General features: G+C 43.3%; 1 protein-coding gene across 1 annotated transcript; it reads left to right on the plus strand.

Annotated features, from left to right (window-relative positions):
* Positions 1–13,769: 13,769 nt before the first annotated feature.
* Positions 13,770–95,613, plus strand: CDK15 (cyclin dependent kinase 15). The gene is made up of 14 exons (XM_004764172.3): positions 13,770–14,023; positions 14,757–14,906; positions 15,123–15,217; positions 22,539–22,618; positions 32,713–32,807; positions 33,556–33,618; positions 39,206–39,329; positions 41,351–41,471; positions 55,388–55,481; positions 59,949–60,012; positions 74,145–74,193; positions 81,089–81,228; positions 91,203–91,346; positions 93,962–95,613. Exons 1-13 carry the CDS (start codon positions 13,895–13,897, stop codon positions 91,310–91,312), a joined length of 1,314 nt encoding a protein of 437 aa, XP_004764229.1. The 5' UTR covers positions 13,770–13,894; the 3' UTR covers positions 91,313–91,346; positions 93,962–95,613.
* The last annotated feature ends 48,566 nt before the right edge of the window (positions 95,614–144,179 follow it).

The raw sequence follows: 144,179 nt of genomic DNA on the forward strand, positions 1-144,179 counted from the left end.
AGGAAGCAACTCGGCATGGTTCGGGGGTCTTTGAGATAAGACTTTGGGATACCTTTTTGGTATACAAAAGGAAATACCAAATTGGCAGTTGGTGTCTAAGGAGAAACCAGGGCTGGAGACAGAGATTTGAGGGTCATTTGCACAAAGGTGGCATTCTAAACCAAAGGGATTAGATGAAATAATCTGGAGGAAAGCAGAGATAAGGAAGTGGAGATAAGGACTGAGCCTCGGGTTGCCCAGACTTGAAGTTCAGTGGAGGGTGAGGCAGGAAAGACAACTGCAGAGGAGTCCCCACAGAGGCAGGGAAAAAACCTAGAAAAGTGCCCACTTCACAGAAATCAAAGAGTTTTTCAAGAAGAGTGACATGTTAAATGGTGTTGAATGTTGCTAAACAGTTGAGATTAGGTCTAATAAGCCTCTGGATTTGAGAAGATGGAATCTCTGGTGACTTGGCCAGAGCCCGATCGTAGGAGCAGTAGACACAAGAGGCATTATCCGGGGTGAGTTAGAGAAAGAAGGAAGGAAGCAGAGACATCCACTTCAAGAAGTTTTCCTGTGAAGTGAAATAAAAACTTGGGGCAGTAGCTGAAGGGAGTGTAGAGTCAAGGTATAGAATAGGTACCCAAAACCCAAGCATTTAAAAACCCCAATAGTTGATTCGAAGGCAAACCTAGATTTCCTACTGCAGAAAATGTGACCTTGCAAAGAAAAGAAGGTATTTAGAAATGTCTTTCTATAGATCGTCATAGACTCAATACTGTCAGCACCCAATCTGAGTAGAATCTATTTATAAACTCTTTTAGCACGGCATATATTCTACTAATTTGTGAAACTGTATGCCTCTCTTGTTAGATTCGAAGCTCCCAGTCAGTGTTTTCCTCAATTTTTAAATTCCCTAGAGAATAGCACAGCACCTTATACTTAAGTCATTGTTTGATAAAATTATTTATTGAAATCTAGCAATTTAACAATTTGTTGGGGCACCTGGGTGTCTCAATAGGTTAGAGAGTCTGACTCTTGATTTCGGCTCCGGTCATGATGATCTCAGGGTCATGAGATCGGGCTCCACACAGGTCATGGAGCCTGCTTAAGGAAGGCAATGATGTTCCTGGGCTCAAAAGGAAAAAGATTGAAGGCAATAGTTTACCTGCCCTGGGGCAATCAGTGGGTGCCTGTATGTGCGTGTGTGTGCGCGCGTGTGTGTAGTGCGGGTGACGTAGCCTCTGGAAAGGAATATTTGGGCTAATTTTAATAATATTGCAATACAATATATTTTATAATACACTATTTGGAAAGTGCTTCATGGGTATTTTATCCTCAAAACAACCCCATGATGGGTGTATTTCCTAAAATACAGATGAAGAAACCGGGGCCCACTGACTTTTCCAAGTTAATCCAACTACTCTAAATGGGAGAAGGCCTCAAACCCAGATCTCCACATCTATATCTTCAAACTCCAAATCCTGTCTTTCCCCTACTTCAACTCCGACTGGATTAAGGTGTAGAAGAGGGAGCTTAGGGCCCAGATAGACAGTGGAGTTCAAAAAAGAGATGATAGAGATGGACAGAAAAGAAGTAACGGGATTGGTAGAAGCCAGTGCTAGAAACTGAGAGTAAGACTCATGGGAGGGCAGTATACAGAGACAGGCCTCAGAGTGGGGTCAGAGCGAACAAGGAAACAATGGTTCTAGGCTCCCACCCTGTACACGTGTGTGTCTATGTGTGGGGTGAGGCTATACCCACACGTGTACGTAAATGCTATTATTTAATTAACAGCCAATCTGGATGGAGTATAAGATCTAGTTCATGCCCTCAGAGGATGTAATTACCAACTTGTTAGGAAAACAGTCAAAGTAATGATTAGAACGCACATTTCAGACAGTGATCCAAAAGTTCAACCTTGAGAGAGATGAGGGGGGCTGGGAGGGGGGAGAAGGGTGAAGGAAGCAACCAAAGGTTCAGAGCTGAGCTGTACCAGTCAGGCAGGTCCAGCGGTGGGAGGAACATGTCAGATGAGAAACACTGGAAAGTCCAGTCACAATAGCAAGGAAGGGTTGCAGGGCAGTGAGGCTACTGGTGTGAACATAACAAAGAGGAGGTAGAGACTGGGAAATCTGAGGTAGATGGGGCAGGTTAGAGTCTGGCCGTTAGAAGCCAGGCTGGGGAATTTAGCCTTGATTCCATAGGTATGCAGGGGACCATTGTGGATCAAAAGTGACCAAAGAGGAATTTTAAAAATATAACAGAAAGTTTTGGTCTGTGTATCTTATTCTACTTGACCATTAAAATAGAGGCTATATGTATATTACACTTTTTATCCTTTTTTTTATACTTTTTATTCTTAATGAGATTATGTTTCTCTCCAGATAAGAAGGTTAGTTAAAAATAATTTAGACTTTGTTTCAAAATGGCTGCTGAGATTCTAAATGGCTGAATTTTAGATAAGGGGCACCCAACTCTCGTTGACATCTGGGAACACTTTTCTATGTGGCTGAACTTCATGAAAGAAGAGAATGACTCAAATGAGAAGCAAAGACTTGCTGATGACATATTGTAATTTAGGGAAATGATTTAAATAGAAATACTTCTACTCTTCTCATACCAAGAATAATTAGTGGATTGAATGACTAATCACCAGATGTAGGTAAGCAGATGCTAATGTGCTATTTTTAGAATGGAAGCCCATGGCTATGTGAGTGTTGCTGAGACACATATTCATAAATTCTATATTATGACATGTAAATAACCATGAAAGCATAATTTGATAAAATGTAAATATCTATAGTTAAATACTCATCTGCATCTGAGTTACTTTTGTATAATACGTGCCTAACAATGTTACACTTCTGCCTCTTATTGTTTCCTTGTTTCTCTTTTATTGACAAAAATTGTTCTACTGACCTATCTTAGCATTCTGATCTCAAGCTGGGCATTGTCACTTTATTTTTTCCTCCCAAAAAATCAAGAGCAGTAGTTTGGGCCCAAAGCCCTTTTTTGTATGTATTGCAATGTATACATGTAAATTGTAAAAAAACACTTAAAGAAAACAGGCAGGTCCCAACCTACACAAAATTGCTGTCTGAAAATATTTAATCGCAAGTGAGCTGTTTGATCCTTAGAACATGTTTTCCCGCAGAAACGGCGAGGTAAGTCATAGTTTAGTCCCTGACTAATCGGTAGATGTTCATTTGATTTATGATATTGTTCAAATAATGTGCATTTGCAACGAAAAAATACAGCTGAAAGCAAGAATTGTGCAAGACTTCATAATTTTAAACACAAGAAGGAAAACCCCTGTGTATGGAGCGGGTTATTTTTCCTGAATGCCGGTCCTTAAAAGCAGGTTTTAAGGGCGGAGGATGGAGAGTCGGTTGGAAGCTGCGGAGCTCCGGAGCGCAGAGGGGAACGGGTGGGTGAGCGGGAAGCAGGGCCCGCCCCGCCAAACTGGACCTGGCGCGACGGCGAGAACGTGCCTCCTTCTGCCGACACGGATCAAAATATCCTCCCCTATTTGGAATCAGTCCGGATAAGTTAATAAAAGCCCTACGACTTGGAAAAACATCTATATATAAAACCCTGCTTTGTCAATGCGTTCGCACGCCCCGGTCAGCCTTCACAGCGCGCCCTGCCGGGGCAGGGGGACCAACAGCCACGCGAGCCGGCGTCGCGGGCTGATTGGAAACCACTGTTCTTCCGCACAGCGATGCGGGATTGGAAAACACACAGGCAGCTTGTCTTTATTAGAAGGTTGATACTGTGCTTTGTTAGGATCGTGGTCTTTTTTGTTTTATTTTTTATATTAAATTTTATTTAATTTTTTATTTAATTTATTAAACTAATTTATTTGATTTTAAATTTTAATTAATTTTATTTAATTTTTAAAAAATACGGCATTAAGGTTATTTGTTATTTTGATTTGTCTTGATTACTGGTTTTGGGGGTGGGGGGTTGATGCCCCGTGAACCCTCCTCTTAATCCAGGTACTTACTGGTGGAGACCAGTAAGGCAGGAAGGCCCACAGGCAGCACCCCCACGATACACTTTTCTACCATCCTTTCTCCCTCTCGCCCTCTTTCCTCCCTCCCTTCCTTTTCTTTTTTATTTTTAAAATCTGCTTTTCTTACTTTGGGTCTCCAGCTTCAGCAACTTCTGGCTGTTACTGAAGGCTCTGACATGGCTAGGAGCCAACTGGCTGTTGGACCCTGGGAGCAGGGGAGGACACAGTGTTTCTGAGGGGAAGAGGCCTAATCTATTTCGACAGACTTTAAAATACCTTTTTTTTTTTTTTAAATGTGGTAAAACCCTCTAAATTTCGGAGCCTTGGGGCTAAGTCTAGTTTACCCATACCTAGTAACTGTTAGTCTTGTGTATATGCTAAAGGCAGTGGGAGGGGAAAACAAATGAACACACAAAAAACAACAACAACAAAACCTTTGGAAGTAATTGGACAGGAAGAAAAAAGGTATTTTTAAAAGGACTGTGTAAATGTGAGGAACAGATTGCCTGGGGTGGAACCACGTTGGCCGTGAGTGGCAAAATCCAAAGAAAGTTGGGGTGAGTGTGTGGTGAGAGAGGTTTGGGGTTTGGGAGTGTCATTCTTTTGAGGAAAAAGAAGTTGAGAGGGAAAAAGAAGTTGGCCAGTTCTGCGTCCTGGCCACCGAGTGGTGCTGTGGGTACAAGACCAGCTGCTTTCAGAACTGAGGGACCGAGGACTGCAGGCTTCTTGGGAACAAGATAGAGAGATGTCTCAGAAGGTTGGCCACGGAGTTCTTGGGGATCAGAAATTTACACATCAAGTTTTTGTAAGCTGTGCTTATTCGTATTTAAGTACCCCCAATATATGCATTTTTTAAAAGTCACAGTAACTTGCAGGAGACATCTAAACCCTGCTGCTTTCAGTAGTGCAGAGTGTACAAAAGTTCAGCATGAAAAAGCATGGGTTTCCAGGCAAGACCCCTTTACTCTGACAGAGCAAGAAAGTTTAGGGCAATGTTAACGAAGGTTATGGGAGCATTTTCATGCATGTCAAGTTGTACAAGGTACCATTATTCTTTTTTTTTTCTTATTTAATTCTGTCTCTATTTATAAAATCATACTTTGTTTTTAGTTTCACCTACAACGCCCACGAGTTCCCTTCTTTAGTCACTAGCTTGAGCACTTCTGTAAAGGACTGATTGTTCTGACTATACATGGACTGTGAGGGGCAGCTGGAAAGAAATGCACGGAGCTGAAGACCGCAGATGGAGGACGTTCATTTCCCACTACTTTCAGAAATGTATGCTTCCTATCAGAGAAGAAACTCTTTCATGTGGCTTAGGATATCATTGTGACTATCAAAAAGCAAAATTTCTTTCCTCATGCAGGGGAGTAGTATGCTAAGTTGATGGACCCACTGTGTGTCAGGGGAAAGAGCGTTCATAGTGCTTAGGTGCTTATCGGGTGCGGACATGGTTAAGAGAATTGACCCTAGGGTCCATATCAGTGGGTTTAACTTCTGTTTCTAACTTTTATACTCTGAGAAACTTTGGACCATCCCCAGTTTTCTCAACTAAAGTTTGGAAAAATAATTATCTACACCACAGAATTCAATGAGATAATATATCATAAGTGCTTGGTGAGAAAGGATAAAAAAAAAATGGTGCTAGGGAAAGAAAGGAAGACCAGCAGAGGCATGGAGATTTTTTGGTAAGACTGATTATCTCCCTATTTTTAAATTGTGTCAAGAAGGAAATGGTCAAGTAGGTTAAAAGTATGGATTTGGAGCTGCTCTGCCTTGGTTCAAATTCTGGTTCCACCATGTCTTTTACTTATGTGGCCATAAGCAAATTATTCAATACTTTTGACCACAGAGTTGATATGAATAAATACAAATAAACCACCCATGTGTTTGCCTTATTATTATTGTCATCTTTTTTCTACCTATAGCCAGAGGACTTGGACTAAGCATATGACAAGTTGCCATGCTACGAGAACTGACTATATTTCAAATCTATTTTTGTAAAAAGAACATTAAATTGCTCTTTTTAAATATAATACATTTAGGGACGCCTGGGTGGCTCAGCTGGCTAAGTGACTGCCATGTTGCTCAGGTCATGATCTTGGAGTCCTGGGATAGAGTCCCACATTAGGTTCCCTGCTCAGTGGAGAATCTGTTTCTCCCTCTGACCCTCCCCCTTCTCGTGCTCTGTCTCTCTCATTCTCTCTCTCTCTTGCAAATAAATAAATCTTTAAAAATAAATAAATAACATACATTTAATGCCCATTTCAGTGGGCACTAAATTATCAATATAAGTCATTTATGGAATTTGTTTTAACGCATTCAAACTCAAGAAATTAAAACAAATGAGCAATCATACAAATGCAAAGAACAACAGAAAGAAAACGTCTGATCTGTAGAAGCACCTAGGGATTTCCCAAGAATTCCTACAATTTTAGACCATCAGTCCTTCTTAGGTATAGCATTCAGTGTCATTGAATAGTTTCACAAGCTAAGTCATCCTGTCACAAAAACCCTTGCAGTTAGATTTCTGTACCTTTCATGAAATGTCTTTTTTAACCTATCATTGCTTTCCAGTAGTTTTAGAATGTGGATCTTCACATACGGAATCACTCAGCATTCTCGAGCATTCCATCTGTAGTTTTAGTTTTGATCTGCAACAGGTCAACTGCTCTTTCAGAAGCAAAGGCCAGGATGTGGGGAGAGCCCGGATGAGAGGAAGGAATCTAATATCAGAGCCAATAGCACAGAACTTAAGCTAGGAAACTGGTAACTGGGACATTTGGCATTTCTGAACAGAAATTCTCAGGGCTCTAGAAATTGTTTTCTAAAACAGTAAGAATCTGTGCTCCGTGGTCATTGTGCTCCGTGTACTTTCTCAGTAACTCATCAGTATTTTTTTTTTAAGATTTTATTTGTTTATTTGACAGAGAGAGATCACAAGTAGACAGAGAGGCAGGCCCAGGTGGGGAGCGGGGCGGGGCGGGGGGGGGGCAGAGAGCCTGATGCGGGGCTGGATCCCAGGACCCTGAGATCATGACCTGAGCTGAAGGCAGAGGCTTAACCCACTGCCTTCCCACTGAGCCACCCAGGAGCCCCAACTCATCAGTTTTGAACCTTATTCTTTCTTGAAGGCACTGGAAATTGAAGGTAACACTAGAATATATGCCATCACCATCATTGCGGAAACTAAGTGCACATAAACAAATAGCACACTGATATGCGATAGTAATATGATGTGAATAAAGAGCACAGCTCCATGTAAAGGAACAAAGGAGACCCAGATTCTGTATGCTTGCAATTCTGTTTATTGTCAGAAGACAGCACTCTCAGCATGTAAAAGTTTCAAGTCAAGGTACTCCAGCAAGAAGGAAGACATTTGATTTAAGAAACTCACTCTATAGGTTTTTCTCTTTTTAGAAAGAGATCTGGAGAGAGCACTTGCGAAAGGGGGGTGGGGGTGGGGCATGGAGGGCCAAAGGGTGGGAGAGAGAGAATCCCAAACAGGCTCCATGCCCTGAGTAGAGCGTGACATGGGGCTCAATCTCATGACCCTGAGATCATGACCTGAGCCAAAATCAGAAGTCCAGCACTTAACTGACTGAGCCATCCAGGTGCCCCTCTACTGCTTTCATTTGAAGCAAAGATGATGTCTTTCTCCTCCTGCTTCATGAACGAGAATCACTTAGCTATTACTCGTTCACCCTGAATATAACAACTAATTTAAATTTGGGCCTAATAATTAATGAGGAATGCGATGAAACTGAGATTTTGTGCTCTTTGTGCAAATACCATTATCGGTGTGTTCTCATTCAATAAAACTTGGTAAATTTGGTCATCTGGGGAGCTTTATAAGATTTTCTATTCGCTAGTTTAGTAACCTTGAGAAAGTTATTTAAACTCTCCAAGACTCAGTTATTGCGTGATCAAGTGGGGATGATAATGGTACCTACTCACTGTTGCGGAATTGGAGGATCATCATGGGGTCTGGCACAGATGTGGTCGCCATTGATATTATTATTATTATTTACGATTATTATTTCTGTACTTTTATGTAAAGCCTCCCCTGCTTTGTTGGAAGTAGGCAGGAATATAAACATATAAATAATCCAAATGTGTAGCTTTCAAGTGAATGTGGTTTTAAAAATATTGTTCTTTTTCTACTTTCTAAAAAATTCTTAAACATACAAAAATGAACCTCCAGATAGCCATCATCCATCTTAAACAACCATCAGCATTTCACCAATTGTGGGGTTTTTTTTTTTATCCCCAACACTATTTTTCTGGAATATTTAGAACAAGGAAATTATGTCATTCTACCCATAAATACTTCAGCAGGCAACTGTAACCATAGGATTGTTTTAAAAACATATTCACCACACAAAACTAAAAATAAATTCTTCTTAAGATTATCTAATACCATATTTAAATTTCCATATTTGTTTCAGAAGTGTCGTTTCACAGTGGTTATCAGGGGCCAGGGGCAAAGGCAATGGGGAAATGTTTATCCAAGGCTGCAAAGTTTCAGATACCCAGGATAGGTAGGTTCTGGAAATCTCTTGTATGGCAGGATGGCTACAGTTAATAAGGCTGTACTGTGTACTTGAGATTTGCTAAGAGAGTAGATCTTTTTTAAATTTTTTCCCTCCAGGAGAGATCTTAATTGCTCTTGCTAAAAAAAAGATAAAAGTGAACTATGGATGGCGAGAAAGAGATGTTAATTAGCTTGATTTGGTGAACATTTCACAATGTATATACATCTGTACAAGGTGTTGCCTGGTACACTTTCTATATATGCAATTTCTATTTGTCGATTATACCTCAATCAAGCTGGCGAAGAAAGAAATGTCATTTTCTAGCTGATTTGTTCAAGTCGGGATCCAAACAAGGTCTGCACATTGCCTGTTTGTTGTGTCTCTTAAGACTTCGTAATTCACTTTTTTGTATGCCTTTGATTTGTTAGAGAAATCAAGGTCTTTGTCCTTCCTTATTTGGCTGTTTGCTTTGTTGAGGTTTATTTAACTTCCCTGTCCCCTGTACTTCTTATAATTTGGTTTTAGATCTTAGACACTCGATGAGATTCAGGTTAAATTTTTTTCTTTAGCCAAAACCACATCACAGATGATGCTGTATGCTTCCTGGTACTAATGTCTGAATACCCAAAGTTTAGTAGAGCTAAGACTGGTCTTCGGCCTCGGATGGTGTCAACCTGACCTTTCATTACGAAGTTCCTTATCAGTCTTTCACTAATGATCTTAATCTCCATTGATGATTGCTGCTTAGCTCTACTATTGAATAAGACTGAATTTCCTACTTTTATCATTTCTTCTTCATTTATTAGCTGGAATTCTTCTATAAGAATTTCCCCCTCACTAATTATCTGATAACCCTGGAAAAACAATATGTATATAAAAGACAAAATATACTTGATTTTTCCCATTTATTCATCAATATTCAGAGTCATGAACTGGTACACTAAGAAACCTCCAAGTGGCAACTTGGTTTAGATAAATTCATGGATTTTACGTAGTTCACGTGTTTTAATCCCTTGAAGTTATTATTCTTTTTGATACTCATATTGTTCCATCTTAAACCAAATGGGAGTCCCTTCGAGTTGGCTCCTATATCCTTTTGACATGAACCCCTTTGGCATTCGATGAACTTGGGGCAGCTTTCTCTCTCTTTTTTTAAGTTTTTATTTAAGTTCCAGTTAGTTAACATACAGCGTGATATTAGTTTCAGGTATACAATACAATGATTCAACACTTCCATACATCACTCAGGGCTCATCACAAGGGCACTCCTTAATCCCCATCATGCATTTAACCCAACCCTCTGCCCACCTCTCTTCTGGTGACCATCAGGTTGAGAACATCTTTCTTGATTAACTTCTTAGATTTCATGTTCAAGATATCTAGCCACCATTTCTCCATGGATGCTAGCTTCTTTTTAATGGAAACTGGTATTTAGGGATCACAAATTGATCACTACTCATTACTGTTGGGCCATCGTTGTTTCTAGGTCTTTTGGCTGACAGAGCTTTTTTTTTAGGAAAAAATCAGAAGTCTGTATCGGTATTTCCAAATCAAACTGAAGATAACATGATTTGGGGCTGCCTGCCTAGCTTGGTCAGTAGAGCATGTGACTCTGAATCTTGAGGTTGTGAGTTCAAGCTCCACATTGGATAGAGATTACTTAAAAAGAAAAAAAATCACATGACTTCTACATGATTTGTTTAATATGATAATTATGCCTATTTTTGCTTATGCTGAAAATAGCTCTGATGACATTATCATAATTATTTATTTAATCCTAAAATATGCCAATAAGTTTCAAAGTAATAGCAATAATATTAGTAAAATTACTGACTACAATTTATTCCTTTGTCTCAAAAACACACAAAAGCACTTTGCTTTCTCCACTTCACAATATATTTGATGATCACTGCCTGTCATTATGTAGAGCTCTCTCTTTTTTATAGCTGCATATTACTCCATTGTGTAGATGTTTATTTTTAATATTTCTGACAAACATCACATTATTCCTCATGTTATTGTTTGTTGAATGCTTGTGATACTCTACATATTCCAGAACAGTTATAATTAAACCAGAATTTCTAATAATCTGGCTAAATTTAGATAGAATGCAAATATTGGAAAAGGGTAAATTCTCAACTAAATATAGTACTTCGAATTCCCAGCCAGTGAGAGAGCAAAAAGGACTCCAAAAATGTAGGGCAGAAGAATCGGGTCTGAAATTGTCTACAACCTGTAATTTTACTGCCGGTTAAAAAATGGCTATGATTTGTCTTAACACAGATTCCCCGGAAACAGAGCCTGAAGCAAAAGCTTACATGCTAACACTGAATAATTTTGAGGGTGGGGAGTCATGTGCAATCCCAGGGAATTAGCAGCGAGGGGCAAGGGTAGCAAAGCAGTGAAGGAGGGGATGCAAGTGCAAGGCGCCGTTTCTGATCTGGCCTCACCTCCCAGTAGTCAACTGTTGGCATCATAATGGCGGAAGGCACTCCATGGGATTTCCTCCTTTCTTAATTGTGTTACCTGGCCCTGGCAGGCGGGTGGCTAGGCATGAAGGTCTCTCCTTGTCAGTCACTCTGTGAGTGAGGGCTCTTTGGTGATGGGGGAGGTAGCAGTAACAGTGGTCACACTTCAAGAGAGCGTATGGGATGCCTGCGTAGCTCAACCAGTTAAGCATCTGCTCAGGTCATGATCCCAGAGTTCTGAGATCCAGACCCATGTGTCTCTCCCTCTCTCTCTCTGCCTGCTCCTCCTGCTTGTGCTCTTTCTCTCTCTCTTAAAAAAAAAAAAAAAAAAAAGACAACAGTGTAGTGGGCTTCTCCAGCTGTGAAGCTGACCCGGCTGCTGAGATAGGTTGCCCCAACCTGGAGGGAGGCAGAAACTGGGCCTGATTTACAATTCAAAATGAAACCCACTTGTGATGAGCACTGAATGTTGTAAGTGATGGATCACTAAATCTACGTCAGAAACCAATATTACACTACATGTTAACTCACTGGAATGTAAATAAAAATTTGGAGGAAAAATATGAAATCATCTAAACCTTCTGTCCTTACTCAGAAATATTTGATAACAAAATTTGTTTTGGGCAGAGATCTAGAAAACATCTCAAAAAGGCATCTAATATTTTTCCTTGACTTTAAACAAGACCATAAATTATTTTATTTTTGAAAATTCTGAAGGGGGGACACCTGGGTGGCTCAGTCCATTTAGCATCTGCCTTCAGCTCAGGTCAGGATCCCAGTGTCCTGGGATCGAACCCCACATCGGGCTCCCCGCTTGGTGCGGAGTCTGCTTCTCCCTCTCCTTCTGCCTCTCCCCCAGATTGTGCTCTCTCTATCTCTCTCTCAAAGAAATAAAACAAAAATTTTTTTAAAAATCTTTAAAAAAGAAAAGAAAAGAAAATTCTGTAGCGTATTTCACAACTTCCTTGAGTAGCCCATCTAGTATCTAAAAATAGCATTTTAAGCCTAAACATAATATTTTAAGCCTTAAGCATTAGACTATTCTCTTTAAGCAATTTGAGTCTTAGGTGAATAACCTCCTAGCAAATAAAAATGCTAGCCATTTAAAAAATCTGAAACCTATGATAATTGAGACTAAAAAAGAAAAACTGTCTCAAACTTGGCCTAGGTATGATACAATTCACAATCTCCTTTTAAGCAAAAATCAACATTTCTCATAAAATGCATTATAATCAAATTATGATAAATTCTAATGGAAATAAGTATTCTGGGAAATTAACTTATTTCACTCTCTGTCAATTGCTGGTCAAAAATTTAAGAGCCTTTAAACAAATAGTTTCTTTTTGTATAGTTTAACTCATCACTTTTTTAAAAAATTAAATGTCTCTGGGCGCCGGGTGGCTCAGTTGGTTGAGCGACTGCCTTGGGCTCAGGTCATGATCCCGGACTTCCACAGTCGAGTCCCACATCGGGCTCCCAGCTCCTTGGGGAATCTGCTTCTCCCTCTGACCTTCTCCTCTCTCATGCTTTCTCTCACTCTCTCTCAAATAAATAAATAAAATCTTTTAAAAAATTTAAATGTCTCTAATTTGGGGCGCCTGGGTGGCTCAGTCAGTTAAGCGTCTGCCTTTGGCTCAGGTCATGATCTCAGGTTGTGGGATCGAGCCCCCGTATCAGGTGCCCTGCTCAGTGGGGAGTCTTGCTTCTCCCTCTCCCTCTGCCGCTCCCCCTGTTTGTGCTCTCTCTCTCTCTCTCTCTCTGTCAAATAAGTAAATAAAATCTTAAAAAGAAAAATCTATAATTTAAGTGAATCTTTAAGTTGGCCTGTTTTACCATCTCTTCTCTTGTGGCGATTTTGAAATAAATCTTCAATCATACTCATCATTAAATTCTCTGAAAGGGCTTTTTTTTTTTTTTTTTTTAGCTATTGAGGTTCAGATATCAAACATACATAAATATTGTTGTAGTACTAGACATGATTAAACTTTTTCCCTCAATGATCCTGATTATGTGTGTGTGTGTATTCTACATTCTGTCTCACTCTGGTTAGTACATTATAGTGATGATAATGTTAGGAGTGTATGAGGAAAAAAAATCTCTGCTCAAAGACTACAAAGTAAATCAAGCTAGTTCCTTGACATGTCATGCTATTTAATATGGTAACCATTAATTACATTTATGTGGCAGGAAGGGCCAGGGGAGTGGGAAGAAGAGAGGGAGAGAAGAAGATATTTCATGCAAACTCCTCTCTCCCCACCACTGGGTAACAGCATTGTCTGTAGAGTAAAAACAACACAGGTGCTCACCAGATCATTTTCAAATCAATGAATGAATGACTACCCCTGTGGGACTCTTAGATATTGTACACTATTGCTGGAAGCAAAGAGATGAAGATATCTTCCTATTCTGTGATTCTGTGGTTTCTTTGACTACTTAAAGTTGGCTAGGCTGCAAATTTATTTTAGTCTGAGAAGTAAAATGCTTTCAGTTGAAAGGCAGGGAGAAAATACTCTTTACTTTAGCTCCCAGGAAGTCTAATAAATATCATGATCATTTACATGGCTAAGCAATGTAAATTCATCAATGCTGTGTACAGTAACAGCCCTAACTTGCGCCTGGAAGAAGGACTGGTGCCAAAATTGATTGCAGCCGATATTAGCTGTCCTGTTTCCAGTTGCGCACAGAAGAATGCAGGCGGCCACCTTTCGGATGTATCTTCTTGCCCTGATGGGGAAAAACTGCTGAAGTCATGAGGCTCCTCCACTCAGAGCCCTCATGTGAGTCATATGAAAGCTCCAGCCTTGCTGACCTCTGGCAAAAAGGGAGCGACGGAGGACGGGAGAGGCAGAGGGGAGAGGTTCAAGTGCGGGTTTTCTCCTTGAACCTGGAAGATTATGGGTCAAGAGCTGTGTACAAAGACTCTCCAGCCTGGAGGCAGCTGCCATCGCTGTTGGGAGGGAGGCGATGCGCACGGCTGCCGGAGGACAGCGCCTGTGCCCGAGCCCGCGGAGGCTGCGATCGAGGTATCTGTCTCCCAGGAGCATCTTCCTCTGTTGATAAATGGAGGACTTCAAAGACTCCCTTTCTGAAGCAGGGTCGGATTTTTCTGTGCTGGGTCTAAACCAATAAAAGGAAAATCCTATTAAAGCCACAGAGAATTTATGGCCGTTGTTATCAAATTTGTGGATGTTCTTGTAAACCAACAGGGGAAAACAATCGTGCGCTTCGGGCTGCACAAAACTCAGTTGACTTGAAGTTGAGAAAGTAGTTATTCTCTTGTAATCTCTCAAGTATTAAATTACAGCGCTGAGCCTCAGAAAGCAAGCTGCGGTATTGGTCGGCTATGGATTCAAAATCTTGAGGATTAACTTATGGTTATTAGCAATGACACATGAGAAAAATCATCCCCCCCAAAAAAGATAAATTAAGAGGACATGAGGGGGGAAGAAAGGCTGAGTTAAACAGAGAAAAATTGGAAACCGTCCATCAGAGAGATTTAGGTTAACCCAAGTGTTGAAGACATATTTTTAAGTGAAGAAAGAATGTAGAGTTTCTGCACTTGCTATCATCATGGTCTTTTTTAAGGATCTGGCTTTCAGGAAAAGACTTGCTTTTGGCAGGGGGTGGGGGGAGGTGGTAGGAAGCTTAGAAAACATCTGAAGAGTGACAATCAGACAAATGAAGAAAAAATAGGTTTTGTCAGCCACTGAGTCTTGACTGCATACATTTTATTCCTGTACTTTTCTTTTTCTCCAGCTGACAGACCTAAAAGAAGCATCATGTTCCATGACTTCATTTCACCCCAGGGGACTTCGGGCTGTCCGTGCCCGGAAGTTCAAGAGTAAAAGGCCACGGAGTAACAGTGATTCTTTTCAGGAAGAGGATCTGAGGCAGGGTTTTCAGTGGGTGAGTCAACAGCTGATGCAGATGAAGAATTAATATGTGTTTGTCTAGGGAGGTCGGCCCCCCTCCCCGGGCAGTTACGGAGAGGGTCTTTCCAAGTATACCCTTGCAGTGCTGTCTAATTTCCCCAGGGGGAGGGGGGGGAAGTGAACCTTTAAAAAAAAGTGCTCTTTCTTTCTCTCCCACCTCTCACCCCCCCTCCCCATTCCGCCCAAGCAGAGGAAGAGCCTCCCTTTTGGGGCAGCGTCATCTTACCTGAACTTGGAGAAGCTGGGTGAAGGTTCTTACGCTACAGTTTACAAGGGGATTAGCAGGTGAGTGACTCGTGCTGGGATGGACTCTGCAGATGAGCTCCCGCCCCTCTCCTTGGAAATTATAGAGCTGGGGGGACACAGGGCGGAAGTTGGGGACCCGTGCAAGAGACCATAGTGAACAGGGAGAGACATGTTGACTTAAGGAGACTTGTAAGAAAAACGAACTTCTCTTGCCCTCATTAAAAAATTGGAAAAAATACTTTATCAGCTTCTCCTCTCTTTTACTCAATTCAAAGGAGAGTCTTTCTATTATGGACCCAAGGAACAAGCACTGCTCTTCCCAAGGGCAGTCTCTCAAGGGTTTTCTTATCTCTCCCTAAAGCACCATGACAGAGGTTTGCAATGGCAGCCCTGCGTTGGCTCCTTCCTTCTTGCTTTACCTTCCTAGAGGAAACTGAAGTTGGTGTCTACAAAGTACGATAGATGCAGAAAAGGATTAGTTCTGGGGTTTGTACACTTGCAAAATACACAGAATGGCTGCAGAATAAAAATGATGCTAATCCAGAAGGCACAGGCCCATTTTGGTTAACAAAGTTTGTTAAATATACGTGAAGGATTCATGAACTTCATTGCTTTTTTAGTCAAGGTGGGTAAGTCAGAGGTCTGATTTTTTTTTTTTTTTAATTTATGTTACTCCAGTGGAGAAAAATAAAGACTCAATAATAGTTAAACATTCATCTTAAAAATGTAATATAAATAGTGCAAGACTATTCATTGTTCATTCTAGTAATCAGGTTATTATTTTTACACGTTGAAACAGGATTTTAGGGAAATATCTTTTAAAATGTATTGTTTAATTGAATTCCATAGATTATCTTAGACACTAAGAATATAAAATATTTCTTTCAAGAGACTCGCCTGAGTAATAGGATTAAAAAATACATGAGAAATACTTGTTTAGGGGCCCTTGGGTGGCTCAGTTAGTGAAGCATCTGCCTTTGGTTCAGGTCATGATCTCAGGGTCCTGGGATGGAGCCTCGAATTGGGTTCTCTACTCAGCAGGGGGCCTGCTTCTCCCTCTCCCTGGTGCTCTCCCTCTTTCTCTCTCTCAAACAAATAAATAAAATCTGAAATATATATATGTGCTGCCGAGGCGAGCACTAAAATCTGAAAAATATAGAAATACTTTTTTAAGTGAGAGAGATATGGGTGCAAGTATATTCATGCAGCAAGATTTATCATAGAAACAATTAAACCTGGTCACCTCATTCATGGAGGACAGGCTAAATAATAACCAAGCAGTGAGACAGTGTGCGGCCATCTAAAGTAAGAGGTACATGTACTACTCTGAAAAGTGTCCAATATTCTAAAAGACAAAAGCAAGTTACAGAATAATATATACCCTATACTCTCAATTAGAAAACAAAACAAAACAAAACAAAACCACTCTGATGTACTATGCATGTATAAATTTATCTGCACTTGAGTCCAGAAAAATGCACAAGAGCTTGTGAAATGTAGTTACTTATAGTGGTTGAAACTGTGGTGGAGAAAGAGATTACTCAGACTTTTCCCTTTATTTCTTACCACAAAGGCATTACATTTATCACTTAAAAATAAGTTTTAAAATATCACAGCGATAGATGCCAAATAAATTCAACATCAGTTACTAGTTTGTTTGTTTTTTTAAGATTTTATTTACTTATCTGACAGAGAGAGATCACAAGTAGGCAGAGAGGCAGGCAGAGAGAGAGAGAGGAGGAAGCAGGATCCCCCGCGAGCAGACAGCCTGATGCCGGGCTCGATCCCAGGACCCTGAGATCATGACCTGATCGGAAGGCAGAGGCTTTAAACCACTGAGCCACCCAGGTGCCCCCAGTTACTAGTTACTAGTTTTTAAAACTCTGAGCAAAATAGGAATAGAATGATAATTCCTCATTTTGATATAGAATATAGAATATAGAATATTTCAAATCATCGATCACATACCTTTTTTGTTAAATGCTAAAGACATCCCCATTAAGTTAGAGAGAGGGTGAGACTGCTCATTATCCTTTACTGTTAAAGATTATCATAAGTATTCTATCCAATGCAATGACAGAAAAAAGAAGACTGAATATAATTTTGTAGAATACAGAACTGTCTACTTAAAAAACCCAAGGGAATCACACAAGAAACCAGTAGAAGCAGTAAACAAGAACAGTAAGGTGATCAGTTACCAAATCAAAATACACTTATCAAAATCCATTTTATTTATTAGCAATAACCATTTAATAGAAAATATAGGAAGGGAAGTGACTCTTAAAATATCAATAAAAGGGGCGCCTGGGTGGCTCAGTGGGTTAAGCCTCTGCCTTTGGCTCAGGTCATGGTCTCAGGGTCCTGGGATCAAGCCTCGCATTGGGCTCTCTGCTTGGCAGGGAGCCTGCTTTCCCCTTTCTCTCTGCCTGCCTCTCTGCCTGCTTGTGATCTCTCTCTCTGTCAAATAAATAAAATCTTTAAAAAGTATATCAACAAAAATATCTTTAGTATCAAAAAATAGGCAAAGATCTAGTAAGGGATATTAGGCCTGAGAAAGAGCCAGATAGGCATTCATTCATTCATTCTACATTTATTAAGCACCTACTATGTGCCAGGCACTGTTTCAGCCAACAAATGGTCATTGGAGAACAAAGGAGACCAAATACTCTTATGGAGGGTACATAACAGTCAGGGTAAGATAGGCAATAAACAAGTTAACGAAAGACTGAGTCTGTCAAAGAGTGAAAAGTACTTTGGAAAAAAATAAAACAGTGAAGGGTTAGGGGACCCAGAGTGAGGTGGGAGATGATTATTTTATTTTATGTTTTTAATTATTTATTTGACAGACAGAGATCACAAGTAGGCAGAGAGGCAGGCAGAGAGAGAGGGGGAAGCAGGCTCCCTGCTGAGCAGAGAGCTGGATGTGGGGCTCAATCCCAAGACCCTGAGATCATGACCTGAGCCGAAGACAGAGGCTTTAACCCACTGAGCCACCCAGGTGCCCCAAGGGAGATGATTATTTTAAATAGTAGTATGAGAAGGGAACACTTGAAAACAGACTCTGACAAAGATGAGGCATGAGCCATGTACACGAGCAGTGGGAGAGAGCCTCAGGCAGAGGGAATAGCAAGCAACAAATTCCAGAGGCAGGAATAGGCAGGACATTGGAGAGGGGGGTGGAAAGAGATGAGGGCAAGGAACAGGTGCAATTGTAGTCTCTCAGGTGTATAAAGTCTTATGGATTATTCCAGAGACCATAGTAAGTACAGAATATTTGGGTTAGAAAATTTAATACTACAAAGGTGTCAGTGATTCTTTAATTTCAAGTTTTAATATAAATATGTTGAAAAGCCACGATAATAGTGAAGTATAAGAAAAGTGTAGTATAAGAAAAGACAGATCAAAGAAATAAATACTTCTAAAGTCCAGAACAGTCACAGACCCAGTATCAGTAAGATCTAATATATATATGATCATGGTAACTTATCAAATCATCGGGGGAAAGAAGACAGTCCAATAATGAAGCTGGGATGATCGTTAGTAACTTGGAAAAGGTAAATACACAATATGAATTCCTAGTAAATTAAAGAGATAAATGAAAAAGAAAAGATAAGAACTAGGGGAATAGGTAAAGAAATCTTTGGGCTGGAAAGATCTGTCTACACATCATACTGAAGTCGGAGCCCTTAAGAGAAGAGTAGAAGTGTCCATGGTGCCTCAATTACCCATGTATGTCCTAGGGGGCCCTAGTTCTGAGGTTTCACTGAAACACTTACTATTGTCAAATCTTTGCTGGGAAACCTAAAAAAAAATAAAAAATGTGATTCTTTATTACAAGTGCTCTCAGCATCTTTAAAATGTTCATGTATACCATGACTGTCTAAGAAAGATTAAGAAAAATTTTAAAGTATAAAGCATTTTCTAAACATGTTTGACCAAAAAATTGGTTTGGAGGGGGATGGGAAGAATGTCACAGAGGTAAGCTCTGAGTAAAACATTTTGGAAAATACTGAACTTCACAAAAGTTAAAGCTCAAAATTTTATTGACGTGTGAAAGCAGACAAAATAAACTGGTGAAAAGTATATGCAAAAAATATCAATAAAAAAATAGGCAAATAGGCAAATCACGAAAGAATAGAGAAGACCAATAAACTTAAGAAAACTCAGGTCCACGATTAGTTAAAGAAATAGAAATTAAAAGGTGATAACCCTTTTCAGGCAAATTAAATAGACATTAAAAAATGAAGATAGATGTATGACCCCCCAAAAAACAAACCCCATATTAATGGGGATATGTCAAATGGACACAGGAGCCAACTGAAAGGGCTCCCAAAAGATAAAGCTGGAAAAATTTGAGCAACAAAATAAACTAATATTGGATTATAACCCAGGGTATAAAATAAATATCTATGAGTCTACACTGCTGTGAATAAATGACTCAGTAAATTAATAAATGGGAGAGAAGAGAAAATGTCCTGTGCAGAAGAATTTCAAATAATTTATGTAAATAACTGAAGTCAAGTGTGGGTAAGTCATAGCGACATTCTTCCAAAAGTACACTGTGGATAGGGAGTGGGGGAAGAATAACCAGTGAAGAAACCTGACAGACACTACCTCACTGATTAAGGTCACTGTCAAAAGCCATGAATTCTGATGAAGGTATGTACCCTTAACCATCCTCATGATAGTTTCCTGTGTCTGTCTCAAATTCTGACATGGTAATATGATGTGATGAAAATGGCACCTAACCTTCTCAGAATCCAATCTAATCATAAGAAAAACATCAGAAATATCCCAGTAGAGAGGTAGCCTCCAAAGTTCTTTACCAGTACTCCTCAAGAACGGTCAAGGTCATCAAAAACAAGGAAAGTCTGGGAATACGTCACAGCCAAGAGGCGCCTAAAGAGACATGACAACTATATGTAATGTGGCATCTTAGATGGGATCCTGAAACAGAGAAAGGACATTAGGTAAAAACTAAAGAAATCCTGATGGTCATACTGCAATATACAAATGTATCAAAACAACACATTGTACACCGTGGACCTCCAAATGCTGTCTGTTGATTATATCTTAACTTCCAAAAAGACTAAGATAAATTAATTGATTTCATAAATGTATACATATTTATTGTGACATCTATTTTAAGAGATAAAAAGAAAACATTTTGAAATCAAGTTGGAAAACCATAACAAACTTATAACTGCTGTAGAAAAGAAAAAAAGGAATATGTAGCAGCAAATTCATTAAAAAACAATTTTTTTGAGATTTTATTTTTGTTTATATGACAGAAAGAGAGATCACAAGTAGGCAGGGAGGCAGGCAGAGAGAGAAGGGGAAGCAGGCTCCTCGCTAAGCAGAGAGCCCAATGTGGGGCTCGATCCCAGGACCCTGAGATCATGACCTGAGCCGAAGGCAGAGGCCCAACCCACTGAACCACCCAGGCACCCCACAAATTCATTTTTAAAACTTAAAAATCCTCCACAATCCATCACTGTAGTACGGCAATTGCATAGGCACAAATTATTTAAAGTCATAAACATGGTATGCTTGCTATTTTGTATTCTATTGATCATTTAATCATGAATATTTTCTCTTTATACCTGTCTCTGGACTTAAGCTATTGTCATGAATTCAAAGTATTCTATCCTGTTGATGTACCACACATTTTTATGTTATTCTAATGTTGGATATTTCAGCTACTTTGTTCTATTATAACACAGTTGAGAATATCTTACATGCATTTGGAAATTTAAAAATCATTATTAAATAAGATTATTGGGAAAAATCCTTGAGTCTGGTACTTTTATGACTTTTCCTGTGTTACTATCATGTTGCACTACCCCCAAATTTTACCAATGTACAACGCAACCCACAATAAGAAATACAATTTTACTGCAAAAAACTAAAGAATTCTTAATAAACTATAAGCTTTAGTTAATAATACTGTATCCATATTGGCTCATTAATTATAACAAATGTATCATACTAATATATTAACAATAGGGTAAATTGGATGAGGGATATATGAGAGCTCTCCATGTGATCATCTCAATTTTTCTGTAAATCTAAAACTGCTCTAAAAAATGAAAAGACACAGGAAAATAAAATGCCTGCCCAGTGTTGGCAAGAAAGTGCTGGAATGGCCACTCACATAACCAGTCAGCATTGTAATCACTCTGTGGCATAGTTTGGGAACATGTGTTCAGAACAATAAAAACATACACGCAGCATACTCTGACTTAGCAATTCCAACTCTACCCTAAGGAAAGAATAGGGGCTGTGTGAAAAGATTGAGCTACAAACATGACTGTGACTGTATTTTTATAATGGCCCAAAGAAACAATTTAAAAGCATTTGGAAGCAGCTAAGCATAAACATACTGTAGTAGTATATTTATATGATGAAATATTATCTCATTACATAGCACACTTGACAAGAATGAATAAAAGAAAAATTAGATGGAGGAAAAGCAGGTTACTAATAATATGATGTGAATCCCACTGTATTAAAAGTCATATATTTAGGGGCGCCTGGGTGGCTCGGTCGGTTGGGCGTCGGCCTTCGGCTCAGGTCATGATCCCAGGGTCTTGGATTCCAGCCCCACGTCGGGCTCTCGGCTCAGCTGGGAGTCTGCTTCTCCCTCTCCTTCTGTGCTCTCTCAGAAAAAACCCACAAAAAACAAAACAAAACAAAACAAAAAACAAATAAAATCTTTAAGAAAAACAACGTAATGATGAGTAAGAGGAGAAAGGAAGAGAGAGAGAGAGGAGAGAGCGAGCTACTGGTGGGGCTGGCAGATCAGGAGATGGTTGTAAGAATTTGGCTTTCCTTCAGAGTGAAAAGTAGAGATAACCATGGGTTTTGAGCAGAAAAGTGGTTTGTTCTGACTTTTCCTTAAAAAGGATGCCCTGGGCTCCTCTATTGAGAGTAGACAGTAGAGGTAGAGACATACAAGTAGGGAAACTGTTAGGAAGTCACTAGAACAATTTAGATGGAAAATAAGGGTGGCTTAAAGTGCACAAAGAGAAATGAAATGAACAAGATACATGGAAATACTATGAGGAGGGATTTGGTGGGGGAGAGGGGCCAGGGTTCTGTGCTTTTCTGTATTTGCCAAAGTTTCTATAATGAGCCTCTACCACTTTGGTAAAAAGAAAAAAAAATATTTTGGTATACTTACATATGGCTTTTTAAAACTGTTTATTTTGAGAACATTGTGGATGCACATGCTGGAATGTATTTGGAAGGAAAGGTACTTTTGTTACGCTGTCCTTAGTACACACTGTTGCTTCGAACTGCTATGAACCATCTCAACAAATGTGTGCCCTTCCCCCCTCATCCCACCCAACTCTTCTAGGATAAATGGACAACTAGTGGCTCTAAAAGTCATCAGTATGAATGAGGAGGAAGGAGTCCCGTTTACAGCTATTCGGGAAGGTAAGAACCAAGAGATCTGTTTTACAAGTCCTCAATTTGGTTAAAAAAAAAAAAGCCCACTGAGCCTATCCATTCAGCATCTGGCTTTTGATATTTCTAGAAGTAATATTATAATTGCAACTGTATTCTTCCTAATTGTTTTTGGAATATATTTATACTCTCATTTTATTATTTACTCTCGAAGAAATTAAAATTCAAAATGATTAGATTAGTTGCCCAAGACTATGAACTCAATGTGTATTCACTAAATACCCTCTACATGTTGGGTCCCATGCTAAAGTGCCCAGGCAATGTCTATGTAACCCTGACAAGTCCATGTAGAAGAGAAAAAATAAGACAAGCACACAAATTCTCATTAAGTGATGATTAACCTGGAAATAATAAGTTGTTTAGATAGCATTTGAGAAACTCTTAGGGAACGCATGAATTTTTATTGTTGTCTCTATATGTTCTCTGTACCCTGGGCAGTACAGCAAGTAGGTGAGGCATCTGGTATCAGATGGACTTGGGTTTGAATCCTAAATCTACCAGTTACTATGGTGTGAATGTGGATAGATTGATTAGTTGACCTGTTTCAGACCCCATTTATTGCAGAAAGAGGATAATAGTACCTCTTTTATTGAGTTGTAAGGAGAACATGCATCTGAAAGCCCTTATCACGTTTTCAGAGTTCCACAAATAGCGACTATTGCTATTCCATTCTTGTTCCTTTCCTTTAGGGATGTCTTGTTCACTATCAGGATAACTGATAATTTATAATATAAAAATCAAGAAGTGAGCACCTGGGTGGCTCAGTCTGTTAAGCATCTGACTCTTGTTTTCGGCTCGGGTCTTTTAATCTCAGGGTTGTTTGTTCAAGCCCCATGTTTAAAAAATAAAAATCAAGAAGACAATATAGTGAAAATAAATAATTAAGATACAATTTATTAATCTTTTACATGAGCCATTTAAAATAAAATGATGAGGGGTGCCTGGGTGGCTCAGTGGGTTGAAGCCTCTGCCTTCGGCTCAGGTCATGATCCCAGAGTCCTGGGATCGAGCCCACATCTGGCTCTCTGCTCAGTGGGGAGCCTGCTTCCCCTTCTCTCTCTGCCTGCCTCTCTGCTTACTTGTGATCTCTCTCTGTCAAATAAATAAATGAAATCTTAAAAATAAATAAATAAATAAATAAATAAATAAAATGCTGATAGGATTGCTATCCATTTTAGAAAAAAAAAAAAATCAAACCATCAAAGCCGGAAATGGCTCTTCCCTTTCATTTTCTCCTCTTTTAACTACTTTATCTTCCCCTCTTTTTGGATCACACACTATTTGCACAACATATTGCTGGGCCTTGTGAAGGATGAGAAGAAAAAGCCCCGATCTTTGTGTCATTTTCAGTTTTAACAGAGCAGATGATTCAAGTTACAAGTGTTGTAATGGAGGTTAAAAAAAAGAGGTAAACAGGGACGCCTGGGTGGCTCAGTTGGTTAAGCAGCTGCCTTCGGCTCAGGTCATGATCCCGGCGTCCTGGGATCGAGTCCCACATCGGGCTCCTTGCTCCGCAGGGAGCCTGCTTCTCCCTCTGACTCTGCCTTCCACTCTGTCTGCCTGTGCTTGCTCTCGCTCGCTCTCTCTCTGACAAATAAATAAATAAAATCTTTAAAAAAAGAAAAAAAAAAAAAAAAAAAAAAAAGAGGTAAACAAAGATGAGAACCAGCGAGTCTCGGTGTGGCTAATGGAGTCAGATTCTGAACTGAACAAGGAAGGATGGGTTATGCAAACAGGCATGGAAAAAGCAATTTAGAAAATGAGTTTATAACCGAATTTGATGCCATTTTCAAAAGTCTTTTAGAGCCCCTGGGAAATATATCATCTTGAATTCGAGTAGAGGGACCAAATGGCTGTCAGGTTAGACAGAAATTCATCCTGGTAGGATCAGGGGCATTCTGGAGGAAAGCAAGATTTTAAGTGTTTAATGTAATAGAAGCTGCATTTACTAATGTACTTATTAGGGGTCCCCATGAAAGTAGGATCAGATTTAGAAAGAGATGTGTGGCTAGGTTGAATGGTATTTCTGAACATAATAGAAATCCCCAGGTCACCAATATAATAGGAGAGCCTCTGGCCCAGCTTCCCTGCATTTTCATGGTGTTGCCTTTGTGTGTTCAGGCTTGCCTATTACTTCGGGCCTGCCTCGCTCAGATTGTACCCACAGCCAAGTTTTTCAGGTTGACATTTGACTCAGCAATGAAAATTTTTTGCCAGTTTTGCTAACAGATGGCTCTCAGCGTGGTTCAGAAAAGCTGGATCTGTATTGTTCTGCATGGTAGATGTTTCTTTTATCACAGATTTACGGAGGAGTTGCCTCTCCCTCGCAGGTGTTTGCAATTACATTTAGTGTTTAACTGTGGACTTCCTGTGTTTGTTTTACGGACTTACCTTACTGAACACTTTGCTTGTAAAATATGAAAAACCGCAAGAGGATTTTTGACACTTTGGAGGCTGTTAGGCATCCATTTCCCAACAATGAGTGTTTCTTTTTCCATCACAGAAAAAGCTGGGAGCCCTTATTGGAGAAGCCCTCTCCCCTCCAGAAGAGAGGAGGCCTCGTTTGTAAACTTTGGCACTGTCCCATTTTTCCTGTAAGAACTTTAAGGATGTGAGACCAGGGAGACAGGAGGTTAAATGAGAAGGGCTGGAAGGCAAAGTAAGAACAGCTGGAGTTCATTAGTTAAAATCCAGGGTCACTAGCTAAAAAGGCAACCGAAAGCCACATGCAGAAAAACTGAACAAGTAATGCAGATTTTTTTTTTTTTTTTTTTTTTTTTTTTTTTTTAAGAAAAGCCTTGAAGCAGGAATTACTTTTCCTGAACAGTTTGGCTGCTCTGATGGGATATCAGCCAAAGATTTACTGAGTAAGATTTTAATACATGGATGGTCTCTCTCTAAGTAGGATACATACGGTGGTTCATTAATCTGGTCATTTGGAGAACTATTTGATCTTAACATGCAATATGATGAAATTAGCAAAAGTATGAGCAACACTAAGGGGAATATATCTTAATACACGTGCCAGATTCTTTTCATGTGTTGCCTCTTTCACTCCTTTTAATAACCTCTGGACATAGATGCTACTATTATTCCAATGGATAGCCACAATTCAAACCAAATCTCTCCAATTCAAAAATCTGTCCACTCCCTATGAATAGTCTACAGATAATCTACAAATATTTATTGAGCACCTACTATGGCTAGGCACTCTATGTCTGCTAGATACACTAAGACACGTTTCTTGCCCTCATTCTTTTGCTAATTAAAAAGACTAACTGCCTTCATAACAACCTGAAAAAAATCTTCTATAATTGGCTCTAGGACTATATTTTCATTGTTTATTTTTACAATTAGGGAAAAAAAAATATTTTCATTTGAACAGGTGGATATTTGAAGCTTTTAGGTGAAAATACATTCCCTCATTTTCCAAAACTGTGTATCATTACCTTATCTTAATAATGTGCGTTATTTTAAATATCTTTCAAAAAATTGGAAACTTTTGGTTCAAAGCCAGAACTTTCAGGCCCTTAGCAGCATTTATTTAAGAAGTAATCATATAACTAAATTTTTTTGAAGACTAGGCATTTGGCATAATCTTTTCTCTCCCACCCCCCCCATTGTCTTTTTTTTTTTTAATACTTACATCAACTCTAGGAGGTAAATCATGTTATTTTTGCTGTGCAGATGAAGGAATGAGCCTCAGAGAGGTTGGGTAACTTGTCTGAGGCCTCAGAACCAGTAAGCAGAATAGTTAGGTATTAGAATCCATTCTGTTCTCATCCTACTTTATTAGGATAAATCTAGAAATCTATAACTCAAGCACTGCTCTTTTAGCAAAAGTAAAAATAACAGTAAAAATCTGTTTTTATGATACACTTTGTATAAATGGTGAACAAAATGCAGAAGAAATATTTTAAAGAAAATAATGTAGGTTTGTCAATTCCGACTCTGCCATGTACTTTATAGCCCCAGTAATTGCAGTGTTTAAATTAGAAACAGTCTTAGCTGAGGATCTTTTAAGATCATTCTCTATTAGAAAACATTACAAAGTAATTATTCCCAGTCCATATATGAGAAAACTGAGCCAAAAATAGACCTAGAAATCTCCCCAAGGTCATACCATGAGGTAGAGGATACGATAAGAACGCTGACTTGCCTGTTACTACAAATAGACTGCGGGAGGCCTGGTTGACTAGAAGTCCTCCATCGAATGCAGTCAGATCACATCACAGACATAGCACATTTTCGTATGCATCATTGTATTTTTATAAAACAAACCAATGTCAGGATGACGATATGGGATCTGATGACAATTGTATAGAAATCAGATAACTACTTATCCCCCATTTATCCTAACATTTAACATTATCTAGATTTCTTTTCTTGGAATGAATAACTTGACTCATTTGCTTGATTTGTGACACCCAGGCCAGAAGAAATGTAACATCAGGAACAACACACTCTTTTTAATTCAAGGCCCAGTGGAGGTTGGGGGTGGAAGTTGCCACCATTTTTAACTGCTACATAAACTCAATTACAACAGTTTGGTCTTCAGTCATTTACAAGCACTGGTTGAGTACCACATGCCAGGTCTATGCTAGCTGCTAGAGATACAAAGACAGGGACAGGGTCCAGACTTTCAAAAGCGTATAGCCAGCCCAGCCATTCACTACGTGCAGCTGTGCCATAGGCCTTCCAGAACCATCCTTGCTCTTTCTTGTCCTCCTCATCCTTTACATAAACTAAAACAGAACACAGTAGAGTAACATTCAAACATCATGACCCATCGCACTTGGAAAGCATCCAGTTTTCCTAAAACTTCACTAAGCCACAAACCCCAGTGAAATGTAACAAAACCCAAAAATGAAATATTCCCAGATCATTGCAAGATGAAAATAATTTTTAAAAATTATTAAGTAACTAACATATTGGAGAAGCAAATTAAATGCCATTTCATGTTCAACCAGTGGATCCTTCTACATTGGGACATTTAAGAAAAAGAAAGAAATACTTTGCATTTTTAAAATGAGCTGAATAATGTTCTGTTGTGAGCTGAGCTTTGGGATTAAGTTGGTTTCTTCAGATTTTTCTCTTTGGCTTTCTGAGTGTTCTTATTCCAAGTTATTATATGCAGAATTCCTACAACAGTGCCTGGCATGTGGTAAATGCCTGATGAGTTTTGCCACTCCCATCATCACCGCCATTATCACCAAAGTATTTTGGAAGCACTCAAAGACATTCCATTGTGATCCCACTTGTCTGGAGCTTTGGAGACTCCCCAGTTTATCTGTGCATCTTTTCTTTGAAGAAAAGCAAAAATAGGTATACTTAGAACATGTGAATTATAAAGACAATAATCTTACAGGAAGCAGAATGTTTTGATTTTAGGGTCTTTCCCCTTCTCAGTTGGCTTTTGTATCCTTCAGCTTGTTAGTCTGCAGAACACACTATAGCCTAGTGTTTATGAGGCAGCCTTGAAATGAGAAGAAAGACCTTTCCGTCTTGGCATCGAGACCCACACATCTGAGGTTGAAAGCATTTGAGATCCCTTTGGTAGATGGACCTGGTGATAAACCATTACCATGAGATAAATGCTTTAAACACCATCTACTCTTTCATGTAAATTTCCCATTATTACTCACCCCAAGTCACGGTTTCCATGTAAGTATTTTGGTAGTTATGGAGTGTTCAAAAAGCACTCATAGCCTTGGCCATAACACTCACAACGTTTATAACATAATGAGGAAGACAACGAAAAGAAAGCGTCTCTCAGAGAAACATCCTATGCCAACCAGTTATAGGTATAGAAATGATATTAGGTGATTAGGGACACTAAAAAATTCTGTGACATATAAAATTCTACATAGTGACATAAAATTCTACATCCCTAGAGACATAGTGACATATAAAATTCTACATCCCTAGAGATATAGCAATAAGCAAAAAAGGCAGAAATCTCTGCTTCCAGTGGAGTTTATGTTCTTAAGGGTGGAGATAAAATATTAACAAATAAATATATATGATGTTAGAGGTAATAAGTGGTAAGTGCTACAGGGAAGAATAAAAACAGGGCCCAGGGACAGAGAATCATTAGCGTAGGTCAGGGGTGGGGGAGCTTCTATTTCATTGAGAAGGGTCATGGAAGCCCGGACTTCACATGTGTGTGGTTTGAACAGAGACCTGAAGGAAGCGAGGGAGAAAACATGCAGGGAATGAGATAAGAGGGCTATGGGCAGAGACAAAGACAAGTGCACGACTCGGGGAGGAGTTGTGTTTGGAAGTGTCCAAGGAAGAGCTACGGGGCCCTCGTGCTAGAGCCAAGTGAGCAAGGAATGGAGTGTGAGTTGATGAGGGCAGAAGGAGGTAATGTGGACCGGACAGGCCACTGTGAGTCCTTTGGATCTTACTCTGAGTGAGATGAGAGACCACTGGACGGTTTGGAAGCAAGAGAGACCTCCAGCTGAGGAGACCCCAGTGGCTGGCTGCTCTGTGCCCAACAGACCAAAGGAAGGGGGGGAGGATGCAGGGAGAGAAACCAGCTAGAAGGGATGGGCGCTAATTCTGGCAAGATAGGATGACGGCTTGGCCCCGCTGGTAGCAGAGAAATGGCAAGGAAGGAAGGATTCTGGACATGTTTTGAATGTATTGCCAACAGATTTGTTGAATTGGACTAAGCGTGAGAAAAAGAGTTGAGAGAAGTTTAAAAAGTTTTCTGCAAAGAAATTGTGAATTGAAGATAAGACTAATAATATAAATATAAGTGCACAATAGAGGAATGGTAAAACTGACACTTTGACCCCCATAAAATAGAGATTACCAAGAAAACGATGTAAAATATTTATACCCACTGTTAGCAGAGAGCCTCATCCTAAGGAGATGTTGTTCCTTGAGCTTTTTGGCAAACGATAGTACGAAGCTAACATGGTTAAGAAAACATGCCACCAGGATTTTAAAAATAAGCATCACAAGGGACGCCTGAGTGGCTCAGTCCGTTAAGGGTCTGACTCAGTTTTGGCTCCCATCATGATCTCAGGGTGGTGAGATGGAGCCCCACTTCTGGCTATGTGATCAGCGGCGGGGGCGTCTGCTTGAGGTTCTCTCTCTCTCTCCCTCTTCTTCTGTCCCTACCCCCCCCCAACTCTCTCTCAAATGCATAAATAAATCTTTAAAAGAAAAAACCTAGGTGTTATGAGTTTTAGTAATATAAAATTTAAGTGAGAATAAAATTATATTGGGGTGGCTGGGTGGCTCAGTAGGTTAAAGCCTCTGCCTTCAGCTCAGGTCATGATCCCAGGGTCCTGGGATCGAGCCCCACATTGGGCTCTCTGCTCAGCAGGGAACCTGCTCCCCCCATCGCCTGCCTCTCTGTCTACTTGTGATCTCTGTCAAATAAATAAATAAAATCTTTTTAAAAAAAGGAATAAAATTATTTTAAAAATAAAACATCTTAATAATATTCTTAGCAATTATAGCTTTACCATATCCTTTAAAATCTAGTTTGGGTGTGTGCTTTGTAATGCATGCTGTGTGTGTGTGTCTGTGTGTCTTTGTACAGGGAGAGAAAATGAACGTAATTCATAAATAAAAATATACACAAAACAGCATTCTCAACTGATGGTCAGACGTCATTGTTATAAATATGTAAGGTGCTGAAAACTCTAGCAGGAACAAAGCATAAACAAAATGTAAAGATATTAATCTGGGAGTGGGGGGTTAGTGCAGTTCAAGGTTGAAGGGGAGGGAAAGAAGCTGATGGCTGGGGTCTTCATTCTAATTTGCAACCGTGTGAGGCTTTCCATTTTTCAAGGGTTCCTCGCATAATATCTGATCCATCCTCTCGTTAACCCCGTGAAGTCAAGTCAGAAAAGGCATCATCTCCTTTTCAGAAGGAGAGAATGGAGACGGGTTGAGATACTCTCCCGAGCTCACTTGGATAGAAAGTGGCAGGACCAGAATTCACGTTAGGGCCTCTGGCTCCACAGTCCGTTCTCTGTGAAGACAATTAATAAATATATTTGACAAATTAAGTGCTTACTCTTGGCTGAGGATGGTACTAGGTGATGCAGCGGCATCCAGAAGAGAGGGAAAGTCATTCGCTCTATTCCCACGCAGCCTGCAGTCTGGGGCCAGGGACATTAAACAGATGCCTGTGAAGCCTTTGACTACATTTACCAAGCAACGTATTTGTAAAAGTGGAATAATAAATTTAGCTCATAAGGATTCAGGGGGCAAAACGTAAAGTTAGAGTATTAGTCATCAAAGTAGTGTGAGCCGGTATGATAGGGCTCCTTTGATGATTCGCGGCTCCCGGCTCAAACTGATGGTAAGCAAAGAAGGAATTCACTGGCTGATAGTTCTGGTAACTCTGGGCTGGCAGGGCGAGGATGACGTCCCCAGGAATCCATGCCTCTCCGTCCTCAGTTTTTCTCTTAGGTTCAGTCCCAGACAGGCTTTCACCAGCTGTTGGTAATGTGGCCAGAGCAGCCCCTGGTGAAATCCTACAAGCTCAACCTTCCTTTCACAATGGCAAAGAAAGCTCCTCTTTCTGGATGGCCCCCACAAAATACGGTCTTGGGCCTAGTCTCTGAACGAGATCGCTGCGGTGACACACTCAGTCTGGGGTTTGCGGGGTCAGCCGCACCAGGATAGGTGTGGACTGAGCGAGTAGAGGGTTGGTTCCCCGCAGGAAAGCGGAGGTGTCCCCACTAGAAAGGAAAATGGCTCTCAGGAGGGCAAAACAACAGAGGATCCTTACACCAGGGTAAGATTCCTGAAAGAAGTCATTTGTTCCAAAGTTCGAAGGTAGTACTTGAGTTTGGTTTTGATTTTATGAACTTCTGGCAAAGAGCTGGTATAGGTGACTCATGACACCAAGTCTGCCGGACAGAACCCAGATTGGAGGGCTTCTACTTCACTTTCCCTTTCCGCTAAGTCTTAAAGACGCTGTTTACTCGTGCAGAGATGTCCTGAGCTGAGACTCGCCATTTCCTTATTATGCCTTTGCTGGCCTCCGTCCTTGTGAAGCTGGGGGGCCTTCCTATCCCTGAAACCCCCAATGACAGCCTTTCAGACTCCTTCCCAGCCACTCACCGGCCTTTTGCAGTGACTCCTCCCTTTTAAAGCTGTCTTTAGTGACCTGATAATAATCTGTTAATAAAGATGCGCGACAGGTGCCTGGGTGGCTCAATGGGTTAAAGCCTCTGCCTTCGGCTCAGGTCATGATCCCAGGGTCCTGGGATCGAGCCCCGCATCGGGCTCTCTGCTCAGCAAGGAGCCTGCTTCCCTTCCCCTCTCTCTGCCTGCCTCTCTGCCTACTTGTGATCTCTCCCTCTGTCAAATAAATAAATAAATAAATAAAACCTTTAAAAAAAAAAAAAAAGATGCAAGAGACAGTCCTCAGACCTCCCCACTCACACTCCCCGGGATTCCCCAATTTTTGGCTCCGTCCTCTTTTCCATTTGCATTTTCTCCTTTTCCACAGAGATTTGCAATTTTCCCTCTAAGAAATCCTCTCCACTCTCTATCCTCTTTCAACAATTCTGCATCCCATACTCTGATCCCTGCCTTCCTCTAATCACATCCACTGGCCCTGCTGACCCTCTGAGACACTTTGAATTTTAGAGAATGGTCACATGTTGCAGAGTCCTACTCTAGAAGGAGGAACACTCCATTTCCTGCTCCTTCGATGGCCTTTATCTCTCCGGGCCTCCTCTCCTGGAACTCTAAAGTGGAGATAAGATTCCCAGAGGGAAGCATTTGCAAAGTGCTCTGAGTGCTTTGATGAAATTGATTAGATAAATGGAAACTTTTTTTTTTTTTTTTGCAACTGCTCTGCCTGTAAGAAAAATAAGTTATGTAAATGCAGTGACTTACCATTTGACAAATAACGAAGGTCCTTTGCAATTTCAAATATTATTTCACAAAGGGTTTTTTTTTCCCCCAAGCAACAAAAAACCAGAATGGTTGATTTGAAGCGTTTAAAAAATAAATACTGCTTGGTATCTTTAAAGCAGTATTTTCATTATCAGTGATTGAATTAACATATTGTTTAATTTCTCTAGCTTCTCTCTTGAAGGGTTTGAAACATGCCAATATTGTGCTCCTACATGACATCATCCACACGAGAGAGACTCTGACATTCGTTTTTGAATACATGGTGAGTTGCCCCAGCATTTTATAAAGCGTGAGGGAAAAGCCTGGTGTTCGTATAATGAATCTGTTAATATTTTATGGCGTGATAAAACTTTCATTACAATGTGGGAGGTGTCATGGAAATTTTCATTATTATGATTACTAGGCCCTATTGTTCTTATACTCCTTTGGCCCTGCTTCTTTACCCACTCAATTTACTGACTTTTTCCCCCACTTGCTGGCAATAATAAATAAACATGGTGAGTTTGCCTCCTAAAGAAAACTTTTGTGCTTATTTTTTATCTATTTTTAATCACCATCTGAGCAGAACCCCGCATTTTTTTCATTGACAATGAAGACATAAATTGCAAGTTTTTTTAAAAAATTGTATACAAGTTTACTAAATAATAACTCACTTTCATATTTTTGAAAGGAAAAAAAAATCAGAATATTAGCAGGAAGAAATCCTAAGGCATGTATACTTGACTTGCCTCCAAGGGGAGTGAAAAACGCCTGTATCACTGTGTTCAGTGGCGGCCATTTAAAATGAGCATCTTTTTGTGATGAGAAACAAGCTTCCTTCCTAGGACAGCCAGTTAGAAAGACACACTGTGTTTGACCTTGATAGTGAGGTCTCAGGAAAGCTGGTTACATGTATCTTTTGTACCTTATTCTCAAAAATTCTGAAGTTTGTATCTGACAGTCACGTCTGTGGTCTGCGTTAGGACACTGTTTAAGCTTGCTAACATCATTCTCTCCAACCTCCCGTGTAGCACACAGACCTGGCCCAGTACATGTCTCAGCACCCAGGAGGGCTTCATCCTCACAATGTCAGGGTGAGTACTTTGAGAGGCAGGACTCCTCCCCAGCTTGCCCTCAGCAGAAGAATTTTGAAACAGACTGTCATCACAGAGTAAAATCCCATGATACTAAATAAGATGACTATCATTGATATTCTAGAGAAACGTTTTAGAAAAAAATTCCCCCTTGGGGCGCCTGGGTTCCTCAGTCAGTTAAGCATCCAACTCTTGATTTCCGCTCAGGTCATGGTCTCACAGTTGTGGTGATGGAGCCCCCATCAGGCTCCAGGGTTCCCTGGGGAGTCTGCTTGAGGGAGATTCTCTCTCTCTGCCTCTGCCCCTCCACATCCCACCTCTGGTCACGTGTGCATTCTCGTGAGCTCTTTCTCTCAAAATAAGTAAATAAAATCTTAAAAGGAAAAAAAATGTCCCCCCTTAAGATATAGAGCAATGTCTAGCCATTTTCCAAGCAGCCTAAACTTGTCGGTCATCACCATCAATGCAAATGTGTCTTCAGAAGTACAGATCAATTAAAAAGAATCGCATTCAAAGGAAGGAAGTGGAACTAAGCCATCATAAAATAAATACATTCTTCATGGCAGACTACTGTGGTCTGTGATAACGTTTGTACTGTATTTACAGCTCCCCATCAGAATCAGCAAACAAAGTACCCCCGTTAGGTCGAAATCAGTTACCTGTTTGCCTATTCTATCCACTCGTGTTATAAATGGGACCAAGTTCCATTTCCCAGTCACTGGAATAGAAATAATAATAAACTCTTAACTCTCTATAATTCTATGTCTGCTGTAAATTTAGAAACCATTTCATTTCATACTTTTCATTCCCTAAGATTTTTATTAGCATTAATTGGTCCTTGATATAATCTATATGAAATTTCTATATGATGTACTCATTCATTTAAATAATATTTATGTTCTTTTAGTCATTTATTCATTCAAGAATGATTGAGTACTTGGTATTATATTAAGTTCCGAGGCTTCACTAATGAATAAGTTGTGTTTCTTATTTTCAATAAGCTTAAAGCCCAGTAAGATATATGGACTTAAACAGGTAGTAAGAAGCAAAGTGACAATGGCTATAGCCATGTTAACTAGAAATACGGTGAGAACTCAGAGTAAGGGGACCTACTCCAGTCTTGGAAGCAAGGGGAAAAAGAAGGTTTGAGGGTTGAGGAGAGTGAAACATTTAAAAATAGCTAGTGGAGATGGAATAGAGCCCTAACTAGGCAAACCAAGAGAGAATGTTCAGTAGTGGGTTGAAGACTCTTGGTGAGAATGGAAACCATTAAATTATCTGCATGATCCTGGGATTTCCTTTTTAATGACAGTGCTGACCAATTCAGAGAGAGGAATCGAAAAAGTAGACAGCTGGATTGATTCAGTGTTGGGATTTTGCCAGACATGTGAAAGAAAAAGACAGTTGGGCAAGAGATTTGAGCAGATTGTCAAGAGAGAGGTTAAAATGATGGTCAGACTTCTGAGCTGAGTCGAACCTGAAGGAAGGAAGGAAGGCTAAGCAGGTTGCTGGTAGCTAGGGAGAGAGCAGAAGAGTCAAGGAACCAGGGGTATTGATCAAGTTGATGGACACTTGGAGAAAGGATTAACCAAGAAAGAACATTTTCAGGCTTGAGTGACTCTCATCCCTGGCACTGTGCTAAAGGCTTAGAAGGATAAAGAGACAAAGAAGACATGATTTCTACCCCCACAAGGGCCTTACAACCAAAATCAAGAGATGGAAAATAGGCACCGATCCTATGACAGGACATTTGTGAATTGTGAATAACACCAAATAAGAAATGAAACCAAAATAGAAATAAGGCCTAGTGTAGATAGATGTCTTCGCATTTTAAGAGCTTTTATGAAGCCAAATGTTAAAAGATGCATTGCATTTCAAGGGGCTGGGATAGGGGAAGATGTCGGAGGAGGAAGGAATGTTTTCAGCAAAGGTACAGGGCAGAGACGCGGAGGCGCCGAGCAAAGCAGTATGGATGCGTTGAAGGATGCGGATCCCAGAGTTGTGGACCGTTAGGGTTGGAGGAACCACAGTGCTTTTCAGGCTTCCTGTTCTGACCTGTTTGTGGGTTATAAAATCAATTTGGTAATCAGCAACTAGCATTTTAAAAAATTAAATAGAATAGAGGAGAAGAGAATAGAAAATATTGGAGTACATTACACCTAGTAAGAATAAGCACCATTTTGTGTTTCAGCTCCCGCTGAAGCTGTACTTGTACCTCTGTACGAATACAGGATACATATGTGTTTCTTATTGTAAGTTGCAGCAGGGAAAAAAAAAAAAAAAAAACACCCAAAACCTTAAAAACACTGGGCTGGTCTAACTTTCTTATTTTGCAGAATTGGAATCTAAAGGTTAAGAAGACAAGTATTTTGCCTGGGGTTACAGAAATAGCTTTTGCCATTGCTAACCGTGATTCTTGCTTAAGATCCTTTTCCACTACTGCCCATACTGCATCTCTGGTGCTGTTGGCCTGACATAGAGAATTTATTAGTGAGATCAGGGTACATAGGCCTGGAAAAACTGATGGGGTAGGTGGCTGAGAGCCTTATTTTCTAAGATGTGGACTCTTTTTCTTAGACGGTAGGGTCGTTAAAGGGACTTAAAGTTGAGAGAGAATGACATGATCAGAATAACCGGGGTCCAGGAGCTGACTGATGTGGGCTAGCCCAGGGCTTCTCAAACTTCAGTGAGCGACGGAGGACCTGGGTATCTGATTCAGGAAGTCAGGGGTGAGGCCTCACGTTCCAGATCTCTAGCATAATCTCCTTGGCTGACCAGAAGAATTACAGATCTAGTAACAGAAATGGAAGAAGTTGATTTGGAGAGGAGGAGGAAGAGTCCTGTTGTAGACAGGATGAACTTCTAATCGAGGTGGAAATCTAAAGGGAAATGAGCAGTAGACAGTGCCCAGGAGGAAGCTCTACGCTGGAGATGTAGACTTGAGGGAAATTGGCGCTTGGAGTTTGTAGTTCAAGACAAGAGAGTAGATCTCCCAAAGAGCAAATACACCAAGATAAAAGAACCGATGATAGAACTCTTTCCTTTAGGGGTTAAAGGAGGAACAGGACAACAGGAGACAAAAGGGAGCAGCTTTTCAGACTGTAGAGGATCCAGGAAAGTACACTCTCTTGAAAGTCAAGGCAAGAGACAATTTCAGAGAAGGCATGGATGGTCAAGATGGCCACTAGTTGCAGGAATACGGTTGAAAACCGTACTTGACTGCAATCTGACTTGACCACTTTGTGGCTTTGTGAGGGCTACGCTGCTTAAGAGAGGGACTTATCAGGGATATATGGTTTTCCAATCAAAGCAAGTGGGGCTGCAGATGAGTGTCCCCTAGCAGACACAGCAGAGAAAATGCTCACTCTGGCCCAGATAGCACTAGCCCGGTGAAATGATTTTGTTCCCAAGAGCCTCACTGTGTTCAAAACAGGACTCTCATCCCTGGGAGCTGGGAAGCCGCTCTGGAAAGCATCACCCACAACCTGGCTTGACACTGACTGAGAACTAACACCATTAGGTTGGGTTGGGTTGGGTTGTGTTATCGGAGAAGCTTGGGCCAGTGTGAAGGAATGATCCAGGTCGCAAAGGATTCAAGGAGGGAAGTTAATCAGGGCAGACTTTAAGTTTTAAGCAGGCGCGGCTATAAAATCCCATACATTAATACTGCTGGGCGTTACCGTGTAGGAATGCTGACGGACATGCATGCGGAGCCGGAGCCGGGGAGGAAAGGGGTCGGAGAGCGAGGAGGTGGGAGGCGCGGATGACTCATTAGTGAGAGCAGTCTGCACTCCAACAGGAAAGGCATTGCAGGCTGGCCCACGCACAAGCTCTGCCTCTGACTCAGCCAGCTGATGCTCCCCTTCCCTGTCATGTTTTAATTTGCTTTTCTCTGGTTTCTCAGAATGGTGTAGAGAAGTTAGGCAGGTCTGAGTTTGAGTTTGGGCCCTGACTGTTTCTTGACATGTTTTTAAAGTTTCCTTGAGCCCTATTTTTCTTATCTGCAAATCGAGGACCAGCTTATCTCCCTCACGGGGTTATTTTGAGGATTCTAAAAGGTGCTAAGTGTGCAATAAATGTTGTCTTCCCTTCCTCCATTCTGTCTCTGTCCTTTGATTGTCTCGACTCCCTTCTTCCTTGGTGTTCTCACATTGAAAGGCATTATCTGTGAGCACACAAGGTAGCATCTTCTCTTTCTCCTGCATTTTTCATTGGTTCTTCATATTGTCTTTTCCAGAAATATTTGTATTTATAACTGATAGGAAGGTTTAAGTGTTGGTATAGGAATTTCGTATTTTGGTAGCTTCGTGGTTTGATGAATGGGAAAATGAATGGATAGTGTATGTGTGCAAAGCATCAGTATGGGGAAGCACTGGGGAAACTCACAGAACCAGTGAGCATTTGAAGTAGGAGTTGAAAGAAAACTTTCACGTCCTTAAATGGCTTGTGAGCCCGGGGTGAGACCTGCATGGAGTCCCTGGCCCCCAGGCTCCTGCTCTGGTCAGACCGCACTCCCTTCAGCTTGGCCACAATATCTCCTACTCATTGTTAGGGCAGTACAGGTCCCAGCGTCCCTGAAGTTCCTAATTTCCAGGATGTGATGGAAAAAGTGGATCTATTTGCACAGCTTTGCATTGGCTACTTTGTCTGCCTCTCCAGGAATGCTGGAGCCAGGCTTTTCTCTTCTAAATTGTCAGAACATGTTCTCAGTTGGCAGAGGTCTTTGTAAACACTAATGTTGGTGTTTCAATTCTCCGTTGCCAGTGGCACTGGAAAAGAGCAAAAGACATTGGGATCCTAAGCATTCTTTTTTTTCCTTCAGCTTCCATACTAGGGAAAACCTAGAGATGTTTTCGGTTTCTATGCCTTCTTTACCACATGCAACATTTAAAAATTTGGGCCCACATTGTATTTTTCCCTCTTCTTTCTTCTTTCTACTATTTATTCTTTATTATTATCAGACTTTTTTTTTGGTCTAATTTTGGGGGGGTCTCTCTTCCCTCTTAATCAAATGGCTGTATTATAGCTTGTTTTCAACTTTGGACTTCAGACTTTAAAAATAGGTTTAAAAAGATAATAGTTCCTTTATTTCCTACTACCCTCTAAAGATATATTTCCCAGTCTGGTCTCCTTGTGTTATGTTTTTAAAAGGGTTTCATATCAGAGAGCTTGGAAAACTCAAGCAGTTGTAAACCTTAGAATATCATTTCCAGGTCAACTTTGATCTTATATGCCAAGTTCATCGGTGGGGAAAAAAAAAAAATTAAATCTTTCACATCTAAATCAATAACTAGTGTTCCAAAGGAAACTTCAAAGTATCCCTTTAGATTTTAAGGAAGGCTAATTCCTCCAGTATCAAAGAAATGAGATGTCAGGAAAAGGCAGAATCCCTTTGTCTAGGACGTGGTCTGCTTACTTGACTTTCCCAGTCTCCACGCCCCCCTCCCCTGAATGTAAAATCTTCATATTTTTTTGTTTCTCAAGAGACACTTTTACTATATTCTTTCAGAGGACTGGTTTTGATTTAGAGGGGAAATCAACACATAGTGGCTCAAATCTGCTTAGATAAGGTGTTCATTCCTTCCAGCTTTTCATGTTTCAACTCTTGCGGGGCCTGGCGTACATCCACCACCAACACGTTCTTCACAGGGACCTGAAACCTCAGAACTTACTCATCAGTCACCTGGGAGAGCTCAAACTGGCTGATTTTGGTAAGTCTCCCCTCGAGTCTCCTTCTGGGCTACGAACAATGATGCTTTTGTGTGCACATGTTTAAAGCATTGATGGGGCCTGGCCCTTGAAAAGTGGAGGCCCATGGAATGTGATGCTTTGGGAGGATGTCAAACTACCCTAGAGGAAGTGTGAGGCAAGAAACAGGGCAAGCTGGGTAGCATCTAGTATTCCATCAAGCTCCAGCCTAACCAGATCCAAAAAGTTGGGCTCCTCTAGAGCCCCATGGCCATTTTTTATAGAGAGACGTGTGTAAGCGAACTGTTCCTAGAAAGTTTTCCTACATGTGAGTGGAAAGAAAAATTCTGTCGGAATAGATCCAGGTTATCCCATGATGACAGGATAAAGATGTAAACCCCAGATTATAGGATGGACTCCTGCTGGAATAAAGACCCCAGGCATTTGCTCCTGCACACATATCAATAGAGCTGTCTTTGTAGGATTACCTGAGGTTTTTGTCCCATCAGAGTGGACATGGATTTCCCTGGAGTATCACTGTATCTTTCCATTCTAGCACTTACCACAGTTTATAATTATACACACGTATATTTGTGTGATGATTTTGTCTCTTCCACTGGACTGTAGGCGTTAGGAAGGCAGCTTGAGTCCATCTTGCTTGTCATCATCTCTCTAGTGCCTGATACCACAGTAGGTGCTCAGGAAATATTTGTTGAAAAGTTGGAGCTGAGGAACCACTCTTCTTTGCTTGGCAGATATCAAATGGTTGTGCTATAGCTGCAAGACTTTTTTCTGACGTAGTAGCTTTCATCTGGACAAGTAAGCATGTAACAGATCCTCATTTCTCAATTCCCCACAATAGTGAACTCATCTACTGAGGTCTTTCCCCAGCTCTAGATCCTGTGATTCTGTGAGATGAGTAGCTAACCGACAAAAGTACTAATAGGGGCTGCTGGGTGGCCCATTCGGTTAAGTGTCCGACTCTTGATTTTGGCTCAGGTCATGATCTCAGGGTCATGAGATCAAGCCCCATGTTGGGCTCCCTGCTGGGCATGGAACCTGCTTAAAATTCTCTTTCTCCCTCTCTCACTGCCCCTCCCCACCTCTTAAAAAAAAGAAGTACTCTGATATTGTAGAAGAAAATTTAAGAGTGATGTGTCCAAGGTCTTACCAAACTAATTTGGAATATAGCAGTCCCCCCTTGCAATTTACTAAACTGGGGATTTCTGGACTGCAAAAATGGAGGGCTATCGTATTACTTGTGAATTGAGTTCTGTTGCTATGACTGAGACACCAAAGTAGAGGTTGTAAACATGTCAGAAGCTTAATTTCTTGGGACGCCTCTGTGGCTCACTCAGTAGGTGTCTGCCTTCGGCTCAGGTCATGATCCCAGGGTCCTTGCTCAGCAGGGTGTCTGCTTCTCCCTCTGCCTGCCACTACCCTCTGCTTGTGCTCTTTCTCTCTCTTTCTCTCACTCTGACAAATAAAATATTTTTTTTAAATAAAACTTTTTTTAAAAGCAGCTTAACTTTCTCTCATGTAACAGTCTAACCTAAGTAGTCAGAGCTTGTATGGTGGCCCGTAGAGTCTTGATCCATGTCCCTTCTGTCACAAGGCCCCACCATCTTTAGGGTATTCCCCCGATTATGAATTTAAAGATGGCTGCCACCTCCTTCTCATTTAAGCTTGGAGGAGGAGGGAAAGGGAAGAATCCTTAATCCCTCCAGAGGGGGGTGATCCGTAAGCTCACACATCCATTCTGTTTATAGCATATAGGGAAGGAGTTGGTCACTCACTATACTTACCTGCCAGGAAGGCTACATCCAGCTGCAATATAGGCCAAAATTTGAGAAATTCACTTGATAAGGAGGTCCACGAGGGTCAAGATAGTTGAGTGACTCTATTAAAAGCACTCGGAGTTTTTGTATTATTTTTTAAATGTTGATTATTCTGCCAGTTATTAACTCCTTGGTTGTATACATTGATTCCTGGCTCTCCAGGAAGTCCTACAACAGTGAGTTCTGTGCTTTTCTTCTTTGGTCAGGTCTCGCTCGGGCAAAGTCCATTCCCAGCCAGACATACTCTTCCGAAGTTGTGACCCTCTGGTACCGGCCTCCTGATGCTTTGCTGGGAGCCACTGAATATTCCTCTGAACTGGACATATGGTAAGAGCTAGTGCCAAGAAAATGAAGAAAATGTGAGTCATTTTACCCATGCGGATTCCTTTATCATCTGCATTGCATTTTAAATAATAATGCTAATAATGACAATTACATTTATATGCAGAAACAGAAAGTATTTTCAAATATATATCTCATTTACCTTTTGCAATCATTTTGTGAGTTTTTATGGTTAAAAAAACTGAGACTTGGAGGGCGCCTGGATGGCTCAGTCATTAAGAGTCTGCCTTCGACTCAGGTCATGATCCCAGGGTCTTGGGATGGAGTCTCATATCAGGCTCCCTGCTCTGCGGGAACCCTGCTTCTCCTCCCACTCCCCCTGCTTGTGTTCCCTCTCTCGCTGTGTCTCTCTGTCAAGTAAATAAATAAAATCTTTAAAAAAAAAAAAAAAAAACCTGATACTCAGAGAGATCTGGCCTAAGGCATATTCCAAACCCAATGTTCTTTCTACTGTGCCTCTCTTCCTAGCTCTTCTCTTCAGTCCTTGGTCTTTCCCCCTTGTCCTCAGAGAAACACACACCCAACTCTCTGACCACAGATATACACAAACATGTCTACACCCTAATGCTCACACAAGCTCAGTTCTGATCTTGGAGAAAAAGGCACACAGACTATGATTCAATAAACCCGATTTTAGCACCAACTCTATTTATAATTAGTTACTCTAGATTATGTTATCTTGAAAAGCATGTATCTTCTTTGTGTCTGTGTTTCTCCATTTTTTAAAATGAGGGTAATAAACTCTCCATGAGAGGATCCATAGTGTAAGGATAAGAGTCAGATAGATGTTCCCAAGTAGAACCACATCACTGGGGAGGTTCTTGGATTAATGGGGTGCTACAGTGAGTGTGGGATCACTCATCGTCCTGAGCAGCAAATGTTACGCTATCAGATCTTATTTCTGGAAATACCTCAGTTATCTGGGGTACACGGTGAAATGTGTGGTGACTTTACAATCATAGCCACCCCTCCAAAGGTAACAAAACATATGGACACCCTCCAGTTCCTTAAGAGGTCTTATATAAACAAAATTAATTAAAAAATTATTAAATTATTTTAAAAAATTAATAACGGATTTTTAAAAAATTAAATAGTATTCTAAAAGGCTAAATTAAGCTTTTGGATTTGCCAAAGAATTGAGAAAGGTTGCAGAAATATCCCTCCAGTGGATCTGGAGTCATTGATTTCCCAAAACCCTGTACCATTTCTAGAAATATCACCAGCTAGTCAAAATCCTCCCGCAACTGTCAGCCCTCACGGCTCTGCACTGTCACTTCAAAGGCCTGTGGCGGGCTCTGTTTTTCTGAGCTTAATGATGACTTCCTAGTCGTGCTTCACAGACAGAGTGAAACTTCTGCTCATCACTTTTAAACTTTTTTTTTATTATGGAGCATTGAAAGCATTCAAAAAATAGACCCTATAGGGGCGCCTGGGTGGCTCAGTCGGCTAGGTGTCTGCCTCTTGATCTCAGCTCTGGTCTTGATCTCCCTGTCATGAGTTCCAGCCCCGCACTGGGCTCCACACTGGGCATGGAGCCTACTTAAAAATAAAACAAAATACACACATGAGAAAATATATACCATATATATATATATGTGTGTGTGTGTGTGTGTGTGTGTGTGTATAGATATACACACACACACATCAGTGATTCTCAACCAAGGCCAATTTTGCTCCCCAGGGATATTTGGCAATGTCTGGAGACATATTTTATTGTCACAGCTAAAAGGGGTGTGTTGCTGGCATCAAGTGGGTAGGGGTCTAGGATGTCCCTATGATGCACAGCACATTCCCCTACAACAAAGATTCATCCGGCACCAGATGTTAACAGTGTCAAGACTGAGGAAGCTGTTGTAGATTAAGAAGCATGATAAGTGAACTTCATGAACCTACTACCCAGTGTCACAACTAGAACACACTGTCATATTTCCATGGGCTCCTCTCCCAAGAACCTGCCCCTCCACCAGACTGGCTTTGAACCTGAATTTTTTTTTTTTCTTTCTTTCTTCTTTTTTTTTTTTTAGGGAATTTTTTTTTTTTTTGAAGATTTTATTTGAGAGAGAGAGAGAATGAGAGAGAGCATGATGGGGAGAAGGTCAGAGGGAGAAGCAGACTCCCCGTGGAGCTGGGAGCCTGATGTGGGACTCCATCCTGGAACCAGGATCATAACCTGAGCTGAAGGCAGTCGTTTAACCAATTGAGCCACCTAGGCATCCCGAACCTGAATTTTTTCTTTCTTTTTTTTTTTTAAGATTTTATTTATTTATTTGACAGACAGAGATTACAAGTAGGCAGAGAGGCAGGCAGACAGAGAGAAGGAAGCAGGCTCCCTGCTGATCAGAGAGCCTGATGTGGGGTTTGATCCCAGGACCTTGAGATCATGACCTAAGCAGAAGGCAGAGGCTCTAACCCACTGAGCCACCCAGGTTCCCCTGAATTTTTTTCTTATCGTCATTCCTTGACCTCTTCTAAAAATCATATTTTTACATTTTTTTATGTGTTCTAAAAATACTGTATTTGAGTTTTTGTAAAAATGGTATTATATTGTTTTTAGCCTTCTGGGCCTTTCTTTTTTCTACTCAAGATGTTTCTAAGATCATTCATGTTGATGTAGCTATGCTTTATTCCCTGTTGATGGACATTTCAGTTAGTTAGCTTGTTTTTTTATTTTGTTTGCTTTTGTTCTAATGAATATACTCGGTACTCATATTTAAGGATTTTTCTAGAGTACCTACTTAGTGGATTTGCAGTGTCACAGGGTATACGAATGTTCAACTGCCTGAAATAGTGCCGAGCTGCTTTCCAAAGTAATTGTAACAGTTTACACACCAGCCGCGAGTTTCAGCCCCTTATCCATATCTGCAACAACTCTATAATCAAGTGGGTAGAATGGTATCATGTCGTGATCTAAATTCACATTTTTCTAATTACTAATGAGCTTGGACACCTTGTCATGGATTATTTGCCATTTGTGTTTCTCTTCTATGAGGAACGTGTGTCTTTTGCTTATTTTCTTTTGGTCTCTCTGTCTCTGTCTCCCTCCATCCCTCCCTTTCTTTCTTTCTTTCTTGATTAATGTATGTTCTTCCATTATGAACATGAACCTTTTATCAGTTATGTATGTTGCAAGAAGCCTCCCCAGTTCATGGCTTATGCTTTCATATCCTTATGTTGTCTTTTTGAACAGAAGTTCTTAATTTTAATATTATTGACTTTATCAAGTCTTTTCTTTTATGGTTAGTGCTTTTGTTTCTTGTTTAAAAAAGTTCTTCTCTCCTTGAGGTCAGAATGTTATTTTCCAATACGTTCTTTTAAAAGTTGTAAAGTTTTTCCTTTCATTTTAAATCCTTCATATACTGGAAATTGATTTTTGTCCGTGCCAACCAATTGTCTCACCCCAGTTTCTTCGGTGATCTGCCATGCCAAATCTCTCATATATCAAGTTTCCAAAATGCAGAGGTCTGTGTCTGGGTTCTCTACTCTATTCTGTTCTACTGGGGGGTCAGTTTCTCTGTCCCTGCCCCAGTGTCCCACTATATTAATTTCTATAGCTTTATAATGATATTTGATATCTGGTAGGACAAGTGTCCCCACCTATTTCATCTCCTTCCCCCAGGAGGGTCTTGGCTACTTTTTCCCTTTGATTTTTCATATACATTCTATTTGTTTGTTTGTTTGTTTTTAAATATTTTATCTTTGTGTAATCTCTATACCTATCATGGGACTTGAACTCAGAACCCTGAGATCAAGATTTGCATACTCTATCAATTGAGCTAGCTGGGTGTCTCATGATTTTTCATATACATTTTAGATACAGTGTTTCCAGTTTCATGAAAATTCCTAGTGGGATTTTCATTAGAAATTACATTGAAATTATAGAACTCTGAGGATAACCAATATCTTTGTAATATTGTTTTCCCATTTTTTTTTTAAGAATTTTATTTATTTATTTGACAGAGAGAGATCACAAGTAGGCAGAGAGGCAGGCAGAGAGAGAGGAGGAAGCAGGCCCCTGCTGAGCAGAGAGCCCGATGTGGGACTCGATCCCAGGACCCTGAGATCATGACCTGAGCTGAAGGCAGTGGCTTAACACACTGAGCCACCCAGGCACCCTGTTTTCCCATTTTAAAACACAGCATATCTCTAATCTGTTTGGTTAGTCCTTAATGTCTTTTAGTAGTTTTATTATTTTCTCTCTAAGCTTTTACTTGTCTAGAGCAAAAGTCCCTGTAAGTCTATTTCTGCTGTTTATTGTTTCTTTTGGTTCCACATATAGTATCTTTTTTTTCCATGCGTGTTGTTTTTGACAGTTATATGCTAATTTACCTTGAAATTTCATTTGTGGGATTTTTTTTTTTTTTTGAGGCCTTGAATGAGGTGGGCTCCCTCAGGGGAGATTTACATTTGATTTTGCTATGTGCATTATTTCTTTTTAAGATTTTATTTATTTATTTGACAGATAGAGATCACAAGTAGGCAGAGAGACAGGCAGAGAGACAAGGAAGCAGGCTTCCTGCTGAGCAGAGAGCCCAATGTGGGGCTTGATCCCAGGACCCTGGGATCATGACCTGAGCCGAAGGCAGAGGCTAAACCACTGAGCCACCCAGGTACCCCTATGTGCATTATTTCTAAAGAAATTGATTCTTGTATTTTATATAAGTGTTGGTCTGCCTCTCAGATCTTGATTTCCTGATACCATTCCCTGCTAAAAAGAACTCAGATATTTTAGCAAATTGGCCAATTCTAAGGCTGGGGCAGGGGAAAGTATAAGGAGAGTCAAGAACACCTTGGTGGGCCAGAACATTTTTTTTATAAAGTAGTCCAAAAATGATGGGAATATATCAAAAGGACAGGGGAAGCAACTTGAAGAAATGTCCAAATGTCAAAGAAGTACAATTTGAGTGCAATTTGATTTAAAATCAAAGCAAATAATGTGAGTAATGGGTTATAACCTACTGAATAAAATAGGAATGCATGAGCCTATATTAAGGTTAGCTAGCTAACTGGATAAGAAAGGAAACAACTCCTTCCTGTAGCACTCCAATTAATAACAGAAGAAATGATGGACTTAGAAAACCACTCTTTTGCAGCATAAGAGTCATTGGCTCAAGTAAGAATTAACAATGCCAAACTAGAAAGTTTGAAGAGGAATAAAAAATTTATATAGTCTCGAAATAATTGCCAAGAAATTATTACAATTTCAACTGTATACAATTACAAAGGGAAAAAATAGTAACTTTATAGTAGAGAAACTTGGCAGATACCACATTTACCAAGTAATTAGAGTTAATATTATCAATAATGGGACTGACTGACACTGGGTGCCTCCTAATATGGGGCACTGAGAAGGGAACAATATCACTTATGTGGTTTTCCTGCCTCCCCCCCAAAAAATCCCAAATATCAGGTAAATTAACTCTGTTTGAGTGACATTTTGCAACATAACTGGCCTGTCCTCTTTTTTTTTTTTTAAGATTTTATTTATTTATTTGACAGATAAAGATCACAAGTAGGCAGAGAGGCAGGCAGAGCTGGGGGCAGGGGAGCAGGATCCCTGCTGAGCAGGAAGCCTGAAGCGGGGTTCGATCGCAGGACTCTCAGATCATGACCTGAGCCGAAGCCAGAGGCTTTAACCACTGAGCCACTCAGGAGCCCCTACCCTGTCCTCATTTAAAGGGTTGTAGGGGATGTAAAATTTCCCTCTGTCCTCTTAAGAGTCTATGGATGAGCCTGCACACTGACAACAGATTAATGGGGGAAAAGCATATAAATTTTATTTGATGTTCAGTTTTATGTGACATGAGGGAAAGGGCTTTGTAGAGAGAAGAGAAAACTCCCAAAGAAGCAGCTAGGCTTGGAGGCTTTTGTACCATTCTGAAAAAGGATGATAAATTTTTAGGGAAGTGATAAGACAAAAGAAAGAGGTTTCTGGACTCTTCAGTGGCAGTAAGTTGTGGGCTGGACATCCTCACAAGGGGAATTTATGCCCTACTTTCAGGCATAGGGGGGAGGCAGAAAGCTCATCATATGTTTGCTCTTTTTCAATTGCCTTCAGCTCAAAATAGTCTTTATACCAGAGGGGCATATTTTGATACCCTACTGGGTCCAAGTTTTAAAAGGCAAAGAAAGACTGAGGAATTGTTCCCGAAGAAAGAAACTAAAGAGATATGCCAACAAATGCAATGCAGGGTCCTAAATTGGATCCTGGGGGAAGTGGAACTAAAGAACAGTACTGGGAAAAAAGGTAAAATTTAAATATGGACTGCGGATCAGAGAATAGTAATTGATCAATGTTAAATTTCCCGACTTTGATAATTGTGGTGGTGTTATGTAGAAGAAGGCTTTTGTTCTTAGAAACTACAAAGTACGTAGGGGTAAAGAATTATGATCTGCAACTTACTTACTGCTTCAGGAAAAAGGAAAAAATGAAAGAGGCATAATGTTGGAAATTGGTGAATCAGTTTGAAGAGAGTTCTTTCTACTGTGCTTGCAACTTTTCTTTAAGTTTGAAATTATTTACATATTAAAAGTCATCACCAAAATTGAGAAAAATCTGGTGTTTTGCCAAAGAAAGTATAAGAAGCACTGACCTAGTATGTGATTGGTGTTTGCAAATATTTCACACACATTTGAGAAGAATTCAGATTTTTGAGTTGTTGGGTACAGGTTTTTACATATATTGAAAAATTCAAGGTTAACTGTGTTATCCAAATCTTCTTTTTTTTTTTTTTAAAGATTTTTATGTTTTTTTTTTGTTGTTGTTGTTTTTTTTTGACAGACACAGATCACAGGTAGGCAGAGAGGCAGGCAGAGAGAGAGGAAGGGAAGCAGGCTCCCTGTTGAGCAGACAGCCCAATGCGGGGCTCGATCCCAGGACCCTGGGATCATGACCTGAGCCAAAGGCAGAGGCTTAACCCACTGAGCCACCCAGGTGCCCCCTATCCAAATCTTCTTTACATCATTTCTGTCTGTTTAACTTACCAAACAAAGGTGTGTTCAAATTGATTACTACATTGTTGATTTGTCATATTTTTATTCATTTTTGCTTTATATACTTAAAGCTATTTTCATTAAGTGTCAGTAAATTTAAAACTGTTTAAAAATTTTAAACTTTAAAACCTCACGCTTTAAATCCTATTTTTGGAATAATTTTCCTTTCTTTTGAAGCTATTCTTTTAGAATATTCTTCAGTGTAGGTCTGTCGGTGGCAAACTCTGTTTTTGTGTCTTAGACTCTCATTGCTGAAAGGTAGACTTGCTGGGGATGTAATTCAAGATTGATGCTTATTTTTTTCTCAGAACTTAGAAGATCTCATCCCCCTGCTTTGTCTTCTGTTGCTGCTGTTGTAAAATTTGCTTTGATCCTTATTGTCTTACTTTTGCAGGTGATCTCTCATTTTAGCTACATGTTTTAAAGAGGTTTTTTTGTTTGTTTGTTTTTTGGGGGGGGTTTTGTCCTTTATTATTATAGAGTTTTCACTTAAGGTATCTGGTGTGGGTTTCTTTTCACTTACCCTGCTTGGTATATACTGTGCTTCTTCTGGTTATGAGTCATGTCTTTAGTTGGTCATTTCCTCTTTGAATGTTGCCTCTATTCCCGCCTCTCTTTCTGGAGTTCCAATGAAAGACTGTCAGACCGTGTTTTCCTATTACCCACAGCTCTTATCCTTTCTTTAATATTTCCTGTCTTCTTAACTTTCTGTGCTGCACTCTGGGTAATTTCTTCAGCTTGCCTACCAGTTCTTCAAGTCTGCCTTAAGCTACATATCACTTACATGTACAAAATGTTATTTCATTGGTAAGTGTTTCATGAATTTAACCATGAATAATGATAACACAAAATTGTAAATTTAAATTATTGTTATTACCCTTACTCATTCTATTATTATTATTACTGTTTTCCCAGTAAAACTCAAAAAGTAATATAAAAATAGAGCAATAGACACTTTTCATTGAGTGTACTGTTATTCGTTCACTCTCTACATAATTGTTAAGTATCAGAGTGTGTACACTGCAATTCCTCTTCCCCCATTTTTTTTTTCTTTTCAGAGTAGTAAAAGGGCAAGTGAGTAGGGAGAAGATTTCCAATTGACAAAGGAAGAAAAAGGGGAAAATCCTATTGTGCTAAGCCACAAAACCCCATACGGTACAAGCTGAGTGTTTTTTATCTATCTATCTATCTATCTATCTGGGCAATGCAGAGGGAGAGGGAGAAGAGAATTTTGAGTAGACACCAAGCCCAGATCTCATGACTCTGAGATCATGACCTGAGCTGAAATCAAGAGTCAGACAAAACCAACTGAGCCACCCTGGCGCCCCAGGCTGAGTGCATATTAGGAGGCAGTTGACCATGGGGGAACATTAGAGCCTTTGTCTCAAAGAAACTAATGATGCCGTAGAGTGCCAGAGCTTCTCATGACAGTAAGCCCAGGGGACACCAGCATCAGTGGGAGCCCAGAACGAACAGTTAGATTCTGGAAAACACACAAGTAGGACATACTGGTTATTCCTAGCACTTAAAACCAACCTCTCTCTTCCTGCATCATCATTTCTTCTTTCTTTCTGCCACCTTTTCAGACCTTAAAAGATTCTATTAGTAACTTCAGGGAGAAAACTCAATGTTTTAGGATTACCATACCATTTTGTTATTGTTTTTCTTTTTTGTATTGTGTTAAAATACACATAACATAAAATTTATCATTTTAGCCTTTTTTTAAAAAAAATTATTTATTTATTTATTTTAGAGAGAGAGTATGAGTGAGGAAAGGGGCAAAGGGAGACAGTCCTCAAGCAGACTCCCCACTGAGCTCAAAGCCCAACCAAAGGGTTCCATCCCATGAGCCTGAAATCATGACTTGAGCCAAAAATCAAGAGTCAGATGCTTAATTAACTGAGCCACACACACACACACACACACACTTTACCCATTTTATTTATTTTTTAAGATTTTATTTATTTATTTGTCAAAGAGAAAGAAAGAGCAAGCACAGGCAGACAAAGTGGCAGGCAGAGGCAGAGGGAGAAGCAGGCTCCCCGCTGAACAAGGAGCCCAATGTGGGACTCGATCCCAGGATGCTGGGATCATGACCTGAGCCAAAGACAGCCACTCAACCCACTGAGCCACCCAGGCATCTCACTTTAGCCATTTTAAAATGTACAATCCAATGGCATTAAGTACATTCACATTGTAGTGTCACCATCACTATTATCCATCTCCAAAACTTTTCATCATCCCAAGCTAAAACTCTATACCCATTAAACAAAAACTGCCTCTTACTCTCTTCCCCCAGCCCCTGAGATCCATTATTCCATTTGCTGTCTCCATGAATCTAAGTCTTTTTAGGTACTTCATATACGTACAATCATACAATATTTTTTCTTCTGCATCTGGTTTATTTCACTTAGCATAATGTTGTCAAGGTTTATCCACGTTGGGGTAAACTGGGTTTTAGAGAAGGATTTATTTTGGCACACAACGTGCACTGTTCAAAACTGACTTCAGGCAGCTGCTGGTTTTAGGACTATGAAAAGTTGTTCCTGCCTGAGAGATTACAAATTTCCTGCTGCAAACTTCCAAATATAAAGAGTGGCCCAGGGAAAAGCAAGTGGAAATGTCATGTCACTGTCATATGTTATGTTGTTCTGAATTAATTTCAAGACTGAAAAATGAAATACTGATTCATTTCTCCCAAAAACATTTTTGTATGTTCTTTACACCTCTCAAAAACCCAACTCCTGAGATGGCTGATTTCCCCAGAGACTGCCTAAGGAATTTGAAGAATCTTCTCCTCTCTTACAGAAGAATTTGTTCATGCTCAGAATAGAGAAAAGGTTAGGAAGAAAGCCAGAAAAGGCAGAAAACATATAAGCTGTTTCTTCTAACTTGACTGAAGAGCCACAGTTGGAGCAATAATGACCCAGCGCATCTCTCCTTTCTGGAAGGATTAGCTGGTTGGCACCATAGGGTCTTTTTACCCTGCAAAGGAAGCTCCCCTTCATTTACATGGATGCCCCCCAGGATATTGCCAAAGAGCAGAAGTCCTCTGAGCACTTAAAGATAGGAAGGGTAAGAAGGAGAGGTAAGAAGAGCCACAGGATGAAGATTTACGCACAAAACAGAGGAGTAAAAGGGAATAGGAGCCGGTTTCCTAACTGGACCCAAATATTCAGAATATTTTAAATGTTTGCTTAAAGCTAGGCTGGGGGTGGACAAAATAGACTATAGCCACTCGACTAGTTTACAAACCAGATTAAAAAATACAATAGCTCTGAAGAACAAATGAAAAAAATAAGAAGATGAGTTGTATAGTTTTTAAAGAACAATGCTTACACCTAGAAAGCATCTTTTGTTCTTCAAACTCAGAGTGCATGGGTTTACTTTCTTACCAATGCATTGATATTTATGGTACTTATGTATATTCCAGGTACTGAAATACGATTGATTTAGGAATTTTGTTTGTCTTGCAAGTGTCCACGTAGGCACATGGGCACCCATGCATGCATGTGCACTCACACACAGAAACAGAGAAACACACTTTCTCTCTATATATGTATATAAATATGAAAAATATAAACAAGCAGCCTAGACTCTATACTTTTTAGCTGAGAAAGGTACGTGTGTTTTTTAGAGATTTTATTCATTTGACAGAGAGAGATCACAAGTAGGCAGAGAGAGAGAGAGGAAGAAGCAGGCTCCCCACCGAGCATAGAGCCCGATGTGGGACTCAATCCCAGGACACTGAGATCATGACCCGAGCTGAAGGCAGAGGCTTAACCCACTGAGCCACCCAGGCGCCCATCAGAGAAAGGTTTTAATCTACCCTTAGGTGAAACTTAAAAATAAAGACTCAAAAGAATGCCACTAAAGCACCAACCACACAAATGCAAACAAAGAATTTCAACCAAATGTTAGTCTATTATTCTGTACCACAAACACCTTGTACTCCTTGCATAATGGCCTGAATGTCCAGATTTCTTCACTATTTTACCTAATTTTGTACACGGTCCTTAGCGGAGTAAAAGACAAAGGACACTAAGAAGTTGCTAACAAAAGGACTTCCTTCTTGGTCTCCTACAGCAACTAGGATGAAAAGTAACAAGTTTTTCCCAAGTGATAAAAACAGTTTGAAGAGAGGGGAAAAGTAGACTGCAGGTTTAAACCTGGCCATGACCTTGGTTTTGAACCTTGTTTACCAATACCATCAGGCCTCCTAGTGATTTGTGAGCCCCTGGCATTTCTGGTAGGCGTTAGGGTACTGGATGGAGGGTTGGCTCCAGTCTTAGAAACCAGCACATTTCCATTTATTTCATAGCAGTTAATATACAATTGCATGTATGTTTCACACACAGGCACCTTTTTTTCATTTCAAAATGAAATGGTTTGATACCTTTCAAGCACAGACACAGAGAGAGCCGTCAGGGGCAGTGGGTGGCGGCCATTCACGGGTGTTCACCAAGTCGGTTTCCTAGTTGGCTTATCTCATAATTGACCATTGCTAACAATCAGGATGGTTTTTAACCATTTGACAATTTTCTATTACCTTTATTCTTCTTCATATTATTGTTTAACTCACACGTTTTATATCTGTTGCTTTAAAGACAAGGAGAAGAAATGGATTTTAAAATACAAGCTAATGAGGAGCTTTAATTCTAAAGATACCATTTAATTCTAAAGATACCCTCAAGATACCATTTGCCAGGTTCTTAAGTCATATTTGTCTGATCAGAATTCTTGTAGCACATATCAAGATGTCTCTAATACATGAAAAATAATTTAAAAGTAAATATGGTGGCCACTGTTTCCAAACTGACTTTTTAAAAATTGCCAATAATGTCTTACCTTTTATTTACATTTGTGCAAAATTCTAAAAATAAGCCAGAGGGTTATTTTAAATGCAAACCAAATATGAGGTCATGAAAACAGTTTTTTATCTTTTTTTTGACGGGAAAAGATAAAATGATATTTCAATGTTCATTTTTTCTCTTTTTTTAAAGATTTTATTTATTTGAGAAAGGACAAGAGAGCTCTCATCCTGAGTTGTGGGGAGAGGCAGGGGAAGAGGGAAAAATAGGCCCCCTGCTGAGCAGGAAGCCCAAAGTGGGGCTCAATCCCAGGACCCTGGGATCATGACCTGAGTCAAAAGCAGGCATTTAACCGGCTGAGCCACCCAGGTGCCCCACAATTTTCTTTTTAATATGAATTCTATCCTCAAACCAGACACAAGTAAAAATTACTCTTAAACTTGTTTACCAAGAAATCTGCTTTCTCCTCCACAAGCAATTTAAAGTGAATTATAGGGGCGCCTGGGTGGCTCAGTCGTTAAGCGATCCCAGGGTCCTGGGATCGAACCCCGTGTCCGGCTCCCCGCTCTGTGGAAAGCCTGCTTCTCCCTCTCCCACTCCCCCTGCTTGTGTTTCCTCTCTCGCTGTCTCTGTCTCTGTCAAATAAATAAATAAAATCTTTTAAAAAACAATAAACTGAATTATATAGCCCGTGTCTGCAACCCGAAGGAAAAAAATGAAAAGTTATCATATGCAATAAATGCATATGAATAATATTAAAGACCAGATTTAAAATGAACTTGATAATAAATTTTTAATACCATGATCATCTCTAATAAAATGTTTTACTTAACTATCCTTCTTTATCACGCCACATAAGAAAATGTCAGGATGATTAAGGGAATTTGCGAAATTATGCATTATAAGTGCGAAGCATTTGGAGTCAAAGGATAGGACCACAAGGATAATCACTGTAATCCATCACCTGGACCATTTTTATCTCTCAAAAGACTTATATGAATAAAAATGTGTATTATTAGCAAAATAAGTCTTACCCCTCACTGTCCCTCAGGAATTACCCTCCCGTTTGACTACACAGGAAATAGATTTTCTATTTCACCCTATTTCATCTATTTTGAGAGGCACACTCTTGGCTAAATCAGGATGTACCTTATAATCAGTAGAGTCTTACCAAGGCCGCCAGCCAGGCTGCAGCTGGGACCACAGCTACCATTGCCACGTGTGAACATCAAATGCCAGCATCAAAAGTTGCAGAATGGGCGCCAGTGACTTGGAAGAAAGTCTTGCAGAAAGGAGAACTTTCTGTCATTTTTTTCCTTCTTTTTTAACTAGGAACCAAACCGTTGTGGAGAGGGAGTGCACGAGGCATGTTTAGTAACATTCTTTAAGCAGGAATCAAAAGTAGGTTAGCTCTGTGTAATGGCAAGGTCAGCCTAGGAGCCCAGCACCGAGGACTCTTAGTTTTCTTATGGATTATTTTAAGAAATGCTTCATCATCAAACTCCTGATATAGAGGATGATCCCACGGATAAACATAGACATCAAAGAGTCTGAGTCAAATGCTGAATGTGAAAAACTTATAGGAGAACCCAAACCAATTTATTTCACTTAAATGTTTCATTTGTGGCATGTGCAAGTATGATGTGTGATAAAATCATCTGTCTAATTAAATTCATAATAGCCTTTTCATTAGCTGTAAAAGGAACATTCTGATTGTGTCATGGTTTCACTTGCAGTTCTCCTTCTCAGTCCTTGCTTACACTAACAGAGCCTCTCATAACGAGAACATCTTAGATTGCATGCAAGACAGCATTCAATTTGGAGACTCAGTATTTCTAATAAAAAGGATAATGAACTTGAATGAGCTGAACCGTCTGCTGTCTTTACTGGGTTCCTAAGTGCTGGCTCTGTATCATTTTAACTAAGAGCTGCTGGCTGTTCTTACTATTCTTTTTCTTTTTTTCCCCCTAAGACTTTTAATAGCATGTGGCCCCTTTTAACTCCCCCCAAATATTTGCTGGGTGGAGAAATACTAGTAGTTCAGTTTCGCATGTATGGTTTCCTTGAACTTGCCTGGCTGACTCTTGTTTCCTTTGCTAGGGGTGCGGGCTGCATCTTTATTGAAATGTTCCAGGGTGAACCTTTGTTTCCTGGGGTTTCCAGCATCCTCGAACAGCTGGAGAAGATCTGGGAGGTAAGAGAAGAATTTTCTCTGATGAAGAAGATAAATACCTACAATTCAAACTTTGAGCCAACTTTCCTTTAGAGACCATGAACTAGTCCATCTGCCTTGAGATTTTATGCTGTGTATTAAGGCTATGGAAACTGTGGGATTTGCCGCAGGTGTAGACACCTTGGCAGTGGAGGTGCAGTCAGGAAACCGCGGGTGTCTTACAGCAGCCCCTGAATGCACCTGCTCCCTGTTGCGATTTTCTCAGCCTCCCAGGGCAATTTCTGCCGCTGCTGCTCAAGCACATCTCTGCCTCTCCACCCTCAGCTCTGACTCTATCGGGTATTTGGCCTTGGGTCCTTGTCAACTGAAGACGAGACACGAAATTTCCGCAGAACTCTGATAAAGGCTTAACCGTGTTAGTGTGAGAGAAGTATTAATCATGCTCTTCCAAAAGCACGTTCCTAAGGTGTGAAGGTGCTTCTCTGTGTGGTTCCATTTCTTGACTCACTATCCCTACCTCATTTGGAGATTTTATTTATTTGACAGAGAGAGAGAGAGAGAGAACACAAACAGGAGGGGCAGCAGCAGGCAGAGGGAGAAGCAGGCTCTCTGCTGAGCTGGGAGCCTGATTCGGGACTCGATCTTGGGACCTTGGGATCATAACCTGAGCCAAAGGCAGAGGCTTTAACCCACTGAGCCACCCAGGCGCCCCTATCCCTACCTCTCTTGTACATGATGTACTTCATTCTTCCTCTCTTGTAGTTTATATGCCCCATACTACAGTCATCTGTATATTTTTCCTTTTTTATTTTTTTTCACTGTGGTAAAATATACATAAAATTTGCCTTCTAACCAATTTTAAGACTGTGATTCATTAAGTACCTTTACCTTGTTCTGCAACCATCACCACCGACCAGTTCCAAAACATTTTCATGACCTAAAGCAGAAGTTCTGGACCCACGAAACACGGACTCCCCATCTTCCTTCCTTCCACATCCTAGATAAGCTCGCGTCCATTTTCTGTCTCTGTGAATTTGCCTATCCCAGGTATCTCATATTAGTGGAATCCTATAGGATTTGTCTTCTGTGTCTGGCTTATTTCACTTATATTTTAAAGATTCATCCATGCTGTAGTGTATGTCAAAGTGTTTTAAACGAACTGTTGTTATCCTGGATCCTGCTCCCTTTCAAGTTTGCTTGCTTCCAGCGGGCATCTGGAGTGTTCTCTCTAAGAGCTTCTGATAAGGGGTTTCTTCTTGGGAGATATGGCCAGAGTGGGGTTTTTGTGCATAGGTGAGGAAATTCGGCTTCTCTGGAACTGCTTTGCAGTTGTGAGGCAGAGGGGCACCTTGGTGGCTCAGTCATTAAGCATCTGCCTTCAGCTCAAGTCATGATCCCAGGGTCCTGGGATCAAGCCGCGTGTTGGGCTTCCCGCTCTGTGGAAAGCCTGCTTCTCCCTCTCCCATTCACCCTGCATGTATTCCCTCTCTCGCTGTGTCTCTCTCTCTGTCAAATAAATAAATAAAATCTTAAAAAAAATTTTTTTTTGAGATGGAGACACAGTTTTCTTAACACAACCATAGTTCCAAGTTCTAAGGACAAAGTGAGAGCCGGTCACATTCAACAGTGTGTTATCTTTTACACCACCACAGTTTGAGCACGGTAGAAACTTCAGCATTACAGACAAATCCTGAATTACTGTTTCATTAAACATGGACTACACAGATGAAAATAGGAAAGCTATTTTGGGTTCCATGATATTGGATGTAGGAATCGCCTTTTGGAAAGCAGTGGGTCCATTCAACTCTCCCAACCTTCAACCACAGCCATTCTTTACGCGCCTCCTGAGACCTCACTCTTAGAGACGAAGACGTAATGACAAACCCTGAATCTTTATTTTACCATCTTTCTAAAATGCCTGTGTGTGTGTGTGTGTGTGTGTGTTTTCATCTGAATAACTCTCACCTCTTCCTGATCAAGTTTTTAGAAATCTGATCCTTGTAATAAGTGTTTTTAGCAAATAATCCCATATGCGTTTCTAAAACCAGAATAAAATAAACTATGCAGACTTGAAATTCATTAATCAAAACGCCTTCGGTTTCCATTCCAACAAAGGCGGAAAACAGCCCTGTGCAGCCCACTATATTTCAAACATAGCACTCGCTCACTGCCTTTTAAAAGCCTTCAGGGAAGGAGTAGATCAACAATTTCTGGTTTTCAGTTTCCCAGACAGTGAAGTGGGGATTTGGTAATTTTCTCAAGTGAAAACGAATTCAATAGCTTTCAAATAGAAACTGAGCATCAAATTTCCAAATAAAGGATATTGGATTTTTATTTAAATGTGGAAAATCTCCAGCTGAAAGTTTTCAGTATAATATTTTTAAATGTTTGGTACCCATTTTGTTGGCTTTTATTAAACACAATACAAAGTAACCAATAATTCTAGGAACTATCACGTTAGAGAAAATATGGATGTGGTGGCTATTTATTTCCTTTGTTGCTTTTTCTTCATTACCTTTGCTTTCTTTTCATTGTGCTTCGACAACCCCCAGGAGACATATGGGTGCATGTGAATCACTTGTTTCCCTGCGCATCTGTGCAAATACAGAAGATAGTGGGTTCAAAAAGAAGAATCAGCTTCCCATCCTCTGGCCCTCTCCCACAAAAGAAGAATTAATCCAGTTGGTTTTTCCAAATGGATTCCAGGATTCTTAGTGTTGCCTCAGGCTCAGCGTGGTTGATAGGAAAAGCCTATAATCCTCTCAGTAGGTTTTCAGTTTGTTTAGGGAATGGATCAAAGAAAGATTTTCCTGGGTGGCATGATTTTTTTATTGTATGAGAGAAAAATAACACTTCAGTGTCTTTTGTTTGAGGACGATCTTAGTAGGCACCACCAAATGTACTTCTCAATCAGAGTCCGAGTCAGTAAGCTGGTAGACATTAAGATTCCGGATTCGTCATTGATTATTATTAGTCATGGTTGGGCAATCGACTTCCTGCCATAACAATTGGGCTGGCATCTATACCCAGCATTTTACAATTGAATTTACTAGATTTTTTTCTATGAGAGATGCTTCTAGAAAGAGTTATGTTGAGATAGGCTTCTAAGAAGTTACTTTGTATAATGGTGTAGTGAAAGCTACCAGTATTTCCCTAATATTTCACAGCAACAATGTTATTCTTGCTCCCAGAGATAACTGACATTGGGCTTTTATGGTTATAGGAAAAGAACGGTGAAATGATGCCTACAAAACAACTCATGGAAAAAGCACCTTTTCACATCTGAAGTGTTTTGACTTTGTACTCCTAAAGACTTTTATTTCATACTACTTGCAAACTGGAGCTTCCCTTTGGTAATCCAAAACATAAGTAAGCTCTTTTCCAAGTGATGTTGTTATTTTTACAGTCTACCAGTTAAAAGCCAAATACCATATTCCAAGCTTCCAGGTCACCAAGAGAACAAGATGAGATGAATTTGGTAGGAAGGATTAGGATTAGGTTTAGGATCATTTTCAGCTAACATTCCACTGTGTAAGGGTCCGTAATCTGAATCCTTTTTAATCTGAGCACATTGGGGAATAGCTGAATGTTCATGCTGAGGCATAATTCAGGCTACATTCGTGTGTGTGTGTGTGTGTGTGTGTGTGTTTGTGTGTGTTTATTTCATCTAGTGTAAGGCAGAGGGACAGTCATTCCTGCCTCTGTAGATCCCAAATCCCAAAATAGCACCCTGTTATATGGTGGCCATGCCTTAGAGATTTAGTGATGGGACTATGACTTTAAGCAAGGCTATATGATCTGCCTCAGAATAACAAGTAAGTTAGTGGAGACACAGGATCGGGACCGATATTTGGGTCCTTTTGAGAAACAGAACCAGTAGGATATATAGAGATGCTTAAGAGGAGATTTATTATGGGAATTGGTTCTGGCGATTATGGAGGCTGAGGTCTGCTGTCTGTAAGACAGAGGACCAGTGTAATTCAGTCTAAGGGGACAATGGTGTCCAGAGTCTGAAGGCCAAAGAACCAGCAGCTCCCATGTCTGAGAGCAGGAGAAGATGGATGTCCCAGCTCAAAGAGACAAGGGATTTGCCTTCCTTCCACATTTTTGTCCTATCTGAGCCCTCAGTCAGTTGGGTGATGTCCACCCACACTGGAGAGGGCGTATTTCTCTACTCAGTCTACCGATTCAAATACTAATCTCTTCCAGAAACATCCCCATAAACACACCCCAAAATAATATTTTACTAGCTATCTGGGCATCCCTCTTCCCAGTCAAGTTGGCACTTAAAGCTAACCATCACAGGACTTTAAGAATACACTGCAGTTTTGTCTATGAAGTTACGAATGTAGGGAACACTGAAGTTTCTTTCATATGTGTTTCAGCTGGCATAATGTGATGTATAAAATGAATTCTTCCCTACTCCTCCCAGTCTGTCCTTCATGTCTCCCTCCTCATCTTTCGTTGTCTTTCTTTGGCTTTACATAGGTGTTGGGAGTCCCTACAGAGGATACTTGGCCTGGAGTTTCCAAACTACCTAACTACAATCCAGGTAATACCAATTTGAGCTTCTGAGTGCTCTGAAAATTAACAATGTGGGAAGCATTTGCTACACAGACACGGTGCCCTTCTTTTATTGTTAACTCAACAGTGAAGATAGGTAGATGAATTTTTAGATTCATATATTCCCTGCTAATCCTTTTATAAGAAGGACACTGAAATAGTAGTTAGGGTTAGATCAGTTCTCCAACTCTGTACAATCAGTAGCAAGCTGCATAATAATTTGGAATAACTATCACTGTGGATTCTGCCTTGATTTCCAGATATCCGCTGGCTCAAAAGAAATCAAAAGATGGTCCCATTTTTGAGTCCCATAACTCTTACTGACTTTATTTGCTAGGTTATTATACCTCATAAACTCTAAAAAGAAAGCTGATACAACAGAGGGCAAGTCAAGCCTCATTAGACCTAGGACAGGACAGGTAAGATGTCTCTAGATTACTGAAGAGTTCATCCATTGTTTCTGGACCTAACACTTGGTCATTCTCATCACCCATTTGATCCTTCAAGGCTGGATCCTGGGAATGGACTTGGAAGTGTTAGAAGTGTTGCCCATGGGGGAAGTCTTTGAGGAATGGTCCCAAGGCCATGTCAGAGAGACCAGATAACCCAGCAGTGACTTCAAGGATGTTGAGACAGAAGGAAAGAGATAAGCAGTGAGCTGTTCGATGAAGGACTATATGAGAGGCTGAGGAGGCAAGTGACGACCACACCAAAGATGGAGTCTTGCTGCAGGTTTAAAGGGGAGGTAGATGTGTACAGATAAGGACCAGATTGGGGTGATTATCACTCAAGTCAGATTTTCTAGCCTTTATATTCTCATACTGACCCATCACTAAATATGGACTTTCCCCAAACTGTTGTCATGGCTAACTTTGGTATGAGATTATCCTAGAAGGTCTCATGAGAGCAAGAATTATAGGGAGATTAAAAAGGCAGTTAAAGAGGATAACAAAAGAGATAAGAGGCCAAGGATTTTTTTTTCTTTCTTCTTTCCTCCAGCATGAAATACTTTTGACCTTGGCTCAAAGAGCTATACATTGAACTCATCAGGATTATGAAAACCCTACAGCAAGCTTAGGTCATTTCAGCTGCCTTATGAATGTTCATACTCATTGCTAAAGAGCCACAGGGTCATTTACAAATAGTTTACCATTTCTAAGTATTTTGTTTGAGTGTAGCCCCTGAGAAAAATGCCACTCTGGCCACAAGGCTTGGAATAGTGTCTCTGACTTTTGGTCTGAAGCAGAAAAAAGAATAGATTTCTTGTGGTCTCTCTGTGATAGTTCTATCTCCAGTTGCCATGGTCTCTAGGAGGACCTGGTTCTATTTTCCCACCCTGCCTGTCTATACCTCTCCCTACCCACCCTCCTCTCCAGGTGAAAATAGATCCCCTCAGCTTCCTACCAGGATGCAAGCGGAAGTTTAGGGTCACAGATGGGTTGGAAAAAAACAATTTAGATGTTGTCAATACAAATCTGCCTTGGGGAGCATAGGCTTTTCCTCCAGACTTCAAACGTTTAGGTTTCAGGTCGGTTCAGGCAAATAAGCAGTGATCCTTAACAGAGAATGCCTTGGTGAGAACAATAATGATAGAAACTTGTTCAAAACATTTCCCTGCCAGATTCTGTGCTAAATAAGATAACTGGGTCCCAATAAAACAGCGAGAAATATGTTGCATTTTTCATTTTGCTGTCATTTCAAAGTAATGTGCAATTTTTTATTTATGAAGAGAATTCTCCAGGCCCAACATCAATAGAGTTCACACTTTGCATTGTTTTTCTAGTAGGGAATCAATTTAATTCAAATAAGTCCAAAAAATTTGAACACCTACTATCTGCCAGGTGCTATATTACATGTTGGGTCTGCGCAGACGAATCTGGTACGTTCTTGGAGCGCTGAGACTTGGATTTGTACACATTCATCCACACTCTTCCACCAGCTCCCCTAACTGGGGGCAGAGGGGTGATCATTCATGAGCCTCGCTTCCATGGGCTTGGGGCCAAGCTAAGCTTATGGAAGAAAGGGAGTGGTAATCCTTCCTCAACTGCAGTGAAGATGTCTAACTCTGTATCTGTAAATCTTAAAATTCCAGCATATCTTTAGCATGGCGTCAGTACCACTGATAAGTCAATCATAAGGACTATGTTTTAAGAAGGGCCATCAGGCCATCATCTGTGTTCTGGGACCATCCCCTATGTCAGCCGCAACTTCCCTTTGAGCAACTCCTCTCTCACCTCCCATCACGGAGCTACCGCTGCTGCTTCCACACTTGAACTCCAGGGGTTAAGAGAAAAGAAGAGGGCATGGGAGCCAGAAAAATATCACAGGGGAGAACAGTTAACGCCATTCTAGATGAGACTTCCATTCCTTTCCTTTTCATTCAGTAGCCGTGAGAATTCCCAAACTTCGACTTGAGCCATATTCTAATTTGAGGGAGCCAAGAGCTCAAAACTTGGGAAAACCATTCAATGTCCATCTAGGCCTACTCTACCCTTTCCCAGACCTTGTCTGTACTATGTCTAGGAGGGGAACACGGTTTCTGTTTGGACGGGCTTAAAAAAACACCTGGTGCTGACCCTCCTGGACAGGTTCCTCTGGCCAATCACCTGTTTTCTTGGGGCACTGAGGAGCAGGGTTGTGGTTTTTCTGGCCATCAATTCAGATTCTTGTGCCTGATTAAATGTGGGAAAGGGAAAAGAGGTCTACAGTTTTGGACACTAGACTATTTTCTTTCTTTCTTTTTTTCTTTCTTTCTTTCTTTCTTTCTTTCTTTCTTTCTTTCTTTCTTTCTTTCCTTCCTTCCTTCCTTCCTTCCTTCCTTCCCTCTTTCCTCCCGCCCTCCCCCATTTTAAGCAAGCTGCCTGAGAACTCTGTGTCCTCTACTTCAAAGGGCCAGTTGTCTTATTTTGATGTGGGCAGATTGAGAAGTAGGCTTTGAAAAGTAGGCTTTTTTTTGTTTAATCTTTTCTCCTGGGATAGCTTTCAGAGCAATATATCCAAGTGTCAGTGAGGGGGTTCTGACGAGCACCGATTCCCAGACTCTCAGCAGGATCATTCTCTAACAGAAATATAAAAGTGAAATATTAAAAACCCTGGAACGTGAACTCCATCTGCATGGTAGCCAGTGGCTTGCCTGCTCGCACCATGGGAAAAAAAGATCTTGAAAAAAGAGGGAGGAGAAAAAAAGTGCTTTGAGTACGAGGTTTACAGGTTTAGTAGAGCATAGTAACATCCCCTCAAAGAAGTGGGTGTTGTTCTGTGACCCCCCAAAATGCTCTGCCTTTGACTCAGCCGCCAGAACACTCACCCTCCCCCCCCACAAAACACCCCCTTTTCACATGCTAACTGAGGCGCCTGTGATTGGCTGAACAATAAACTGGTCACACTTGCTAAAGGCCTGCCATCTTTCACACAATTAGCCAAGACACATTAATCAAACTGGAGGTGAACAGGGGCTGCGCTGGCCTCCAGCCGGGGGAGGGGTGGCGGTGTGCGTTTTGGTGATCCTTAGTAGGAGTCCATAGGAAGCAATAATAAACAGCAACATTGCTGGAGAGGATTCTACCACCAGAAAGTCTGGAAAGGGTAAAGTCCCGATTGATGCCCTATCGGGGATGTACTAGGTTTACGGCAGAGAGGATCCCAGAAGCTTAAAGCAAACTGGATATTGGTCTTGGCTGAAATCTGCTCACAAAAGACACTAGTGTGAATTTAAAGGGTGAACCCATAGAGACATTTTACAAAGTTCCCTGGCCCTCTTAGCTTTCTCTCCCCCCACCTGCACCCCGCAAAATGCACTCAGGAGCCCCTCCCCTTTTGAGCCTCAAGCACTTTGAATCCCACTAAAACCAACAGGAATAACACATATATAAGGAATGGAGAACCATTTAGAATCCATTAAGAGAAAGTATTAATCCTCATGGGATTGGACCTAAACTAAGTATTTGGAGGACAGAGACAACAGTTCATTTGGGAAGAAGAAAAAAAAAAAAAAATTAAGCTAACCTTTCTACTTTCAGTGGTAGAATCTTCCTTCTTTTCTTTTCCAAATTCTCTTTAAATAGATTTTCCAATGGCAATATAAAGCTAATAAGATCATACCTTAGAGACTAGTTTGCTACAGAATCATGTAAGGCTTTTCGGAGTAACAGCTAAATATTTAGACGTTTCTCAGTGCGAGTAAACGGAGCCCTTATTCCTCTGGAGGTTGTCCAGTCACCATCTCATTAGATGCAAAGATTCTGTGGATAAAGAAGAACTTTTTTTTTTTTTTTGGTGCCCACATGATTGCAGCCCAGTTGTGGGTTTTAACGTGTCATTGATTGTCTCATCCAACTCCTTCTGCTCCAATGAAAGGGTCTGCCGTGGCTGTTTGCTTCCTTAAACACGGATTTTGAAAGGGCTCATGCTGTGTGAGCTCCAATCCTAGCATTAATGGACTGCTGGGTTCATTTCACTACACTCAAAAGCACGAAGTTTAAATCCCTCTCAATTCCATTTGAGGCACCAGAAGACTTTATCCTTCTCCACTAATGGTTCCAAGTTTACATCGAGATACTGGGGGTCAAGGACAGGAGAGGATTTAGAAATAACAGAGCATGACACTAGTCAATGCATTTGCCAAATTGGCAATTAGGTCCTGATGTGCGAGCAAAGCATTTCGTTCCTGTCTCTTTGATGCTCGTTCCCATTAAGAAGGGAACAGAGTCTGCAGAGGCCTTCAAACTTTTAAAGAAATATCTGCTGAAAATCATGCCTGATTTGTGACATGAGCTCAGCAGCAGGAAACATCCGGGATTATCCTGGTTCTTTCAGCCCCGGGAAAGAACGATGCGCACGGAAAGATTCTCCACTGGAGGAACTTAGTGGAAATCAAAAGGCAGAAAAGCAGCACTAAAAGCTCTGTGGGGACCCAAAATCAGATGTACTAGAAACCAGAGGCAAACGGCTCCTGGGGACGCCCAGTCATCTTGAGGACGCCTGCTTTTTCAACCTCTGACCACCAGGTGGAAGCAAAAAATAAGAGGCGTGGAATACAGACAGAACATTCTAGCCATCTCCCCTTACACCTGGAATGTTTTCTTTTGACCTGAAATCCAGTGCGAGAGCTTCTCTTCATCTGACACCACTGTGGGACAGATGATGACCGCAATCTAAAATGATGCTTGTCTCTATTGGGAAGGCAAAGAGCCACCACGCTTTGGGCTCCAAGGCTTGTGAGCCGGGCTTTGTGTGGTTGCGGCGAACACAAGGTAAGGCAGTATCTGCTGCGTCCCGTGAGCGGTTAGCCAAGGGGGTTATTCATGGGCTCAAACGGGGGAAACTACTGCTAAGAGAGGTTTTACTTATAGACATCAGCACCTCACAAAATGGAAGTCCAAGCCCCACCTATTACCACCTGGGGCACTTGAAGAAGTTCCCTCATCTGCAAAATGGGAACAATCCTGTCCTTTTCAAAGTGTTCCACGCACCGGGCACAGAACACACGTTAACTGCTACTTCTCGGTACTGCCTGCCTGGGCCGTGCCGCTGAGGAGCGCTGTGTTAGGCACAAGGAAGCGGGTTTTCTCGCAGGTCCCCAGAGGCATTTCCTAGCTTGCAGAGGAGCCAGTCCGCATCCAGACTGGTTCTCTTCCCATCAGCCACGCCGCATCCCTCTGCCTCATTTTGCAGGGTCGTTCTGATAAAGAAATGAAATTAACTGGACCTTATCTGCCATGGTTCCTAAGTTCTAGTAGGTGCACACAGTAAGTTAGTTCTCATTGTTTTACTCAGTGAGGAAGTTCCTTCCCTGCTTCGGTGACCTGCCAGGGTTCAGACTCAGCGCAGGTGTGTGAGAATTGAAGTTATACCTTCTTCTTCTTCTTTTCTTTTCTTTTTTTTTAAGATTTATTGATTTATTTGAGAGAGAGCATGAGAAGAGGTGGGGGAGGGTCAGATGGAGAGAATCTTCCAGCAGACTCCCTGCTGAATGAGGCACTCCATCTCCCCACCCATGAGATCATGACCTGAGCAGAAACCAGTGGGACGTTTAACCGACTGAGGCACCCAGGTGCCCCGTGAAGCTATGCCTGTTTTTAATGTTTAGCTCCCCTGGAATTTTTAACTTCCCTCTAGGTGTTAGGCATACCTCTCTGTGCCAGAACTGACCTCTGTGTTTGCTGGCTTGGGCCTCAACCGTGCCTGAATTCTAAGTCCCTAAGAGCTGACCCTCAGTTTCCAAATTTCTACCCAAGCCAGTGTGGGCACCTGTTAAGGCTCTCTCTTCTGGTGAAGGCTCCATTCTGCACCCCCACACACACACTTAAAATGCTGTGAGAAGCCTGCCCACTATGACATGGGCTGTTCCCTGGCAGAACCCTCAGTGTCTGCAGGTGGCCAGTAAAAGTACTGCATCACAGAAGACATCAGTGTTCCCTTTGTTGACTTCACCCCAAGCCTCTGATGGTAGAAAGAGGGCGAAGGATGTCTGCCGAGCAACCCTGACCACTTGTAGGGTTTCTAGTAATTTATACGTGCCCCCTAAGAGGCACATAGTCATGAGTCAATACATACTCGTTCACTGAAATCAGTGACCAGGAGGTAGAAAACGTGCAAGTCTACCCCGAATCACACCCTCTAGTCTCTAATAATCCTCGTTCTGCCCACTTGGCCAAGAAAGTATATATAAGTTATTAGCCACCTTATTTCCGGATAATAATAACTACTGTTTATTGAGCTCTAGCTCAAGTTGGGTACCTTACCTACATTATTTTACTTTGATTCACACAGCCTTATCGGTTAGGGGCAGTGTTGTCATTCCTACTTCACAGATGAGAGAACCGAGGCTCAGGAAGGTATGTGTCTGGCCTCGGGTCACCTAGCCAGGAAGGGAGAGCTCAGAATGGCTAGAGCTGTTGGAGTTCAAGGTGATGTGCACAGCTGTATTCCACCTTGCTTTCCAGCTACTGAAGGGCAAATATGATGCTATAGTAATAAAACAAAGCCCTAGAGTGGGAGGCAGCTAAAAATGAACACTCCAAGTTCATTTCCAAATGATTCTGTCCTTCTAACTAGACTTGGTTTTAGAGTCTGTAAGCTTGGTGACATGTTTTTGGAATGCAATGTGAGTGGAGTCCCCATCCTGGGACCCAGGCAGCCCTGGCTTACCAGAGCTACCCTGTGAACCCTGATTGGGCTCATTACCACTGCACTACTGCAAGGCTGCGGAAAGCCCCCCGGGGAGTTACTATTAACATCTTTATTAACCCGTCCCCTAATCAGTCAGTGAAATTAATTTAGATACACAGCCTACTTTGATCTTCATTAATAGTTTCTTCTAGTTTCTACATTTATTTTTAGTTTTCTCATCTTTAATTTATTTGGTGGCAGTTATTAGTTTTTATTGAGGAGGACTAGATGATCTTAAAGTAGTTAAGATTAGGAAAAATTGCAAATGAGGAAAAGCAGGTAAAAAAAGATTTTTTTTGTTTTAAGTAAAACCCTGCCCTATTCCTTTTCAGCTAAAGAAAAGGAGCCTTAAGATTCCAAACATCATGGAAATGGCTCTACCTGTAGGCCCCTCCCCCACGTTCACGGCCAGGGTCTTGTCCCACCCATCTCTGTAAGACATAAAGCAAGACCCACAAGTAGGCTTTCTTGTGGTAGGTTTACCTTTTAAGGATAAAGTTTAGTAAATTTATTTCACTTTTATTTTGTATCCAAGCATCAATTTTTCATTCATTTAACAAATATTTACGAATGCTAGGTGCTAGGGACTAGGAGATTAAAAAATAAATAAGACATCGAGGGGCACCCGGGTGGCTCGGAAGTTAAGCAGCCAGAGTCTGGGACCGAGCCCCGAGTGGGGCTCCCTGCTCAGCAGGAAGCCTGCTTCTCCCTCTCCCGTTCCCCCTACTTGTGTGTTCCCTCTCTCACTGTGTCTCTCTCTGTCAAATGAATAAATAAAATCTTGAAGACAAATAAATAAATAAGACATTGATACCTGCCCTCAAAGAATGCAGTCTGGAGGGGAAAACTATAAATAATACAACTTGGAAAGTATTATTATAGCAGCATCCCTTGGGGGCCTCTGGGAACACAAGAAAAAAGCCCCCTTAGTTTGGGGAATCTAGGGACTGTTTGAGAGAGACAGCTGGGTCTCAAATATGACTAAGTGGGCTTTCTCCAGGTGAGCAAGAGAGGAAAGACATTCCAGACAAAGGAACTTGACCCAAAGAAACAAGAAAGCAGGCTTATTTGACATTATACCAAGCAGGTAAAACTGCTCAAGGAAGCTAGAATGTTAGCTTTGTGGTGGTCCATTGCTGGAGATTAACCTGGAAGTATAGATGGGGACCAGACTGGGAAGTACTTTGTAGTCAGCCAAGGATTTGGACTTTGACCAATAAGCAAAGAAAAGGCATTGGATAATTTTTAACAAGGAAGTGATATGGCAGGATTTAAATTAAAAATTGCTTGAAATACTATATGTAGAATTAAACTGGCGGTGTATCCGAACCCAAGTCCATCTGCCTGATGCACAACACAGTCCATCCCTACACCAGCAGGTGCGCAAGGAGATCAGATGCAATGTGGCCATGATTGAGATTCTAGAAGGCAAATACTAAGTCTCAGCTAGAGCAGTGGTGACGGAGAAGGAACGGAGGGGGCAGCTCTAAAGAACATGTAGGTAGTAGAGTCAAGGGGATTTGAGTTGTGAGGGAGAAACCAATGGATCTCCAGCGGGTGACTGGGCGGTCCATTCACTGGCACAGGAAAGAAATGGGGAAGGAACTGTGGGGAAAGTGGTGAGTAGAGATTGGAACATTTTGCGATCACAGTATCTATGGGATAGCTAAATGAACATATCTAAAAAGCAGTCAGAAATACAAGCCCATGATTTTAAGAGTCCAGTGTAAAAATACAAAATTGGAAGTAATTGATTAAAGAGGTATTTGAAACTCCAGTGTGCATTCAGTAATCCAAGGGAGAATGAGAAGAGAAAGAAGACTAGGCTAGAACCCTGGGGCCCCAGTCTTGAGGGGTCAGGCAGAGGGAAAGGGGGTGTTTGGGGAATGAGAAGGAAGAGCCAGAGGGGCTGGAGAAGACCAGGAGATGACAGTAATCACAATACCATGAAAATCATAGGGCCATAAGCTCGTCGGGGACAGGCAATACCATGTCTGCGTCAGCGCAGTGCTGAGCACACCGAATGACCCTTAAATAGTGGTGGCAGCCATAGGGAAGTGGTAAATAATATCCCCTGATTCATCATGAAACACCATACACACCAGGTGACATGATCAGGCTTTAGCTCGGGGCACCTGGCCGGTTCAGTCTGTAGAGTGCCTGACTCTTGATCTCAGGGTTGTAAGTTTGAGCCCTACGTTGGGTGTAGAGATTACATCATAAAATCTTCAAAAAAAAAAAAAAAGCTGTAGCTCAAACATCATTTGTGGGGGTGGACCGGACGTTAAACATGGTACTCCCCCAACCTCCCGCCCTAGGGAGAGGAGCGAGAGCCTTCTGATTATGCTCGGTCCCTTTGCTTTCTGCACCCACCAGGAGCAAGGCGTGGCCTCCCCTTCCTTTGCAAAGACTATTACCTTAGCCAGAGGCTGCAGAGGCTGGAATCTTTTCTTAGAATCCACAGGAAGTTTTGAGGCAGGGTTAGAAAAGCGATAAGCTACTAATGGGAGTTGGGGCACCAGGTTCAGATGCCGAGGAGCGTACTTCCTCAGAGCACCAGCTTTCTGCATCCTGTTGATGACAGCCAAAAAGTCTACAGCCTAGGTAAGCACCAGAAGGGCCATGCTTAGGCTCCTTGAGTCAAAGATTACGGGAGTCATCAGTGGCTGTGAGGGCGTGAGTGTGGTTAAGGAGGGGAGGTGGGGTTAGGAAAAGAGCTACAGATTTTTGCAATGAGGTTTTAAAGTTATTGCTTGAGGCTAACAACATTATCAACTATTTAAATGTATGGTATCTCAAGAATGCATTGTATTTGGGATATTCCAGAGGTGTCGTTCAGTAGGCTGCGTTATAAGATAACCTTAGGGCACTGTGGTAAGATTATGGAAACCAGAAAATGTTTTACCTTGAGCGAAACCTCAACAGGGTGCTGGTGATGGTTTATCAGTCAACCAGCAAATCTCTGTTGACTTGGATCTGTTGTAAATGAGCTTTCTTATTTCACTTGTGAATTAGGACTTGGGGGGAAAGGTGGTGTTTTAGTATGGGAGCAACATTCTGCCCTCATTTTAATTTAATTCCATTTGGTTCGGAAATTACTATGTTCGGCTTTTTAAGTTTCCTTTTGCAACTTACTTCGCCATTCCTACTTCAAATTCCAATTGAATTCAAATGAGAACTCCTTTAAAAAGAAAGGCAGTAGGAGGAGATGGAGAAAAATTTGGTCTGTGGATTCACCGTCATTTTTGGAAAGAGGAGGGAAATAAGCTACCGAGAGCCCCGTTCTTTTAGCGGCTCCTGAAGCCAGAAAAACAAACACCTCTTGAAACGGTGCTGTGCAAAATGCCTATCTGTCGATCATTCTCTCATTGATCTCTTGCAGTTTAACTACCGGGAAAAATCAATGGGAGAGAGGCAAGGTCATCCAGCATGAGGTTATCTGCATGTGAGCGGGAGGGTAGACCACAGTCACGAACAGTGACCTGACTATGCCCTGGGCCCATCAACCCCTCCATCTGCTCTAATGTAGCTACAAAACACATGGGAGAAGAGAGTCAGGCACAGTCTGGCAAGACCTGGAACCTCAAGTTCAATGTCGTTAATTTGCCTCCTGGGATGACTCGTCCAGGTCACCCTTTCATTGCAGCATTTCTGAGGACTGATCTTTCCCCTGTCATGCTTCCTCGTTCCCCTCCTTGGAAACAGAAGTCTGCATCAGACGCTACGTTCTGCCATTTTGATATACATTGATTAGTTATATTTTCACAACTAGCTCACTTGAGGCAACAAGCCTCAGAGAAGGGTGGGGGAGTCACTGATGAGGGGTCGACCCCACCCTTCTTGCACACCAGCACCTTCTGCCTCACTGGGCGCCACACCAGGAACATCTGGAGATTAGGAAGAACAATAATGACAACCGCAATGACAGCAATGCTGGGCTGTCCACACGCGCACTGGATCACACTCTGTGGGGTGAAGCTTGGCGTTCCTTTCAGGCCAGAACTTCTCCCAGGTGATGCTAACATGCAGCGTGGCTTGAGAAACACGGAGTTAGACCCTCCTACCTCTCCAGGATGAGAGATGAAGAAAAGGAAAAGGACTAAGATGAACATTTGTCGAGCCCCTCCTCCTCTATTGCCAAGTGCCTCATCTTATCTCGTCCTCCCAAGTAACTGGAAAGTTATTCCCATTTTACAGATTTGGAAACTTCTGCGTTACTAAACCAGAGACGTTAATTTCCCCCAAATCTCAGAGCTCACAAGTGACAGAAGGGAGATACACAGCTAAAAAGCACACCTCGGACCCACACTGAAGACTCAGGAGAAATCAGGTGGGGCATGTAAGAACTAGGGCTCGGAGCGCGTTAGAGTTTCAGGGCCATGAAATGGCGAGTTATTGAAGGAGAAGCATTAGGCAGAAACACCTGAGAGGAGAGAGGAAAATGTGGTCCGTCGGACCAGAGAAGAGGCAGAAAGAAAAGAGGCAAACGGTGAGGGAATACCAACGTGACCCTTACCGCCCTGATGCTAACACGAACTCAGTGGAGCAGGAACTATCATCATCCCTCTTCTGTAGACGGGATGTGAGGCCCCGAGGCTTCTGGAAGGTGAGACAACAACACCCCCAGGTTACACAGCCGGTGAGGGCCATGCTACGTTCTTAAAACCCAGCTCCAGAGTCCTAACCATGGGCTTTCGGTTGCCCACCATTTCTCAAAGGAAGAAAAAGAAGAGTAGGAATGGTTTTGTTTTGTGCTCAGAGGCAGGCCCTTAACATTCATCATCTGACAAATCCCAATGAATTCAACGAATCACTTTGTCCTTGAGAGGCGAATATGACCTCCAGCTTGGGTTAAGGGAGCCGGCTGGTGATGGTTAAACCACCGTGCTTGAGGGCGCAGCGAAGCAGCTGCTGCAGTTGCAAACCCGAGGTGCTGTCTTTGAGTCCGGACTCAGCCAATTCCAAATCCACGTTCTGCAAGAACAATGCAAAAGTTGGAAAGAGTTCTAAAATACCAAAGGCCCCCAAAACACAGAGCAACGGGCTCTAGGCAGGGAAAAACAAAACACGGGAGAGCACGGAAATGGATTTCATTATGTTGACTGGAAATTGGTTTATGACTGAATGAGAAAATATTTTAATTTTGTTTGGCCAGGAAGGAACCGTAAACAGGCAGCAGAAAGTGGTTCGGAAATAAACATTCTAAACAGATACCAGATATTCTTACCTAGTTTTACTGGTTATTTAAATTTAGGCGCAATCGTCTAGAGGGAGGATGAAGAAGCTGTATATACAAGCTCTTCCCTCCGTGCCTACGTGGGACTAGGAAACCACCAGCAGAGAGGCTCTCATTTGATTACACTTGACCTTGAAAACTCCGCTGAAATCACTTTCTTTGATCACTCATTTCACGCTACAAGTCTTGGCACTATAAATTCTAGTTTTAATTGAACTTACTTTCAAAGTTACAAAATAATGTGTTTTTTATTAAAAAAATAAATTTAAGAAAATAAGCCTAGAAGTAAAGGGGTAAGCCCCAGAACCACTATCCCTATCAGATGGATAGTCTTCCAGCTCTTTTTTTTTTTAATGCATATACAGACAGAAATACACCAGTATTATCAAAATCATTTTTTTGCCCAACTACAATTACGTTCTTGGTTGGATAAACCAGATAAATAATCTATCCTATTCCTATTGGAGCTGGAAGAAGACATCTTTTAAAGACAAAACACATACATTTCAGGCCCAAGAAAAGTGTAAAGCATACATATTATTTTATTTTATTTTCATGCATATGAAAATAAATGCGAGTTAAAATAATCTTTTCTCGATTTAGAGCAGGAAATAGAGGAATCTGATACGGAACATCCTCTTATAACGCTAGAGCTCCCCTTATCACCTTTACATAGAATAAGTGTTCAGTTAGTACTTCTTGAATGAATGAGAAATTGTCCCTTTTTATGGTAGTTTTATTTGGGGTTAAATAGTGTCAATACCAAGAATAACAGAGACAGACACATTCACACGCAAACGTTGTAAAGAGTGTGGCAAAGGAAAGGACAAATCTTTTCATCATCCATTTTGGATTATTCAAGCCAGAATTCACTTCCATTTTTACTGCAAGTGACATAAAATTAGCCCCATTCCTTTCTCACCATGTTGAGCCTTTGAGACAACCCCACCGTTCATCACCCGACTTTTCACATGTGTTGTGTGCGCACATGCGTGCTTTGTTCTCTAATGAATTGTGGGCTCTGCAAGGGGACGGGGTTCTGTTGGTTTCTTTCTTAGTCTCCCAGGCGCTTGGTACACATTCGGCGCACAGTAGGTGTTCAATAGATGTGTTTTGACTTGAGTGAATCTCGTGACTGTGTGAGTTTGCTAGGGCTGCCGTGACAAAGGACCACAGTCTGAGTGGCTTAAGCCACAGAAATTTGTTGTCTCACCGTGCTGGAGGCTAGATAGCTCTGAAGTTGAGGAATTGGCAGGATTGTTCCCTTCTGAGAGGGCACTGAGGGAAGCATCTGTTCGGGGCCTCTCTCCTTGGCTTGTGGACGGCTGTCTTCTCCTCGGGTCCTTTTGTGTCGTTTCTCTCATATGTATCTGTCTCTGTGTTCAAATCTTCCCTTTTTTTAAGAAGACACCAGTCACAGTAGATTAGGGCCCACACCTATGACCTCATCTTAACTAATTACAACTGCAATGACCTAGTTCCGTATAAGGTCAGATTCTGAGGTACCTTGATGTATCAGTTTTAGGGGGACACAATTCAACCCATAATAGTGACCTTCCACAGAATCATGAAAACTCAGTGTGTTCACTCTGCCCACCTGAAGCCTGAACTCTCTTTGTTCAAGCTGAGAAGAACGAGCAGAATTTTGATAATATTTTGGCAATAGGATTTTAGGGTTGTTTCTGGTTTCTAACGTGTCTGTGTATGCTTTCCAGAATGGTTCCCACTGCCGAAGCCTCGACGCCTTCAGATTGTCTGGGACAGGTAAGCACCACCTGGGAAAGCCTCTTTCAAGCAGGGCCTCAACCTCCTGACCCTCAGTCCACCAAACACGCAGCCCCTGAGCACCTGATCTCTGGAGGCCTACAGGGCCCGGAAGATGCCTCCGGGAGAGCCAGCCACCTGTGAGTGTGTCCGTCTTTCTCTATGAACCATTTTACTTTCAGTGAGTTTGGTCATTAAAATTGTTTTGTGCCCCTCGACCATGTCCGAGGCCCTGAGAATGAGGGAATGTTGGCCTGCAAGAAAACCTAGTGGGTTTATTATTCTCCGACACAGAGAAACCAAATAACATCATTGAGTGGCTATTGGAGGGGGGGGGCAACTTGATTCATGGAGGTCATGCTTTCCCAGGCCCTCTCCACGCAGTCTCGGCTCAGACCAGGGCAGACTTTTATTACCAGCTTTCAACAAATCCCTAGTTTCTTTTACAAAGTAAAACAGATAATAGAGACATTCCCGGAATAGTTAGCTAACTAAGCCGTGCCAGGCAACCTCAGGGCTAAGAAGAACTCAGTGTTTTCGGACAATGACCAATTACAATAACCAGTATTATTTGATCTGAGAGTAATTAGCGGAGGCTCTGTTCTTTTTGCTTCAGTGAGGAGGCAAAAAGGGCAGTGAGGAAAACGTCAGAGAAGGGGAAACAGCTCGAATGTCAAAGAAAAACACGCTCGCGCAGGTGGGGAGAGGGGAAGAGATCCTAACTGAATGTTTGTATGTCGTCCTTCCCTGAAAATGTGGTAGGGTTCAACCCAACTGAATTTTATTTGATTTTTTTTCATGCTTACTGTTCTTGTGCTAAAAAAAAAAAAAAAAAAAAAAGCCTCCATGGAGAGTGAATATCAGAGCCCAGAGAGGTCAGAACATAGAGCTGCAGGCTACCGAGGACCTCTTGTTGGGAGGGACAGGTCTCCTCGGCAGGGCTCTGCTCATGTCTGAGGGCTCACCGTGTCGCCTGAAACCCCTCCAGGTTTCGGAGACAGGTTCCCCAGAACCAGAACTGCTATTTACCCTTTCATGCAAGATGTGCAAACTTTCTCTTGTCGGCACAGTCAGGCTCCCCATCACCCCGCTAGAGACGTTTGGATTTTAGCCCCACTCTAGGACTTTCTTCCATTTCACTATTGGTTTCCAAAATAAACGGTGACTCCAAACCTGCTAACCACATTACTACCCTGCGCGGCTGCTGTGGGCACTGCTGCATGGGCCGAAGAACATTCCAGAGCCTCCTGCTATCACTACACCAGCCCTTCCTCCTGGGCTGAGCAGGACTTGGATTCCCTGAGTATTCATCCTTCTACCTTCTCTGACCACACACAAGACCCACCACCTCTGCCTCATCCCAGCTCAAGCTTTGCTTTATCTCAAGCTTCTGGTTTCTCTTTGCTCACATCTTCAAACCAAGGAGAATGTCTAGGGACGTGCCACCTGATACAGTGGCCACTAGCCACATGCGGCTCTTTAAATTTAAAGTGATTAAAATTAAATTTTGATCTTAGTTGCTTGGCTGCACTTGTCACATTTCAAGGGTCCAACAGCCACATGTGAGTAGTGGTTAACATATCAGAGGGGGCAGAACTAGCGCATTTGCATCGTCACGGAAGGTTCTGTTGGACAGCACTGGTCTAGATGACCCCGTGAGAAAATTCTTGGCTCTGAGAAGGACTTGGGGGTTCAACCAAGGCTAGGTGGAATGTTCGTGATGCATTATTTCATTTATTCCTCACAAATCAAAGTCCTGGTTCCAAGAGGTGGAAACCGAAGTTCTAAGAAGTGACGCAACCTGGCCACGGTCACCAGACTCAGGAAGGCAGAGCCCAGACCCATCTGGTACACAGGTCTCTGTGACTTTGTCCACCGAGTCGGGTGGCAAGTGTGATGGGTAAAGAGGAGCGAAGGTAGCCCCCGCTTTCCTACAGGATTTCTGCAAGGTGCAGAAGAAGCCTGTGCGGGCCATGAATATAGCCCAGGGCACCGCCTGGGGTTGGATGGTGACCCTACAGACAAGGGCCTAGGAAGCGCACACCCACTTGTCAGATTGATTGGAAGATAACAGCTTCTTTGATGTTGTTTCTTCCCAGGGTTGGATATAGTTCTCATTGTGGGTGCCTGCTTCACCATGTCCTGAACTGGCAGCATTAAAAAAGGACCCCCCCTCTTGGAACAACAACAGAAAGGTCATTATTGGAAAACAACAACAGCAACACGATATTTGAATAATGCCTGCAGCTCAGTTAAGAGCATTGTGCCAATATTAAGTGCTTGCCTTTGATCATTTGACTACAGTTCTGTAGAATGCTAACACTAGGGGAAGCTGGTAAACACGTAACTCTGGGGACGACTCGTGCAGTTCTTCTGCAAACCTGAAATTACTTCCAAATAAAAACCAATTGAAAAAAAAAAACAAAAAAAGTGCCCACTCTATCCCTGCCCTTTTCCTCTCTCTATAGATCCAGGGGAAAACAGCAAAGAACCCAGGTGAGCTGACAATGACTGGCCTTGCACTGTAGATAGATAACGTCCTTGCCCTGGAAAGGTGAATGGCGGTAGCTGCAGTGGAGAATTTTATACTCAGAGCCAGCCTGGACTGGGAAATCAAGGTCATTGCCTCGGGCCCTGGAGAACCACCAGATTTTCGATGTGTCCTGTGATGGCCAGTGGATAGAGCGCCACACAACCACAGAGCCTCATCTTCCTTTTGTTTTATTGTTTGTGTTTCTATTCTGGACTTCCAGAAATAAGTGTGGGTGTCCTCACACCCAGCACTTCCTGCCCGATTGATTTACCATTTTAATCCTTTCTGCAACTTTTACAAGCGAGGTCTGTGACAATTCAGGTCTGCTGGAACCAATTTGTTTTCTGCGACACAGACAGGAACTCTCCCAGACTGCTGGTGGAAATGGGAATGGGTACAACTAGCTCATATGCTTAATCAGAAACTTCAACGTGTTGTACGTCCCTCAACCCCGGGATTTCATTTCTCAGGACTCATATTTAGGAAATCATTGCGCAGGCACACAAAGATTTCCCATCAAGGATGTCAGAGCATGATTTTAATGGTAGCCTCTCACCCCTCAAACCCAACAAAAAGGACACAACTCAGATAAAGGTCTGGCTATGGGGGCGCCTGGGCAGCTCAGTGGGTTGGAGCCTCTGCCTTCAGCTCAGGTCATGGTCTCAGGGTTCTGGGATCGAGCCCCACATCAGGCTCTCTGGTCCGGCTCTCTGCTCAACGGGAGCCTGCTTCCTCCTCTCTCTCTCTCTCTCTGCCTGCTTTGCCTCCTTGTGATCTCTCTCTTTCTCTCTCTCTCTCTGTGTCAAATAAGTAAAAAGTCCTTAAAAAAAAAAAAAAAAGGTCCGGCTATGAAAATTATGGAATGCCCACATAACAGAATGCCAGGCAGCTATTAATATAATATCCTAGAAGCCTATTCAAAGGCCTGGGAAGATGATGGAGATCTTCAAGTGGGAAAAGTAGGTTATAACAGCATGTAGAGTATGATCTCCCTTTCTTTGTAAAACAAAAAAATACACCCACTTAAAAATAAAGGACTAAAGAAGAAAAACTGAACATCAAAACAATAGTGATCATCTTTGAGTAAAAGGGGTTATCTCAGAGTGATGGGATGGTTTTAATTCTCTTTCTCTGCATTTTCTAAGTATTCTACAATAAATATGTATTATGTTGGGAATGGAACCCTTCTTGGTTCTAGAAATGTTATTAGAAGGAGGGGTTCCTCAGAGGATATTTTTGTCTTTAATAACAGACGATCATTAATTGGGTAGGTGGGTTCTCCTAATCCTTCCAAGATGCTCCTGGCATGTTTGGTATTTAACATCACAAGCCTAACTCATAATATTTTTTCGTCTTTTTTTTCCCCAAAATTTTATTTAAATTCTAGTTAGTCAACATATAGTGTAATATTGGTTTCAAGAGTAGAATTCAGTGTTTCATCACTTACATACAACACCCAGTGCCCGTCACAACCAGTGACCTCCTTAATACTCATCACTCCTCTGTCCCATCCCCCACCCACCTCCCTCCATCAACCCTCAGTTTGTCCTCTACCATTAAGACTCTCTTATGGTTTCTTTCCCTCTAACACATAATATTGATTAACATGTAGCCTATGTGGAAAGGCATTGGTGGGCAAATTAATATTTGTTAATGTCACCTTTCATGCCAATTTTCATTTCCAAAGTAATTATAACCAGTGAAGAATCGCCCTAACAAGAGTTAGAGGAGGTGGCAAATTATAGAAATGTGATGATAAAGGCAGTGGGCTGTAAGCAAGAGTGTAGATGGCAGAAAGAAGATGGCATGTTCCATACAAACATGGAAGTCAATTAGCATCTGTGCTCAAAGAAGCAACATTTGTATTCCCAAGGCTCTTGTCTCAGCTCCCAAATGAGAGTGCAATGTGCCAGTCACAAGGTAGAGATCATCAGGACTCTTGGCCAGAATGGGTGGTCCCACTGTAAGCGCTGCTTGTAAAGGCTCGTATTCAGGAGGGCACAGACTTGGTTTATACAGGGAAGACCAACATGCACTTGGCCCACGAGAGGAAGGAGCTGAAGAAAAGGGTGGTAACCATCATAGCGTAGGGGCCATGAACCTGGAACAGAATGTGGGGACCACTAAAAACCTTGACACACTCTTGAGGGAAGGGTTGGGTTAGTTGAAAAGGGTAGTCCTAAAAAAGAAGCCTTCATATTGCTGATCAGTATCTGCTCGCCTTTCTTTCGTTTGTTGGCGATGACCAGTTCTTTATATATGAGTCCCCACTACCCGTGTAAGAAGTTCCATCAGCCCTTCCTGGCTTCTCCAGCCACCCAACACAACCACAGTCTAAATACAAAGAGTATGCATGCCCTGCTAACTCAAGTTCAAAATAGGTCCCCCGGCCTTCCTTGTCCAATGAGATTGCAGCTCCTAAGCCCCACCTAGAGAGCTATTCTGTAATGATTCCAATGGGCCAATGGGTAGGAGTATGTGGAGAGAACCAACCATTGATTGGGGTGGGATTGTGGAGGCTGCTGGATGCATCACTGCCCCCCAGCATCAACACCTACCCACCCATCCACGCCCTGGAGTTTCATGGAGTGGGTTCAGGGCATGATTTTGGCACACATTTCACCCCACCCCCTATAGCAACGATGCGCTAGATAAAATTTTTTTTGCAAGATTTTCCTTGAATGTCTCTCCAGATTGGTACTAGGCCCTAGTGATCTATAACACGTTCCCCACTCCAAAGCCCCCTTCATTGGCCCTGAAAACCTGCATCTGGGGAGGGCACCCTGGAGGGACCAAATGCCTGCTGGCCTTTTCTCAAGCTGCAAGCTAATGAGCAGGCCTCCACCCCATGTTCCCTTCTCTTTTAACTAGCCTGGAAATTGGCAAGGACTGGGCATTTGCAAATTTTCCTCCATCTTAAGTCTATGAAGCAATGACTGCCGAGTTTGAAGGTAAAGTTATCTGTTTGTACAAAGAGTTGTATGTCATGGGAATCAGATACCCAAAATTCTCTTAGGTAAATCTTATGCAAATATTAGGCCACTTACATCTCTGGGCCAGGGTTTGCAGCTTCACCATGTCATGGCCCCCAGGCAGGGCAGGGAAAGGATATCAGTTCTTTGTCCATTTAAGTTGGTATGCACATTCGACATTAAATAAGCCCATTTATTTTTGCTTAATTGGAGATTTGCATGGCCACGCAACCTAATTCTGAATGTCAGACATCAGTCCTGCGGTTAATTGCTTCCTGCACAGTTTTGGGTCTCGTGGAACAGCAAAGACTTTCAAACATTATAAGTAAATAGGAAAATTACGGCTCACAAATCCTGCAGGATCAGCCCCTGCTACCCTCCCAGCTTCATACCTGTCCCCTCTCTCCCTTGGTCCCAGGCCAGCCAACTGGCCTTTCTTCGTCTTCTTAAACTCACTCTTCTCCCCTCATCCCCTGGGTCTCTATTGGGCTCATACATGCCTCTCCACTGCCTAATTCCTCAGCTCTCAGCTCAAATGCTTCTTCCTCAGGGAAGCCTTCCCTGACCAGCTCTTCCCAGTCTAAGTCAGATATCTGGGCCTTTTCTGCACAGGTGTTTATACATCTCTATGATAACTTGCTTAGTGTCTGACTCCTCCCCTAGACTAAGCTGCCAGAAGACAGAGTCTTTCCTGTATCTTCCAGAGCCAGCCACCTACTAGCACATAGTAGATGCTCAACTAATAGATTTGCTCTTCTCCAAATTTACAATGCAACACGGGTCCACTTGAGGATTTGTCCTTACTATAATCTGGGCACTTGAAGAGTTATCTCTCTGGGCATAAAAAGAGTTACCTCTTTCTATGCTCCTTCTCAGGGGGAACCAAGAGAGCATCTTAGATAATACCCTGGGGGCTGAGCTTCAGAAACACTGGGAGTAAGTGTGTTTTACACCCAAGATTCACCCTCCAAAATTACCTCTAATCTTCCCTCCCCTCCGGGAAGCTATGCTTGCAGTCCTTACAATATACCCAACTGGGCTTTTCTGCTTGGGGGGGCACCATCCCACAAAGCAGCATCCTTAATTACACATTTCTGCTTCTATAATTCTACTTCTGGGTCCTTTATGTATATATACATGGTACCCGGACCCCATGGCGGGGGCAGGGGGGGCGACGGTGGAGGCTGAATGAGAGAGAGCACACCGAGGACGGGTAAACTTTCCAGTGGGTCGGTCATTTTTCCACGTGCCATCAACCTGGCTGATCTCAGGAAAACGCGACTTGAAATGTTCTCCTAGCCATCTCCTTTTCTCTCCCTTTCTTCTTCCCTGCTTTGTTTTTCAGAAGGGAGGCCTTTAGAGAAATTCTTTTTCTCTTCCCCTTTTCCAGGTTGGGCAGGGCTCCAGAAGCTGAGGACCTGGCCTCCCAAATGCTGAGAGGCTTTCCTAGAGACCGCGTCTCGGCCCAGGAGGCCCTGGTTCATGAGTATTTCAGTTCCCTGCCATCTCAGCTGCACCGGCTTCCCGATGGTGAGTGACGGAGCTGCCACGTGCCTGTGTGTGTGTGTGTGTGTGTGTGTGTGTGTGCACGCACGCATGTAAGTCTCAGCGTCTAAATGTTTTCTCCAAGTACTGGGGAATCACAATATTTGCAACCGGAAATGAGCTTAGGGATCGAGTTACCAGGGAGAGAAGCAACAGGGGACCCAATCTTGCCAGAGTTTTCTACGAGAGTCTCTAAAACTCAAAAGCCCTGGTGGGCTGAGGTGACACAGACCTCCTTGTAACGATCCAAACATTTCACATAGACGCTCTTAGAAATTGGATGAGATGAAAGTTGCCACTGACTTGTTTCTTTTCCCTAGCATCTGCCAGGAGAAGCAAAACCAAAGTTTGCCGCTACCCCCTTCTCTCCATAGAGAGTAAGATGATCGGTGACATGGAGATGTCACAAGAGGAGAGCTGGCCTGTCTTGATTGGTAATTTGATGCTGCTGAAGGAAGTGCCCGGTGGAGCGCTGGTGGGGAAGGGTGCTGGGAGGAGGGGCACATCCTTCCAGGCCAGACGCCCACGGGGGAAGGGCGGGGGGACACAAGTTACCCTGAAATCTGCCTTGCTGCCCGGGCCTGAAGTCATCCTCTAAATCTGAAATCTGCTGAGGGATCATGTGGCTGGAGCTCTCCTCATGTTTCTCGGAATGTGGCCAGGAAGGGCAAGGCAAAGGATGTGGACAGTGCGGTCATGGCCCGGCTGTTTTGGGGGAGACCATCTTTAGGTGGGGTTTCTTTGGAAACAATCATCATGCAACTGAAAACAATCTTTAGAAGCCCTAAGCAGGAGGGGGGGAAAGCTAATAAGGAAGGTGTAGGGGCTCGGCCTGGGAAGAGGGACCTGGCGTGGTGTGTAGGGTGACAATGAGGACAGAGGACAGAGCGGCTGCCCCAGAGGCATAGACATTCAGTCTAGCCAAAGCCTCCAGGGTCTGTGAATGTGGCTCCGCTGTATCTAGGACATTGTCCTGCCCCAGCCCAAAGCTCTGAGTTTGGGACTTCTTAAGGCATTTTATTATTAAAATGAGTTATTTCGGATCTCCAAAAATAACCATAATCATACAACGGGGGTTAATGTCTTACTTAACCCTGTAGGAAGAGTGAGTCATCAGGATTTATGAAGTTGCCGTTAAGTGTCAAGAACATATTAAGTGCTATAAAGATTGAGGGAAAAAAGAGGCTTGTCCTTGACCTCAAGGATCCTACGGTGTGGGAGGAAAAGGGGGTGAGGAAGAGGAAACAGGGCGCCCTTGTACACATATTAGCACAAATCATATCTAAACAGCTGAAGTCTGTGCATAATCAGCTACAGATGCCGAGAGAATATGTGTGTGCTAAAGGCAGCTCCTTGGAGGAACTAGAATCACACAAATGAGAGAGTCTGGACTGGAGGTGAATCTGGAGTGGAATTTGGAAGGAGGGGAGGGGCCCTGTGTGGCATGTGGTGGAACAGAAAACACTCCAGGCCACCTCCACTACGTTACTCCCTTTCCAATACCCAACTCCCTCTGTACCCCCGTCCTCTCGCCTGTTCCCACTCTACGCCCCCAGGTCCCCCTTCAGCCTTCTTCTCTTGGGCGTGGGACTTGGAACTAGCCTTTCAGGCAAAAACACACATTCAGGAGCGTGCACGTGCGCACACACTCACGCTCTTGCCCTCTTACACACTCACGCTCCCTTCTCTCCACTTAATGAAATTTCCGTCATGGGCCCTCCTCCAGCATCTATTTTTCGTTTTGCTGAGAACCCCCGGGGTCCTTCAAAACATCCGAGGCTGGAGCTTTTATCTGATGGAAAGTGATTAGCCAGAAACAGCCACTGTCCAAACTGATGTGTTGTTAGAAACTTGGGTTTTGATTCTCCCTGGCCATCTGAAGCAGAGCCACCAACAGAGGGGCTCTGCGGCGCCTGAGTGTGTGTGTGTGTGTGTGTGTGTGTGTGTGTGTGTGTGAGAGAGAGAGAGAGAGAGAGAGAGAGAGAGAGAGAACACGCACGTGCGGGGCTAAGAGAGAGACCCATCTGTATTTCTTCTCTGTTCACCCAGCCACAGAGCCCAAATCTACTTTGACACTTTTAGAAAAATGAAAAGATGGAATCTTGCAGGAGCCTGCCTGTGCTGGGGGGGAGCCGAGGAGTGCTCACAGCAGGAGGGAAGTTGACTTTTCTTTATACATATAGGGGTTTTTCCATGCAGAGTTTAAATTATGCCTGATAAAAGGAGTTTCGTGGATGTTTCAGTTCTTTCAAATTCTCCTGGCTTCCTCCCAATTAAATGAGGTTTGTCAAAGCCACGGGGCTCTGCCGCTGCTGCCTCCGCCGACAAGCACTTCCTGCAGCGACATCTCCAGTCCCCGAGGGAGAAGATGAAAGGGCCGGCGCCAAGAGACGGGGAAGGGGGTGGCGGGACTGGGTGTGTGCGGGTGTGTGCGTCTGTGTATGTGTGTGCCTGCGGGAGGGGGGGCCCCAAACAGGCTTAGAGACGGACCGACAGACAGGACGTGGGACAAGCAGACAGGGAAAGCAAAGCTATCAGGAAAATCGGAGAGAGAGACAGGGGAGCGCTGCAGGGGCTGGATGGCACCTTGCACCTTGACAACGGTGGGCTCTGGGCTCTCACCCAGGACCATTCTACAGAGGGTCGCACTCCCTTGGCCCAGCGGTGCCAGCCTGCTCTGTCATTGCCCACGGCAATTAGCCTTTATGAAGAGCCTCCTTTGCAGGGACCCAGAGCCAGCCTGCAGGGACCCAGAATCCCCGTCTCGGTGGTGGGCTGCCCTGGGCGTAAGAATCACACAAAAATAAGACCTACTTCTGTGCGTGGTTTGTAAAGAGTCTCCCTGCCGCAATTACGCAGGACATTTTGCTCTCTGGTGGCGTTTCAGTATGGAAGCATGTAGGGGCTTCTATCTATATCATTTCATTATTCTGGCTTTATTAGGTTGCAGGAGAACAGAGTTGTCACTTTAAAATATATTCTGTTTCCCCTTTGATCTGGGAGATGCCAGCTCTTATTGTCTACCCTCTGAAGAAGACAATCTAAGCATGAAACCTGTGGCTGCGAAATATGTGTGGATTGGAGGGCCAGCCTCCTTCCCAGTGGAAGAGTAGCAGAAAGATTCCCCACAACGTGCAAGAACCCATCCCATCGACCCCTGTCTGTTTCGCCAAAGCTGAGACTTTCCCCACGTTGTGGCCCTCAGCGCATGGCCAGAGGAAAGCTGGGGGTTACTCGCCACAAAAATTCAAAATTCGGGGTTTCCAAGATTGGTTCCCTTTTGGAGCACGCTCTTAAGTGGAGAAGCATGAATATTAGAAAGCAAGCATGGGGGAGCTTCTGCCAAGCGCTGACATGTTCCCTTACTGACTCGCTTCGAACACCTGAAGAAACATTTGTCAATGGAGAAATTATTGGTCGCCTCTCTCAAAACACACCCAACAGCAAGCTAATTGCTTCCGCAGATGGCCAGGGGGATGGTTTCCACTCTCGGTCACCGGCTCGCAGCCACACTTCTGGTCCTCGTGGCTGAACCGGCAGCGCAGAATGTCAGCTGGGGCAGCAAGAACCTAAAATTAGGTCCTTGGGCTGCTCTCTAATCTTAGCTGCAGGTTCAGCTTCTTCGTTTAATTCCCTTTGCCCTCAGCATGAACTTGGGCTCTGGGAAAGGAACACCGTTTAATGATTTGGGGGAGGGGGGGAGTAGAAAATTATTAAGCTGCCCTTTCTAGAAACTGGCTCCACTCTGTTCCTACAAGGAGACTTCCAAATGTTACCCTTGGAAAGTTAAGACTGATTTTGGAAGCTAGCCAGTTTGAACCATATTCACTGATCCACAAAAGTTTTTTTTTTTTTTTTTTTTTTTTTTAAATCTGGGGTAGTAAATGCCACGTGATTTAAGAGTCTGGTCCTTAAGCCCTGGTCCTTGATCGGCAGGACATCAAAGGCTGTCTCTCTCTGTGGGTTGGTCCCATTTTGCCTTCCAAATCCCAGACTTGAGTCTCTCCCATTCTTTCCTGGACTAAATCCCCCTTCTCCTTTAAAACAGGTTTCCGCATCTTAGGGGGAAAAAAAAAATTCCTAAGACTTGAAAGCTTACAATTGTTTCACAAGTAATTTTGCAAAAACAACTTACCAGAGTCTTTCTCATCGTCGGATGCTTTCTTACTGCAGGCATGGAAGGCATGGCACTGACCTCTCCCACCTCTCACACCACCCTAGTGTCTATACTCTGGAAGTTCTTCAGCACGCCTTGTCCATATTGCCCCATTAACATCTGAGTAATTTTTTGTTTTGCTCCAATAAAAGAATTTCAGGCCTCCTTTTAATTATCCCTTTACTATAGTTGAAGTTCCCTTGATATTACTTTCCAAAGCTCACTTCTGGAGGCTGAATTCCTTTGATTTTGCTCCCCCCCCAATATAGATTCTGTTTCTCTCACTCTTTAATCCTGTTTGTTTCATTATTCTATTCTGAACCTGCTCCAATTATTTTGCTTATCTCTGAGGCTCTGGACCCACATAGACTCAGATGTCTAGCATAGTGGGAGAATTCTGTTCCAGTTCATTCGTTAAATATTGACTGAGGGTCATTAGTATGATATTGAGTGATACAAAAATGAATTAGTCATAGAATCTGTCCTCAAAGAGCTTACAGTCCTTAAGGTGAGGCAAGTATATAAAGAGCCACAGTTCAAGTGTGAAGTGCTTTGGGCATCCGAGGGAGGTGAGATTAAATTCAGCTCTGGGGAACCAGATGGCCTCGTGAGTGGGCCTTCAAAGATTATGAGGTCTGGATGGTTAGGGAAGAAGGACATTCAGGGAGAGGAATGTCGTCTTCTTCTTAATACCATCTAACATCATAGTGAGGTTGTCCTCTTTTTAATAATAGTGGCACAATCCTGACTCATATCATGGTTTTTACTCCTTATTGTACAGCTTCTTGAATAATTTAAACATTCTTTTTGTTTTTAGGTAATTTTACCCCCGATGTGGGGCTCAAACACACAGCCCCAAGATCAATAGTCATGCTCCACAGACTAAGCCAGCCATGTGACCCAATTTAAACATTCTTTACCATATATTAGTGAAATTTAGTTTCATTCTTTGTATGCTAATGATTTCAAATCTATCCTGTTCTCGCCTTTATTGTCTACTCTATTCAAAATTTAACCAGAATATTTTGTCATTCTAGAGGCCAAGTTTCAGGGGATGGGAGGGAAGGGAGATTCTGAGGCAGGGCTCTCTATTCTGCCTTTAGGCATTTGTAACCTAGTTCAGACCACCGTCTCTAACCTTAAAATCCTCCATTATTCAGTACTTAAGCAGCACAGTAAGAAACAAGAAGTTGGGATGAGTCCTCCATAACACACTTCCTTACCTTCCACGAAGATATCCTCAAGGGATTCCAGGACTTCAGAGAAGATCCTGGAAAGTGTAAGAGGGAAAAGTTAGAGACCCTTTGAGTGGGAGAGGATCTCAGAGACTTGCTATTCCATACCTTCGTTATATAGTTTGTGTCCCTGCAACCCCGGGAAGAGTAGTGGCTGCCATTTATGGGGCATCTATGTGATTTACACAAATTCTCATTCCCTTTGTAGGCTAACTGGTAAGGCTGGAGTCATTACCCTCACATTACTTATTAGGAAACCGGGACTGAGAGAGGCTACGGAAATTGCTCAGAATCACACAACTAGTAAGTGGGAGAGTCCAGGTTTGATTTCAAGTCAGACTCCTAAGCCACTCTTTCCACTCCTCATTGCCACTTACTAAGGATCACATGGGAACTTAGTAGCAAAACAAGGATTAGAACCAAGGTCTAGACCCCCTGTCTGACCCTTCTACTGTCTTCTGCTCTAGGTTTATAGGGTAATTTCAGGAATCCAACAGAAAATTGGGCAAAGGTATAAAATTGCAATTTACATAAGGAAAAAAAAAAGTGTACCAACACATGGAATAAAAAGATAGCCTTACCAGTGATTAAATAAATACAAGTAACTGATAAGTAGTTACTTTCCCCCTCAACCTAACATCTCCCAGTGTTAAGGAGATTGTGGTAAAATGATTTTCCACCAATGGTGGTGTAAATGGAGGAAGCTTTGTAAAGCCTTGTGACATGCATATCAGGGGCCCTAAAAATGGTCACAACCTTCAACCCTATACTTCGGTTTCTGGAAATTATTCAAAGAAGCAATCGAACGGGAAAAAAGAAAAAAGGACCCTAGATGCACAAACATGTTCATTGCAGTGTTGTCTATAATTGTATTTTAAAATTATAAAATAAAAATAAACAATATAAATATTCTTTATTTTGAGCCATAGAGAACCAATTAGATATTATTTTGATTATTTTGAACCATAGAGAAGCAATTAGATAATGTTATATGGACTCAGCATATGGTATTGTGGAACCATTTTGAAAAATTCGTTGGAGTGTGAGATAGTATGGAAATATTTATGCTATTATGATGTGAGCTAGAAGATAGTAGGATACAGGCATATTATAATCTATCTGTGAAAATGTATTTTGCATATCGACAAAACTGAAAGGTAGCATACAAAAAAAATGCTCTTGCCATTTAGGGGCATTATGGGTAACTTTTTTTCTTTTTCAAAGGTTTTTTGTTTTTGCTTTTTGTTTTTAATGTTGATGTCATATTCCTTCTATTGTTTAGAAGAATGAGGTACAGCAACCTGCCGTACAGGGAGTCCAGGCTCTGGACTGAGCGTTAAAGGACCTGAGTTTGCTTCTTTTTTTCCCAACGTGGCATGCATTATCGGCCTTCAAAAGCCTCAACCTCTTAGTCTATACAATAGGTTATCGTTAGTTTCCTTTATGCCAGATGGAAGAAATGTTTATTTTATACATCTTTGGACTCCCTGAATGCAAGGGTTCCCATAAACGTGGTCGTAGGAGGGAGAGGAAGAGAGATATAGACACTAACTAATTTCAAAAGGAAAAATCACCAGCTTTAATCGGAAACGTGGATGGGCTGGCGTGCCCCCAGCCGGAGTTTTAGGTGCGCTCCATGCTAGTTAGCAACTTCAGCTGAAAGTGGTACCGTGGGATCCTCCAGGCCTTGAAGATACGGAGCCTACACACGCACGCACGCATGCCGCACGCACGCACGCGCGCACGCACGCTAAAACGACCACGTAGTCACGAGGCTGTGTGCGCTGCGAATCATTAAATGCACGAAGCAACCCCAGCTGATGGGTTGACGATGCGTAAGGGTAGCGCGGAAACCACGTGACGGGGAAATGACAGGAAGTTTGGAAATGATGGTTTCATTTCCCAGCTTTCTTCTCAGCTGGCGCTTTCTCTTTCAGCCATTACAGGCGAGCAAAAGAGGTTTGATTATCTTGTTTCCCGTGAAAGGTTATTTAGCTCCTCAATCCCATTAAGTCACTTTCTGCCCTCCAGTGCACCCAGCCTTCACCAGGTTATCAGCCCAGGAAGAGTAAATGGAGACACCAGGATCAGATTTCTAAGGGAAGGAAAGTTAAAGCAAAGTTTGAAAGGGGTGACAGCCAACAGCCAGGAGCTTAGGAACTCAATTAGACTGAAAGACAACTATCTCATTATCTCGTTCCGAAATGATCTAAATACATAAGAATCTAAAAGTTTTAAATAAACTTGTCCTCTTGACTGTCTAGATGACTGAATTTCCCTTCTCAAAAAAATTTTAAACACCCACTTTCGTATTTATTTATTCTAAGTGCGGAGCAGCTGTGATAATTATGCTGTCAGATTCAGTAAGCTAATGAGGAGTCAGTCCAATGGAAGGTTTTGCATCTGTGAGACTGCTGCGGGAGAAAAGCTCTGCCTTTTCCCTTCTCTCTTTTTCTTTCTTTCTTCCTTTTTTTTTAATTCTTGTTTTTGTTTCTTTTTCTATGAGTCGGAAGGAGAGTCGGGCCTTCCGGGGCCAAACTGGAATCCCTTTGATTAACTAGTTGCTTTCCCAACACTGTTCTACCAGAGAATTTCTCCCTTTTTTTCCCTCTCCCTCTCTCTCTATCTCCCCCACTCCCTCTCTCTCCACCCCCAGTCTCCCGTCCTGTCCCCAGCACCCAAATTCCCTTCTTTCTCTCTTTTCTTTCTTCCCCTTCTCTCTTCTCTTTTTCTCTGCCTTCAGTTCCTCCTCTTCCTCTCCCCTTCCTCACCACACCCCCCCCCCACACACCCTTTTTCCCTCCCTCCCTCTCCCTCTCTCCCTCCTCCCTGGCTTTTGAGGTGCTGCTGCTTTTGAGGGACAAGGAAGCCTGAGGGAAATCTTCCTGCCACGGCCCCCCCAAGGCAAGAAGACCCCTCTCCCTGAGGGAAATTCCCAAACTGGTTTGTGTTTGAGTTGGTCTGAGAGTGGTGTGTGAAGTTGACACACTATTTACTTTAGCTGTTTATTTATGCTATGACATGAGCGAGAAAAAGTAGAATACAAAATTATAATGTACCTGTGAAAATGTATTATGCACACCAATAAAACTTGATGCCTCCCCTTTAAAGCCCAGTAAATATGTAATTCCAAACCCAGGGCCTCCAGGCCCCAGACTCCTTGCGGCGTCCAAGGCAGATGTCCAGGTCAAGGAAGGCAGAGATGGCCCTGCTGGTTTGTTTCTTCTCTTCAGGTTTTGAGCAGCCTCCAGCTAACAATATTATGAAGGCATCTTGTGCTTTTGGTGTGCCAAAGCTGGACGCTTCTCTTCCTGTCCCGTTGTGCGATTTGTAGAGCGCTCCCGGTTCGTGCAGATTGTGAGCCTTGGAAAAGTAATGCCCAAATGAAAAGAAACCCTCAGTAGGTCTGCAGATGAGCTTTGGTGACAATGTGGCTGGTTTTCCCAGATGGCATCAATGCGGATGGCTTGGAACAAAGGCTACAAGTTACTAAAATATATTGTGTGTCAAGAGCAACCCAAGATATTTTGAATACATTATCTTCTTTAAACTTACAGCAGTCTGCAGGAAGTTCTACTACCCCCATTTCGCAGATGGGCTCCTTAAAACATTAACTTTGGGAGAACTTGACCTATAATTTTAGTGTAGTAAGCACCCAGGAACAAAACACACTTAAACACACAGGCATCTATAAAAATACAAACTGCCAGCATACTGAGTTAAATACATAATTCAGAGGGCAAAGGTAGTGTGTTATGTATATGCGTGTGCATGTGTGTGTATTTCAAAAATGCTTTTTAATTTACAAAAGTTGCACTATAGTGTCTATTTAGATAGATTGCCTAATGTAAATAATGCACCAGGATTTAACATTTTCCCAAACACATCTAGCCCCAGAATAATGCTCAGGGTCTGCCCTCACTGGGACTCATGTCCAGACTCCCGGGCTTGACACTTAACTCCCTTCACCATCTGGTTCCAACTCATTTTTCCAACTGCATCTACTAGTCTGTCTTGCTCTAACCGTGCAAGATGACTTTCCAGTTCCCTCAGACACTTTTCTTCCCCCTTGCCTTTGCTCAAGCCGACCCCCCCTCCCCTGACCCTGCCAGCAATATCCTCCCTGGAATTTCTGGACCATTGAAGGTACAGTCTTCCTTCCCAGCTGAAATGGCACTTGTCCATGCTCTTCTGGTGCTCCATGGAAACACTGGGACAGAGCCTGTCATAAGTCTTTACTTGTACCTCACTTTCAGCCCCTGTTTGTTCGTGTGCATGTTCCCAATCCTATTCCTGTTTTTGGATCCTCAACATCTAGCGTAACACTCTACCAAAGTGCTCGTTTGGTAAATACGTGTTGAATTGAATTGAGTAAGAGGCACTTGACAAGTATTAGTAGATTCAGTAAAGCGAATTATCCATGAGTCAGTATAAATTGTTGGTGGATAAGTCTGCTTCATGTTATGATGTCTCTTCAGGTGACAAATATCACAACAGACAGAAAAAAACATGACACGAAACGTTCCAGGAAATAATATGTTGGTGCTTTTCTCTTTTCCTCCCTACAGAGGAGTCTTTGTTTACAGTTTCGGGAGTGAGGCTAAAGCCAGAAATGTGTGACCTTTTGGTCTCCTACCGGAAAGGTCACCACCCAGCCCAGTTTAGCAAATGTTGGTGAAGAGAGGGAGTGACATCACCGGCATCCTTTTCAGGTAAGCGGTCCCGACAGTGAGTCTTCTTACGGACAGAACTGAAAATCCATTATGGCCAGATGGAGAGGACATGGCTCATAGATTCTGAGCACCTCTGTTCTGTGTCTGGCCTTTTATTCCGCCTCTAGGGACAGGTGGCCTCGCCTCTTCAGGCTGCGAAGGGGGGATGGTAATGTGCCTCATCTGTCTCTCTCACTCACTCGCAGAGGCCTATTAAGGTTCCTAAGACAAAACTTAGTACATGCGCAATAAAGTACCACGAGGCATGTTGCATTCCCTTAACTCTGTAGCTCTCTCCAGCAGCTGATAGGACAAATCAGAGGGCAACTCCATCCGCATTTGCTCAAGACGGAGGAGTGTCCTGGGATATGGGACATTCAGAGCTAAAATCGGCACAGCCTGGGGTAAACCAGGACACTTGGTCACCGCAGTGGTACAGATGACTACCCAGTCTCCCTCAAATACCAGAGAAGGCCTGCTTCAGGGCCTGGCCCCGTTCAGGAGATGGCTTTTGATGCCTGTGAGCATCTAAGTCATCGCTGCGCCAAGCTTCTTAGGCTACCCCTGCACAGCTGGTCACAAGGAGTTCTCTCATTCCGGGTGAGTTCGGGGAACAACAAGGGCCCAATGGGGAGCCATCTGCAGTGTCTCAGACACAGCTACTCTCCTCGGTCAGCCCACAATGACCAGCCTTCCAAGGTAGTCTTAAGGAGGAAGGGTGCTATGGAGAATTTTTCTGAAACTAGCATACCCTAAAAGAAGTTCTGGTTGGCCCCAGAAGCCAGGTAGGACAACCCAAAAAGCCATTGTAAGTATAGACACCCCCAGATATTACAAGAGCACTTCCCAAACTTGGCCTTCCCAGTGGGGAAAGGGGACAGTAATCCAGACAGAGGAATCATGGTGGTTCCCACACACAAAGCCAGCCAGCCAGTGGGCCCTGTAAGTGGCCCAGGCCCTATCCCGAGCCACAAAATTTGACCACCCCTTAGGCAACCACAGCCACGCTTCCTGACAGAACTTTTGAGGCCTGGATGGTAACCAGGGACATGCCCCCCACACCTGCCCCCTTGTAACCTCATTTACATGGCAGGATTCAGCTCTTTGCCACCTTCCCTTAGAGCTCTCTTTGACTGTTGATATTTCAAGGTGTGTACCTATCAGAGATGTTCGTCTTCTGGATTTCCTAAGATCATTTTATTTAGAAATCTGGAGAGGCCCGGGAAGTTTAGAATTTTATAGCTGCTCTTTGGAGCATTGTATGCAATACCCAGATTTGTATTTTGATAATACGCCATTGGAATCACAATAGGCAACACAATAATGTGGTATTTCCCAAGCACTGTATTTTCTAAAGCAGAGATTTTGCTGGGTAATGATGTCATTTTAAACCGTCTAGTTAGGAGACTACGATGTGCCTTCACCACATTCTATAAAGGAGGATTTGCCCTTCATAAAATTATCAAAAGGGTGCCTGGGTGTCTCAGTGGGTTAAAGCCTCTGCCTTCGGCTCAGGTTATGATCCCAGGGAGCCCCGAATCAGGCTCTCTGCTCAGCAGGGAACTTGCTTCCCCCCCTCTCTCTGCCTGCCTCTCTGCCTACTTGTGATCTCTGTCTCTCTTTAAATAAATAAAATCTTAAAAAAAAAATTATTGAAGACATTGATTGATGAAGACATCAGTTGGTGGTGTTCCATTAGCATTACTATTACTTCTAGTATTGTTATTATTTTATTTTACTAAGCAATCCAGAGATAGGGCGGTAATACTGCGTCTCTGATCTTCAGTGGCTTTCCACAAAGAATTATTACCTGTAGATATAAAGTGGTCTCCATAGAAGGTCAATTAAATGCAGCAAGTCAAACTTGGCACCTGTGCCAGCAAGTGAGAAAGGAAGGAGGCAGATTTTGCCTCTGTTGGAGTCACCTCGTGATGTCCCTGGGCCCTTGGTATTAATGTAAGGAGATAAAACCCGTAGGAGAGGAACCACAATAGGGAAAATCTAGAGCAATTAAACTGTTTAATAAATGGCTTGGGATCAGCCAAATCTGGGTGTGCTGGAGTTAAGCAGACTAAAGGTAATCACATGGACACTTGGGGCCTGTAAATCTTTTCCACTAAATTGAATTTATGTTAAAATATTCACTTTTCAAGAGATTCAAAATGTAAATTGGGATATTAGGACTTGTAACTGACAGCAATGCTTCAAAACTAAAACTCTTATAAGACCCTCAAAATGTCAGTTTCAGGAATGGAAAAAGAAATGTATACTGATGTCCGTTATGGAGAAATAGAGGGGAACTAAACTTTATTGGGGACATACTGGGGGCCGGGCGCTTTACACATGTTATTTCAAAGCTTGACATGTTTTGAACAATGGGGATGGTACGGTACAAATGCAGTTTGTACATGTGGAGATCGCTTTTTATTATTTTTTTAAAGCCCTTTTGGTTCTTATTGCCAGGGACAAGATGCAGTCTCTGTTATAATTTATTATTACCTTTTCCATCTCTCTATATAATCCCATCAATAACTTTGCATTAAATGTTTAGCAGGTTTTCCTTACTCAGTCTGACTCATGTATTTTGATTTTATTTGTTCTTCATTTGCTTTCAGGGCTATAATACTGCTGCTTCCGTTTTAATTTGCTCTGCCTTACTAAGAAGCTTCAAATCTAACTGCAGAATGGACCAGGGTTTTCATACCATCACCTGTGACCTGGAATACTGTGAATATGAGGTCTAAGGCCACGGACATGATACCTGAAGAAAAACCAATGAATGATTATTGCTCTTGTCATTTGCCAAAATTGGCCATTGATTGGCTCAGAAATTAGACAACAGACTGAAATAGCCTGAGAAGAGGATTTCTGAATGATTTCATCTATTTTGTGATTTGAATGAGAGATCGCTGGGCCAGAAGAACGGCAGGCCAGATAAAAGGCTAACTGATTAAAAGAATCTGGAGACAGAGCTGGGGCTTACAGGGGTCTGTCCCTCCTGTGTTCACTTACAATTTCCCCTGACAAAAGGACTTCTGTAGTGAGGAGAGGATTAGTCTAAAGTTCAGAAAAGTCTCAGGGAAGATGGTTTCTTGGATAAAGTTGTCAACAAAAGGACCTGCTGAAAACTCTTTGTTAAAATTTCCTAGAGGGCGCTTCTGGATTATCAAACTGGATTATCAAACCACATTACTACCCCAGTCCTGCTAGATTTTAGAAGTTTGGATTGAACCCCTGGTTAGATTTCAATTTTTGGCTGTCTACTTCTACTGAATCCCAGTTATCGGTGATGATAGCAGAAGCGAGGAGGAACCTAAGCTCTGATTCGATGGTGGAGAGACACTGAATAGATCAGAACAAAGAGTTCCAAAGATGTAATTCAAGCCCCGCTGCACCATCAGACACACATGCGCGTGCGCACACACAACCCTCAAATAAAATGAGAGAGCGGTCTCAGCTAACACATGGATCATTTTCCACAACGACTCCTTCTAAAAGAAGCCAGGGAAACTCAAATTACTCACCTAGGGATCGGATCATCTACTCAGGATATGTAGTAGCCTAGAAACCAGACATTTCACTCTATCCTTTAGAAGAACAAGGAAGAGCTAATTAAGAAAGAATTAAAAAGTAATACCAACGCGCCCAAAGTCTGAGATGGGAAGAGGAAAAATGCCTACAAACAGCCCAGAGAAATCTACCTTAGTAATGGATTTTAGTAAGGTATTTGGCTAAACTTTTCCAAACACACCTGAAAGATGGAACTGTGTGGGCTGGATTATGGATTATGGAGCAAAGATATGTGTGCAGTGAATGTGTTTTTTCAACCTAGAGAAAAGCCAATTGTGGTAAAGTCTTAAGCCCCATTCTACAAAGATTAATACATATTTGTATTAATCACTTGAATAAAATCAGAGAAAGTACACAGTTTATTCATACAATTCTTTGAAGTATTAGTTATTTATTACTTCCATTTTATAAAAGAGGAAGCTGAGACTCAAAGAAGTTACATAACTCGTCCATGGTGGTAAATCTGAGTTGAGGTACAAACCTCTTGTCTGACTGTCTCCAATGTGTATGATCTTTCCAGAAATCGCATACCTATCAGATCTGTAGAATACACAGTTCTTGAAGATGCCGCTGATATTTAACATTGGATAATGATTTGGAAGACTGAGACCTTGTTAAAACCTAACACCTAAAGGCACCTGGGTGACTCAGTTGGAGCTTGTCTCTCTCCCTCTACCCCCCCCCCCGCTCATGCTGTGTGTCTCTCTCAAATAAATGAATAAAGTCTTTTTTAAAGATTTTTAAATTTTATTTTATTTAATTATTTGACAGAGAGAGATCACAAGTAGAAAGAGAGGCAGGCAGAGAGAGAGAGATGGAAGCAGGCTCCCCGGTGAGCAGAGAGCCCTATGCAGGACTTGATCCCAGGACCCTGAGATCATGACCCGAACTGAAGGCAGTGGCTTAACCCACTGAGCCACCCAGGCACCCAATAAAATCTTTTTTTAAATTAATTTTTTTAAAAAAGCTAATGCGTATATATCACCCTATACCTATTAGGATGGCCAAGTTCCAGAACACTGACAAAACCAAATGCTGACAGGGATGTGGAGCAACAGGAACTCTCACTCATTGCTGGTAAGAAGGCAAAATGTTACAGCCACATTGGAAGATGGGTTTGCAGTTTCTTACAAAACTAAACATACTCTATTCATGTGATCCTGCCATCATGCTCCTTGGTATTTACACAAAGGAATTGAAAACATGTCTGCACAAAAAACACTCACACAGGTGTTTATTCATAATTGCCAAAACTGGAGCACAACCACAATGTTCTCCAGTGACAGAGTAGATAAATAAACTGTGATACATCCACACAATAGATTATTCAGGGGGGAAAAAAAGAGAAAGCTATCAAGCTATGAAAAGACATGAAGGAGACTTAAATAAATATTACTAAGTGAAAGAAGCCAATTGAAATGATTACATATTACATATTAGAGGCACCTGGAGTGGCTTAGTCAGTTAAGCATCTGCCTTCAGCCTCAGGTCATGATCTCAGGGTCCTGGAATGAAGCCTCACATCAGGCTCCCTGCTCAGTGGAGAGTCTATTTCTCCCTCTCCTTCTGCCCTTCCAACCACTTGTGCTTGCTCTCTCTCTCTCTCAAATAAAATCTTCAAAAAAAAAAGAGAGAGAGAGAGAGAGAGAGAAAGGAAAAGAAAAGACAACATACTATACAATTACAACTATATGACATTCTGGAAAAGTCAAAACTATCACGGGTAAAAATATCACGGGTTAAGGAATCTAAGATGGCACAGGAGTAGGTGACCTTAATTTTGTTCGGTTCCAGGAATCCAGCTAGATAAGATGTCAAATCATTCTGAACACCTGCCAACAGAACCCTTGATTTGAGAAAAGAATCACTACAATTCTACATAGAAAAGTGACCACTTTCTGGAAGGTAGGATGTGTGGAGAAGTGAATCCAAGGCAATATTTGGGAAGATAGACTACGGGGAGAGGGAGCCGCCATCAGCCACCTTCCAACAAGTGATAGAGCAGCAGAACACAAAATTGGAACTTACAGAAGTCTGGTCTGATAAGAGACATCACTCAGGTGGCTAAGCAGGGGTGGAGCCCTCCCTGGGACAGTGTGGTCTCAGGACCCTCGGGGTCACAGGAAGACCAAGGGTGCCTGACTGCAGCAGAGCTCCCAAGTATCAGAGCAGGGAAGCCAGTGGCAAAGAGTGAGCCAGGGAGTGGCCTCTCAGCTCTGGGTTGCCATAAACCGTGAGCTACTACACAGCTGGGCCACTACAAGCAGGGACCCAACAAGTGGCAGATCCGCGGAGGAGCCCCTTCCTCCCCAGAGAGGAGTGACACAGTAGTGCACCACAGGGATCTGCTGAGTTTGAAGATTCAAGAATTCTAAGAACATATTATAAGAAACTATATGCCAAAAAAATTAGGCAATCTAGAAGAAATGGATGCATTCCTAGAGATGTATAAACTACCAAAACTGAACCAGGAAGAAATAGAAAACCTGAACAGACCCATAGCCAGCAAGGAAATTTAAGCAGTCATCAAAAATCTCCCAACAAACAAGAGCCCAGGGCCAGATGGCTTCCCAGGGGAATTCTACCAAACATTTAAAGGATTAATACCTATTTTTCTGAAACTGTTTCCAAAAAATATAAATGGAAGGAAAACTTCCAAACTCTTTCTCTGAGGCCAGAATTACCTTGATCTCAAAACCTGAAAAAAACCCCACCAAAAAGGAGAACTAAAGACCAATATCCCTGATGAACATTGATGTAAAAATTCTCACCAAGATACTAACCAATAGAATCCAATGGTATAGTAAAAGGATTATTCACCATGACCAACTGGGATTTATTCCTGGGCTCCAAAGTTGGTTCAACATTCACAAATCAATCAATGTGATATATCATGTAAATAAAAGAAAGGACAAGAAAAATATGATACTCTCAATAGATGCAGAAAAAAAATTGAGAAAGTACAGCATGCTTTCTTGATTAAAACTATTCAAAATATAGGGATAGAAGAAACATACCTCTATATCATAAAAGACATCTCTGAAAAGCGCACAGCAAATATCATTCTCAAATATCATTCTCAAAACCAAAAGCTTTTCCTCTAAGGTCAAGAACACTGAAGGGATGTCCACTATCACCACTGCTATTCAACATAGTACTAGAAGTTCCTACCGTCAGCAATCAGGCAACAAAAATAAATAAATAGCATTGGAATTGGCAAAGAAGAAGTCAAACTCTCATTCTTTGCAGATGACAGGATACTCTATGTGGAAAACCCAAAAGACTCCACTCTAAAACTCCTAGAACTCATACATGAATTCAGTAAAGTGGCAGGGTATAAAATCAATGCACAGAAATCAATTTGCATTTCTATACACCAACAACAAGAGAGAAGAAAGAGAAATTAAGGAGTCAATCCCATTTACAATTAACCAAAGAGGCAAAGACTCTGTACTCAGAAAACTATAAAGTACTGATGAAAAAATTAAAGAAGACACAAAGAAATGGAAAAATGCTCCAAGCTCATGGATTGGAAGTACAAATATTGTGAAAATGTCTATGCTACCTAAAGCAATTTACACATTTAATGTAATCCCTATCAAAATACCATTAATTTTTTTCAAAGAAATGGAACAAATAATCCTAAAATTTATATGGAACTGGAAAAGAGCCAAAGAGCCAGAGAATGTTGGGGGAAAAAAAAAGTTTGTGGCATCACAATTTCAGACTTCAAGCTCTATTACAAACCTGTAATCATCAAGACAGTATGGTACTGACACAATAACAGACACATAGATCAATGAACAGAATAGAGAGCCCAGAAATGGACCCTCAACTCTGTGGTCAAGTAATCTTCGACAAGCAGGAAAGAATGCCCAATGGAAAAAAATTAGTCTCTTGAACAAATGGTGTTGGGAAAATTGGACACCCACATGCAGAAGAATGAAATTGGATTATTTCTTTACATGACACGCGAAAATAGACTCAAAATGGATGAAAGACCTCAATGTGAGAAAGGAATCCATCAAAATCCTTGAGGGGAACACAGGCAACAGCCTCTTCTACCTCAGCCGCAGCAACTTTCTAGGAATATCGCCAAAGGCAAGGGAAGCAAGGGAAAAAATGAACTCTTGGAACTTCATCAAGATCAAAAGCTTTTGCACAGCCAAGGAAACAGTCAACAAAACCAAAAGCCAACTGACAGAATGGGAGAAGATATTAGCAAATGACATTCAGATAAAGGGCTAGTATCCAAAATCTATGAAGAACTTATCAAAGTCAACGCCCAAAGAATAAATAATCCAATCAAGAAATGGGCTGAAGACATGAACAGACATTTCTGCAAAGAAGACATCCAGATGGCCAACAAACTCATGAAAAGTGTTCAACATCCCTCGGCATCAGGGAAATACAAATCAAAACCACAGTGAGACACCGCCTCACACCAGTCAGAATGGCTGAAATTAACAACTCAGGAAATGACAGATGTTGGCAAGGATCAGAGAAAGGAAGCCCTCATATGCTGTTAGTGGGAATGCAAGCGGTACAGCCTCTCTAGGATACAATATGGAGGTTCCTCAAAAAGTTGAAAAGAGAGCTACCTTACAACCCAGCAATCACACTACTGGGTATTTAAGATACAAATGTAGTGATCCAAAGGGGCACGTGCACTTGAATGTTTATAGCAGCAATGTCCACAGTAGCCAAAGTATGGAAAGAACCTAGATGTCCATCAATGCATGAAAGGACAAAGAAGATGTTGTATACATATATACAATGGAATACTATGCAGACATCAAAAAATGAAATCTTGCCATTTGCCATGCAGTGGATGGAATTCGAATTATGCTAAGCAAAATAAATCTGATAATCAGAGAAAGACAATTATCATGTGATCTCTTTGATATGAGGAACTTGAGAGGCAGGGCAGGGAGTCGTGGGGGGTAGAGAGGGAAAAAAAATAAAACAAGATGGGATCAGAAGGGAGACAAACCGTAAGAGACTCTTAATTTCATGCAACAAACTGAGGGTTGCTGAGGGGTGGGGGGGGTAGGGATAGGGTGGCTGGAGTATGGACACTGGGGAGGGTATGTGCTATGGTGAGTGCTATGAAATGTGTAAGCCTGATGATTCACAGACCTGTACCCCTGGAGCAAATAATGCATTATATGTTAATTTAAAAAAAGAAAAGAAAAGAAAACCCAGGAAAACATTATTCCAGTCTTCCTCCTTGATTTTATAAAAGGAGCATTCCTGGTATTTATGCATATTTTTTCTTCCCGTGTTTTTGTTGATTCTTTTGTATAGACATACACCTGACTTTTAAGAACGTAATTTATAATTCATTTGGTGTATTAGTTATTTTAAGGATGCTTACTCAGTCACTAATGCTACTCACCTAATATTTCTGTCTCCCAAGCTCCATAACTGGATGGCGCTTCCTGGCCATCTGGTGAGTGGATAAGGCTGTCTGATTAGTGCTGGTCAATGAATTATGAGTGGAAGGGATATGTGTCACTTCTGAACCAGACATTCATTTAATTGCCAGTGCAAGACCCTCCAGGTCTCTTTTTCTTCCTTCTGTTACAGTGACGAGCAGTATTCAGGGTGGTCCCAGAATGGGGAGATGTAGAAGAGTCCCCAGATGACATATGATGAATATACAATGGGAAAGAAAAATAAAATTTTGTTTTAAGCCACTAATATTTGGGGGTTATTTGTTATTACAGTATAACCTAGCCTAACCTGACTAGTACTGGGTCACTATCCAACATGGTAGTTACTGGCCATATGTGACTGTTTATGTATATGTTTAATTAAGTTAAAAATTCAGTCCTTCACTCCTAACCCCATTTCAAGAGGTCAAGAGCCACATGTGGCTAGTAGCTACCATAATGCACAATGCAGATGTAGGATATATCCGTCATTGCAGAAAGCTTTGTTGAGCAGTGGTGTCATGCAGTAGTAGGGTTTTTATGAGAGTTGGTTCTTACTTTTCTTGATACTTTATGCATCTAATACCATCTCAGAGTTACTCTTGAAAGTGTCCCCTTTCTAAAAATCTATGGCAATGTCCAGTGTAGATTACCTTCTGGAAGAAAAGAAATCACTCTGAGCAGTTACATTCCTAGAACCAGAGGGCTCAGAGGTCTTTTCCTATAGGTACATTAGCAAGGGATTGACACCTTTTTGTTACTCTTGACACCTTTCATAAATTAATTTTCACAGTAGTTTTTAGTCAATCCTCTCTGGACATTTGTTACTTTTTTTTTTTTTTAAGATTTTATTTATTTATTTGACAGACAGAGATCACAAGTAGGCAGAGAGGCAGGCAGAGAGAGAGAGAGAAGCAGGTTCTCTGCTAAGCAGAGAGCCTGACGAGGAGCTCGATCCCAGCACCCTGAGATCATGACCTGAGCGGAAGGCAGAGGCTCAACCCACTGAGCCACCCAGGGACCTCAACATTTGCTACTTTTAAGTCCTCTGTATCCCTAAGTATGTTGATGGTCAACCTGGTGGAAGAGCTGAGGTACTCAGTAATGATTCATCCAAGTTAATGAACATCCTTATAATCAATTGTTTCTACCATAAGAACTGACATTGGGTATTAGAAGAAAATCTTGTAGGACCCCCCAAAACTGAACCAAGATATAAATAATTCTCCCCATCTACTCATTAATTCATTCAAGAATTAATCTAGACACTAGAAATCTAGACACTAGAAATACGAAAAGTAAAATTCCCCCAAGGATCTAGACACTAGAAATATGAAAAGTAAAGTTCCCCCAAGGATCTTATACTCTAATGGAGAAGTAGATGAAAATAAATATAAGATCCAGTAACAACATATCCCTCTGTCCTATCATGGAGGAGATGGCCATCAGCCTCTGTCTTGAAGTAAGATTTGCTGAGCATATAATCAAGAGGATGAAAACAAGATAGCCCAAATATAACACTGCATGTTAATTATACTTCAATTAAAAACAAACAAATAAATAAGATAACCCTGTGTGAGGGAAATACAGAAGGAATAGGATATTTTTGAAATTGAAAAAGAAGGGATTGAAAGGACAAATCAACTAATAAACCTATTATTATTATTATTATTATTATTATTATCAATTCAATGGTTAAATCTATGAGGATATTATTTCATGTAAGGCCAGACATATGTGGTTCCAGGATTTATTAATTTAATGGGTCAATCACATCAACAATCCAGGCTCTTTCCATCTTTCTTCTTCAATGTCCTTCATTGCCCTATTCTCAGGCTGTTTCAGTCATTGTCACCAGATGTTGCCACGGTTTCAGGCATCACATGAAGTACAACAATGTCCAGTTGAAGAAGAAGACATTTCTCCCTGTGTGCTTCCTCTTTTTTCTTTCTTTCTTTCTTTTTTTTTTTTTTTTAGATTTTATTTATTTATTTGAGAGAGAGACAGAGAGAGCACAGCAGGGGGAAGGGGCAGAATGAAAGGGAGAAGCAGGCTCCCCGCTAAGCAGGGAGCCAAATGCTATGGGCTCTGTCCCAGGACCCTGGGATCATGACCTGAGCCAAAGGCAGACGCTTAACTGACTGAGCCACCCAGGCAAAGAAAGCACAATTGTCTTCACATCTTAGTGATCAGACTGTCACATCTCCATTCTTAAATTGCTAGCAAGGGTAATGAGATGACTGCTTTAAAACAGTCAGGAATGACTCCTGATCTGAGGTTAGGAACACCTTTCCTGAGAGACGAATTCCTGAATAGTCATGACTTTCTTATAACTGAGGAAGAAGTGGGAATGATTGTTGAACAGACAAGCAACAATTGATTGTGGGGTCTAAGAATGCAGGGAGCAGGAGGTAGGGGGTTGGAGGGTGGCTATTAGCTTTCAAGTCTGGGGCCAGGATAACTTATTAGATAATTTATAGTCAGGTAATTAGTTTGAGAGAGAAGGCTAGGAGCTCATTTTGGACATCTTGAGTTTGAGATATGCATCAGACAATTATAACTGCTGACCTGAGACCAGGAACTTCGAACTGTAGGCATCACCCACATGATGATGTCCTCGAAGTCTCAAAGATGCAATGGCCCAAGAGAACAAATATAAAGAGAAGAAGTGCAGGGGTGAAAGAAGAAGCACCAAAGGAGACAAAGCATTAGTTGCTAAATGTTGGTGGGTTGGAGGGATGAAACAAGAAATGAGAATCCTTCTGGGTAACAAAAGTTAAGAAGAATGTTCTAAGACTGCATGGCCTACAAAGAAGAATGTCAGGGTGCTATAAACCAAGACAGGCCATAGATCATGGTACATACTGGTCATCAGTGACCTATGAGGGAGCTAGGGTTTCTACGGTATGGTGATCATGGAAAAATACAGTGGGTTAAAGAGTGAGTGGCAAGAAAGTAGAAGCAGAGATTATCTTTCAGAGACTGTCATGGAAGGATGGAAAAGATGGAGTGCTAGCTAACGTGTCAAAGGGCTGAAGGAAAAAGAACTTGGAAGCATCCGTGGATAGTCTAGACACATGAGGCATGTTTTTTCCTTGGACTTCTGCCTCACTCCCCCTCTTCTCCCAAACATCCACATAGCCACTTCCCTTGCCTGTGTCAAAACTATGCTCCATTGTTGCCTATCTCCTAGGCAAATGGGGATAATAATAGTATCTGCCTCATAGAGTTACTTGTGAGGATTAAGTGAGTGAATACACTTTTAAAGTATTTTAAACAGTGCCTGGCAGATAGCAAGCACTATAAAAATTAGCTAGAGTAGTACTGGTGGTGGTAGCGATGGTTAACAGAAGTAGTGGTGGTGACCATGGCAGTGGTGGTCATGGTGACGGTGATCACGGCGGTGGTGGTCATGGTGATGGTAATAATGGCAGTAGGAGTCATAGCGAAATGGAAGGAAAAGGCACCATGGAAATTAAAAGTGCCAAGACCATGGGATTCTAGTTAGCAAGGCAAGGCAGGAGTCTAGGAGGGCAAAAAGAAATCAAGTTAAAGAATAAAAGAGTTGGGCGCCTGGGTGGCTCAGTGGGTTAAGCCGCTGCCTTCGGCTCAGGTCATGATCTCAGAGTCCTGGGATCGAGTCCCGCATCGGGCTCTCTGCTCAGCAGGGAGCCTGCTTCCTCCTCTCTCTCTGCCTGCCTCTCTGCCTACTTGTGATGTCTCTCTGTCAAATTAAAAAAAAAAAATCTTAAAAAAAAAATTCTTTAAGAATAAAAGAGTTAATTGGGGTTTAGAGAGATGTTGGGGGGTGGGGCAAAGGTGACCATACCTGGTTCTGGTTGGTTGTGACTGTGGTTCACTGTGGTGAGCCTGGCTAGTTAGAGTTGCAGGCACTTTTATAATGAAGCATACTTGGGTTTTATTATCCCCCTGCTCTGATAAACATTCAAAAATAAAGATAGGTGTTTTAAAATATAAATTTTTTTCTTTCCAGACAATTCAAGTCCTGCAAACTTGTATGAAATAATGGCACTGATTTTTCTTTTCTTGTCCTCTGAGATTTTTTTTAATCTTTTTTTTAGTTTTGTGGGCATTTTGTAATTTATTATGTTTAAACAATATTTGAGGAGAGATCTAGGGGATTCGAGGCAGGAAATGCAAAAGGCCAGGCTAATTGTACTAACGGAGCCCACTACAATGGCCGCAAAGGGCCATGCGTTGCTAGAAAAGACAATTCCCCAAAAGGGTGGCTGGGGAAGGCAGATAAAAGACCGAAGTTGGGTCATGTGACAGGTGTCACTTGAGTAACGGTACTGGGCCAGAGATAAAAGCCCACTCCTTTTGGTCACATGACACAGCTTCATTACGCTCCCAGTGGGGGGTTAGAGAGTCTGGATGCCATTTTTACTTATTTATTTATTTGTGTGTTTTTTTCCCTTATTCTGTGATAATGAGAAAATGTTTAAACTCCCATCTCTGTGTTTAAACATTTCTCCCTGCTGACAGCAGCGGGATACCCCTTGATCAACTGTCAGATTGGAAAGTGCAATTTTTCTGGAAAGTAAACAGCATGTTAGCTGGTTGGAAATAATTTTCTGTTTATTGGTAGCTGTTAGTCCAGGAGTGATGGAGCCCTGTGACAGCACTTGTCAAGTGAGGAATAAGAAACAAGTTTGGAAATACCTTTAAGACAGAGTTTTGACAATAGGGCCTTACTACTTTTTGATAGAAATGTACTCTAAAAAAGTGAAGTTAAAATGGGCAAAAAAACTTTCCAAGTGTTAGCAGCTCCTGGAGATCCTTCTGGCAAAACTGACAGAGTCGAAGGCAAACTCATGGAACGCCAAGGATCGTGGCAGGACTAAATCCCACCCCGCCTTGCTACCACTGGGGAGACTGAGGCTCAGCCAGACACGCTGGACTCTTCTCACAAAGAAGAAGAAAACAGAGCAACTCTCAATATTAAAAAGAAATACAGGTTCTATTAGCTTTTCAAATTCATGTGTGAAAATAAATGGAAAACACTGGTGGGAGCTTTTGAAACATTTGGACCTGCATATACTTAACAACCAAGCTTAAGGCCTTGTGGATAATGTGGGTCTTTTTTCTTGTGGAGGGGCCAAAAAAACACCATCACACTCCCTCATGGATTAAACATATTATCATCAGGGGAAAAAAAATGGCTCAGATAGAAGATATATATATATATATATATATATATATAGAGAGAGAGAGAGAGAGAGAGAGAGGGAGAGAGAGAGAGAGATCTCAAGCTATACAGAGTAATCAGTCCATATCTACTTGAATTAGGCTAAACCTGAGGCCCTGATTTGTCCCGCAATCTATCTCACTTCTTCCTGATAGAAAAGTGTTGCCAGGCGCCAACTAGGAGCCTTCACCCCTAGACGCGTCCAACAAATAGGTCAAGGCCTATCAGTGCAATTATCTTCTGCCCCATGTCATCCACAAAGCAAACCCGTCTTCTCCGTTCCCATTTCGGTTCACGGCATCACCATCCACCCAGTTGCCCAGTCGCCCTCCTCCCTACCTCCCAAACACCTTCGGATCTGTTTTCTCCTCTCCACCTCCACTGCCAGGGACCTGTGGCTCTCAAAGTAAGGTGCCCGCGTCAGTAGCATCGGCATCACCAGGGAAATGGTTAGAAATGCAGTTTCATGCCCCACCCCGGATCTTCACAGTTGGAAGCTGGGGGCTGGGGCCCAGAAAGCCCCACGGGTGATTCTGACACACAAGTTTGAGAACAACCACTCAGGTGGTCTTCTCCAGATCTCGCCCAGTAGTCCCCTAACTGGCCTCTCAGCCACCAGCTCTTTCCTCTCTGGAGACCTCTCCACACCAGAGGTTCTCGACTTTGGCTGAATTGGATTCACCTGGAGAGGTGTTTCTGTTTGTTTGTTTGTTTTTTTTTTTTGGTTTTGTCTTTTTTTTTTTTTTTTCATACCAATACCTGGGTCCCAGTGCCGGGAATTCTTGTTTAATTTGGTGTGTAGCATTAGGCATCCAGATTTTTGAAAGCTCCCTGTGTTATTCCACTGTGCGGCCAGCGCTGACGGTCACCGCTCCACATGGAGCTGGGGTTCTCCCATTAAGTTATCACTATTCCTCTGGCGAAATCTCCATCAGTCACAGGACAGTTCTTAACAGGACACTTCACTGTCTCTAGCTGGTTCCATCATTCTCCAGTCTCTACACTCAGCCACCCAGAATCTCTCATCACTCCCCAAAGACAGTGTTCTATTCATAGCCCTAGGCTTTTGCACATTCTGTTCCCTCTGCTTGGAACATCCTTCTTCCTTCTGCTTGGTGGATTCCCAGTTGTCCTCAAGACTGAGCTCAAAAGTCACCCTCCCTGACTTCTCCAGCCCACAGAGAGTTGCTCTCCCCCTGGGATCCCAGAGCACCCCTTTGCTGTTACATCTGAGTATTCGTCCCATAAGATTGTAATTATGAGTTGACACTTCTTCCTCCCTTACTAAAACTGACTGTAGCAGGAGCAGATCAGAAGAATCCTTCGCTTTCCAATTTTATCGTGTAGCGTCTTGTGTAGACATTGAGAAGATGTTCAATAAATGATGGTTAAATGCACAAATTGAAAACATCATCAACAACACTTGCTATCTTTCTTTGAGATCAAATCATAACATCATTCTGCTTTTCATTCCAGAGACAGTAAAGCTCGTATAGCTTGATTTACATATAAGACAGGGCATCAGCCACACTTAGGCTCTGTCACTTGCTGGCCTTCATTTGTTCATCTTTAAGATGCGTCAATAATCCTGCTTTGGGGGCGCCTGGTTGGCTCAGATGGTTCAGTGTCTGCCTTTGGCTCCGGTCCTGATCCCAGGGTCCTAGGATCGAGCCCCGCGTTGGGCTCCCTGCTCGGCAGAGAGCCTGCTTCTCCCTCTCCCTCTGCGTGCTGTTCCCCCTGCTTATGTGCTCTCTCTCCCCACCCCTCTCTCTGTCCAATAAATAAATAAAATCTAAGAAAGTAAAAAATAAAAAAATAATCATACCTGCTTTGCAGAATGAGTTGAAGATTCATCACGTGACACCCAGCAGCACGCTTGACACAGAGTAGGCGCTAAATAAATTAGAATTTTTATTATCATAATAAGTAAAACTAACTGAAAACAAAGTTGAACTAAGCAGCCCATGTGTTTATTCATCTGTCTCCACCTTCAGAGCGTGAGCCCCTGAGATGCAGGAACTGTCGTATTTATCTGTGTGCTCTCTGGGGCTGGAACACAGTAGGCATTCATTAATTAATTCAGTCACTTTCTCAACTGCATTTATTAAGCTAATGAATAACATAACAGGATTTGGGTGAGAAGGAAAGGGGGCTGCTTGGGGGAGCACAGGCTCACGTATTTGCCCAACTCACCAAACAGAACCCACGATCTTGGCAATTGCAAGATATTTACAGATCTTCTATAAAATTGCTTATTTACCGGTGAGGAAATGGAGATACCCAACTAGGAAAGCTATTTTAATTTCAAGATTTATTACAGAATTTCTGGGTTAGGAGTCAATGATGACCAAGTAGGAATTCAAGTCCGCGTTTGTAAAAGTTGGTCCTAACAGTGACTTGCTGAGTGAACAATAACTAGGACAGCACCTGATTTTCTACACAATGAGAGACTGGAAGGTTGTGAAAAATTTCAGGAGAAAAATAAAATCACAGGTGACATCTTTGAGTATTATTGATTCCAGACTACATATAAAATAAATGAAATAAAATAAAATAAAACATCTCTTATGCAAAATATATTTAAATTTATGTTAGTTTGTCCTTTCAAAAGACAGACAGAAAACACAATTTGGGTCATTTAACAAGTGTTTATTTAAGCAACAACAAAGCAGATAAAAGTGCTAATCAGATATAATTGCAGGAATAGGCTTCTTTTTTAAAATCACCTCAATAGATGAGTTCCCCAAATCTGAATCATTCCTAAGCAGTGCGAAAGCTACTTCCAGCTTCCAGGGCAATCTAGCATGAAGTTTCCCGGGTGAGCCAGAGGCACTGGCCTTGGAAGTCAAGAAGGCTGCTCCAGGGGTACAAGGGTGACAGCCAGGAGCATTGGTCACGGATATGTGGCAGGAAAATCCAGGGAGCTCTTTGGGACAAATATCCCACTCGACCTCGGTGCCCTGATCTGCAGGAAGAATCTCCATTAACACCCACCTCTCCCCTAAACCTTGTGCACAAGCCCAGAAATGAAACTTGGGCCCTATATTAGGTCGTTAGGGTTGCCATAACAAAATACCACACGTTGGTTGGCTTTATTTATTTTCTCATGGTTCTGGGGACAGGCAGTCCAAGATCAAGTTGTGTGCAGGGCTGATTTCTTCTGAGGCTGCTCCTGGGCTTACCGTGTCCTCACATGGTCATGTGATCTGTTCTCTCATATCCTCTTATTAAAAGGACGCTAGGGTCTACCCTCATTTAACTTAATCATCTATTTAAAATCCTTATCTCCAAATATAGTCACATTCTAAAGTATTGGGAATAGGACTTTAATATATATACATTTCGTAGGGGACACAATTCAGCCCATAACAGTTCTCTTAGCTGTAAGACTGGCTGCTGACTTCTCTCATGAAGAAGAAAGAGGAAGGAAGGAAGGAAGGATGAATGATGAATGAATGAATGGATGGATGAATGAATGAATGATGAATGGATGAATGAATGATGGATGAATGAATGATGAATGAATGAATAAATGAATGATGAATGAATGGATGACGAATGAATGCTCTAAACCAGCCAGATACTACACTACAAACAATGTTCTGTTTTTTCCTGGCAACTCTGGTTTTCCTTAATGTGGTTATGTATAAAAACACTATTGGAGGGTGGCCCCAGGCGGGAGTGGGGGTCAGCAGGCAGCCCCCAGCCCCAGATAACAGGGCTGCTCTCCAGGAACACGTGTTAGAAAGAGTGCTTGATCAGAGTGTCAACTTATGGGCCGTGTAGAACACTAAGTGGTTTTGTCTGTCACCTCCTCCACCCCCACTGGAATTTGGCCATAATCTGATGGAAACACTTTGCCTATTTTCAGGAGAATTTTCCACTATCAGTAAAGCTGTTTTTCGTACTTAGGTTATCACCAAAGGCTTTCAGAACAGCAGCACCGCTCTCCCCCTGGGAGGTGTGTATATCTCAAGGGTCGTGGGATGTGGGACCTAAAGCCACTCTGTGCAGAATGTTCTAGTAATTGAGCATTTCCTTCACATTGAATTACAGCCCGTATCCCCAGCAGTGACTCTGGGCTAAGCGCTCCTCCTGTAGCATTTCTTCATTAGCCCAACTTTATAGCATGGCGGGGGGGGGCAGGGGGGACAGCGGGGGGAGGGGGGGAAACTTGGGGGGGCAGCGTGACAGATAAGGGATAAGCAGGCAAGCTGTTTACAAACTCAAATCCAGCCCATGTGGTTGCAGATCCATGCCTGAACTCCTACTCGTGCTGTCCTCATGTCCCTGTGAAGCGGTCCGACTTGACCTTCATAAGCAGCCATGTGAGAAGGGGTTACACGGGCGGGTATGAGATTCCAAATGCCTGACTTCACAGCACCGTTCCTAAATAGTTTTGGATCAGTCCTTTAATCTCATTAGGCTTCGATTTCCTCACCTGTAAAAATAGGTCCAATAGTAGTACCTATCTCTAAGGGGGTTATAGTGAGGCTTGAAGGGGTCTGACCCATCAAGGGTATTCAGTAAATGAGGGTTACTAGTATTATTACCTCACCCCAAATAGAATCAAAATTACAGATTGGTTCCCACCTAGGGGTGAAGAAGCATGTGCATTTGTATGTATACTGTGTGTCCACGAAAAACTACAATAACCACTATTTTTTTTTTAAGACTATTTATTTATTTGAAAGAGAAAGAGACAGCGAGAGAGGGAACACAAGTAGGGGGAGTCAGAGAGGGGGGAGCAGGCTTCCCACCAAGCAGGGAGCCCGATGCAGGGCTCGATCCCAGGACCCTGGGACCATGACCTGAGCCAAAGGCAGATGCTTAACGACTGAGCCACCCAGGTGCCCCATAACCACTATTTATTGAGCACGTCTATGTCTATGTCTATGTCTATGTCTTTATATGTATCACTTGGTGTTTTTTATATATGACCTTATCTATTCCCTGTAGCCATCCTCTGAGGTAGTTAATACTGTGATCGTCCTACACAGATGAAGAAAATGAAGCTCAAAGAGGCCGAGGGTCTTGCCTGAGATCGCACAGCTCAGAAATGATGGAGCTGAACTTTGGTTCTAAGACAGTCTCCAGAACCTATGCTTCTGGTCACTAAGATACACAATGTCTCTCTGAAGTAATAAACTTAAAAAAAAAAAAAAAAAAAAAACCAAAGTTGCTACCCTCAACTGTATATAATCTTTTAAAGAAATTGCTTTGAAAGGTGCCAGTTTGTCCCACCATTGCTGCCATTCACGGTTCCTACTTTCTGGCTCTTGGAAGCATCCACAGTCTTCACGAGAAAACTAGGCTTCCTCGATTATATAAGCCTCATCTTTTAATCGAACATGGTATTACTTAACTCAATTATTTACCTTATTCCCCAGACTTTGATCTAAATGAATTTTGGCTGTTGTTAAAAATCAAATTCACCTTTAAAGCATAAATATTTGCTCCCATCTAGACACTCCAAAGAATGCACTTAAGTGTTTAAAAATGAAATGAACCGGAGTGTTTTTAACAGTATTTTTGGAATCAGTGATTCGTCTTCCAAGGAGACTGCTTTGAAGGGGAGACTCATGTGGGATGCATAAGCTCTGGTATGTTTATTTAAAACATACCTTAAATTTCCTCATATATATTCACAAGTAACTTGCCTAGAAGCCCCAGACACTCGAAGCTGCTAAGACAGGGGATGTTCGTCAGGTCCCTGAGTCCTTTTCAGTCATGTCTCTCCTGGACTTCTAAACATTTATTCAGTGGGTTATAAACATAAGTGAAAGAGTTTATTGAGGAAAGCCCCCCCCCCACCGCCCAAACAGGGGTTCTCCCGCACATACACCTGGGAATCAGGACTCCGTTTGCGAAGCCGAGCCCTAAGCCAGAAATGGCAGTTGGTAACTAGAGAGCGAGAGAGAGTCTTGGGCTGTGAAGGGACAAATGAAAGTATCAGTACAGTTGTTTTCTGTTGGGGGTAGGAAGTCAGCAATTTTCTCATTCCTGGGGCTACCCCGAACTTAAATGCCTGTCAGGTGCTAGAAACCAGGTGTGGCCTCCAAGTCGGGCAGTGCTGGGTCACTTCTGACAAAACTTCTCCACATGATTTTCACATGGCATCCCATGTGAGAGTCAGTCTGATGTCAGATGTGTGGGACGGTCCTTCCACAGCCTTTCTCAGGCGTCAACCCTTGATGAGTCAGTGGTGACCCCAGCCCAGACATCCCACTGGGTTTAGTCATTTTATCAAACCCTACTTCAATCCCTACTTTCAACTTGACTCCAAGCACAGACCTTCTACTTTCTGCACTAATCTAGCTTTGGTTTCTGTAAACGCTTGTCATTTTCATTTGGCCTACACCGCTGCCTGGTTTCTACAAAGCTTCCTCCCCCAGCCATACTGTGCTTCCCAGAGGCTCACAACCCTGAACTATCCCAGATGAGAAACTTTATACTCGTCCAAGTCCATCTTCCCTCACTTTGGTCTAGCCTCCATTTGTCTTACCAGTTAGATGGTAAAACTCTGACTCAGGTATCAGGCAAAACAGTGTGCCCCCTGCAAAGATGTCCACATCCGAATCTGGGAATCTGTGACAATATCATATTATAGGGCAAAGAGGAATTAAAGTTATGGGTGGAACTAAGGTTGCTGATTAGCTGACCTTAAAACAAGGAGATGGTCCAGGATTATCCAGGTGGACCTAATGTGATCTCAGGGTCTTCAAAAGTGTGCACCAGAAGAGCTGGAGCTGGAGGCTGAAGAGGAGGTCAGAGCGCCGTGACAGAGAGCCCGACACACTCCTGCTGGCTCCGAAGACAGAGAAGTGGGCCGTGAGCCAAGGAGAATGGGAAGCTTCTTTGAAGCCAGAAAGAGCAAGGAGCTAGGTTCTTCCCTAAAGCCTCCAAAATGGAATGCCGTTCTGCTGAAACCTTGATTTTAGCGCACTGAGACCCATTTTAGACTTACAAACTACAGAACTTAAGATAACATATTTGTGTTGTCTTGAGCCGTTACATTTAGGATCCCGTGATTTGCTACAGCAGCGACAGAAAATGCAGTTAGCTAGGACCTAAATACCCGGAAAATACAATTCACTGACGGGGCTTCTGCTGATCGCTGCCAAGAGAAAAATCGAAATCTCAAGAAAAGTTTAAAGTAATAATTTACTTTTAAGCAAGATCCTAGATGGGGTTCTCTTGAAACAGACCCTGACGTGGAAAGCTGGGGGCCACTGGGTTCTTAGGAAGAGCTCTCAGGGGGTGGGCCTGGAAAGGGTGAGGACCCAGTGGAGGGAGCCGCTGGCCTCCAGGGCAGCTGGATCTGAGCGCTTAGCAGATTCCACAGGCAACTCTGGAGCTGGGGCAGCCCTTCAGAACTGTCCCAGATGGAGGCAATGGAGCTGAACTTGTGTGTCTGCATTATCCAGTCTGGGAGGGATCATGACCTTGGGCCAGGGCGCTCTTAGTGGCTGAGGGCAATGCCCTGCTGACAACACAACTGAGTTCTCCGGTGCTGATCTTCCCAGCGGCTGGGGGACTTGGGAGATCAGCCCCAAGGAAGGGATCTGCGTAGGTGCTCTGGATTCATGGCGCACAAGCAGTATTCCCAGGATCTGTGAGATCTGCAATCCATCTACACTCCATCTTGTCTTGATACGGCGGGTAAGAAGAAGAGCTATTATTTGTTTACTGCTTCTTTCGTGACAGATACTATGCGTCAGGAACTTACACTCCTCCTCTCCAGTCCTAGCAAAGTAACCACTATCCGTTGCATTTTACAGATGAGAACACTGAGGCTCAGGAACTCATTCTGGTGAAGCAGCGGGTCCCAGACCACCCAGCTCATCGAGGGGCAGAGCCGGGGCTGGACATCAAAGCCCAGCCCCTTCATCTCCAGCCCACCACGGACCACACGGAGCAAGGTCTCAGGAAGAGAATTCACGTTTACAAACAACGATGTGACACTGCAAAGATTCTTGGCCCTCAGAGAAAGATAAGATTACGTTCTGTAAACGCTGCTTCCTAAATGGGAAAAGGGGCCTGCGACCAAATGATAAGCTATTAAACAAGGGTCGAAATGAGAAAGGACTTCCGGTGGCCCAGAGGGTTGAGCAGATCAAGGTTTGTACTACACCCTATAAATCAAAGTTAATTACATGTTTGTTGCACATTGTACATGGCGCATTGGGTGATCGTTCTGACAGAGGCCTTAGTGTTCTCTTTCTGAATGGAAGCTCCTAGGGGAAAAGCATCAGGTCGGTCTACCTTCCCTCGTCCGGCCCCTAGCACCGCATCAACACGGGACAGCACATCATAAACACCATCCGATGATTTTCTTCCCTCGCCGTCCTGAGCCAGACCCTGTCCAAGAGCCGATAAGGCGATATCAGTCACAACAGCACTCTCCCTGCAAGCTAGATCCAGAAAATTGGGTGCTCTGAAAAACGCCGTAAAAGCACTCCTCTTTAGTAAGAATCCTCGTGTCCCGTGATGGCTACTATAAGGTCGAAGGCTGGCTGGGGTGTTCCAGGCCGCATGGGCCCATTAACAACGTCTGGGGCTGTGGTAACATACTTCATATCCTGGAAAGGAGAAGGTGGTCACCGGAGTGCAAAAGCGAAAGCATTTATTATAAATGACACTAGGTGACCCCGGAGTAAACACAGCTGTGCCCCTGTGGTGTCTTGTCAGAGGCACTCCCTCAGTAGATTAAAGAAATCCATGTTTTATGGGTCCATTACTTATTCTTTATACATACCATGGAAGGCTGCTTTTCCATCAAACCTTGCTGCCCACATATAAAGTTTCAGGCCCTGGGGTTGTGGGAAGTGGAGATGATTCGCTAGAACACTGACACTAGCGTCTTCTAATATTTTTCAAAGGGGGAATGAGTATCGGTTCTTATTCATTGCTAAATGATTTACACAACGTTCCTGGCTCTGCCCAACTTATAGCTGCCCCACTGATTTCCTAAGGACTCTGCTCATCCACCCCCGACACCCTCCCCTGCAGCCGGAGTGGGTAGGATGAGCATGAGACGTCATTTAGGAAGGTTGGGGGGCCCGGTTCTGTCATCTACAGGCTGTGGGGACTTGGGGCTCTTCCTTTAAACCACTGAACCTTATTTTTGTCATCCTTTAGTGGTGAGAATGAGCTCTGCTTCTTGGAATCGTGCTAAGTTATACCGATGGTCCCCAAATTGGGCGGCAGCGTGGGAGACTCAGTTGCTGGGAAAAAATTAGAATATATATGAATATCATCATATTTACATGATATTATAATACCATCATCCACGTTAGTAAATAGAAATATTTATTAAATATATACATACTAGATAACACAATTATAGATATCATATATGTGTATATGTGTATGTATATATAAAACCTTTGTGGGACTGTTTCTACTTTGATGAATAATGCTAATATGAATATTCATGTATAAGTTTTATGTGGACATGTGTTTCTATTTCTCTTGGGTATATGCTTAAGAGAATTGTTGGCTCATATGGTATTTCTGTGTTTAACACTTTGAGAAACTGCCAGATTGTTTTCCAAAGCAGTGGCACCATTTCCCAGTCCCACCAGCAGTGTACGAGGGGGACCTATTCATTTTAACTCCAGATTCTCATTAACTCCTCTAGGAATTCCCCTTTGGATGGAAGGCCTGGCTCCCGGCCCTTCCTCCTGAGGGAAGGAGTAGGAAGCGTTTGTTGTGGCTGCCTTTGCTTTCAGCCCTGCTTGGAGGAGTCTTCGGGGATCCAGGCCAGCCCCTTTGTTTCAGGCTGATTCAGTCTCTGGGATGGTTGGAATCGAATGTTTATTTTCCTGTTTCTTTGGCGTATTTTGAAGAGAGAAGTTGTGTGTGATCCTTGGAATGGAATAGCACAATTTTATGGAGTTTGTTGGCGGTGGATGCCCCAACAAAATGAATAGCTGTAATTCTTAAAATTATTTTACTCGCCTTGGAAGGGTCGGTAAAGTGACCTTCTTGTCCCAGGCCTTGTCCCTGGGTGGTAAGTGGCTCCCAAGGCAGTCTAATCAATTACAGGTGTGTCAGATTAGGGAGCTCTGTCCAGGCTCAGGATGGGCGCTGGGATCGATTAGTAATGTCTGCCCTCGTGACAGGATGGCGTCCATGAGGGCACTTAACGCTACTGCTTGCTTTCCCTGATTAAAGCCAGCCATGCTACGGCCGAGACCACGGCCAGGGTCACACAGCTGGTTAATGATAGAGTTGGAGCAAGAATCGGTTCAATGTTTTTTTCCTCTGCACCATTCTGTCCCCAGTTCTGTAAAGGGCCTCATAAATCGTTGGTTTAGAGACCAGAAGAGGGTGACCAAGTCAGCAGGTCAGTTTCTATCCTGCTATGTTCAGACAATTCCCATCAATGCCTGTGGGAATTACTTCATCAGGGTTAACTAGTTAATGATTATAAAGTCTTGGTAAATGCTAGCTAATAAAGAGGAGGCCATTCCCACCTCCTGAACCCCCATATCTGCAGCTATCATGTGGAACGCCCTTTGAAGTCCACAAACTTCATGCATTTGTACACAGGGAGTGTAGAGGGCGATGGGTTGGGACCAAAGGAAAGAAGTTAAGCTCCTTCTGATTCGAAGGGAATGACTGTGGGTGTGCTTTCCACTTAAACAAAGAGAAAAGGAGCTCCATATTCAGTCCTCAGATCAGTCAAAGCCCAAAGTCATTCTGGGGGAGAAATATGATTTTTTTCTATAGGTGAGAAATGAATATTGACTGTGAAAGAGAACCATTTCTTACATTCTCAAATCTATTTGAATTTCATTAGAATGTAAAATAGGCCTGAGTTTCTCCTTTTCTACTTCAGCAATGAATTAAATTATATACCAGCAAAAAATTGCACTGAAGAACTCAGAGACCTTTTGTAATTAATTCCTTTTCCTTCTTTTTAAGTGCTCTTGTCTGAAAAGAGAAAGAACATGAAAACAATTTTCTTTTCCTTCCGTCCCTCTACTTTCTTTTTCCTTTTTTCTTCCCATTATCTCTCGAACACCTAGTCAATGACCTGCGTTATGTCAGGTCATTCCAGTGAGTGACCCAGTCCCTGTGCCCGAGGAACTCCATCCAGCAGGCTTAAGATCACAAGCTGCCCTACTCTGCAAGAGGGAGGCAGGAGGTCAACTACCTCTGGGGAAGGGAAAGGTCAGGAAGGCTCTGGAAGGCAAGCGGGTAGTCAACTGGCATAGAAACAGGAGAAAGGCGATCCATGGTCAGGACGCACAAAGGCACAGAAGGCTTCCAGAACTGCAAAGCTGGTGCTGAAGCATGAGCTGGGTAGGGAGGAGGGTCATCAGAGGTACAGCCAGAAGGGGAGCCGAGAGAAGGGACCTCTCTTTCCAGGCGCCTAGAGGGGGTCTGGCTCCAGACCCCTTCTGTGGAGAGGACTCCTGGGTTTTTTCATCAAACTACTAAAACTAACCCATGAATGCAGGCAGGGATGTTTATATGTTTTATTTATCCATTTATTCTTTGAGAGACATTTGGGTTGTTTTTACGTTGTAGTTCTTATGAATAATGTTTCTATGAACATTTATATACAAGCTTTTATGTGGCCCTATGTTTCCATTTCTTCAGGGTATGGACATAGAGGTAGAATTGCTGGGTTATATGCTCACTCTGTTTAACATTTTGAGGAACTGCCAAACGGTTTTTCCAGATCCCTTTTAAAATCTGAGTTTAAAGGTAACTTTAAACCTTCAAAACATATGACATTCCTCTAACAACTGCACACAGGGATCTGTGCTCCTCAAGGATTTGGTGTTTATCATTGTCAAACAGCAAAACCAAAACAATTTAGTAATGAGTTTGATGTCCTTTATTGAAGGGAAAAGAATCCATGGGTTGGGGGAGCACAGCGCCTCACAAGCATCGGGGTGCTCTTCCCCAGGGATTCTGGGAGAAAGCGAGATGCTTGTTACAGGCCACAGTGACATCGTGGAAATAGGGCATGATTGCGGAGGAGGTCGGGAATTTCCTTATAAGGCTAGTAGGTCCTATTTGCTAGGGTAAGGTAAGCTAGCTGAAGATGAGTTGGAGTCTGTGGTTGGTGTTGGTTTCCTTGACAGGAAAGCGTTCTCTGTAAGAGCAGGCTGAAGATTCCGATATAAAAATGAGCTTTATCTTCATAGTGGCAGGACATCTTTCATTCCTGCAGTTCAAGGTTGGAACTCGGTGGGACTGAGATTAAAGGGATCTCCATCCTCCCGGGGGAAATCCCAGGTCAGTGCCTCAGACTCATGGAGAAGTCGTTTCCTGCCTGCCTGGCCGAAATCTTTTCTTGGTTTTATGTAGAGGTACTGGCTTCGATCAACAGACACATCCCTTGGGTCCTCCCTCCCTCTAACACGGGGCCAGTGTCTATGGGATCAGTTAGGTTGAAGGCAAAGGCCTACATAATTTGGGGGGCTTCCGAATTCCCAAAGCAATACAGGAAAGGAAACACCAAGGGAGACCTTCATCATGAGCAAAAGACCCGGGCGGTACTCCCTGGATGGCTGGGTCCCAGAAGCCCATGTTGGGGTGGGCAATGGGAAAAGGAAAGGTGTGGTCCAACCAGCCAGCAACTCTGCAGAGCTGACTGCCCACTGCCCATATGCCCACTGCTCTAGGCCCAGTCCCCTCTTTTTATCCCCATTTTTACCAAGGAGGAAACCAAGAGCTCAGTGAGAGGAAACCAAGGCTGACGCCCCACAGCAGAAGGCAGAACGGAACTGGAGAGAGAGGAGGTCTAAGTCTCCAGACTGGCCTCAGAACTGAGCCGCCGCCCCTGGCATCTGGAACACAGCGGCTGGAACGGGCATCCGGTCCACACCACGCGGTGGCCCTCCGGCACCAGCACCTGGCCCTGCCCGGCACAGCGGCTGTCACGCTGCTACTTTGGAGTCAATCATATATTTTTAATGACCTGCAAAATCTCCCTGTGAGAAGGGAGGGAAGAGTTGAAATTAGGGCCAAGCAATTTGCATTGCGAATCAAGCTATCTTCCCTCCTGCTCTCCAAGAATATGCAGAAATAAATGCCTCCTAATGAACCCTGGGGGGCTGAGGCTTTGATATGAATTCTGCTGGAGGGGTAAAGAGTTCTAGCCAGACTGAGCCCCAGCGTGAAGCTGAAGCAGGAGCGCCCCAGCAGTCCCATTCAGAGTGATGGGGGAAGGAAATTGGATTATCTGGCCGGCAGTTGGTGTTTTTCTATCTCTTAGAACCACAGACAGAGAGCTCCTCACCTTCCGAGGGAGGGAATTCGATTTAGCCCTATTTAACCTGCCAGCTCTGCACGCCACGGCAGCCTCCCCTCCCCGGCTGCACTCACCCTTAAGCTCCTTCCATACTCCCTGGCCTGCAGGGACAGGAAGCTCCAAAGCCTTTGCGCTTTCCAAAACTAAAGACCTAACGCAGATGATGGGTAGAGCGGGCACCTGGTTGGCTCAGTTGGAAGATCTTGATCTTGGGGTTGTGAGTTCAAGCTTCACACTGGGGCTAGAGATTACTAAATAAATAAATAAACTTTTAAAAATTAAGATAGATGGATAGATAGATAGAAAATGGATAAGCAACCTTTCTATCTAAAGTCAGGTAGCCTTTTGGTTCTGGCTGCCTCTCAGAAAGCACCAGCCCTCCTCCCCTCCCCCACCACCCCCTCTGGGCCTGTGTTTACTCAGCAAAAGGAGGTGTGTGCGAAGGCAAGCGTGTGCTTGTAGGAATGAGCCGTGGGGGCTGGCCTGGGAGGTGAGTGGTGTGGGTCTGAGGGCATGTGGATGTGGTATTTGTGTGGGCTTGACAGTGTGTGGTCAGGAGAGTTTGTGTGGACTTGTGAAAGAGAGGAGGTGGGGAGACCTGTTCAGAGCCTCCCTCCGGGAATTCAGGGCGATGAGCACAAGCCCAGCTTGGACAAAGGGAGCCCACAGAGGATCCTGAGCTCTGTGTCGGCTCTGCTTCTCCCTCTCTGCTGCCTCCTTGCCCCAACGCCTTTCCTAGAACTGCAGGCACATCTAGCCCATAGAGACTCTCCTCTTTCACAGCTCTGCCCAGAGGAGCCTGGAAGCCCCCCACCCCCAACAGCCCCTGGGGGGTGGGGTGGGGGGAACAAAACCTTGCACCTCTGCAAAAGGGCTCTCCACGGTCAGACAAGTGGCTGCATCCTTCAGACAGACTCATCAAAGCCCAAACCATGGATCAGAAAGAATAAACAGATTCTTCCATCCCTTTATCCTTATTTGGGAAAGAGGGAGCGTAAAGGACCAATCCTAGTGGGCTGCAGTCAACAATTACGTGAGTTATTATCGGGGTGAAGGGGTTGGTAACCGCTGGGCACTGGGGGTTCCCATTATTACAAGCAGGATTGGGATAAGATGATTAACCTTTTTAAGAGGTTCTGGGGACAGTGAGCAGAGGCCTGGGGGTTAGGGTCACACGCAGGGGAATGAATAACTTACCCCAAGGTCTAAGGAAGGTCTCTGCTTTCAGGATTTCCTTACTGGGGATGGCACAGGGGGCACAGATTTGGGGAACTTGTCTACTGCAGGATGCCTCGAGCAAAAAAAAAGAGAGAGGGGAAAGGAACTGTAACAGATCCAAAAGAAACATGACAGTCACATTAATCAAATGCAACTGGGAACGTTGATGAGACCCTGACTTAAATGATCAAATATTTAAAAATTATGGGCCAATCAGAGAAAATTTGAAGGCCGAATGGCTATTAGATAATACTAAGGGCTTATTGTTAATATTTTTATATAGGGGGCACCTGGGTGGCCCAGTGGATTGGGCCCCTGCCTTCGGTTCAGGTCGTGATCTCAGGGTCCTGGGATCAAGTCCCGCATGGGGCTCTCTGCTCAGCAGGGAGCCTGCTTCCTCCTCTCTCTCTCTCTCTGCCTGCCTCTCCATCTGCTTGTGATCTCTATCAGATGAATAAATAAAATCTTTAAAAAAATATATTTTTATATAGGACTATGGTATTGCAGTTACCTAAAAAGAGCAGATCGTCTTTATCGCTTAAAAAAATATACAGAGATGGGTGAAATGATAAAATGTGTTGGATTTAATTTGAAAGAATCTAGCTGGTAGGGGCAGCTGGGGAAACAGGAGATACAACAAGCAAGGATAGGGCTCAACGGACTCCATTATACGATTTTCTCAAATTTTTGTGTTCAAACATTTCCAAAGTTAACATATTCAGAAAGAAGCCTAAATTATTCCAAAAGAAGCCTCTTCTGGAGCTTGGAGAGCAGCCTCTGCCGTCCCACGGTGTCCCCAGGACAAGCCGGGCCCTTGGACCCACGGGGAGGGGCACTGTGGAGCAGTGCTTTCTGAGCCTATAAATCAACAAGCACAGCTGAAGCCATTTAGTAGGAAGCTTGTTAATAAGAAAAATCTGGTTTAAATGGGTCATTTTATTAGGGAGTGGGAGGGGGGAATGATGGAGAACAGGGCTGCCCTGGCAAGGAGGGGGTTCATAGCTAGTGCCAAGCTCTCCCTCACAGGCAAGGATTGGATCGCATTAACTCCATCGCCCCCTCAAACTTTTTTCAGGAGGGTGGTGAGCCCAAGGTGCCAGCCACGGGAGTAGGAGACAGGCCAGAGCCTGTGCAGGAGAGAATGCCATTGGCTTAGTGACGTCCCCGGAGGGGCGTGTCTTCGCAGGGGTGGGGTGCGTGGGTTGGGGGAGCTTCTGTGGTGTAGGGGGGCCACACCCAGGGTGCAGCACAGACTCTCGTTCAGGACTGAGGGCAAAAAAGTGAAGGGGGAAACAGCTAATTCGGTAAGACAGTTTCAAGTAGAGGAATCTGAGCCACAGAGAAAGAAGGTCTCCAGGAGGAGTGGGACTTTGAAGGGAAATCTTAATGGAGAAGGACCCTAAAAAATAAATAACAGAGCCAAACCCAGGTTAATGCTTGTGATGAAATCGCACTGGCGAGTGGGTTTTGAGGATAGGTGCCTTCGAGGGTCATGTGACTTCGCTTGCCCAGCTGAGGACTGAGAAGGCCCAGGTGTCTGAGTTCACGGCATAACTAGTGACGGGCCAAGGCAAGGGTCTCTGTAGAATTACAAACTCCCCCTTCTTTCCTTTCTCACTTTGCCAGTGACCCAGGGCAGCTGCAAAGGTCAGTGGGAGAGCACTGAATTTGGAGTAAAAAAAAACCCAAGTTCCAGTTCCAGCTCTGCCCTTTCCTAGTGGTCAAACTTTGGACAATCAATCCTTTAGACTCTCTCAGCCTCAGTTTCCCCATTGGCTAACAGGATACACAATACTCGTTTCACCAAGTTGCTCAAGTCGGGGATTTGCGCAGTGAATAGTGCATAGGATTTAGAGAACAGGTGCCGTGGAGGAGTGAGCCCGGGTCCCCCCAGCCTACGAGCCCTTGAGCCAGTCAGCTGGTGCCTCTGAGCCTCTCTTTCCTCATCTGAAAAATGGGAGAGACATACTAGCTTCACATGACAAAAATGTAAGCAGTCGGTTTAGTGTGGTGCCTAGCACAGGTGAACAAACACTCGATAATGTTAATAACGAGCATTAATGTTATAAAACATAAGAACCTAAATGAGGCTGAAGGTAGGGAGTCACTAAGGATGCCCCAGAGAAAACACCTGAGGGGCAGAGAAGAGAGCTTAGATCTTGCCAGACTTTGGGTCATCTCCGCATTTACCTCGTATACTTTGCTTTTATCTCATCTCTTGGAGCACACGCATTGCTTGGTTTTAGGGCAGGAATCCTCTGCTTTGACATGCAAAAGGCTTGGAGGTGTCTATTAGACCCATAAAGACTGTTGCATGACTGAGGTCTTCACTTGGGGAAAACGTACAGACACTAGAGCATCGGCATGATCTGAGCTTTAGGAGAAGACAAAGGGAGCGCGGACGCTGGGAAAATAAAGGCAGAATATTACTGTTTTTCCTCTTTAGTTCAACGGGGTAGCTTCAGAAAGACCTTGAACCTGGAAGTAATTTTTAGGCCAAAAATCTTGGCACCAAAATAAACAAGCAAATAAGTCCTGTCTGCATTATCAATACTTTAATACTCCTGGGTACACACAGATCTTTAAATAAGGGCCTGCAGACAGTTGTCTTTCCCAGAGTTTGTACCTTGTGGTTACTGAAGAGACGGTTATGGCACTTCCTTTACTAAATTAAACCTCATCCAATTCACCCACACTTGTTCTTGGCTCTTGCCACACAGTGACAGCCCTCCCCGCCCTGGCTGGCCCCCAACCCTCCCACGAGCAGGAGGCGACCCCAGCCGGAGAGCGGGATGTTTTCCTTCTGGTCTGTCCCATCCGTCCCCTGACGGTAGACGCCCGGCGTGTGAAAGTCACACCTTCAGAGCTGGCCTTCTGGTTCAGGGGGCCCCACGAGGAAACCAACAGCCCCTTCATTTCCTGTGAATGAAGAATTACGTGATTGAAACAAATCGTACCCTCCTTCCTCTTCCCAGGTGACACGGCCCAGCCCAGCAGCTGAGAGTTAAGGAAGCAGTGGCAGCAAATCAAGGCTGGGCTGAGACCCCACGATGTGCAAATAGGGGTGTGGGCTCCTCACCTCCCCCTCTGTGCTTACACCTTCTCAGTAAGGGAAGACCTGAGCTGGAGCCACACCAGCTAGACCTGCATGCATAAGAGTTAATTCCCTCTGTCGGGGTGGGGGGGGGGTGGGAGGGGTGGTCTGCCACCCCCACCACCCCCACCACCTCCCCTTGCTGGCTGATGCCAAACGCTGTGGGTTTGAAGGGTTTTTTGCCACAGCACCTCTGCAGCCACTTGGGCAGGGAATATGCACCCTGTTGACAGGAGACAGCACCCCCGCCCCTGCCGGCTGCCCCAATGTCCCCCAATGGCTCCCAACGCTCTCTACACGACTGTGAGCAGCCACTAGGCTCCTTCCATAACTGATCACCCCTGTTGTGGAAATATTACTACTTCTGTTACAACCACTCATGCCCCCAGTGCGGAACCAGAACCGGTGTTTTGGGGGTAACTTCAGACACGGGCTGGTTCCTTCTCATTTGAAATCCCTGGGGAAGACCAGTCTGATGGCGGCGTCAGGCTGCTGCCTCTGTTGGCAGGGCTGGGACCTTGCTGGGATCTGCCCCCTCCTGTCTGTTTTTGAGGGTTTCAACTGTACTTTATGTCTTCAAGCACACCGTATTTTAATGGGTACCCACGGCTTTTACTTGGCATTGGTTAAGAGCTGGTTTTGAAGCAATTCGGCGTTACACCAGCTGGGACGTTAGCGAGCTCTCCATTGTTTCTGGGGGGACTCCGGACAGGGGACAGTTTCCATTTTATTCCAAGTCCTGTCACCATCTCTGTCCGTTCAGCAACACAGAAAGTGTTCCCCTAGCTACTAGGACATTCTGCTACTTGTGGAAATCAGATGTCCAGGCCTGTGGCTCTGACCTGCCTTTGTTTGCTGAGTGCTTTGAGTTTGAAGGTGATTTCCTGCGTTTTTGGCCAGAGAAAACCCCATCACGCTAAAGCCATGCAGCCCCACAGGGGCTGGTTTGAGGCAACTTCACATCAAGCACACTGGCAAAGAGCCCTTAAACACTGTCTCCTGTTTTGGGGGCGTCTGGGTGGCTCAGTAGGCTAAAGCCTCTGCCTTCAGCTCGGGTCACGATCTCGGGGTCCTGGGATCAAGCCCCACGTCAGGCTCTCTGCTGGGGTGGGGGGGAGCCTGCTTCCTTCTCTCTCTCTCTCTCTCTCTCTGCCTGCCTCTCTGCCTACTTGTGATCTCTGTCAAATAAATAAATAAAATCTTTAAAAAAGAACAAAAACCTGTCTCCTGTTTAAATCCGGGCTGCTTCCCTGATGGAGGTTTTGGGGTACAAGATTTGAAAAGACATGCAGGGGAATGAGTACAAAGAGCACGGGCCTTGGAGTCCCCCAGCCCTGGTTTGAGTCTTACCGTCACACCTCACTAGCTGCGTGAACTTGGACCATGGCTTACCCTCTCTGAGCTCCTTTCCTCATCAAAGACACAAATACGGGCACCTGGGTGGCTCAGTGGGTTAGGCCGCTGCCTTCGGCTCGGGTCGTGATCTTGGGGTCCTGGGATCGAGTCCCGCATCGGGCTCTCTGCTCAGCAGGGAGCCTGCTTCCTCCTCTCTCTCTGCCTGCCTCTCTGCCTACTTGTGATCTCTCTCTGTCAAATAAATAAATAAAATCTTAAAAAAAAAAAGATACTAATAATATCCGATAGTTAGGAGGGCTCAAAGAAATGCGGATAGATGGTTAGCACGGGGCTCGGCAAAGTTGATCTTGGTGTCTGGCGCCCTTCAGACTCCTTTTCCTGCGCACACACACACCATGTTCCACCCCCCAGCATCGCTCATCAAAGTAACTAGCTTATGATTTACACTTGTATCTCATTGGCCCCGGATCCTGGGAAACCAGGTGGAGGTCATAGTAATGACAACAACCAACGTTTGCATTTCCCTTGCTGGTTTACAAAGCACAAACACCCACACCCTATTGAATCCTCAGAACCACCTTGTGGGGTCTAGGTATATCTTTGTTTTTGTTTTTTGTTTGTTTGTTTGTTTGTTTTCAGAAGAGAAAGCTAAGGCCCTTAAGGTTTAAGCGAGGTTAAGCGACCCCAAGGTCACACAATTTCCAAATGACAGATCTGGGACTGAAGTTCAATGTTCATTCTCCTGCTCCAAACTTCCAGCCACCCAGCGCTGCCCACGCAGAGAGATAAACACCCTTCCTCCCTCTAAACATTTACCATGCCCCATGTCCCAGAGCTATCTGCTAGGGAATTCGCTTACTTACCCAGGACAATGTAGAAACAGCTGTCAGTGGGTTACCTGTCCCAGATAAAATATTTTTATTTGGACGGGGAAGTCTTCTGTTGACTAGCCTTGACTCAAAGGAGTTACTATAATGGGGACCTCTAGGTCTTGTGTGGTGAATTACACTAACACCTGGATGACTGCCTTTCCCTACTTTGCAGAAGACTTGTCACACACTGGGCCGTGGCTTCATGAAATAAAGGGGAGGCATCACACAGTAGTAAAGTCATCCATGATCTTTATCTCAGTAGACCATAGCCCAATGGTTGAGCCCAACGGTAACGCCATCTTCTTCTCCAACTAGCTCAGCCACTGAGATCTGGCGACAGGGAGCCAGTTTAACCTTTCTGGTCTGAGTTAAAGGAACCATAAGCTTTTCAATAACAACAATATCACGTCTCCTTTGTTCCTAATGACACCCTGTGAGGCTATATGTTGTAGGTGCCATTTTCCCTTACACAGATGAGGATGCTGAGCGATCCAAAAGACTTACCTAAGTTGCCCAGGATCCCAGGCCAGCATGCAGTGGTATCTGGACCAGTTTTGTCCTTTTAGAATGGTGGCTCTTCTACTCTTTCCTGCAGACTCTGACTTCCTGGGTGTGTATGGAATGAAACAACCACAAGTTCATCGTCACAGGAGGCGAGGCACTGGCAACCCTTGACTCTGCAGATGGAACAGTAAATCATGGAGACTGCTGGAACCCACAGAGACCACCCTGTCCACCACCACGTTGCATTCGGGTGTGGACCCAGGAACTCCACTATGATGTGGGTTTCGAGAGAACCCAGAGACAACTCCCTCCCAAAGGGAAGCCAGGAGAAGCAAGCTCTAGCTCTTCTCAAAGAAGCTGTGGCTGTCTTTGTAGGTGGGGGGAGAGGTCAGGGATTGACCTAGTTATACTCTGCAAGGATGTGAAGGGTTAACTGTGTCTGTCATTTCCCCTAGGACTAGCAAGAAATTGTGTTTTTAAATCAGAGCAGGAAAATTCAGCATTAGTATTAGAAGGAACTTTCTGACCACAAAGGCCACGAGGAGCGGAAGCAGACTCATATGAAGAGGAGAGGAAGTTACTTCTCTGGTGGAGAGCTGGAGGAAACAGGTTAGCTGCTGTGTAGTATAGCGTACCCATCATGGAGGTGAGAAGATCAAGGTGTAGGATTACTAGATTTCCCTTTGAGCCTAGTGGCTGAAAAGTGCGAGAAGACACCATTTAAACAGAAAGTGTAACTACATTTATTTTTAATTGAATAATCATCGCTTCCAATTTGGGATGATTTCAACAATGCTACTTCTTGTACTTCTTGTACTTCTTCTATTTTAGCTCTCTAGGGGAAATTTGCAGTTTCCTGGTAATTTATAATTTTAACCACAGTTTCCCCGAGGCAGTAAGTTTATATGGGAAAACAGTTCACTTCGAATCTTAAAATTTTTTCTATGTTATAATTTGCCATCACACTAAACACACATGTCATTATCTCATAAGCTCATAATTGCTGCCTCTTCTAACGCTGACATCTCCAGAACAGGTTGTTCTTCTTCAAAGAACTTCTTCTTCACTGCAATATCAGTACAAAATTCGGGTGCCCCTATGTGACAAGAGGAGAAGTTAAAAAAAAAAAAAAATAGAAATGACACTGGGGAAATAGAGAACTAAGGGCATTCTGTGACCCTCAACTTTGAAACTTTCTCCTCCTTGGATGAGAAGATCCTGTCCCCCCGTGGATGCCAATGAGGGTGCTGACTTGTACCCAGAGGGCATGTGTTCCCCAGCCTTTCTGGGAGGCAATGGGTTGACACAGATCCAGACTTACTCTTTCTTGGGTTCATACTCTTTCTTGGGTTCTTGTTCAGCCACAAGGTCTTGTGGCTAGAGGGACAGATTGCCAGCCGCACAGTGAGCCCTGTGACCTTATTTCATCCTGAACTAGTCAGACAGCATGAAGAACAAGTGATTAAATCATCCGAGACTGTATTACAGAACAGAGCAGCGCCTCCCAACATGTCACCCTGTGGCACACAGATACGATACAATATAATGATAACATGAAGATAATAATCTACAGTAAACAGATGAGGTTATTTGCAACCAGCCACGCCAGACCTTCTCTAGACACCCAGTGACTGAAGGGCCAATATGTTGTACCACAGATTGGGAGGCTCTAGAATAGAACAAAATGGTTAGGGTAGAACATTGCCAGGTGGATGAGAGAGGGCTCTGAAGTCAGATGGCTTAGATTGGAGTCCTGGCTTAGTCTCTTATGACTTTGACTGAGTTATTTAATCTCTTGGTGCCTTGGTTCGCTCATAAATATAATGGGGCTAATAATAGTACTTCATGGGACTGTTTTTTGTTTGTTTGTTTTTTAAGATTTTATTTATTTGTTTGTCAGAGAGAGAGAGAGAACATGCACAAGCAGGGGGAGAGACAGAGGGAGTGGGAGAAACAGACCTCCCCAGCCTCCGCCAAGCAGGGAGCCCGATGCGGGACTCGATCCCAAGTCCCTGGGATCATGACCTGAGCTGAAGGAAGACGCTTTGCCAGCTGAGCCACCCAGGCATTTCTGTTCTTTTTTCTTCTTTACTTTTTTTAAGATTTTATTTTTTTAGGTAATCTCTACACCCAACCTGGGGCTCAAACTCACAACCCTGAAATCAAGAGTCACTCACTCCACCAACCCAGCCAGCCAGGCACCCTTTCGTGGGGCTGTTCTAAAGATCTAATGAGTCAATCCATGTAAAGTGTTTAGAAATGTCCGGCACAGAGCAAGCCCGGAACAAATGGCAACCACTGCTGTTCAGGTTGTATAAGCTCCAGAGTCCCAGGGCCTGCTTCCCAGTGGAGAGGAGCAGACGTAAACAACACTATGGTCCAAATCCAGTTAGAACTTACAGTCAGGATCCATCATCTTATCAGAATCTGTGCCTCTTCTCTTCTCTCTCACCCTTTCCTTTTCCCCCTTCCCTAATGTGGGTGTGGATGCGTATGAGGGAGCAGTCAGAGAGGAAAAAGAACTGACCTGGGAGCAGGAAATGGACATCCCACTTCTGGTTCTTCCACCCACTCCAGGAGGACTCCTGCTGGATAGGTGACCTCACCTCTCTGGCCTTCAAGCTCCTCACGGATGGAGAGATGAAGGTTGACCAGATGGCCGCAGAGGTCATTTCTGCTCTAATATGTCATGGTGGTTCTGCGGTACAGAATTACATGGTATGGTTCATGTGTGCCCGGTGCCTAGGGCCTCAATGTGCAGCACCAGTCTCTAGGGGGATTAACACAAAACAAGTTCATGTTTACTGTGAATCAAAACACACCAACACATCCCCACCTGCAGTATGGACTTCAGTTTGCCCATGTTGTCCTCCCAACAGCTGAATTTTAAATCGGAGCCTTTTTTACCTCAAGAATAAATCTGTAAATATGTCTCCTAGGTAACATCTTGTTAGCTTCGTTACTCAAAGCTCTTGAAAATAATAAAACTGCATCTCTGTTTAAAAACAGACGGTAATTCAGACATCTCACTCATCCCCTCACCCAATTAATCGGAATTAGTAAAGCATGTTCATTTCTGCTCAGATGAAGACATTGGATAAAACACATAGGCTTATATTCATCCATGAGAAATACAATTTTTTTTTTTTTTAAATGCCATTTTCCAGCATCTGGCGTTATTCTTTCCTAAGTCTGTTTTATTTCGATGTGATTACAACAGTACATCCTTCTTGCTATTAAAAATTAATATTTTAACCCAAATAGTCATGCAGAAAGAAGAGCCAGAGCAACATCTCTATTTAAATCCTGATGGTGACAAGAACTATCTCCCACCTCCAGGGTTGAAGAGAATTGGCTCTCCATTTAACCTGTCCTCTAGAGAGCACGGTCCTCTGGAGCCATTCCTCGCACTTCCTAGAAACCAGCTGTATTGTTCCTGCAAAGCCACACCAGAATGTCCTAGCAGAGGGGAGTTAGGGCAGAGATGTGTGGCATGAAGGATTTGGCAGAACAAAGTCCCACCAAGCAGGGCCTGCGGCTTCACTTTGTTTTCATTGACATATAGGCCCTTCCTCCATGAAGCCCCGCCCAGGCCTGTGTGAGAAAGACTTTCCTAGAGTCTGGATACCTACCACAGGCTCAAACGCTGCCAGTCCCACCCAATGAGAAGAACAGAGTTCTCGAAGGCTTGGCGAGACTGCTGACCTGCCCCTCAGGGGCAGATGGACTGGCAGCCTGGACCATCCAACAACTGGTTATCCTCAGAGGCATCTTGCGGGGCTGTGGGGGGACAGTGGCATTCGTGGATCTGCATCCTGGAGGGGGGAGGGGAGGGGCAAGATGAATGCGCCCGAGAGACTTTTATTGCCTGTTGCCTGTGACAAATGACGATGGTTAGCAGAATGAGTTCACCAGCAAAGAAAACACAAGAAAGCAGCCGTAGAGCCCTTTAAGAAATGTGTTTTGTCTCTCCCAGTAGCACAGCCATCAACACCAAGGCAGAAAGAAGCAAGCCCCGGAGTGTGGCCTGGACCAACCAGGCTCTCCCAGAGCTTGCTTCCGGTGGGAGGCTGAATAATGGCCCCCAAAGATATCCAGATCCTAATCCCGGGAGCCTATGAATAGTACCTCCTAGGGCAAGAAGGACATGGCAGGTGTAAGTCAATCAAGGATCTTGATTGAGAGATGGAGAGATTATCCTGGATTATCTGGGTGGGCCCCCAAATGTAATCACAGGTGTCCTTATCAGAGGGAGGCAGGGGGAGAGTTGACTGCAGAAGAGAAGGTGGCACAAGGACCAAACAGATTGGAGGTGGGGGCCACGGGCCGAACGAGGGAGCAGCCAAGGGAAACTGAAAAAGGCAAAGAAACAGATTCTCCTCTAGAGTGTCCCAAAGGAACAGGTCCTGCTAGCACCTTGACTTCCGCCTCGTGAAACTGATCTCAGATTTCTGGCCTCCAGGAAATGCCATAAGAGTATAAATATTGCTGTTTCAGGCCACTAAGTGTGGAGTTACTTGTGTCAGTAAAAAATAGAAACTCGAAAAGTTCCTGTGGAGGTGGCGGGGTCGGGGTGGGGGGAGAAAACTCCAGGTGCAAGGTCACCCTCTAAAGCAGAGGGACTCCTGAATGACAAAAAAGAGCATCAGTGCACGTCTGGGCAGATGTTCTCAGAGACCAAGCACTGAATCTTTGGCCAACGCTGGGAGCGTTCAGGGCAGGGATGGTGGAAGGAAACTGTCATCTACGGACCATCTGTATGTTTCACTGTTCATGTATTTATTTAACCCTCATAGCAAGGATGCCAGCACTTCGTTTTCTGGTGAAGACACTGAGCTCAGAGACTTCAGGTCACTTGCCCAAGGTCACACAGTTGGTCAGCAGTTCCCCAGGGATTTTAGTCACACACCCTGCCTTGTGTACCCCTTCCTTAGGAATCCTCCAAAGTGAGAGACTGGATGAGGCTGTAGTTCCAAGGAGTTCATTCATTTTTTCACCCCTTCATTCATTTACCAGTGTTCGGTCCTATGCAGTAGGAAAAGAGTGACCTTCTGCCTTGGGTCACTTACAAGCCAGGAACAGACATTCACAAGACAAGCTGTGTGGGCATTTCTCTCTAAAAAGTCCACTACCCATGTCAGACAAGGACAACTGGCACAGAGGATCATGCAGAGCCACATGAGAATTATTTTATTTTACCAAGGAGGAACTAAAGCTTAGCCTTGCTGGTGACTTGTCAGAACAGAGGGAAGAGGAACCAGGACTCTTCATGCCGAGGGGAAACCACTGTTTTCCAATCTGAGAGTTTTCCTGGGGGTGTAAATAAGTTCGCATTGGGTCCCAACACACCCTGCGCACCAAGGGTGGGTGTTGGTTAATGTTTGGCCGGTTTAGGGATACAGGCTGTGGCTGGGAATGGTTCCAACAAACCTGATCCAAAGTGTAGCGTGGGTGGACCTCTGTCACATCAGGCTCTGTGAGGCAAGGAAGGACAGGACCTAAAACTTGCACCTGCCTCAGCGGCTCGGTGCCTGGGGTATAAGACACAAGCACCGATGAGTTCTTAACGGGTGATGCCGACTTCGTGTCTGCCGTTGTTTCAGATAGGACGGTTTCAGTTGCAAACAACAGAAAATCCAATCCAAATCAGCTCAAATAAGCAAGGAACTTTATTGGCTCCATTGAAGGGAAAAGACTAGGAGAAGGGCTGGAGTCTAGGGAGGCTCATTCTAGTACCTCCAACAAGGCAACCAGACCTTTTTTTCAACTCTCATTTCTCAGCTTCATTTCCTCATCAGACTCTCCCCATATGAGGTTTTCATCTCCTGACCCCCAAGATGGCTGCCAGTTCCCCAAACTGAGTCTTGCTGGCCTCAAGGTGCTAACTAGAATGATGTTCCCAACTGGGCGCCCATCAAGAAGACCAGGAGAAACGTAGTGCCCTGAGGGTTGAAGGCAGATCACAGGCTCCCTGCCTAGGACTAGGTAGGGTCCTAGGTAGACTGGGTACTCTACCATAGGTAGAGTCACCTATGGTGCACACAGCTGAGAAGGGGAGGAAGGGTGATTCCCCACAAGAAATTGGAGATGTTATTAAGAAGGGAAGGGGAGAATGGACAGATCCTGGGGAGCCAGCTAATATGTCTATGAAATGTCTATAAAAAGGATAGAGTTTTGTTGTTGTTGTTTTTATCTTAAATGAGCAAATTTTCTACCCTTCTTAATACTTCCTTGAAATGAATAATCTTGCCAGGGCTTCCTTAATTGGGTACTTAGGATATCACATACTCCTTAACACTCCAATGAACAGATTTCTTCTTCATTAAGACAACGAGGCTCTTAGATGTCAGCTCTTCCCTCTGTTCCCTCTCCGTGCTTCCCCTAAAAGCCGCAGTGTTGAAATATTGCCCTTGATTAATCACAGGCCAATTATCTAGTTTGCGGATTATCAGGACTCCTCCTTTTTCTTCCCTGCCTTTTAGCCATCCCCCCGCTCATTAACAAGCCTGCCTGAAAAGATACGGCAAAAAAAAAAAAAAAAAAAAAAAAAAGAAAGAAAGAAAGAAAGAAAAGAAAAGAAAAGAGAAAAGAAAACAGAACTCCAAATCAGCCATTTTAACAATTTACCAACCGTGGAAAAATTTTTGAGGAAGAAATTGAAAAGAAATGATGGCAGGAGATTATCTTGAATTTCTATGATCTGTGATAATTTTATTGACTCCTTCCCGAAGCCCCTTCCACCTCTACCCCCATCCTCCTTAGACATAGTGAAAGCAGCTGAATTCTCCAGAAAAGGCACATTCCTTAGACACCCAGACTTCTCAAATAGCTCTACTCCTATTCTCTCATTTTCCCAGTAACTCAGTAACTTTAAATAAACTTTTTATTTTTTAAAGATTATATTTATTTATTTATTTGAGAGAGAGAAAGAATGAGAGAGGGAAGGTCAAAGGGAGAAGCAGACTCCCCGCTGAGAGGGGAGCCCCATACAGGACTAGATCACTTGACTCCAGGATCATGACCTGAGTAGAAGGCAATCGCTGAACCAACTGAGCCACCCAGGATCCCTAAATAAACTTCTTTTTTTTTTGAAGTCAAGACAATTGCTTTTGAGATCCACTGGAAGGATAACACTCAATCCTACTGCCCAAATTGAGAATTCAGACCCCATGTCTGTTTTCTAGTGAATAGGAATCAGATGAGCATAGCAGCCCTTGCTAAATCAGGTGAACAAAGTGAAGGGGTCGCGGGCGAGATGGGGCCACTGGGCACCCCTCCCAGCAAGCCAGAGCACCTCCATCACCTTCACCAAGCACCTCTTTTGCACTCACCATTTGCGCTCACCACTCACATCCAACTAACCCCTTCTAACTCTGGTAGGCCGGACTAAAATGGAATGACCTCCTAGGGCTTCAACCTCCTCAGCAGAATTTAAACAAAAGGGAAAAGGATATCCTTTCTATTTTTCAAAGAACATTTTCCCAGCATCTAAAAACACCTCATTTCCCTTTGGGATTTGTCTTTCTCCTAACCACACCTGGTGGAACAGAGACTTCGGATTTGGCTACTGGATGAGAACAGTTATTAGAAGGTTCCATCTCTGGGGCACCGGGCTGGCTCAGTTAGTTGAGCATCCAACTCGTGGTTTCCGCTCAGGTCATGACCTCATGGGTGACATGTCCTCAGTTGGGCTCCCTGCTCAGCAGAGAGTCAGCTTGAGGACTGTCTCCTTCCGCCCCTCCCACTGTGCGCACTCACATGCACATGCTCTCTTTCTCTCTCCCCCTCTGTCTATATAAAGTCAATAAATAAATCTTAAAAAACAAAAACAGGTTATTTTTTTAAAAAGAAGAAGATCCAGCTCCTTCAGGCCATTCATTATAGGAGGGTAACCCAAAGTAGGTTCAGTAATGAAACCGGGGGGAAGTATTTTCAAATCCAAACTGCTAGTCCCACAGTCAGCCTGTAAGTCTTGGTGGAAGGTCAGAGACTTGCCTTAGTTCCAGCTGCTGTAACAAAATAGGCTGGTGGCTTGTAAACACCAGAGATTTAGTTCTCATAATTCTGGAGGTTTGGAAGTCCAAGAGCAAGGCGCCAGCTGATCTGGTGTTTAGCAAGGGCCCATTTCCTGGTTCATAGAGGGTCATCTGTTTGGCTTTTCATTCTGTCCTCAGGGGGTAGAGGAGGGAGGGCGCTCTCTGGGGTCTCTTTTATGTGGCCACTAATCCCATCATGAGAACTCCACCCCCGTGACCTAATCATCTCCCAAAGGCCCCACCTCCAAACACCATCACACTGGGAAGTGGGAAGAGTCACCACAGTGTGGCTTGGCCCCAGTGAGTGGCACAGGCAGAGTCAAGTCACGCATTGACGAGCTCTCCCAGCAGCCCGTGCCCTTGGCAAGGTTGTGGTGACTATGATCATGGCAGCGGAATGCCGTGCTGGGCTCAGAAAAAAACTGGACCCCCAGATCCACTTTGCACCCAGCCCTGTGGCCGACTGAGGCAAGGGACAACCTCCCTGAGCCTTGGTTTTCTCACGTGGAAACGTAAACCTCCATAAACCTCACAGGGTTGATCAGAGGATCAAATGCATGACCGCACAGAAACGTGTGCCAGCTGCGCTCCACACGCGGATAACGGTGACAACAGTCCACGCCTGCCTTCTGATGGCCACACACAGGAGGTGAGCGAGCGTGGGAGGAGGGCGTATCCCTCCCTGGGGCACCCCTGGATGCCTTCCCTCACATGGGTGATTGGCCCCATAAAAATCCAAGTTCCAGCTCTGCTTGGACTCGGTTGACTTCCCAGCGGCCTCTTGTCCCCACTGTGGGCCCTGTCATCTTCCCGTTGCCCGGCATTTCTGGTTCCCTCTGCCAGTTGAGGATTGAGAACATCTGTCCCGGGCTGTATGATTTCATCTGCTTCTCCAGTCTCATCACGGCCTTCATGATCAGCACCGGGCACTGTGCTGAACGCTCTACATCGACAACATTATGTAATCCTTATTTGTGGGCGGTAGCAGAACAGCTGTTGTCATTAGCCCCTTTTTGCGTGGAAAGACTCCGGGGCCCAGGAAAGAGTAGCAACTATAACTTTCCCAAGACCCCATGGCTCATAAGAGACAGAGCCGGGTTTCCAATGGATGGCGCCTTCTCTAACTGCTGGACTTTACTGCCTCTCTGTCCCCTTTGCCCAGATTGCAGGGAGGTCCCCGGCAGGTTAAGAGGGACAGTCGGGCCTGCCTTTTCTGGGCCCTAAAGAAAGGCTAGAGCTTCCTTCCTGGGTCCCGGCACCTCCTGAGCTGACTGGGCCTCTGGACCCCACTAAGTTTCCTGCAGGACGTCTGGATGAGAACCTGCTCCCCTCCCCCCCCACACAACAAGTTCACAGACAAATGGATGCCCAGGAAGGCAATGGCTCCTTACATCACCGGGTCTCGGGAACCCGAGGATTAATTGCCCTGCGAGCAAGCTTGTTAGAGGCTGTGTTGGCAGATGAGGAGAGCAGCAATTGAACCAGCCAATTAAGCAGCCAATGGTGCTGAACTAAATGTGACCTCGTACTTAATTGCGGATGTTGTTTCTCAGCAGTTTCTCACCAGTCTGGGTTTGGGAGAAAGAATAGGACGGTGAGGGGAGGGTGAGTGGCAGGAGGAGACTCCCATCTCTTTCTTTCCTAAGGCGACAGCAGCGTGGAGGATTCGGTGATTTCCAGCACAGGACAGTTGGGGAGGGGGAGTCTGTCTCTTGGCCATAGCCCAGGGGCAGCAGGGAGACGACGAAGGGGACAAGGCTGTGTCAGTCGAATGCAACACTTCCAAACAGGTCTGAGAGCTAGACTCGCGGCCATGTCTCTCACGGGGGACATGGGAGGTGGTACAGGAGGCAGGAGCCTGCTGGACAGAGCGGGGGTCTGCCTGCACTTCACAGACTGCTCACACGCGATTTGAAAACCTCTCTCCTCTCTACTCAAGCCACCAGCATGGTGATGCGGGAGCCCCTGGGTCCCCTCCACACTTTCTTCATGAAGTACCAGGAGCGCCATATTCAGAAGACATGGGAGCCCAGAAAACAGTGGAAGCGGGAGTTCGGGTGGCGGAGGAGATGGAAAGGCCTCCACACCTAGTTGGGACCGGCCAGTCTGACTACCTCGCCAAAGAGGTAGTTAGGGCGTTAGGTCGCCTTCCAGATTTCCCCCTCAAGAAACAACTTGCCTTTGAGCTGCAAGGAGTGCAGTGAGCGGACTGCCTCCCCATGCTAGAGCCTTCTGCCCCCACCTCAGCTCTGAGGCCAGCCCTTCCTTGGGAGGCCCCAGGCCGTGACTGAACACCCAAGAGTATCAGGGTTGGCTGCCTCTGCTAGGGTAGGACAGCCTTGGCTCCAGAGCTCTCTGTTGGCTGGCTGAGACTCTGTCAGATCTACGTCAGATCTACGTTATGTTCTGAGGCTCTCCCTACCCAACTCTGCTTACTCACCGTCTAATCTTTCACAGGGATTACCCCCTGAGTTAGTCTGTCCAGTCCGGGCCGTCATTTAAAAAAAAAAAAAAACCAGACTGGGTGGCTTAGACCACAGATATATCTGGAAGCTAGAAATTCAAGATCAAGGTGCCACTATAGTTGGTTTTTGGTAAGGACCCTTGTCCTGGTTGGTAGATGGTCACCTTTTTACTTGGTGCTCACCTGGCCTTTCCTCGTGTAAGTAGGAAGAGAGAGAGGCTGTCTTTCTCTTCTTGTCAGGACACTAGTCCTGTTGGATCAAGGCCCCACCTGTGTGATCTCACTTGACCTTAATTACTTCCTTAAAGTCTCTACCTTCAAACAGAGTTAAAGTGGGGTATTGGGCTTCAAGATATGAATTTGGAAGGGGACACAATGCAGTGCACAACACTCCACAATAAATTTAGATTCTGGTTCTGTCTTAGCATCTGCTTCCCAGAAGAACTAACCGACACAACCTTCTCCCTAGGAGCATGTCTCACACCTGAAGGGCTATTCCTTTCTCCCCATTTCCTCCTGGTCCTAGTCTGATTCTCCAACAGATGTCTCCTCCCTGCTTGCTCTTGTCCCAGTCCCATAGAATACGGCAAACCGGTGCTTTCCCAACTAGTGCCTACACTGGCTTCTCCCAAATCCCAGGATCCCAGAAAAGCAAATCTCATCTCCAAACTTGAGATGCTCTAATCAACAAGGGAAGGCTGGAGAAGGATTTTACCACTTAAATGTAGATTTAACTAAACTTGTAGAGGTTTCTGACAAAGCCTACGCATAGACAGAATGCCTCCACAAGGTGTGAGGTGCCAAAGGAGGAGCCTGCTTCAGGAGCAGTCGGTTAAAGGAGGGTTTGCTGGTGGAGAAACAGACAATAGAAGCACGGGAGATACAACCAGACAAGGGAACCCAGAAGAGGAAGAGAGTAACTCAGCTTGGGAGGACCCCAGAGTACTTTTTAGTACATGCAGCACTGGGTTTTGGTCTCGGATGATAGGAAGATGGTGTTATAAGCAGAGGGAGGGGCAAAGGGGATTCAAGGCACAGTGCCCAGACCACCAGCGTGGAGTGTATGGTACTTTAAGATAAGGTTGGAATGATAGGATGTATTTAAATAATGGAGAACTTTGAATGCTGAGATATTTGGATTTTATTTTGTTGGTATTGGAAAGCCATGAAGGGATGCCTCCATAGGAGTGATCTGATCAGAGTTTTAGAAATACAGCTTCTTGGCAGTACAAAAATGTAGGGTAAGAGGTGAGTAGGATAGTTAAAGGCTGTTCTAATAGTGAAAGCAGGAACGATAAAGGCCTGACTAGGTCAGAGAAGTGGGTATGAAAAAGAAGGGTAAGATTGGAAATTTACTGCAGAGGAGAATGTCCAACAAGATTGGACACGGGGCCAGAAGATGCAGACAAGAATTTGGGGTCATGAGTCCAGATGATCTACAAACTGACCTTAGAATGGGATTGGGTCAAAGAGGAAGACCATGGGCTGAGATGAAGGCAGTTGGACATGGAATTCTTGGAGTCTGGGAGAACGGGAAGATTAAACATACAATTCTGGAAGTCATTCCCACCACTGCCATCTTCACAATTCTGGCTCAGGGGTTGAAAAAGAAGAGACAGAAAGGGAAAAGAGAAGTGAAACCCAAAACCAAATCTTGGGACAGCCTCCATTTACTGAAACTGGGTCCAGGGAACAATTGAGAGGGCGTCCTCAGAGCATGGTGGGTCAAAAGCTCTGGAAAGAGTTCTAGGTAGACAGGGATGGTCGGCAATGACAGTGCTGTGGAGAGGTCACTTGACAAAGCATAAGGATCTGGATTATTGAGAGACTACCGAGTGGAGAACACTGGCTGAGGAACCGGGGTACAACAGCGAAGCGAGACGTTGTGGGCAGAGCACAGTCCTGCTGGGTTGCGGTAGGAAGTGAAGGCAGGAAAATGAGGTAGTGAGTGTTGACCCCTCTTTCAACATGTTTGTTGAAGATCAAAAGGAGAGAAGACAGCCTAGGTTTATGTAACAAGACCCCAAGAGTTGTTCATCTAAGAGCATAAAATGTTTTTTAAAAAATGTATTTGGGGGGCGCCTGGGTGGCTCAGTGGGTTAAGCCGCTGCCTTCGGCTCAGGTCATGATCTCAGGGTCCTGGGATCGAGTCCCGCATCGGGCTCTCTGCTCAGCAGGGAGCCTGCTTCCTCCTCTCTCTCTCTCTGCCTACTTGTGATTTCTCTCTGTCAAATAAATAAATAAAATCTTTAAAAAAAAAAAAAAAAATGTATTTGAAAATAATTTCAATATACAGAAAAGTTGCAAGAATCTGAGCTGGACACAGAATACCTACTTTTTGCCCAGATCCGCCCATTGTTAGCATTTTGCCTATTTATTTCATCACGTGTTCTCTCTCCCTCTCTTTTTTAAATTTTTAATTTTTTAAAATTAAATTTTATTTTTTTAATTTATTTTATTATTTTAATTTTTATTTATTTTATTATTTCTAATCCCTCTTTTATCAATATGTACATATATGTGTAAATCTATGTGTTTACATAAATGTACATATGTTATGTAAAACATTTTTCTGAATCTTTTGATTCAAATCTTTTGATTGATGTACATCATGGCCCTTTACCCCTAAATACATCAGTGTGTATGTACTAAGAACAAAAATATTCCCCTACATAACCACAGGATATGATCAAACTTCAGTGAATTTAGTATTGATACAATCCTTTCTTCAGTTGACCTAATAATGTTCTTTATCACCTTCCCCCCTAAACTGAGGTGAGTGTGTACGCTGGCCTTTCTTCAGAGATTCTCAGCAGCCATAGCCCCTGAGGTGGGGGTAAGGTCTGGGTGGATAGGGGTGGTCTCCTCCATCAGCAGGCACTTAAGCCATATATCAATGGCCAGTGGCCATGGTTCCTGAGAACATGGGCAGGATACAGGTCTACCTGGGAGCTGAGCAGAGGTCGAAAGACAGAATTGTGTAGAGGTGAGTCCGGCAGACCTCCAGATCTGCTACACTCCCAGCCTGTGTGTTAGAAGAATTCCTTTTGATGTCCCTTCTCAGTTTAATGAAAGAAAAACAGGTGTCGGCCTTCTAAGGCTTGTTCAGCTGAGTGAACAAGTACTTTACACTGGCTCTGTGTTCCCTTTGGGCAAAGGATGTATTTCTGAGCAAACTTTCTCTCATCCATGCCAAGATATCTGTGCCATTGGAAATGGATCCCTCTCAGAATCCAAAGCCCATCTCCAGGACTTAATTATTTGCTTAAATTAGTAAATTGCTGAAGCTGTTCTGGGATGATGCTATATTTCTGCTCATTTCTCCACAGTCTTCAGCCTGTGAGGGATGCCTTCATGTTTTTATCCTTCTTAAGGCTATTTGCTTCCTGCGTTGCCACTTCTAACTCTGAGACAGAATATACCTGGGACTTTGTCAGCTCTAAACACGAAAACCAGCGTGATAAGGAGGCACAAACGGAGGTGTTTCTGACCTGAATACTTTTAGTAGGACTATTTGGCAATGCAGAAAATTTGTTCTCCTCAACACCTCTGTGTGGATCTTGGCAATGCCATTATTTCACACACACTCTTCTTTTTCCCAGATGAAAATTACATATCCTATTGTAAGAGAGTTACCATCTCTAACTGCCGGAAATTCCAGAGCCATATTGGGGACTCAGTCACAACAAATGTACTAGTATTGTTCTTCTGTTTTATCTCCATTTACCATGTATAAGTGTATATTTGACTTTTCTTCTATGTATATATATATCTGCATTCCCTCTATCTCTATAGGTATCTGTGTATAACTATCTTTCTAGTATGATTTTTATAGTATGTGTGTTTTTAACATTAAACATCCTAAAGTCATTTTTGGAAGCAAATGGGTGCCTCATAAAATATCACTCCTTACAGGACACTCGTCTTATTTTGGTCACTTATTCTACTCCTTCCGCATATAAAAGCAAGTCCAAGACATTTTCTTTCATGCCTGTTAACTACCCCTCCTGGTCCCAACTATAAATGGCCTCGCCACAGAAGGCAATTTAGTTGGGGGCAGGAGCTCTTGGTTAAAATAGAAACTTCTTCTCCTTGGATTACATCCTGGGTCCCTGTGTTTAATTTCCTCCGGGGAATTCAAGTCTGATGCTGACATAAAACAAAGGCGGGTCCAGAGGAGCACAACCTTTCCAAGCTGACTTTTGGAAGAGAGAAGGAGAGAAAACCTGGCCTTGGGGAGGCGGATGCTTCTCCAGCCACAGCAGAGAAAGATGAGAGGATCAGAGCGTGGAGTTTCCTCACAGGTGATCCTTCTCCTTACCTATGCGGACTCCTAATTGATTACCGGCTCAGGTCGGAAGAGTGGGACCGAGAACACTGACAGATAGGTCTGTGAGGAACTTTCAAGCTGTTTTTTCCCTATGACATAGAAGATCTCCAGAGTCAAGGAAGACTCTGATGGCCCCTTGCCCATGTGAGCCAGAGGAAACAGACAGACACCCCCCTCCCACCATGTCCCAAGCAGGGTACCATGTTGCTCTCAAGTCCCTGAGAATTCCAGAGAAAACTCGTTCACTAGAACTCTGTCAGGCCGTTTGCTTACCCGTGGGGCAGAGATGGTATGAAGTATGCTGATTTGGGGTGTAGTTATAAGTCTCTTGAAGAATTTCAGAAACATCACTCTTCAAACTTCTAGAAGAAGGTAAGAATTTAGATCACATATTCATTTAAAACCCATTGATAGGAGTCTTCTGCATGCCACACACTTTGCTGGGTCCTAGAGAGATGGTAACTCAGACTCAGTGGTCCCTGCCTCTGGACACTGCCATTCCCAGAGCATGACGTAAGGGGGTAAGAAGGGAAGGATGCTTCACCAGGTTAGTAGGACCCCGACCTGCTGTCTGACGAGTAATCTGCTGGAGGAATTCACGTAAGCCCTCTGGCCCTCGGCTTCCACAGTAGTCAAGAAAAGAAGTGGTTCTGGACAGTATCTCAAGACGGCTCCTAGCACTCAAGTTGGATTCTTTTTTTTTTTTTTTTTTTTTTTTAGGATTTTATTTATTTACTTGAGAGAGAGACAGTGAGAGAGAGCATGAACGAGGAGAAGGTCAGAGAGAGAAGCAGACTCCCCATGGAGCTGGGAGTCCGATGCGGGACTCGATCCCGGGACTCCAGGATCATGACCTGAGCCGAAGGCAGTCGTCCAACCAACTGAGCCACCCAGACATCCCCTAAAGTTGGATTCTAACGGCAGTTGCTGTTAACGTCTCTCACTAAAATTAACAAACATCTTCTGAACCAACCCCTGAGACAGGTTCTGTTGCATACATCTCCAGTTTTTGAAAGAGGCATCAAAAACAATGCAGTGAACAATTAAGAAGACGATTTTAAAACTAATGAAGTACTATACAGTGGCTAACTGAACATAATTTTTTTTTAAAAGATCATTTTAGTCAGGCGATTGAAACAGGGAGAACATTTATTAATGAGTACTATGTCAAAGAAAAGGAAGAGGGACGCCTGGGTGGCTCAGTCGGTTAAACGCCTGCCTTCGGCTCAAGTCATGATCTCCGGGTCCTGGGATTGAGCCCCACGTGGGACTCCCAGCTCATGGGGGGCCTACTTCTCCCTCTCCCTCTGCCTCTCCCCCTGCTCATGCTCTGTCTCTCTCTCTCAAATGAATAAATAAAATCTTTTTTAAAAAGTCAGAAATTTGGGGCACCTGGGTGGCTCAGTGGGTTAAAGCCTCTGCCTTCAGCTCAGGTCATGATCTCAGGGTCCTGGGATAGAGCCCCGAATCAGGCTCTCTGCTCAGCAGGGAGCCTGCTTCCTCCTCTCTCTCTGCCTGCCTCTCTGCCTACTTGTGATCTCTGTCTGTCAAATAAATAAATAAATAAAAAGTCAGAAATTTGACATTTCTTTAAAAAAAATTAAAAAATAATTTCCACCTGTTTTTCCACCAGTGACCTTTTACTGTTCCAGTATCCAGTTCGTGATTCCACACTGTGCTAAACATATATGCCTGGGTTTTTTTGGAGTTTTTTTATTTTTAAGTAATTTCTACACCCAATGTGGAGCTCAAACTCATAACTCTAGGATCAAGAGTCCCATGCTCTTCCAACTAAGCCAGCCAGGCACCCCAACATACATGCCTTTTTTTTTTTTTTAAGATTTTATTTATTATTTGTTTGACAGACAAAGATCACAAGTAGGCAGAGAGAGAGGAGGAAGCCGTCTCCCTGAGGAGCAGAGAGCCCGATGCGGGGCTCGATCCCAGGACCCTGGGATCACGACCTTAGCCAAAGGCACTGAGCCACCCAGGCACCCCAACATATGTGCCTTTTGACTGATTGAAAGAACCTTTCATGAAGCCTACTCAGTGCCAGGCATCACCCTATATGTTGGAGAGCCAGTGAAACCCAAAGTCCTGGTTTATGGGCATAGAAAGGACGCTAAGGGGACAAGTGGCGTATTGTCTGCTCTGCGCTGCATAGATGCAAGGAGTCTTTATGACCAAGGACTATGTGTCTGACTCCTACTGCAAACAGGCGTGCCAGTTCCTGTGCATCCCCTCTGGCTATCAGTGAGAGGGGCCTCAGTATCAGGGTACTTGGGCTGCCCAGTCCCTGTCCCCCAACTCCTGGCAGCATTTCTGAGCTCATGATGGGACCTCTATTCATCTCCACATTGGGCTGTCCCCCTGGAGCCCTGTGCTGAAAGGTTAGCACCTTGGAAATCAGATAAAGGGCGTCCAGACACAGCTGTGTTTGTGTTATAAATTAAAGGGTGAATCATTAAAATGATTGTTTTCCTAAAAATAAAGCGATTAAATAGGTCTCCCTTCTCCCCTGCACCTCACTCCTCTTTTCCCAGCTTGTCTCCAAAGGACCACAGCTTCCCGTTCAAGGGCAAAGAATTATCTCTGTTTCAATCTTGGGTACTAGGCTGGTACCATAACAATCATAATCTCTCATCTGAACTGGCCTGGAGGCAAAGAGGCCACTGAAGCCACATTCTTTCCAGTATTAACTGCCATTCAAATGGAGAATAATCCAGCCCAGCCTGGTCCTTTAATGTTGGGATGGGGGTGGGGGTGGCGCAAGGTGGTTCCCAAAGGGGAAGTTTGAGAACTTTTCCCTTAACCCTCTTCTGTGGAAAGTTGGGTGCATGTTGGAAATTTAAGATTTAATACAGCAAGAGGGGGAAAGAGGATAAAATAAGCATGTGAAAGTGCTTAGAAAATCACCAGACACCCAGTTAAGTACTCAGTAAATGTTATTGTTACTATATTTAAAAGGTCTGTGAGGGACATTTGTACCTAATTTGGAAGGCAAGGGGTTTTTTTGGAAGGATGAGTGGTTGAACAGGAGTGGTGGTCTTCAGGGAGCTTACAGACTAGTAAGGTCTTAAATCATGCGGGCAGAACCAAACAGCGGGTGGTAAATACGGTAGGTAGCTACTAACAATACAGTCACTTTCCAAGCATGACGTCATTTCCACTTCCTCTCAAGCCCTTCTGGTAGCCATTATTTCGGCCCCAGTCTACAGATGGAGAAACAGAGATGGAAAAAACTAGTAAAAGCAGAGCTCCAAGCCCAAGTGGTATCACACCTCCCCTGCTCCCAGACCGGTGTCGGGGAAGGGGGTCCTATCTCCCACCCACACCACACTCCACTCCATTGGCGTCACGCACCTGTTGGTGTCTCTCTTCCTTCTAGACTGGGAACAACTTCAGCGCAGAGTCCACGTCCTCTCACCTGTGAACCTCGAGGGCTAACCCAGGGACTGACTTGCATGGA

The sequence above is a fragment of the Mustela putorius genome, unplaced genomic scaffold, assembly GCF_011764305.1.
Source record: "Mustela putorius furo isolate JIRA1106 unplaced genomic scaffold, ASM1176430v1.1 tig00000275_pilon_pilon_pilon, whole genome shotgun sequence".
Classification (NCBI taxonomy): Eukaryota; Metazoa; Chordata; class Mammalia; order Carnivora; family Mustelidae; genus Mustela; species Mustela putorius.

What these genes read in the sequence shown, in the direction of transcription:
- CDK15 (XM_004764172.3), top strand. Translation starts at nt 13,895, where the DNA reads ATGGGTCAAGAGCTGTGTACAAAGACTCTCCAGCCTGGAGGCAGCTGC. An exon ending in TGAGGCAGGGTTTTCAGTGG is followed by an intron (nt 14,907 to 15,122) that starts GTGAGTCAACAG and finishes CCGCCCAAGCAG; the next exon opens with AGGAAGAGCCTCCCTTTTGG. An exon ending in CATTCGTTTTTGAATACATG is followed by an intron (nt 32,808 to 33,555) that starts GTGAGTTGCCCC and finishes CCTCCCGTGTAG; the next exon opens with CACACAGACCTGGCCCAGTA.